Source organism: Aquarana catesbeiana, linkage group LG06 (genome assembly GCF_042186555.1).
Source record: "Aquarana catesbeiana isolate 2022-GZ linkage group LG06, ASM4218655v1, whole genome shotgun sequence".
In the NCBI taxonomy this organism is placed as follows: Eukaryota; Metazoa; Chordata; class Amphibia; order Anura; family Ranidae; genus Aquarana; species Aquarana catesbeiana.
The window spans coordinates 69,072,469-69,216,647 of NC_133329.1; the positions used below are offsets into that span (position 1 = coordinate 69,072,469).

The 144,179-nt window shown below is 45.6% G+C and overlaps 2 protein-coding genes across 6 annotated transcripts in view; both read left to right on the plus strand.

Annotated features, from left to right (window-relative positions):
• The first annotated feature begins 9,279 nt into the window (after positions 1-9,279).
• On the plus strand, positions 9,280-66,829 carry LOC141148589 (natural cytotoxicity triggering receptor 3 ligand 1-like). Of its 4 annotated transcripts, XM_073636180.1 has the most exons (6): positions 9,280-9,588; positions 19,321-19,430; positions 54,499-54,825; positions 55,015-55,317; positions 61,599-61,739; positions 64,519-66,829. In XM_073636180.1, exons 1-6 carry the CDS (start codon positions 9,563-9,565, stop codon positions 64,692-64,694), a joined length of 1,083 nt encoding a protein of 360 aa, XP_073492281.1. In that variant the 5' UTR covers positions 9,280-9,562; the 3' UTR covers positions 64,695-66,829. The 4 variants fall into 4 exon arrangements, with proteins under 4 accessions (XP_073492281.1, XP_073492284.1, XP_073492283.1 ...); XM_073636183.1 differs by lacking the exon at positions 19,321-19,430 and having other exon boundaries at positions 9,283-9,588; XM_073636182.1 differs by lacking the exons at positions 9,280-9,588; positions 19,321-19,430 and adding an exon at positions 22,061-22,140.
• Positions 66,830-93,251: 26,422 nt separating this feature from the next.
• LOC141148593 (tapasin-like) overlaps positions 93,252-144,179 on the plus strand; it is a 51,251-nt gene continuing 323 nt past the window's right edge. The window contains exons 1-5 of one of the 2 annotated variants that reach the window (XM_073636188.1): positions 93,254-93,511; positions 111,629-111,955; positions 113,818-114,117; positions 124,558-124,671; positions 136,376-136,447. In XM_073636188.1, coding sequence (XP_073492289.1) covers positions 93,466-93,511; positions 111,629-111,955; positions 113,818-114,117; positions 124,558-124,671; positions 136,376-136,447 — 859 coding nt within the window. In that variant the 5' untranslated portion in view covers positions 93,254-93,465. Of the gene's footprint in view, positions 93,512-111,628; positions 111,956-113,817; positions 114,118-124,557; positions 124,672-136,375; positions 136,448-144,179 lie in introns of both variants that reach the window. The other variant, XM_073636189.1, reaches the window with a different exon arrangement.

Genomic DNA, 144,179 nt, shown 5'->3' on the forward strand with positions numbered 1-144,179 from the left:
AGCACCCACCCCCCATGTTGAGGGCATGCGACCTGGTACGGTTCAGGAGGGGGGGGCGCGCTCGCTCGTCCCCACCCCCTCTCCTGACCGGCCAGGCTGCGTGCTTGGATCGGGGTCTGGTATGGATTTTAGGGGGGACCCCACGCCGTTTTTTCGGCGTAGGGGGTTCCCCTTTATAATCTATACCAGACCTAAGGGCCTGGTATGCCCCGCGATGGGGCTCGCAAGGTGTCAATCTTGCCGATAAAAGCGGCAAGATTGATTTCCTTTTCTAGTCCCGTTGCACATGAGTCACGTTCAAAATGAACGGACTTGTCCGTGTGTGGGCAAGTCCGTTCATTCTGAAAGTCCGCCGTAACTCCGTCTCACATTTTGAATGACAATTACTCAGCCATGCAACACTGTATCTATATGAAATTTTTGTCCTTTTTTTCACACAAATGGAGCTTTCTTTTGGTGGTATTTAATCACCGCTGGGTTCTTTATTTTTTGCGCCGTAAAAGAAAAAAGACCGAAAAATCTGTAAAAAAATGAATTTTTCTTCATTTCTGTTATAATATTTTGCAAATTAGTAATTTTTCTTCATATATTTTGGCCAAAATTTATACCGCTACATATCTTTGGTAAAATTAACCCAAATTGGTGGATATTATTTGGTCTTTGTGAAAGTTATAGAGTCCAAAAGCTATGGTGCGAATATCTGAAAATTGATCACACCTGAAGTACTGACGGCCTATCTAATTTCTTGAGACCCTAACATTCCAGAAAAGTACAAATACCCCCCAAATGATACCTTTTTGGAAAGAAGACATTCCAAGGTATTTAGAAAGATGCATGGTGAGATTTTTGAAGTTGTCATTTTTTCCCACAATTCTTTGCAAAATCAAGGTTTTTTTTTTACTTTTTTTTTTTCCCACAAAATTGTCATATTAGCAGGTTATTTCTCACACACCACATATGCATACCACAAATTACACCCCAAAACACATTCTGCTATTACTCCCGAGTACGGCGATACCACATGTGTGAGACTTTTACACAGCGTGGCCACATACAGAGGCCCAACATGCAGGGGAGCACCTTCAGGCGTTCTGTAGCTCCCAGGCCAATTCTGACATTTCTCTCCTACATGTAAAAATCATCATTTATTTGCTAGAAAATTACATAGAACCCCAAAACATTATATATTTTTTTTAGCAAAGACCCTAGAGAATACAATGGCGGTCGTTGCAACTTTTTATCTCGCACGGTATTTGCGCAGCAATTTTTTTAACGCGTTTTTTTTGGGAAAAAAACTGTTTTGTGCTTTACAAAAACCAAAACAGTAAAGTTAGCCTAATGTTTTTGCATAATGTGAAAGATGAAGTTATACTGAGTAAATAGATACCCAACATGTCACCTTTCAAAATTGCACGCGCTTGTGGAATGGCGCCAAACTTTGCTACTCAAAAACCCCCTTAGGCGACGCTTTAAAATTTTTTACTGGTTACATGTTTTGAGTTACAAAGGAGGTCTAGGGCCAAAATTATTACTCTCGCTCTACCGATCGCAGCGATACCTCACATGTGTGGTTTGAACACCGTTTTCATATGTGGGCCGGACTTACGTATGCGTTCGCTTCTGCATGCGAGCACGCAGGGACAGGGGCGCTTTAACATTTTTTTATTTTTTTTTATTGTTCATTTTACTTTATTTATTTTAGTTTGATGCTTTTTTCCAAAAAAAAAAATTTTTGACCACTTTTATTCCTATTACAAGGAATATAAACATCCTTGTAATAGGAATATGGCATGACAGGTCCTCTTTACAGTGAGATATGGGGTCAATAAGACCCCACATCTCACCTCTAGGCTGGGAAGCCTGAAATAAAAAAAAAAAAAAAAAAAAACGATCCTGGCTTCGATCGTAGCGGTGAGTCGGTAGAAGCGCGGGAGGGGGGGACATCCCCTCTCGCCTCCCGTAAGAACGATCAAGCAGTGGAACAGCTGCTATGATCATTCTCATGGTGTAGGGAATCGCCGGCTGAAAAAGCCGATATCTGAATGATGCCTGTAGCTGCAACCATCATTCAGATATCTCCGCACAAAGTCAAGGACGTTGTATGACGGCCGGTGGGCGGGAAGTGGTTAAAACGCATTTTTTTTTTAACACAAAGTTGTCCATTTATACAATATTTCTACCACATAACATGTACATGCCAAAAATGACACCCCAAAATAGATTCCCCTGCTCCTCCTGAGTACGGCGATACCACATGTGTGAGACTTCCACAGCCTGGCCACATACAGAGGCCGAGTACAGCTGAGCATGGCTCGGTATGGCGGGGCATTGCGGAGTATGGTGGGGTATGGCGGGGTATTGCGGAGTATGGCGGGGTATTGCGGAGTATGGCGGGGTATTGCGGAGTATGGCGGGGTATTGCAGAGCATGGCAGAGTATGGCGGAGCATGGCGGAGTATGGCGGGGTATTGCGGAGTATGGCGGGGTATTGCAGGGTATTGCAGGGTATGGCAGAGTATGGCGGGGTATGGCGGGGTATTGCGGAGTATGGCGGGGTATTGCGGAGTATGGCGGGGTATGGCGGGGCATGGCAGAGTATGGCGGGGGCATGGCAGAGTATGGCGGGGGCATGGCAGGGTATGGCGGGGGCATTGCAGAGTATGGCGGGGGCATTGCAGAGTATTGCGGGGGAATTGCAGAGTATTGCACAGCATTGCAGAGTATTGTGGGGGCATTGCAGAGTATGGCGGGGGCATTGCAGAGTACTGCACAGCATTGCAGAGTATTGTGGGGGTATTGCAGAGTATTGTGGGGGTATTGCAGAGTATTGTGGGGGTATTGCAGAGTATTGTGGGGGTATTGCAGAGTACTGCACAGCATTGCAGAGTATTGTGGGGGTATTGCAGAGTATTGCACAGCATTGCAGAGTATTGTGGGGGTGTTGCAGAGTATTGTGGGGGTGTTGCAGAGTATTGTGGGGGTGTTGCAGAGTATTGCACAGCATTGCAGAGTATTGTGGGGGTATTGCAGAGAATTGTGGGGGTGTTGCAGAGTATTGCTCAGCATTGCAGTGTAGTGGGGATGGCTGAGCATGGATGGATGGATGCCTGGATGTCTCTGTGCAGCGCTGTGGGCACTACACATCCAGCCCACAGCGCTGCAGACATCCATCCATCCCCCTCCCCGCTCACTGTGTACCGATCGGTACACAGGCGGGGAGGAGAGGGGGAGGAGAGGAACCGGCGTCATCAGATGGCGTCACGGATGTGTTCGGGTGCGCGCCCCAGGGGGCGCGCGAGAGGGGAATTCTGGGAGGACGTCATAGTACGCCCTCCCAGAGTTATCCAACCGCCCTGCAGCCGTCATTCGGCTATGGGCCGGTTGGTAAGTGGTTAAAGGGGTGTGACAGGGGGGCGTGTCCTATGCCTACATATGTTTGCTAGTAGGTGTCCCTCATTCCCATCTCAAAATGTTGGGAGGTATGTATTATACCCCGTACATACGGTCGGATTTTCCTATGGAAAATGTGTGATGGAGCCTACACACGGTCGGAATTTCCGACAACAAGCTCCCATCGAACACTTCCTGTCGGAAAATCCGACCGTATGTACGGGGGATTATACACGCCTCCCAACATTTTGAGATGGGAATGAGGGACATCTACTAGCAAACATAAGTAGGCATAGGACATGCCCCCCCTGCCACACCACCTTAAAGGAGAATTAACCAAAAAAAAGGTTAATTAAATCCACAAGGGCTTTTTTCCACTTCTATTCCTTTATATTGGTTTTTAAATTTTATAAATGCAGCAATTTAGAAATCGGAGGAAAGGTTTAGCACTGGGAAACACTTTTTGAAAGATAAAAAGTGAATTTTTTATACAACTATATAGATCAGACCAAAATGAGGGACAAATGAGGGGGAAAGAGGGACAGAGGGACATTGCTCCAAATCAGGGACAGTCCTTCGAAATCAGGGACAGTTGGGAGCTATGCATAATAGTGTGTATGAGGCTTTAAGACTGGGATGCCATTAAAACTCAACTGTATATCATACACAAATCTTACCTTACACCAGCAAGAATAGCCAAATACCGCACAAATTATAACCCAAATTGTCCAAGATGTGCTGACTATCCGTGCACATTCTACCATTTACTATGGTCATGCCCGGTGATCCAGAGCTATTGGACACAGATCATACAATTTCTACATGATCATATGGGCTCACCTTTATAGCTGGACCCTAAATCCTGCTTACTAGGCCTGCTCCCAGATGTTTCAATAGATAAATTCCTAGCCATCTTCCTGCACGAAACCCTTTTTAGTGCACGGAAAATGGTAGCTAAATTGTGGATGCGAACTGTTCCCCCCAACTATTCAGGACTGGATTAGGGAAATAAATCTGAATTTACCATACAAGAAAGTTATATACCGTCATAGGGGTTGTCCTGTCAAATATAACAAGGTCTGGGATAGGTGGCTTGACACCCCAGACACCTGTAATGGGTAAACTTACTCACCTGAACATATATTGGGGGTTGAGTAGTGTCCTAGGCCATAGACAAGAAATAAACCATATTATATTATGGACTGTTGAATGTTCTGGAGATTCTTTAGCGTAGAAACATTCGAATCTGATAAGTATGTTTTATTAATAGTGAAAAGGACGGACTTCATTGTGTAAAGGACACCTAGAATAAGTCACCTTTATGTGATATGTGTGTATCCTTCTATTGTACTACATGACATGTACCGTGCTTAGGGTGCCCACGTGTCCCTGATTGCCCGGGATTGTCCCTTATTTCTGATTTTTGTCCCATGTCACAGGCACCTTCATTCCGGGACAATACAGTGTCCCGGAATGAAAAAAAAACCACACCGCGAGCCAGCTGAGCCAGTCCGCCACCCTTATAAACATTTACACACCGCCAGTCCGCCGCCCGCCACCCTTATAACATTACACACTGTCACTACACAGTAACACATGACACATCATAGCATGGTTGCTAGACTAGGTCCGCCCCGCGTCTAGCAACCAGTGACGTCGGCTGTGGGCTGACACATGGGCAGTCAGCGTGGGCACCCACACCCTACGGCTGAGCAGCGCGCCTCTGAGAGAGAGAGAGAGAGCAGCCAGCCACAGACACCACACCAGACAGAGCCACAGTCACTTACTGGTGGTAAGGATCATCCAGCCTGTGTTCAGTCAGTGCCAGTCCCGGCCAGGGCCACCACCGACTACTCCTGCAGCCGCTCTCCACTGCAGGCACATTGTCATTTGCCAGCAACGTACTTCTCCACAGTAACAGTTCAACTTCTCTCCTGAGCTGAGCCTCGTCTGAGTCCTCCTCCAGGCTCCCGCCCACGAGGTCCACCAGTTTGCCGCCTGCCAGACATTGACAAACTTCCAGGACAGGTTAGTGTACTGTGTTACACACTTTGTTACAGTGAGCATGCTCCCCCCGTTCTGCTGCTGTCCCCCTCCAGTTTTCCTCTGTGTCCCCCTCCGTTCTGCTGTCCCCCTCCGTTCTGCTGCTGTCCTCCTCCGTTCTGCTACTGTCCCCCCGACCCCTCCATTCTGCTACTGTCCCCCTCCAGTTTTCCTCCGTGTCCCCCTCCGTTCTGCTGTCCCCCTCCGTTCTGCTGCTGTCCCCCTCCGTTCTTCCTCCATGCCCCCCCTCCGTTCTGCTGTCCCCCTCCGTTCTTCCTCCGTGTCCCCCTCCGTTCTGCTGTCCCCCTCCGTTCTTCCTCCGTGTCCCCCTCCGTTCTCCTGTCCCCCTCCGTTCTTCCTCCGTGTCCCCCTCCGTTCTCCTGTCCCCCTCCGTTCTTCCTCCGTGTCCCCCTCCGTTCTGCTGTCCCCCTCCGTTCTTCCTCCGTGTCCCCCTCTGTTCTGCTGTCCCCCTCCGTTCTTCCTCCGTGTCCCCCTCCGTTCTCCTGTCCCCCTCCGTTCTTCCTCCGTGTCCCCCTCCGTTCTGCTGTCCCCCTCCGTTCTTCCTCCGTGTCCCCCTCTGTTCTGCTGCCCCCCTCCGTTCTTCCTCCGTGTCCCCCTCCGTTCTGCTGTCCCCCTCCATTGTGCTGCTGTCCCCCTCTGTTCTTCCTCCCGTGTCCCCCTCCGTTCTGCTGTCCCCCTCCGTTCTTCCTCCGTGTCCCCCTCCGTTCTTCCTCCGTGTCCCCCTCCGTTCTGCTGTCCCCCTCCGTTCTTCCTCTGTGTCCCCCTCCGTTCTGATGCTGTCCCCCTCCGTTCTTCCTCCGTGTCCCCCTCCATTCTGCTGTCCTCCTCCGTTCTGCTGTCCCCCTTCCGTTCTTCCTCCGTGTCCACCTCTGTTCTTCCTCCCGTGTCCCCCTCCGTTCTGCTGTCCCCCTCCGTTCTTCCTCCGTGTCCCCCTCCGTTCTTCCTCCGTGTCCCCCTCCGTTCTGCTGTCCCCCTCCGTTCTTCCTCTGTGTCCCCCTCCGTTCTGATGCTGTCCCCCTCCTTTCTGCTGCTGTCCCCCTCCGTTCTTCCTCCGTGTCCCCCTCCATTCTGCTGTCCTCCTCCATTCTGCTGTCCCCCTTCCGTTCTTCCTCCGTGTCCACCTCCGTTCTGCTGCTGTCCCCCTCCATTCTGCTGCTGTCCCCCTCCGTTCTGCTGTCCCCCTCCGTTCTGCTGCTGTCCCCCTCTGTTCTTCCTCCGTGTCCCCCTCCATTCTGCTGTACCCCTCCGTTCTTCCTCCGTGTCCCCCTCCGTTCTGCTGTCCCCCTCCATTCTTCCTCCGTGTCCCCCTTCGTTCTGCTGCTGTCCCCCTCTGTTCTTCCTCCGTGTCCCCCCCGTTATGCTGCTGTCCCCCTCCGTTCTTCCTCCGTGTCCCCCTCCGTTCTGCTGTCCCCCTCCGTTCTTCCTCCGTGTCCCCCTCCATTCTGCTGCTGTCCCCCTCCGTTCTTCCTCCGTGTCCCCCTCCGTTCTGCTGCTGTCCCCCTTCATTCTTCCTCCGTGTCCCCCTCCGTTCTGCTGCTGTCCCCCTCCTTTCTGCTGCTGTCCCCCTCCATTCTTCCTCCGTGTCCCCCTCCATTCTTCCTCCGTGGCCCCCTCTGTTCTACTGCTGTAGCCCTCCGTTCTTCCTCCGTGTCCCCCTCCATTCTGCTGTCCTCCTCCGTTCTGCTGTCCCCCTTCCGTTCTTCCTCCGTGTCCACCTCCGTTCTGCTGCTGTCTCCCTCCATTCTGCTGCTGTCCCCCTCCGTTCTGCTGTCCCCCTCCGTTCTGCTGCTGTCCCTCTCTGTTCTTCCTCCGTGTCCCCCTCCATTCTGCTGTCCCCCTCCGTTCTTCCTCCGTGTCCCCCTCCGTTCTGCTGTCCCCCTCCGTTCTTCCTCCGTGTCCCCCTCCGTTCTGCTGCTGTCCCCCTCTGTTCTTCCTCCGTGTCCCCCCCCGTTATACTGCTGTCCCCCTCCGTTCTTCCTCCATGTCACTCTCCGTTCTGCTGTCCCCCTCCGTTCTTCCTCCGTGTCCCCCTCTGTTCTGCTGTCCCCCTCCGTTCTTCCTCCATGTCCCCCTCCGTTCTGCTGTCCCCCTCCATTCTGCTGCTGTCCCCCTCTGTTCTTCCTCCGTGTCCCCCTCCGTTCTGCTGTCCCCCTCCGTTCTTCCGCCGTGTCCCCTTCCGTTCTGCTGTCCCCCTCCGTTATTCCTCCGTGTCCCCCTCCATTCTGCTGTCCCCCTCCGTTCTTCCTCCATGTCCCCCTCCATTCTGCTGTCCTCCTCCGTTCTGCTGTCCCCCTCCGTTCTTCCTCTGTGTCCCCCCCTCCGTTCTGCTGTCCCCCTCCGTTCTTCCTCCGTGTCCCCCTCCGTTCTTCCTATGTGTCCCCCTCCATTCTGCTGTCCCCCTCCGTTCTTCCTCCATGTCCCCCTCTGTTCTGCTGTCCCCCTCCGTTCTTCCTCCGTGTCCCCCTCCGTTCTGCTGCTGTCCCCCTCCATTCTTCCTCCGTGTCCCCCTCCGTTCTGATGCTGTCCCCCTCCTTTCTGCTGCTGTCTCCCTGCATTCTTCCTCTGGGTCCCCCTCCATTCTTCCTCCGTGTCCCCCTCTGTTCTACTGCTGTCCCCCTCCGTTCTTCCTCCGTGTCCCCCTCCATTCTGCTGTCCTCCTCTGTTCTGCTGTCCCCCTCCGTTCTTCCTCCGTGTCCACCTCCGTTCTGCTGCTGTCCCCCTCCATTCTGCTGCTGTCCCCCTCCGTTCTTCCTCCGTGTCCCCCTCTGTTCTTCCTCCGTGTCCCCCCCCGTTATGCTGCTGCCCCCCTCCGTTCTTCCTCCGTGTCCCCCTCTGTTCTTCCTCCGTGTCCCCCTCCATTCTGCTGCTGTCCCCCTCCATTCTTCCTCTGTGTCCCCCTCTGTTCTTCCTCCGTGTCCCCCCCCGTTATGCTGCTGTCCCCCTCCGTTCTTCCTCCGTGTCCCCCTCCGTTCTGCTGCTGTCCTCTTCCGTTCTGCTACTGTCCCCCCGACCCCTCCGTTCTGTTACTGTCCCCCTCCAGTTTTCCTCCGTGTCCCCCTCTGTTCTGCCGTCCCCCTCCGTTCTACTGCTGTCCCCCTCCGTTCTTCCTCCGTATCCCCCTCTGTTCTGTGGAGTAAGTGATGTACAAAGTACGCCATTGTCACTAAGTGACTTAGTTAAAGCAGGTGCACATTGCATACCACCTGTCTAAACTGGTTACCACTGTTTGCTTTTTTTCCCCAACAATTGGCAAAAAAAGTGTCAAAAAAACATCTTTTTTGGGCGGGTGCGGGGGGGGGTGTCCCTGAATGGCAATTTGGAAATGTGGTCACCCTAACCATGCTTATATGTTGTACTTACAAATAAACTGTGTTTTGGAGAGAAAAAAAAAAAAAAGTTCATGTAAAGGCAGGCGTCCCAATACTTTTGGTAATATAGTGCGTGTTTGCAAGTCGTGTATTCAGGCTTATAGAAGTAGCAGCACCTTTATAGATATATATTTTTGTAGATATAATTAGGGTAGAATATTTTTTGCCGTTTTAATAACCAAAAATATGCCAAAATAATGATGGTCTGCTTTTTATATGAATATTTTAAATAAAGACATGTGATTCTCAGTCATTGATTTGTAATTGTAATGAATATTACATATTGATAAGTATGTGTTTAGTATGGAATGGATGGGATTCAGTAGTATGTCTCTCTATCCTGTCTATTCTCTATCCCGTCTATTCTCTATCCCGTCTATTCTCTATCCCGTCTATTCTCTATCCCGTCTATTCTCTATCCCGTCTATTCTCTATCCTGTCTATTCTCTATCCTGTCTATGCCAGGAATGTCATTGGCTCTAAACTCAGTGCAGTAGAGCTGGGTGAAGGAGGAGAAAGAAAACAAAAGTGAAAGAAACTAGTTTCTTCCTTCTGTCCGGATAGCAAAAACTTATTTTTTACAAGCTGTTTTTACTTGTGTTTAAATATAGATTTACATTTCTAATTTTGGAAAATAGCACGAATAGCTGATTCAGCTAAGGATAAAGAGACGAAAGGCGTGACAATGAGAAGAAAATCTCCACCCTCCTAGGAAAAGAAATGTCTCCTCTGGGATTCTTATGGCTGCTTTTCCTGCAACACACAGGTAAGTTTTATTTGTTTACATTCCTTGCAACATATAAGAGAATCAAAAAGACGGAGGTAGGTGCCCCACCCTCACACAAAGGGAGGGGGAGATATTAGCAGATTTGTAGGGAGTGTTCTGCCGTTATGTGACCTGAAGGTTCCAAAAACAGTCTGCAAAAAATGCATAAATTCCCCGCATTAGCCCTTTTCATAGGACTTTATTTTATGGCTGATGTATTTCTTTAAAGAGGAGCCCCCACCCACAAAAAATGAAAAGTCAGTAGCTGGCACAGTGGCGGCCAGTCCATATTTTGAGGGGGGGTGGCAAACAAACCACCACACCCACCCCCCCCCCCGGTTGGTCGGTCATTCAGTCATTCCCCCCCGACTATCCATCCGCCATATATGCCAGTATATTTACAAACATTCTGAGCACCTGATACCAGCACCCCTAGGGGGAAGAAGAGAAGCTCCCCAAACTACACTTGTGCCAAAACTACCTGAGGGGCCAGTGTCCCTGCAACTGGAGGTAGTAAAAATCACTGAGGTTATTGAGGTAAGGGTTGATGCTGGGTGTAATGGTGTAAAAGGAGGGTGATTCTGGGGGTAATGATGTAAAAGGAGTTTGCATGTTCTCCCTGTGCCTGCGTGGGTTTCCTCCGGGTACTCCGGTTTCCTCCCACACTCCAAAAGACATGCTGGTAGGTTAATTGGATCCTGTCTAAATTGGCCCTACCCTGTTTCCCCGAAAATAAGACCTAGCGTGATCGTCGGTGATGGCTGCAATATAGGCCCTACCCCCCCAAATAAGCCCTACCCTGTTTCCCCGAAAATAAGCCCTACCCTGAAAATAAGACCTACAAGGACTTTAACCAGGGCTTATTTGGGGGGTAGGGCTTATATTGCAGCCATCACCGACAATCACGCTAGGTCTTATTTTCGAGGAAACAGGGTAGTATGTGTATGTATGAATGTGAGTTAGGGACCTTAGAGTGTAAGCTCCTGGGCGGCACAGTGGTGTAGTGGATAGCACTTTCGCCTAGCAGTAAAAAGGGTCACTGGTTCAAATCCCAACCACAACACTACCTACCTGCATTCATCAGCCAGGAAGCTGTGCATGGGACTTGGACATTCCAACATGACAATGATCCAAAACACAAGGCCAAGTCGACCTGTCATTGGCTACAGAAGAATATAGTGAAGGTTCTGGAGTGGTCATCTCAGTCTCCTGACCTCAATATCATTGAGCCACTCTGGGGAGATCTCAAACGTGCCGTTCATGCAAGACAGCCCAAGAATTTACAGGAACTGGAGGCTTTTTGCCAAGAGGAATGGGCAGCTTTACCATCTGAGAAGATAAAGAGCCTCATCCACAAATACCACAAAAGACTTCAAGCTGTCATTGATGTTAAAGGGGGAAATACATGGTATTAAGAACTGGGGTATGTAAACTTTTGATCAGGGTCATTTAGGTAGTTTCTGTTGCCATTATGATTCAAAAAGAGTAAACACAGTTGATTGATAATAAATGGCTTCAGCCAAACACTAACCATGAGTGAAAGAAACGTTTTTGTGTTATCATTCATATTGTCTGAAAAATGGACAAGAAGAAATCATAAATTCTGCCAGGGTATGTACACTTATGAGCACAGCTGTATATATGAAATGTCTACATTTTTAGTTATTTATTGTCACGTTCCAGCAATACTTTACCTTGCAGAGCAATCAAACTTTTTCATATTGATTTACTGTGGATGTGGGAACACATTTAGTGATTGCAGCAGCTGAACACTATTTATTTCTATCAGTAGGTGGCAGCGCACTACTACCTTATTTATATTTTTTATACATTATTTATTTCTGATCATGCTGGGATGCTGTAAATCACTGTATAGTCCTGGCTACTACAGTGATAGCTGCAGAGGAGGGAGCTGACATTACAATCCCCACCTCATCCAATCAGAGAGTGCCATGTATACACATTTCAGTGGGTTCCTATGCACTTTGACATCAGTTTACATGTGTGAATTTTATGTGCATTTTCACACTACATCACGTGTCATCACTTTTTCTTCCCTTTTGTGGGTTGAAAGAACTATGTGGGGTTCCCTTTAATATCCATACCAGGCCCTCATCCAAGGTTAGGGTTTGAAATAAATTTAAAGGGGAACCCCACAGAAAAAAGCTAAAAAAAAAATCTGGGGTTCCTCCTTAACCACTTTAGTCCTGGAAGGTTTTACCCACTTCCTGACCAGGCCATTTTTTGCGATACGGCACTGCGTTACTTTGACAATTGCGCGGTTGTGCGACCTTGTACCCAAACAAAATTGATGTCCCTTTTCCCCATAAATAGAGCTTTCTTTTGGTGGTAATTGATCACCTCTGCAGTTTTTATGTTTTGCTTTATAAACAAAAAAAGACCAACAATTTTGAAAAAAAGGAAAAAAAAAACAATATTTTTTACTTTCTGCTATAAAACACATCCAATTAAAAAATGTAAAAAATCTAATTTCTTCAAAAATTTAGGTCAATGTGTATTCTGCTACATGTTTTTGGTAAAAAAAAAAAACTCCTAATAAGTGTATATTGATTGGCTTATGCAAAAGTTCTAGTGTCCACAAACTATGGAATAGATTTATGGATTTTAATTTTTTTAGATTATTTTTACTAGTCATGGCGGCGATCAGCGATTTTTAGAAGGACTGCGACATTGTGGCGGACAAATCTGACACTAAGTGACACTTTTTGGGGACCAGTGACACCAATGCAGTGATCAGTGCTAAAAAAAGTATGCACTGTCACTGTATAAATGACACTGGCAGGGAAGGGGTTAACATCAGGGGCAATCAAGGGGGTAAATGTGCTCCTAGGGAGTGACTTTTAACTGTGTGGGGAATGCTGTGACTGAAGGAGAAAAGAGATCTGTGTTTCTGCTTAGCAGAAACACAAGATCTCCATTTTCTTCTCTGACAGAACAGCGGTCTGCATTATTTACATAGACCGCCATTCTGCCTCTCCTGTGAATGATCACTGGGTCTTGGCTGTGTCCAATCACAGCAGAAGCGGGTCGCTGGCGGTGCGCGCCCCAGACCTTGTGCACAAAATCACGTACAGGTATGTGATTTTGCGCAGGCAGGCGGCCCTGTTGCAGTATATATGCGGTGGGCGGTCCAGAAGTGGTTAAAGTGTTACTAAGCCCAGTTCCCGGCATTCACTATATCTGGTCTCCCACAGTACACAGAACATGGAAATGCACTTATTTTAGTAAATATAAACTGCTAAATACCTTTTCTCATCAGCAGTATAGAGCAGTCTTGTGACTTCTGTCAGTGTCTGGTTAAAGCTTGTAGGAGGAGTTTTCATTCTCCTCTGACTTTCCTATGAGGCTGCAGGACCCCTGACCCTCTGTCTGGATTGGTCCTGTGTTGGTCACATGCACCCTCCCAAAACAAAAAACCTCTATAGCAATACACACCAAACTGAGCATGTGCAGAGTGTCCCCAAGGCTCTGAACTATCAGGAGATGGATTGGTGACAGTGGAAGAAGGGGAGGATCAGAGGTGACAGGATCAAACAGCCTTTTTACTCAATGCAGAGGATTAACCCCTTAGATTCCACAGTGAGTATAACAAGCATGCTTTACTGCATATACAGACTGATTTTACTGTTGTGAGTTTAGTTACACTTTAATATCCACATCAGACCTTCATCAAGGATTAGGGTCTGATATAAACATGAAGGGTAACCATGCAGCAAAAATAAAAAAAAAAACATGTGGTGTTCCCCTTAATATCCATGCCAGACCCTAAACCTCTAATATGAATATTAACACAGAGGTACAAAAAAAAAGTTGGCCTCCCACTTAGGACAGTATTAACCTCAAAAAATAAAATTGAACATATTGCAGCTTACCAATCATTCGATGTGATGGCTGCATTCATTTTCTTTTTTAGGTTTTGTTCTGTTTTCACCTGATGATCCAGCCAGTAACACCCCCCTTGTAGTGTCCCCCACTCTGGGTGAAGGAGAAACAAAGACACCTCTGTATAGCAGCATTGTCAGTCTGCTGTCCAAAGGTGTCCTTGTTTCTCCTTCATCCAGAGTGGGGGGCACTACAAGAGCAGATTTTGATACACTAACAAATTGCAGCCAAATTCCAGCTAATACTTTTTAAGCAGTTACAGCAACTGTTTTGTTCCTTTTTTGGAATAAATGTTTTACAAAAATAAATAAAGCAGATCATTGTAAGCACCACCGTCAGTGGTAAATGTTTTTTCTCTTACTGCTACATTTGCAAGAGATCTTTTTCTGTTGAAAAACAACAGACTTACTAGCATTATCACAAGGAGGAAATAAAAAAGATAGAAAGCCTAAAAAAAGAAAAGAAATGCAGCCACCACATCTAAGGATTGGTAAGCTGCAATATAATAAACATTTCCTTGGAAACATTCAGCGGCTCTTTGAATTCCAAGAAGACGTTACTATATGCTTACATACAAGAGGAGTGTTGTGTAAGTTTTCATTTAGCTGTCAATGCGATTTTAACGTAATAAAGAAAACAGTATTATACTATGGATTATTCCTGGTTATAATTCCCATAACATACACAAGGATCTATCCTTACCTGCTGGAGAACTACAAGGATAAGTGGACCATCCATTGGGAAGACCATCTGATGAGTATCTTCTTTTCAGGGGCAGAGTCCACCATTATCTGATGAGTGTGGGCACATAAGGAGGGAAGCCCAGCACCGCATATGAATAGCATCTGCACAAGGACTGCCCATTAATATAAAATACTTTTTTTGGGCACTGAAAATTAATGGGCCCTTTGTATTTGTGTTAATTCATTGGGATTTTTGTATGACATTATTGATGTTGAGACAGCGCTGGGTACACGTGTTGTAACATGATTTTAAAGGGGCTTACACCTTATGCCACAGCGGCAGTCAATTAGGCAACCCAATCACAGAAAAATATATTATATAGTGCGGGGATTACAATTTCTATAAGTAATTTTTCTCCCTCACTGATGGGCACTGATGAAGAGGCACTGATAGGTGGTAATGATAGGCGACACTGATGGGCACTAGTAGGTGAAACTGATGGACACTGGTAGGCGCCACTGATGGGCACTGGTAGGCGACACTGATGGGCACTGGTAGGCGATACTGATGGGCACTGGTAGGCGACACTGATGGACACTGGTAGGCGCCACTGATGGGCACTGGTAGGCGACACTGATGGGCACTGGTAGGCACCACTCATGGGCACTGGTAGGCAATGCTGATGGACACTGGTAGGCGCCACTGATGGGCACTGGTAGGCGACACTGATGGACACTGGTAGGCGCCACTCATGGGCACTGGTAGGCAATACTGATGGACACTGGTAGGCGCCACTGATGGGCACTGGTAGGCGACACTGATGGGCACTGGTAGGCGATACTGATGGGCACTGGTAGGCGACACTGATGGACACTGGTAGGCGCCACTGATGGGCACTGGTAGGCGACACTGATGGGCACTGGTAGGCAACACTGGTAGGCGACACTGATAGCCACTGGTAGGCGCCACCGATGAGCACTGGCAGGTGACACTGATGGGCACTGGTAGGCGCCACTGATGAGCACTGGTAGGTGACACTGATGGGCACTGGTAGGCGACACTGATAGCCACTGGTAGGCGCCACTGATGAGCACTGGCAGGTGACACTGATGGGCACTGGTAGGCGCCACTGATGAGCACTGGTAGGTGACACTGATGGGCACTGGTAGGCAACACTTATGGGCGCTGGTAGGCGACACTGATGGATATTGATAGGCGCCACTGATGGGCACTGGTAGGCGACACTGATGGGCACTGGTAGGCAACACTGGTAGGCGACACTGATGGGCATTGGTAGGCGCCACTGATGGGCACTGGTAGGCGACACTGATGGGCACTGGTAGGCGACACTGATGGGCACTGGTAGGCGACACTGATGGACATTGATAGGCAGCACTGATAGGTGACATTGATGAGGAGACATAGGTGGGCACTGATTGGCAGCAGTATTGATCACTAATTGGCGGCAGTAGTGGGCACTAATTGGCAGAGGTGGTGGGCACAATTTTGCAGAAGCTGATTATCGGCTCTTTTCTCCTCTCCTCCACCAGATGACAGTGTGAGAAGGAGTGGTGAAGACAGCTGGTAACCGGCTTCTGTTGACATTGTGATCAGCTGTGATTAGACACAGCTGATCACATGGTAAAGAGCCGCTGATTGGCTCTGTACCTCAATCTGTGTTCGGCAGGGTCCGGAGGAGCCACTCATGCCCCACAGCAGGCACGTGTCAGGCACGATCACAGAAGGCCATCATATGATGCCACCCAGAACTGGACGACCGCGCTGTAGCTGCGATCCTGCTATAGCCCGGTCGGCAAGTGGTTAACATAAGGGGGTCTCCAGAGCAAGCCACCCACAGTCCTGTCAACCATCACTCACCACTTCTTTGGCCGCATATAACATTTGAAAAAACAAAAAATAAATACCGCGCTGAAACTAAAAATAAACAAATAGAAACACTAGGCTGCAGCTTAATTTTGCAAGATATATACAAACACCATAGATAAAAGAAATAGGAAGCTGCGCTATAAAGTTGATATAAATACCCAAGTAAACATGATATAACAATCTTGGCAAATCAGGAATATAGTGATAAATCCCCAAATGCAAGAGGACAACATAAAAATCAGTCCAGTGAAGAATATAAATGGGTATATACAGTCCAGTGAAGTGAATAGTGATAAAACGATCCTTTTTGTGCAAAATGAAAAACACCAGTAATAGTGAACCTCCACCGTACAAAATGCGCGCTTACCAGAGGGCAAGCAACAACAGGCCTGTAATCTTAGATCGATATCCGGACATCAGATCTGCACCAGCAGTAAATCACTTGATTAGGGTGAGGATATACCAGTAGATCATGGCTCAATAGATGGACCAGCGATCCGGGTTACAGAAGGATAAAAAGAAACTCACCATAGTGCGAATCCGTAAAACAACGATTTATTGTAGATAAAAATTGTGCACTTACAACAAAGCAGAAGATCAAAAGCTCATAAGGGAATGCCGGCCGGCTCGCAAACACCTGTCCACATACATGCTCTACACCTCGATGACGTCAGCACGTCTGCCTCCCGACGTACGTTTCGTCAAAGATTGACTTAGTCATGGGGAACGGGCGACACGCTGACTCATCGCTATAAATACATGACAGGCAACCAAGCCTCGTTGTGAATCATAAGCGGCAGAACCGAATTGCCTGATTCTATGGATAAAAAGTATATAATTGATAGTGTTACCTAAACAAAAATGTAAAAAATATACATATTAAATTAAATTAAATTAAAAATATATAACATAAAAATATATATAACATATAACATCGCCCCGATGTCATCCAAGTGTAAACAAAAGGGTGGGCGATGTCATTGACCGTAATAGGTAACTGCTATCATCGACCCTCCCCTTTGTTTATATTTGGGCAGCATCAGGGTATATGTTATATGGTATAAGTAGGTCAGCAGGACTGCAGGCAGATTGTTTTATCGCAGGGTGTTGCTATCATGACTGGTGAGAAGAATTTTTTTCTCATTTGCATAGAGTTTTTCTGCATAGTTTACGTGTGTTCATGTCAAAAGCTGTGCAGAAAAATTCAGATATGTTGCAGATCCAGGAGCGAGCACTTGGCTTTGTTCCTGAATCACGCATGCATAGTCTGCTCCCTCTCCCAGCTCAGCATTTTGAAAAAGAGAATGAAATAAAAGCAGACTGTGCATGCGTGGGTAGGGAACAAAGCCATGTGCTCAGTTCTGAGTTTCTGGGGCTGTGTATCCAATGCTGGCTATATCCTCTCACCTTCAGAATGGAGAGAGGAGGACAATTATATGACCATCTGGAAAAGTAAGCATTTATTTCTATAACCAACTACAGCATGTTAAAGTGGATGTTCACTCTCCATCAACATCAGCTATTTTCAATCCTTATGCTGCTAGCATTAGTAATCAGATAGGAAGGTACAGTCAGGTCCATAAATATTGGGACATCGACACAATTCTAATCTTTTTGGCTCTATACACCACCACAATGGATTTGAAATGAAACAAACAAGATGTGCTTTAACTGCAGACTTTCAGCTTTAATTTGAGGGTATTTACATCCAAATCAGGTGAACGGTGTAGGAATTACAACAGTTTGTATATGTGCCTCCCACTTTTTAAGGGACCAAAAGTAATGGGACAGATTAACAATCATCCATCAATCTCTCACTTTTTAATACTTTGCAGTCAATGCTTTGCAGTCAATTACAGCCTGAAGACTGGAACGCATAGACATCACCAGATGCTGGGTTTCATCCCTGGTGATGCTCTGCCAGGCCTCTACTGCAACTGTCTTCAGTTTTGTCTTCAGCAAGTGAAATGCATGCTCAATCGGATTCAGGTCAGGTGATTTACTTGGCCATTGCATAACAGTCCACTTCTTTCCCTTAAAAAACTCTTTGGTTGCTTTTGCAGTATGCTTCGGGTTATTGTCCATCTGTACTGTGAAGCGCCATCCAATGAGTTCTGAAGCATTTTGCTGAATATGAGCAGACAATATTGCCCGAAGCACTTCAAAACTCATCCTGCTGCTTTTGTCAGCAGTCACATCATCAATAAATACAAGAGAACCAGTTCCATTGGCAGCCATACATGCCCACGCCACGACACTACCACCACCATGCTTCACTGATGAGGTGGTATGCTTTGGATCATGAGCAGTTCCTTTCCTTCTCCATACTCTTCTCTTCCCATCACTCTGGTACAAGTTGATCTTGGTCTCATCTGTCCATAGGATGTTGTTCCAGAACCATGAAAGCTTTTTTAGATGTTGTTTGGCAAACTCTAATCTGGCCTTCCTGTTTTAGAGGCTCACCAATGGTTTACATCTTGTGGTGAACCCTCTGTATTCACTCTGGTGAAGTCTTCTCTTGATTGTTGACTTTGACACACATACACCTACCTCCTGAAGAGTGTTCTTGATCTGGCCAACTGTTGTGAAGGGCGTTTTCTTCACCAGGGAAAGAATTCTTCGATCATCCACCACAGTTGTTTTCCGTGGTCTTCCAGGTCTTTTGGTGTTGCTGAGCTCACCGGTGCGTTCTTTCTTTTTAAGGATGTTCCAAACAGTTGATTTGGCCACACCTAATGTTTTTGCTATCTCTCTGATGGGTTTGTTTTGTTTTTTCAGCCTAATGATGGCTTGCTTCACTGATAGTGACAGCTCTTTGGATCTCATATTGAGAGTTGACAGCAACAGATTCCAAATGCAAATAGCACACTTGAAATGAACTCTGGACTTTTTATCTGCTCCTTGGAAATGGGATAATGAGGGAATAACACACCTGACCATGGAACAGCTGAGCAGCCAATTGTCCCATTACTTTTGGTCCCTTAAAAATTGGGAGGCACATATACAAACTGTTGTAATTCCTACACTGTTCACCTGATTTGGATGTAAATACCCTCAAATTAAAGCTGAAAGTCTGCAGTTAAAGCACATCTTGTTCATTTCATTTCAAATCCATTGTAGTTGTGTATAGAGCCAAAAAGATTAGAATTGTGTCAATGTCCCAATATTTATGGACCTGACTGTATATCATATTTACTTGTTTTAAACTTTATTTTTTATTTTACATTTCTTCATTTACTTCCTGGTTTTCATGCCTAGGCAAATGACGCTATACCTCTCAGGAGACTTCTGGAGTGGAGGAGGATTTTGTCAGCTAAGCACATCCTCCTTCCTGCATGCGCAAGCTAAGGGCAGATGGACTCCTGGAAGTAAGTAATCATGTGCCCTTACTCAAGATGGCCATGGCCAGAAATGCTGGGGAGGGGGTTGAAAATGGTTTCTCAGCTAAATAAATCTTGGAGACACCCGGATGGATGGGGGAGTTTGCTTAGAATATTGAAAATGAATGAAATGGCATTTTTTGTTTGTGATGTTCAGATGCAGCATAGTTCCCTTTATTGTACTAAGGACACTGTAATGTAAAGGGAGGTTTCAAGCTTGATAAAGGGTCTCTGCATACTTCTCAACTTTTTGAGATGGGAATGAGGGACACCTATCAGCAAAAGTATGCAGGTATAGGACACACCCCTTGCCACGCCCCCTTAAAGGAGAATTGTACAACAAAGACAAGATTTGTTAAACCCACAAGTGTTTTTTTTACCACTACTATTCCTTTATATTGGCTTTTGGAATTTACAAATGCAGCAATTTAGAAATCAGATGAAAGGTTTAGCGCTGGGAAACACTTTTTGATGGATAAAAAGTGCATTTTATATACAACTATACAGATCAGACCAAATGAGGGACAAATGAGGAGGAAAGAGGGACAGAGGGGCATTGTTCCAAATCAGGGACAGTCCCTCAAAAACAGGGACAGTTGGGAGCTATGGTCTCTATCCGACACATTGCTAGGCAACAGAAACATGAAGCGCATGCTGCAACCCAGTTATGGCCCTGGATTGACTCCATTTCCTGTTACTCTGCCCACACTGAAGAGAAGACAGCTCTCATTTCCACTCCTCCCTGAGCTTCCATCCATACCACCGCTCAGTCCTTACAATGGTATCCTGACTTTACTGAAATCCAGAGTGCCCTCTATATACAACCTTGCCTCTGCTTGTATCTTCAGCTGCTGCCGCCTCCTGATTTCACACAGAGCCAATCCCAGTGCACAGATTTGACCCAATCTACCATTTCAGATTTCCCTCTCTGAACACTGAGATCCAATATACTTTTTCACGTCACTCAATGTAATATCTGTTTATGTGTATATTCTGACTTTATTTCATTATCCTAAGCGCCAGGTCTCACCCTTGTTTCTTTGTACCTTTAATCCTTTGGACTTGTCCTAGGTCCAATAACCTTAATGAGGTAGCTGGGTGTCTCCAACCCATCATTTTTCCTATATTTATAGAAAACTATATTTCCATAAATTCTTGGAACGTCCTGGTACAAGCGTCAGTAATTTCCACATACTACCTACACAAATATTTTTCTTATACCTTGACAAGGGTAGCTAAGAGCTTACCCTGCAGTGACCATTTACCTATTTGTACCTTAATCTTACCTTTACCATAACTTAAAATAAACACACAACACCTAAGGTGGGTTAAATGGCCAAACATGGCCTTTTATTAATAAAACAACTTTTGTTAACAACACACTGTAATAACCCACCTAACTTCACTATTTCCAATGAAATGTATATATATATATTTTAAGATCCAAGGTGGTACCAATGTATCCATTACCCTCTTTATTTGTGTCCGAGGCACATCTAACTGAGTTGCCACCCCAGCCGCTATTTATGAAGACTCAGGGCTTAGGGCCCTTGCACACTGGGGCGGGGGCGGCGTCAGCGGTAAAACGCCGCTATTATTAGCGGCGTTTTACCGTCGGTATGCGGCCGCTAGCGGGGCGGTTTTACCCCCCGCTAGCGGCCGAGAAAGGGTTAAATACCTCCGCAAAGCGCCTCTGCAGAGGCGCATTGCCGGCGGTATAGCCGCGCCGTCCCATTGATTTCAATGGGCAGGAGCGGTAAAGGAGCGGTATACACACCGCTCCTTCACCGCTCCGAAAATGCTGCTGGCAGGACTTTTTTTACCGTCCTGCCAGCGCATCGCTCCAGTGTGCAAGCCCTCGGGGCTTGCACACTGGAATACATGCAGCGGCACTTTCGGGGCGGTTTGCAGGCGCTATTATTAGCGCAATAGCGCCTGCAAACCGCCCCAGTGTGCAAGGGCCCTTAAACTCAGCTGACCTCAGCCACCCCAGGGTCCTTAAGCTACACGGTCACTAGCCAGTGAACTGTTCCCACTCGAGGATACCATACCTGATGGTTCCCCACCGCTTACCCAGAATGCACCACATTCTACCACCGCCAAGGATCCTAAAATGCCCCGCACCCCTTTATCCAACCCTGAACCAAATAACCCATTCCATGCTAACCGAGATTAAGGGCGGGAGGGAGGGATGCTCTTAACAGGTTTCTCAAGAACTGTTACAGCCCCACCCTTTTGTCATTATTTTATTAGCTACTAGCTCCCCCCCTTTGCACCAAATTCTGACCAATAATGACCACTTAATTACAAACTATATGCCACACCTTTAACCCTTACCTTGCTGGCTTGCCTTAACACCCTGTCATGTCCTCCCTTCGCTGACTACGTTCCTCCTCAGCTACAGGCTTCTCTTTCCGTTTTTTTATCCTGACCTGCTTTATGACTGATGGTTTCAGAAGAATGAATTCCATGTCATCTGAATATACAAATTATACAACATACAACCTGTATGTCACTCTGTGGAAAGGTGACATTCATCAGACACCTTTGTACATCTCTAACCGAAAAGACTAGTAAATAATATCGAAAGTAAACACATCTGAACAACTTAAAGAAAACCAATAAATGGTATGAAACCCTCAGAACAACATGGGGTATGGACAGGCAGCCGTCCTCCTTTTGCTTCTCTATTATACAGGTCAGTTTGATTTCACAAATCTTTTGTTCATTCACTGAGAGGAGCATCATTGTTATATTATAGGAGATATTGAACAACGGACTTAACCTGGCCATATATTATACAATTTTCTTGTTCAAATTCCTTTAGATTTACCTTAACTATGTAGTGTAAGGGTCTGCCTGATTTCATACAAATTGAAAGTGTTTATGTCTGACCTCATATTATATGGTTTTAGTAAATCTAAAGGAAAATTGTACAAGAAAGTTGTGTAATGTATTGCCAGCCTAAACTTTCATATCCTTTCTTTCTTTCTTTCTTTCTTTCTTTCTTTCTTTCTTTCTTTCTTTCTTTCTTATCTTTCTTTCTTATCTCTTTCCTTCCTTCCTTCCTTCCTTCCTTCCTTCCTTCCTTCCTTCCTTCCTTCCTTCCTTCCTTCCTTCCTTCCTTTCCTTTTTCTTTCTTTCTTTCTTTCTTTCCTTCCTTCATTCCTTTTTCTTTCTTTCCTTTTTCTTTCTTTCTTTCTTTCCTTTTTCTTTCTTTTTTTCTTTCCTTCCTTCATTCCTTTTTCTTTCTTTCCTTTTTCTTTCTTTCTTTCTTTCTTTCTTTCTTTCTTTCCTTCCTTCATTCCTTTTTCTTTCTTTCCTCTTTCTTTCTTTCTTTCTTTCTTTCTTTCTTTCTTTCTTTCTTTCTTTCTTTCTTTCTTTCTTTCTTTCTTTCTTTCTTTCTTTCTTTCCTTTTTCTTTCTTTCTTTCTTTCTTTCTTTCTTTCTTTCTTTCTTTCTTTCTTTCTTTCTTTCTTTCTTTCTTTCTTTCTTTCTTTCCTTCCTTCCTTTTTCTTTCCTACTTTCGTTTTCTTCTTTTTTCCATCTTCCATCTTTCCTTCTTTAATTCTCTCCTTTCATCTATCTAGTCGATTACATTGTAATCACTCCACCTACATCACAGTTGCTTTAAACACCCTTCCGGAGTAAGCTTGATAGTAAGACTTGTGATAGATAGCCATGAATGATATCTGCCTATCTTATGCATGGTTGGGATTTGCTTGTGTCCAATGTGACTCCCCCATCAGACAAGGGTGTTGTTCTCATTCCACGCCTTGTCTCCATGATCAAGCAGACCTGCATGTCTCTGGAACAGTTTCACTGTTGCTTGCCATACTATTTCTAGTAAGGAATTTCTACTTACCATAGAGGGAAGTTGGAGCAGAAGTGCGTTTCCTACGCATTACGTGTAGTGCAGCCCATTCATTTCAATGGGCTGCCCTACAAGCGAGAAACATACCAAAAGAAGTCCCTGAAACTGTTTGTAAAATCAGGCCGTGTGGTGCGCGCATTAGGAGATGTGTGGGGGTGTTATTAAGAATTAATTGCGCTGCTGAACATCTGCTAAAGGCAGCACGTTTCTGTGCATGTCGGGAAAGTATGTGACTTTGCATGATTTCCCAACATGCAACAGTGTGAATGTAGCCTTCATCTACCTTGTTCTGGCCATTGTCTATCACCCTTTGTTTCTTCGTTTAGTGGAATTAAATTATGGCCACTTTTTTTTTACGGGTGAGACACCAGAGGAGTTTATTGGCACACATGGATATAAATGTTCAGTATATATTCTGTAATATAATTCTTTATACAATGACCTAAACACATAATTGGTGAGCAGTATTTACAGGCATTAAAAAGCTTTGACAGAAAAATATTATGAACAGATTAGCAAAAGTGGGACCATGTAAAAAGGTCCTATGGGTTAGGTCCCCCTATCACTCTCCCTTCCATGTGATTTCGATCCCTATTGGCTCATCCTAATACCAGATAGCGAATTCGGGGAGTTCAATACAGGCGATGCCCTCACAAGGACTTTACGCTGGTCCCTTCGCTTTGTATATTTTAGCCATAGAAATCGAGTCCCAGAGAAGATACCAAGAAGCCAAAAAGAGAAAGTAAAATTATTCTTACAGCGATTTTAGGGCCTCCTCTCCTTTGTATTTATATCACCTTAATACAGGTCTATATCAGTATCCCCGGATGGAAAGCTTTAATCTCTTGAATATATACACCTTAGAATGTCCCTTTAAGTAGTATCCTGGGTGAGTTATACAGTTTGCTGTCCGTGGGTAGTTTACCTGTGCTTTACCTTAGCCTCATATAATGCATGTTAAAGTTCCGCCAGCAGAATTTAATGTAAAGCACTTACCCCTCCAGCTGTTATTCACTCCAATATACTTATCTGAGCTTTGTGCTATTGTTTAAGATATAGGAAGCAGGAAAAAGTGGAAGAAGCGCCAGGGCAGTACATGTGCAGCATAAAAAGATTTTATTGTAAAAACAAGATTTCTGGGAGTTAATTCAGGAAAGGGTCAATCAAAAGGTGTAAGATAATAGAGAATGAGAGGAAAGACGGGGAAGGGGGGCACAACAAACCCAATAGGGATCCCCACCAGAACAAGTACCAGTCCAGGCACAATAAGGAAATATATGGTCCTTGAAAATACCAACGCAAGCCCGGGAAAGGTATCCGGTACAAAAAGTAAAACCCCTGAATGTCCGCCTAAAATCAGTACAAGAAGACAGATGGCAGAAGCAGAATACCTCATTACAAATCCAGCCATAGCAGAGGAACCTCTAATGGAAAGTCAATGGGAGAGGGTATTGCCAACAAAGAATGAAATGGCGGAGATGTTCGCTAGACTGGAAATCTCAATTAAGGGCGAAATAGAAGCAATACGGGGAGACATGGGACATATATTAAGAAGAGTGGAGGAAGTTGAGACACTAGCCAAAAGACAGGGAACAGAGATAAGGATCATGAAAAGCCAGATGGAGGAGATGCAACATGAACAAAGGATTTTGAGATATAGATTGGAAGATCAGGAAAACCGAAGCAGAAGGAACAGAGATAAGGATCATGAAAAGCCAGATGGAGGAGATGCAACATGAACAAAGGATTTTGAGATATAGATTGGAAGATCAGGAAAACCGAAGCAGAAGGAAAAATTTGAGGATCAGAGGTCTTCCAAAGACGCAGGGGGAGGGAGAAAATCTACAGGAAAAGGTGGATCAAATCTTGGGAGGCCTTATTAATCCAACAGAAAACAATAAGAGAATTAAATTGGATAGAGTGCACAGAATCAGGAAACCAGCTGAGATTAGCAAAGAGGCTCCTCGGGACGTGATTGTGAGATTTCACAATTATCAAGACAAAGAGAAAATCAGGGCGAGTCTGAAAAATAATCAAACAGTGAAATATGGAGAATATAATCTACAGGTATACCCAGACCTAGCGACGGAGACACGGACAAGGAAAAGAGTCCTCAGACCCCTATTGGAGCAACTTAGAGCTCGAGATGTGCAATATTCCTGGGGTTTCCCAGCGTGCCTGATTGGGCGAAAGGACGGGCGCTCAGCAAGGTTAAGATTTACAGAAGAGACCCAAGATTTCTGTCGCCGACTGGATATTCCACTAGTAGAAATCCCAGGATGGTGGGAGAGAATAGGAACTCAGGACATTGCTGAGGACCTTCAAAACTGGAAACCAGTATACAATAAGAGAGGAATGTAAACAATAGGCACAATAACTAGAAGGGATAGGTAGCTAATCTGGTTCAGGGGTTTCGGAAAAAACAGGTGTCTGGGATGGAGGGATGTGGGGGGTCAATGGGCCTTGAGCCCAGAGTCTGGGGGGGGGGGGCGGTAGGGGAGTGGTGGCTATCCCGGAGAGGGCTGGGGGATTCAAAGATTGCCACACTGAGCTCAACCCTCGGGGGGATAACCATAGGGCCGGGTGGAGAATGTGGGGTCACAGTTATTAGGGCCGCTGGGAGGCCAGTTGGCCCCAAAAGGGGGGAGGGATGGGGGAGGAGGGGTGGTAGGGGAGTGGGGAAAGGGAGGGGGAGGGCAGGGATGGACTGGCCATCGGGACTACCGGGAGATTCCCGGTGGGCAGTCTGGGCCACTTTCACTTTCGGGCGCATCTGCGGTGCGCGGCGATCTACCCGTCAACCGCCAACAGCTGGCGCCTGATGGGTAGATCGAGATTAGCCAGCATGCAGAGTAGCGCAGGGAGCTTCTGTAGTAATAAGTTCTCTCTCGTGTCATCACGCTGTTCCTCGGCGGCCCCGCCCCCTCCTCTCTTCTCGTCTATACCAATTGGCTTGTAGGATCATCTGGTATAGACAAGAAGAGAGGAGGGGGCGGGGCCGCCGGAGAACAGCGTGATGACACGAGAGAGAACTTATTACTACAGAAGCTCCCTGCGCTACTCTGCATGCTGGCTAGTAAGACCCCACAATGTGCCCTGATGATGTGCTATGTGCCCCGCTGTGTGCCCCATCATGTGCCCCGCTATGTGCCATGTGCCCCATCACCCCATCATGTGCCCCATCATGTGCCCCGATGTGCTATGTGCCCCATCATGTGCCCCGATGTGCTATGTTTCCCATCATGTGCCCCGATGTGCTATGTTTCCCATCATGTGCCCTGATGTGCTATGTGCCCTGATGTGCTATGTGCCCCATCATGTGCCCCGATGTGCTATGTTTCCCATCATGTGCCCCGATGTGCTATGTGCCCCATCATGTGCCCCAATGTGCTATGTGCCCCATCATGTGCTCCGATGTGCTATGTGCCCCATCATGTGCCCCGATGTGCTATGTGCCCCATCATGTGCCCCGATGTGCTAAGTGCCCCGATGTGCTATGTGCCCCATCATGTGCCCTGATGTGCTATGTGCCCTGAGCCCTGATGTGCCCCATGCCCTGATGTTCCCACAATGTGCCACGTGCCCTAATGTGCCATGTAGCCTGATGTGCCCCATAATGTGCCCTGATGTGCCCCATCATGTGCCCTGATGTGCCATGTGCCCTGTGCCCTAATGTGCCATGTGGCCTGATGTGCCATGTGCCCCATAATGTGCCCCATCATGTGCCCTGATGTGCCATGTGCCCCGTGCCCTGATGTGCTATGTGCCCTGATGTACCATGTGGCCTGATGTGCCCCATGCCCTGATGTGCGATGTGCACCATAATGTGCCATGTGCCCCATCATGTGCCCTGATGTGCTATGTGCCCTGAGCCCTGATGTGCCCCATTCCCTGATGTGCCCCGATGTGCCACGTGCCCTAATGTGCCATGTAGCCTGATGTGCCCCATAATGTGCCCTGATGTGCCCCATCATGTGCCCTGATGTGCCATAATGTGCCCTGATGTGCCATGTGCCCCGTGCCCTAATGTGCCATGTGGCCTGATGTGCCATGTGCCCCATAATGTGCCCCATCATGTGCCCTGATGTGCCATGTGCCCCGTGCCCTGATGTGCTATGTGCCCTGATGTACCATGTGGCCTGATGTGCCCCATGCCCTGATGTGCGATGTGCACCATAATGTGCCATGTGCCCCATCATGTGCCCTGATGTGCCATAATGTGCCCTAATGTGCCCCGTGCCCTGATGTGCCATAATGTGCCCTGATGTGCCATGTGGCCTGATGTTTCCCATGCCCTGATGTGCCATGATGTGCCCCGTGCCCTGATGTGCCCTGATGTGCCATGTGCCCTGATGTGCTATGTGCCCCGTGCCCTGATGTGCCACGTGCCCTGATGTGCTATGTGCCCCGTGCCCTGATGTGCCACGTGCCCTGATGTGCTATGTGCCCTGATGCGCCCTGATGTGCCCTCAATGTTGTGTGCTCTGATGTTCTGTGCCCTGATGTGCTGTGTCCTGATGTGCTATACCCTGATGTACTGTGCCCTGATGTGTTGTGCCCTATTAGCTGATGTGCTGGGCTCTGTACCCTGATGTGCTGTGCACTGTACCCTGATATGTTGTGCCCTGTACGCTGATGTACTGGGCACTGTACCCTGATATGTTGTGCCCTGTACGCTGATGTGCTGGGCACTGTACCCTGATATGTTGTGCCCTGTACGCTGATGTGCTGGGCACTGTACCCTGATATGTTGTGCCCTGTACGCTGATGTACTGGGCACTGTACCCTGATATGTTGTGCACTGTACGCTGATGTACTGGGCTCTGTACCCTGATGTGCTGTGCCCTGATGTGCCTTGTGCCCTGATGTGTTGTGCCCTGATGTGCCTTGTGCCCTGATGTGCTGGGCTCTGTACCCTGATGTGGCCTGATGTAAGGTGCCCTGATGTGTTGTGCCCTGGGCCGGTCTGGATGAAGTCCAGGGCCACATTTTTGTCCCAGTCCAGCCCTGGGGGAGGGTAAGGGGGGGCGAGACCAGTACAAACCTCATTATCTCCCGCTGATTGGTCTAGAAATGCAGAATAAATGGCCGGAATAAAGTTGGTAACATATAATGTGAGGGGCCTCAACTCGCCCATAAAATGTGCGAACATAATGGACGAATTGAGATCCAACAAAGCAGAGGTGGTCTTTCTCCAGGAGATGCATCTATACCTGGGGAGAAACCAAAAAATAATTTCTAAGGACTACCCGCTTTGGATATATAGCGACTCCCCGACAAGGGGTGCAAAAGGGGTGGCAATTGGTTTTTCAAGGGAAATGCGCTTCCAGATAGAGGAGAGAATAATTGACCCTGAGGGCCGATATTTGTTTCTGAGGGGCAAACTAAATGGGAAAGAATATACTCTAGCCAATATATATTGCCCAAATACAAATCCAGGAAAATATGCAATTGGAGTGTTATCAAAATTAGAGGGTTTTAGGAGGGGGAGGGTTATTGTGGCAGGAGATTTTAACTTGTGTCTTGAGCCGGGTCGAGATAAGACGTCGCATGTTCGGGGGACTGGGGGTGTATGGTTGAACAATCTCAAGAGAAAACTTCATTCCTGCCAGCTAGTAGATGTGTGGAGGATGCATCATCAAAAGATAAGGGACTACACCTACTACTCCCCCGTACATGCGACGTATTCAAGGCTTGATTATTTTTTTGTAGATCATAGGTACTTAGAAGAGGTAGAAAATATTAATATAGGACCCACAACTTTTTCAGATCACGCCCCAGTGACACTACTAATAAAACAAAATATACAAAAACCCTTGTTAAATAATTGGAGATTAAACGAGGATCTCCTTCATGATAGGAAAATTGATAAATCAATAAAAGAAGAATTGGAATTTTACTTCAAAACAAATACCTCAAAGGAAACATCAGAATCAATCGTCTGGGAGGCCCATAAGGCGTACATTAGAGGGATTATAATAAAGGCGGGAGTGGAGAAAGAAAGAAGACAGGCAAAGAATTTTCGTGTGCTTCAGGAGGAAGTCAAAAAACTAGAACAGCAGCATAAGGAAACGGGGGAAGGAGGGATTCTGGGAAAGCTATATGGAGCTAGAGAGGCCTTGAGACAACAAATAGAACTAGAAAACCGAAAGAAGTATAATTTAGTTAAAAAAGAAAGATATGTCGCTGGTAACAGACCTGATCGACTCCTGGCAAGGGCATTAAGTAAAAAGAAAAATAATAAATACATTGATAAAATAAGGACTAAATCAGGTGAAATTAGATACAAAGATGTAGACATAGCAAAGACCTTTCAAGAATTTTATGGGGAATTTTATTCAATAAACAAAAAGAATACGAGCATAGAGAAAGAACAAAAACAAGAGAAAATTAAAAATCTAAAAGAAACGGGAATACCAAAAATAACCAAAGAGGAGAGAACATCCTTGGAGGTCCCCATTACAGAGTCCGAAGTAAGGAAGGCCATCAAGGAGACGCCAACAGGGAAGAGCCCAGGTCCAGATGGGCTGACAGCATTATACTACAAAAAATATCAAGACTACTTAGTACCAAAACTATGCGCTTATATGAATGAGATAGGAGAGAAAGAGGAAATGAGTAGAGATGCACTAGCAGCTAACATAGCGATTATACACAAGGAAGGAAAAGATGATACACTATGTTCTAGTTTTAGGCCCATATCCTTATTAAACTGCGACACAAAACTATTCGCAAAAATAATTGCGGGTAGAATAAAGCAAACAATTAAAAAGATCATCCACCCTGACCAAGTTGGGTTCATACCAGGCAGACAGGGAAGGGATAATAGTATCAAAACCCTTTTGATAACCCAGGAAATTAAAAAGAGTGGAGTCCCAGGGCTACTGCTGTCAATAGACGCGGAAAAAGCGTTCGACAGAGTAGAGTGGGACTTCATGACAGAGACACTCAAAGAAGTGGGTTATGGGGAAAAGATCTGTAGTTGGATAGGGGCGTTGTATACAAAACCATCAGCGAGAGTTAAAATTAATGGGACATTATCTGAGCCCTTTTATATGTATAATGGAACAAGACAGGGGTGTCCAATTTCTCCAATTCTTTTTCTGCTAGCACTAGAACCCCTCCTTATCAGTATTAGACAGAATCCGGACATTAGAGGAGTAAACATAGGTGGAACAGAGTACAAGCTCGCTGCCTTTGCGGATGATATTCTGCTCTATATAACACATCCAAGAATTTCCCTCCCGAAAGCCATGGCCACCCTTAAAGAATATGGGAAGTTGTCCAACTTTAAAGTAAATACCACCAAATCTGAAGTGTTAGACATAAACCCCAATAAGATGAGAGATTCCGCATACCAAAAACACTTTCCTTTTGAGTGGGGGAAAGAAGTATTACCGTATATACTTGAGTATAAGTCGAATTTTTCAGCACATTTTTTTGTGCTGAAAGTGCCCCCCTCGACTTATACTCAAGTCAAGCACTTTTCTGCAGCAAAAAATTTCATTTTCTGAACCGACTTTGGGGCCCCGTATCTCAGGGCCACTTGGTGCTAGGAACCCCAAATTTGGTGTGCAAACCCAATGGAACTGGTACCACAACATATCCAAAGCTGGGGTTCCTAGCACCAAGTGGCCCTGAGATACAGGGCCCCAAATCCAGTTCGGAAAATGTCATTCTCTGCTGCAGAAAAGTGCTTGACATTTTCTGAACCAAATTTTGTGGCCCCATATCTCAGGGTCACTTGGTGCTAGGAACCCCCAATTTGGTGTGCAAACCCAGTTGAACTGGTACCATAACATATCCAAAGCTAGGGTTCCTAGCACCAAGTGGCTCTGAGATACGGGGCCCCAAAACCGGTTCGGAAAATGTCATTCTCTGCTGCAGAAAAGTGCTTGACATTTTCTGAACTGATTTTTGGGGCCCTGTATCTCGGGGCCACTTGGTGCTAGAAACCCCAGCTTTGAAAATTTTATGATGCTAGTTCCACTGGGTTTGCACACCAAATTTGGGGTTCCTAGCACTAAGTGGCCCGAGATACGGGGCCCCAAATTCAGTCAATTGTGTCCATCTGCAGCAATGTCATTTCGGGACCCTTTGGGTTCAGAGACCCCAAATTTTGGCTGCAGCTAGGGGGCATCTAGGAACCCTTAACTACCGAGTTTGAAGTTTTGGGGGACCTATGGCTGCAAATGGGCACAGTGAGGCTGCAAATGGGCATTGTTGACTCTCTTTTCCACTTACAGTAGCTGTGCATTTCTCACCCTCGTCTTATACTCGGGTCAATAAGTTTTTCCCATTTTTTTGTGGTAAATTAGGGCCTCGACTTATACTCGGAACGACTTATACTCGAGTATATACGGTAAATTACCTAGGAGTTAAAATTACAACATCTATAGAAAAGCTATTTCAGCCGAATTTCATGGTAAAATCAGAATTAAATAGAATACAACAGGGACAATTGTCGTGGGTGGGAAGAATCAATATATTCAAAATGGTCTTATTACCAAAAATAACATATAAAATGCAAATGCTCCCAATCACACTTCCATCTGCATATCTCAAAAGATTACACTCAATGTTAATGGGGTTTATATGGAAAGGGAAAACACCACGTTTAAAATATACTCAATTAATAAACATTAAAAGTAAAGGGGGATGGGGAGCACCAGATATCCGTAAATACTATGAAGCCATTGCACTTGCGAGAGTGGTAGACTGGGTTAAAAAGAAAGAAAAACAATGGGTTGAAATTGAAAATAAAACTAGTAATTTAACACTGCACAAAATAATATGGAGTTCACCAAAATTAAGAAAATATAATATTGAAATACACAAAATCACTAGGCATGCACTCAGAACATGGGATGTAATACATAAAAGGGAACACTGGGAGTACAATTCACTGTTAATGTCACTAAAGGATGTGGAATACTTCCCACCGGGGAAGGAAGAGTGGTTTGGTAAATGGCTCCTAGATGAGAATATACAACTGAAGGACGTAATGGACCGGGGTAGAATATGCCCAATACAAGAGCTTAAGAATAGAAGAGATAAGATAATTTTTAACCCATGGCGTTATAGTCAATTAAAACATTTTGTTGAATCTTTACCTCATCCAATTAGAACAATAAAAAACCTACTTCCATTAGAGAAATTATGTATGGATAAAGACGAAAAAGGCGGTTTTTCCCGGATATATAAAATTCTGGTAGAGCTGAGGAGGTCAGATACCATGGCCTTTATAGGAAAATGGGAGAAGGAGTTAGGAAAAACACTATCAGAGACAGAAGTAGCTATGACATTGAAGAGACTCCTGGTCACATCTGTTAATAGTAAACTGTTAGAGCTAAATTTTAAATGCCTGACAAGAATGTATATGACGCCGGATAAGATGCATAAAATCAATGGGGGAAAATCCCAGCTTTGTTGGAGGGGATGTAATGAAATTGGGACGATGGCCCATATGTGGTGGGCGTGTCCCGAAATAGGAATCTTCTGGGAAGAGATTAAAAAATACATTAAAGAGATAACAAACGTTGATTTACTAAAAGATCCTAGAATTTTTCTATTTCATCTGAGCGATATGCCCACTAAAACCTATCTCAGAACACTTCTGCCACATTTCATAGACCCAGCTAAAAGTCTAATTGCTAAAAACTGGAAAAGAAAAGAAAGATCAACCATAAGGGAATGGATTAAAAAAAAAATGAGATTCAGGAACTAGAGTACTTAAGGTTCAGTGAAGGGATAAAAATGGAGGCCTACAAGATAAAGTGGGGACTGTGGGACAAATTTAAAAAATCCATAAGAGCGGTTGAGATGTGGACAACTTGAGTAAAAGAGAGGGTAGATGGGGTGGCCAGGGGGGGGAGGTAGATGGGAAACTAGAGAGGAAGAGTGGGGAGGGAGGAGGTACGGTCTCGGGAAGGGGGAGGAGGGGAGGGGGGAAGGGGGGGATAGCTAGGAAGAAATCAATGGTATACAGTTGAATCATAGGGGGGTTGGTTATTTGCTGTGTAATAAAATGACTTAATTAATGTAACAGATTTAAAGCCACAATGATATGATGATAAAAGGGAAGTATTTTTGAATGTTACCTATTTGAAAAATCTATTCCAATGGTTAATCTTCTCGCTGACGTGGCAAAAAAAAAAAAAAAAGCGGAGTTCCACATATGGAACTTTCGCTTTTCGGAACCCTCCCCCCCTCCGGTGTCACATTTGGTACCTTTCAGGGGGGAGGGGGGTCTAAGACAGGTATTTGCACTAGGGCTGAAACAACTAATCGATTAATCGACAACTAATCGATTATGAAATTAATCGATTACTATTTTTATAATCGATTAATCGGCCAGTAACATAATGGGGTTAAAAAAAACTAAAACAAGCCCTTTATAGTACAAAAAGAGCAAATAATCGCTACTGTAAATATTACTTTCACAGTTCTACAGTAAAAAAATGAACCCCTTACAGTAGTGATTATCTGCTTTTTTTGTACTATAAAGGGCTTATTTTAGTTTTTTTAACTCCATTATGTTACTAAACATCTTAGACCTGGTTCACATCTATGTGTTTTTTGGTGCTTTTTTGCAGAAGCGCACTACAGTTCATTTACATGGTTTCCCATTGGACACGTTCACATCTATGCTTTTTTCAGCCGCTGCGTATTTGGAAAGGGTCAGGGACTTTTTTTTAAACGCAAAAACGGTGCTTTTTTGGTTCAATATACTTCAATGGAGAAGCTGCAGAAAAGCATGTAATGTGTTTTTGCAGCAATTTGTGTTTTTTTAAAAACAAAAAATCTTTTTACATTCGCTGAATGAAAGAATGTTGTTTGAAATTTTCACTTGTTTTTAACATTCTGTTTTTAGAACGAAACCACATACTCTGTCTGAAAATTCCAAATTTTCCCGTCACTGTAGTTGAAAATGAACGTCGATTTGACCCCACTAACGATTAGAGAATCGGACGAACGTTCTTAAAATGAAAAATTTTTTTTGAAGGAAGACATTTGATCTCTGAGCCTGATATTTATCAGATTCACCCTTTAATAGTATGTACAGTATATCTCTTCTCTAACGGTTTATACAGTATGTCTCCTCTAATAGTATATACAGTATATCTCTTCTGTCTGTTATTCTCAGAGTGGATTAGATATTTTGCTCCCTAACCATATAGTTGGTTATTGATATTTACCACTGCATAGAGATATTTAAGAATAACTTGCCTTTTTTTAAAACTTTACATATTAACTAAATTATACATCACACTTTTTTTTTAAGGTTATTAACTGATTAATCGAAACAATAATCGGCCAACTAATCGATTATGAAAATAATCATTAGTTGCAGCCCTAATTTGCACCCACTTCCGGCATAGACTCCCATGGGAGTCTATGCCTCTTCCTGTCCCTCCGCGCTGTCTCCTGGGAAACACACAGCTCCCAGGAGATAGCGGGGACCATCCAGATTGCGCAGCGCGACTCGCGCATGCACAGTAGGGAACCGGGAAGTGAAGCTGCAACGCTTCACTTCCTGATTCCCTCACCTAGGATGGCGGCGGAAGCTGCCGAGAACCGAGCGGGTTCTCTGCGTCGCCTGCCGACATTGCTGGACCCTGGGACAGGTAAGTGGCCATTTATTAAAAGTCAGCAGCTGCAGTATTTGTAGCTGCTGGCTTTTAATATTTTTTTTTTTGCGGTGTGGGTGAACTCCCTCTTTAATCTTACCTTTACCATAACTTAAAATAAACACACAACACCTAAGGTGGGTTAAATGGCCAAACATGGCCTTTTATTAATAAAAACAACTTTTGTTAACAACACACTGTAATAACCCACCTAACTTCACTATTTCCAATGAAATGTATATATATATATTTTAAGATCCAAGGCGGTACCAATGTATCCATTACCTTCTTTATTTGTGTCAGAGGCACATCTAACTGAGTTGCCACCCCAGCCGCTATTTATAAAGACTCAGGGCCTAAACCCAGCTGACCTCAGCCACCCCAGGGTCCTTCAGCTACACGGTCACTAGCCAGTGAACCGTTCCCACTCGAGGATACCATACCTGATGGTTCCCCACCGCTTACCCAGAATGCACCACATTCTACCACCGCCAAGGATCCTAAAATGCCCCGCACCCCTTTATCCAACCCTGAACCAAATAACCCATTCCATGCTAACCGAGATTAAGGGCGGGAGGGAGGGATGCTCTTAACAGGTTTCTCAAGAACTGTTACAGCCCCACCCTTTTGTCATTATTTTATTAGCTACTAGCTCCCCCCCTTTGCACCAAATTCCGACCAATAATGACCACTTAGTTACAAACTATATGCCACACCTTTAACCCTTACCTTGCTGGCTTGCCTTAACACCCTGTCATGTCCTCCCTTCGCTAACTACGTTCCTCCTCAGCTACAGGCTTCTCTTTCCGTTTTTTTATCCTGACCTGCTTTATGACTGATGGTTTCAGAAGAATGAATTCCATGTCATCTGAATATACAAATTATACAACATACAACCTGTATGTCACTCTGTGGAAAGGTGACATTCATCAGACACCTTTGTACATCTCTAACCGAAAAGACTAGTAAATAATATCGAAAGTAAACACATCTGAACAACTTAAAGAAAACCAATAAATGGTATGAAACCCTCAGAACAACATGGGGTATGGACAGGCAGCCGTCCTCCTCTTGCTTCTCTATTATACAGGTCAGTTTGATTTCACAAATCTTTTGTTCATTCACTGAGAGGAGCATCATTGTTCTATTATAGGAGGTATTGAACAACGGACTTAAGCTGGCCATACATTATACAATTTTCTTGTTCAAATTCCTTTAGATTTACCTTAACTATGTAGTGTAAGGGTCTGCCTGATTGCATACAAATTCAAAGTGTTTATGTCTGACCTTATATTATATGGTTTTGGTAAATCCAAAGGAAATATTTTCAAGAAAATATTAATTATATATTAATGTATGGTCAGCCTTAGTTTAGTTGCATGATGTAGGGATCACTATCAGTATATACTGACACAGAAACAGACACTTAATTTCTTCATTATCAGAGCAGCTGAAGATCTATCTATCTATCTATCTATCTATCTATCTATCTATCTATCTATCTATCTATCTATCTATCTATCTATCTATCTATCTATCTATCTATCTATCTATCTATCTATCTCTATTTATCAGCTGAAGCTAAGGCTGGCCATACAAATTTCTTATTCAATTTCCTTTAGATTTACCTTCAACTATGTAGTACAAGGACCTCCTTGATTTCATACAGATTGAAAGGGTTTAGGTCTGACCTCATATTATATGGTTTTAGTAAATCTAAAGGAAAATTGTACAAGAAAGTTGTGTAATGTATGGCCAGCCTAAACCTTTCTTTCTTTCTTTCTTTCTTTCTTTCTTTCTTTCTTTCTTTCTTTCTTTCTTTCTTTCTTTCTTTCTTTGTGATAGATAGCCATGAATGATATCTGCCTATCTTATGCATGGTTGGGATTTGCTTGTGTCTAATGTGCCTCCCCCATCAGACAAGGGTGTTGTTCTCATTCCACGCCTTGTCTCCATGATCAAGCAGACCTGCATGTCTCTGGAACAGTTTCACTGTTGCTTGCCATACTATTTCTAGTAAGAAATTTCTACTTACCGTAGAGGTAAGATGGAGCAGAAGCGCGTTTCCCACGCATTACGTTTAGGGCAGCCCATTCGTTTCAATGGGCTGCCCTACAAGCGAGAAACACACCAAAGAAGTCCCTGAACCGTTTGCAAAATCGGGCCGCATGGTGCGCACATTAGGAGATGTGTGGGGAGTGCTGAACATCTGCTAAAGGCAACACGTTTGACTTTGCATGATTTCCCAACATGCAACAGTGTGAATGTAGCCTTCATCTACCTTGTTCTGGCCATTGTCTATCACCCTTTGCTTCTTCGTTTAGTGGAATTCAATCATGGCCACTTTTCTTACAGGTGAGACACCAGAGGATTTTATTGGCACACATGGATATAAATGTTCAGTATATATTCTGTAATATAACAATAAAAGAAACCGCGCTAAATAAAATTAGAAGGAAGTAAATGTACATCAAATTAATGAGTCCATCAAAAACATCAGAACAGTGTCAATTGTTATCCGGCAGGAGATCACCATAGGACACAAATCTTCATCCCCAGCAAGTGACATCACACTCAAAATCACAGCAGAAAATAGTGTTGGAGATAGGACAGTCCTTCACCTTCAAAACAACTGCCTCTTACCAGCTCCCTTGATCTCTGGTCAGGAGATCAAATACGCCTTTTGGCTTATAACCCAGCCACAGTCTCAGGATGGGATGGATGAAACACCAGATCAGGTCCTCCTATTTGTCTTAAATGACCCCCAAGCAGCTTATCCAATGGCCAGTCACATAAAAGAAAAAAGGGGCTCCCATATCCCTAAAGAGCCGACCGCCCGCTCTAAAAAACGGTACTGGGGTGATGCCTGCAGCTGCAATCATCACCCCGGTATAACCCCTGAAAGCCGAGGCTGCATATGTGCGTACGGTCGGCGCTAAGGGGATAAACATATTTATATTACCTTGATTGTGTGCTCACCTCAGTGACAGCCTCATATCCTTCAAAATCCAACCTTTGTAGGAGTCAATCACCTTTTTACGTGATCCCACTTTTGCTAATCTGTTCATATTATTTTTCTGTCAAAGCTTTTTAATGCCTGTAAATACTGCTTACCAATTATGTGTTTAGGTCATTGTATAAATAATTATATTACAGAATATATGCAAAATATAAGAAAAATACAGCGCTGTCAGAAAAAGTAATATGACATGCAATAATTGATCTGCTGTCTATACCATGAGTGGAATAAATAAGCTGCGGTTGCAAAATGTGAGATACCCACACTACAAAATACTATAACAATAAAAGAAACCGCGCTAAATAAAATTAGAAGGAAGTAAATGTACATCAAATTAATGAGTCCATCAAAAACATCAGAACAGTGTCAATTGTCATCCGGCAGGAGATCACCATAGGACACAAATCTTCATCCCCAGCAAGTGACATCACACTCAAAATCACCGCAGAAAATAGTGTTGGAGATAGGACAGTCCTTCACCTTCAAAACAACTGCCTCTTACCAGCTCCCTTGATCTCTGGTCAGGAGATCAAATACGCCTTTTGGCTTATAACCCAGCCACAGTCTCAGGTTGGGATGGATGAAACACCAGATCAGGTCCTCCTATTTGTCTTAAATGACCCCCAAGCAGCTTATCCAGTGGCCAGTCACATAAAAGAAAAAAGGGGCTCCCATAGTGTAAAAACGTATAAGATTTTTATTCATAAAAAGGTAATGCACTTACATGTATCCAAAATAGTTCAGGCAACATTGGGTATGCGAGCCGGCCGGCTCTCTCTATGCAAACGCCCGTAGCTTCCGGGACTGCCTGTCAGTGTTGTGGTGGCGTCAGCACGCCGCTCTCCCTACGTCGTTTCGTCAAACCTGACGTCGTCCTGGGGCACGGGTGGCGTGCTGATCACCACCAATTATATGCCAGTTAATTACAGAGGGGACCGCCCAGTCCTGAGGTCCGAGCAGTCGATGATGCGGATGCCGCCATATTGCAATGGGGCAGACGCCAGTGTGTTAACAGGGAAAGACCCAGGTATTACTGGATGTCCTCCCTTAACTAAAAAGTGTACCATGCTGATGTTCATTATATACCTAATATACAATACGAAAGACTGTGCATATCAGTTGTGTGTAAGACTATTACTGTTAATATATAATGTAACCCGCAAAGCGGAGTGGTGGCATCTAGTGGTCAAACTCTATATGACATGGCCTCAAACCTTTATATCCCATTTGTAGAGTCACCTAGATGCATCAAATAAAAATCTAAAAGCAAAACTAATAATATAATTAATTAAGTTTGTCTTTCACTAACCTCTCTCTGTGGAGAGAAAAGACAAGGAGGAAAAAAACAGAAAAAAATATTTAATTAAAAATTAAAAACATATATGTACATCCCCCCCCCCCCCCCAAATGCTGCAAGGGACTCAGGACTAGTTTACATATATTTGCCCTAGCTGTTATCAATGAAAGAGTTAACATCTGTATCTATAATAATATAATTAATTAAGTTTGTCTTTCACTAACCTCCCTCTGTGGAGGGAAAAGACAAGGAGGAAAAAACCAGAAAAAAATATTTAGGGAGAGAAATTTTGTATTAAAGTTTGGCTAAACCTAGGTTAAATAGACCATCCAGTGTCCAGCAACAGGCATGATAAGAGCCCGTCTGGGTGGTTATACTAAGCCAAAAATAGGCACAAGCATATCAAATCACTATGGCCCATGTATTAACTGGGTGAATCTTCCTATTAAAGAATATTCTATGTTAATTAATACACTGTAGGACAATCCAAAAAATTATGTACTGTAAACATGTGACTTAGAATTAAAAATTAAAAACATATATGTACATCCCACACCCCCCCCCCCCCCCCCAAATGCTGCAAGGGACTCAGGACTAGTTTACATATATTTGCCCTAGCTGTTATCAATGAAAGAGTTGACATCTGTATCTATATTAAGGCCATAAGGGGTGTAACAGCGTACCCTATGGATCCACGCCATCTCCATCTTAGATAGTTCCCTAACTAAGGATCCGCCTCTCCAGTGGGCATTATACTTGTCTATAGCTAGAAAAATTGTATTGGCTGGGTCCCGGTTATGGACCCTATCATAGTGTTTGGAGACAGAATGGAATTTGAAACCTGTTTTGATGTTAGTTATGTGTTCCCCTAAACGCACCTGCATAGCCCGTTTGGTTCGGCCTATGTATTGGAGACCACATGGGCATTGGAGCAGGTATACAACCCCAGTGGAGCTGCATGTAATAAATGGTTCTATTTTGTGCTCTCTGGAGGTACTAGTTGAGACAAATGATAATGTCTTTTTGGTTTTAATCCGATTAAGTGTGCAGATTTGGCATCTGCGGCATTGGTGATAACCTGAGAGACCTTGAAAGAAAGACAATCTCTTGCCAGGGGGGTCCACTACATTGGGGGCAATAATACTCCTCAACGAGGGGGCCCCTCTGAATATCACCTGAGGTTTCTTGGGCAAAAAAGTGTTAATCAGTGCGTCATTACCCAACAGATGCCAATGTTTACTGATAATTTTTTTAATTTGGTAATGTTGGGTTGAATAAGCTGTGATGAAAGGGATGACAGGACCCTCTTTCTTTTTCGTAGGGGCCATATCCAAAAGTTCAGATCTGTCACGCCTTTCCACTTCTTCTATGATGGTCTCTAGTGGATCTCTATCATAGCCCTTCTCTAAAAACCTCTTTTTTAGAATGTTTGCCTGGACTCTATAGTCCTCCACGTTTGAGCAGTTGTGTCTCATCCTGATGAACTGACTCCTAGGTACCGACTGAAGCCAGCTGTCCTTACGGCAACTGTCGAGGGGTATGAATGCATTTCGATCTGTCTGTTTAAAAAAAGTGATCGTTTTAAAAGAGTCTATTTCCTTATAGATGGTTAAATCTAGAAAGTTGATCTTTTCTTGACTGGCTTCGTGGACAAACCTGATACCCCTCTCATTATTGTTAACTTGAGAGAAAAAGTCTTCTAGTTCAGGGATAGACCCTTCCCAGAGGAGGAGGACGTCATCTATATACCTGGCCCAAAAGACCAGGTGTGGACTACGGTCCTTATAGATGACGTCCTCCTCCCACTTGGCCATGAAAAGATTAGCCAAGATAGGGGCGTACTTGGCGCCCATAGCAACACCTCGTTGCTGTCGATAATAACAATGGTTGTACCAGAAATAATTGTGATTTGCCGCAAAATCCAATAGCTCCATGATATAATCCTGCTGTCTTAATGGGATTTTGGAAAGAGTATTCAAAAAATATTTTACTGCTGCAAATCCTAAGTGATGTGGAATTATAGTGTATAATGAAGTCACATCAGCTGTTACCAACCATGTTCGACTATTGGGTTTCAACTGAGACAACAAATTTATCACATGCTTCGTATCTTTTATGTAGGAAGGCATTTGTTGTACTAGGGGTTGCAGAAAAAAGTCTATGTACTTGCCCACCCGGGACGTAACCGAATCAATGCCACTGACTATAGGTCGTCCCGGGGGGCAATTCAAAGTCAAAAAGGAGAATCGGAACTGGAAGAATGGTTCCGTTACTTCAATGAGGCAGGGGTTAACTTCCTAAGATTTTTGGTAGCCAGAAAAAAGAGCAAATTAACTAGACTGGACGGTGAGATAAAAGCCCTATAAAGAAGCGGAGGAATATAAAGAAAGAACCAGTAACTTATTAAAAACATTAGATAAGGAAGAAAGGGAGCAAAAATTCAAAAAAAGAAAGAAATACAATAGAGACTATGGGGATTATCAAGCTAACAGTGTGTTTGCCTGGCAGAGGAAACTGGCTATGGAAGCAAGTGGCGGACAGGAACCTTCTATGGAGGTCACTGTGCAGGGGGGTGATGTTCCATCACAACCCCCAGTTCAGAACCAGCACTCTCCATCTAGGAATGGTTCTCAGAGAACCCTCAAGAAACCCCATGTAAATAACAAACAGTCTAAAAGGGGGAGACGAGTATCCTACCAATCACCTCAGAGATCATCAGTTCCCAATAGGGGAGGCCAGCACACACGAAAGGCTGGGGGGGTATCAACAATATAATCAGAATGTGAATCGCGAATGAAGGCAGTCCCAACAATATAATCAAAATCAGCATCAGAATCATAGGACTACTCCATATTCTGATATTAGTCGTGATCAACCAAGGTATAATGAATATGGTTATGATACACAACCCAGTCAACATCATTATGGTGACAATCCCCAGCACTATAACATGGAGGGGGACGAGGATGAAGTGGACTATGGGGTAGATACACGTAACCGTTTTTATCCTTTAAGGGATAGAGCAGGCCCTACACAATATGATAGAGGGGACCACCCCAATTATGAACAGGGATATTATAGATCAGTAAGGGACCGGCCTGCCAGTACTTATGGCAGGAATCAGGAATCACATCCTTGGGGTTTTCCCAGACCCAATCAGGGAATAAAAAGGCCGGTAGAAAACAAAGAGGAACCAGAGGGGGGAGGAGAGCAAGATCCAAAAAAGATAAGAATGTAAGGGCTGATGGGATCTTCAATCTTAGCACTCAGGTTTTAACCCAATCGGAATTGGCGCTATTAAATAAAGGTTTGAAATTTGCACCCCCAAAAAAGCTAAATAAATTTCAAACATATATGGACGTCCACAAATATGTCCGAAGGATTAATATTAAAAGATATTTTGCCAATTGTTTAGAAGGATCTAGGCTACCTGTCCAACAGGAGTATCAACACACTGGATTAGCCAATGCTTCCACTTTTAACTCTCCTGGCACCTTCATTGAGGGTTTTTAGGGACGTGGTCCTTAGAGACCTAGATTCTCTCAAAGTGGCCAATCATAGGATGACTAGCACATTGAAGGAAGGATTGGATTCCCTTTGTAATAATAAGGGGATTGTAATCCGACCCGCTGATAAAGGTGGGGGGATAGTAATTCTCGATAGGAAAGATTACTTATGGGAAATGTCCAATATCGTGGGAGATCAGGATACGTATACCCCCTTACCTGGGAATCCGGTGATTAAATATAAGAGTGATTTGGATAAATTAGTCACTAAGGGATATCGAGAAGGGATACTCAATGGCAAAGAAAAAACCTTTTTGGTCCCTAGGGCTCCAAGAGTTCCAATTCTGTATTGTTTGCCTAAAGTCCATAAAAGTTTGACTTGCCCCCCGGGATGACCTATAGTCAGTGGCATTGATTTGGTTACGTCCCGGGTGGGCAAGTACATAGACTTTTTTCTGCAACCCCTAGTACAACAAATGCCTTCCTACATAAAAGATACGAAGCATGTGATAAATTTGTTGTCTCAGTTGAAACCCAATAGTCGAACATGGTTGGTGACAGCTGATGTGACTTCATTATACACTATAATTCCACATCACTTAGGATTTGTAGCCGTAAAATATTTTTTGAATACTCTTTCCAAAATCCCATTAAGACAGCAGGATTATATCATGGAGCTATTGGATTTTGCGGCAAATCACAATTATTTCTGGTACAACCATTGCTATTATCGACAGCAACGAGGTGTTGCTATGGGCGCCAAGTACGCCCCTAGCTTGGCTAATCTTTTCATGTCCAAGTGGGAGGAGGACGTCATCTATAAGGACCGTTGTCCACACCTGGTCTTTTGGGCCAGGTATATAGATGACATCCTCCTCCTCTGGGAAGGGTCTATCCCTGAACTAGAAGACTTTTTCTCTCAAGTTAACAATAATGAGAGGGGTATCAGGTTTGTCCACGAAGCCAGTCAAGAAAAGATCAACTTTCTAGATTTAACCATCTATAAGGAAATAGACTCTTTTAAAACGATCACTTTTTTTGAACAGACAGATCGAAATGCATTCATACCCCTCGACAGTTGCCATAAGGACAGCTGGCTTCAGTTGGTACCTAGGAGTCAGTTCATCAGGATGAGACGCAACTGCTCAAACGTGGAGGACTATAGAGTTCAGGCAAACATTCTAAAAAAGAGGTTTTTAGAGAAGGGCTATGATAGAGATCCACTAGAGACCATCATAGAAGAAGTGGAAAGGCGTGACAGATCTGAACTTTTGGATATGGCCCCTACGAAAAAGAAAGAGGGTCCTGTCATCCCTTTCATCACAGCTTATTCAACCCAACATTACCAAATTAAAAAAATTATCAGTAAACATTGGCATCTGTTGGGTAATGACACACTGATTAACACTTTTTTGTCCAAGAAACCTCAAGTGATATTCAGAGGGGCCCCCTCGTTGAGGAGTATTATTGCCCCCAATGTAGTGGACCCCCCTGGCAAGAGATTGTCTTTCTTTCAAGGTCTCTCAGGTTATCACCAATGCCGCAGATGCCAAATCTGCACACTTAATCGGATTAAAACCAAAAAGACATTATCATTTGTCTCAACTAGTACCTCCAGAGAGCACAAAATAGAACCATTTATTACATGCAGCTCCACTGGGGTTGTATACCTGCTCCAATGCCTATGTGGTCTCCAATACATAGGCCGAACCAAACGGGCTATGCAGGTGCATTTAGGGGAACACATAACTAACATCAAAACAGGTTTCAAATTCCATTCTGTCTCCAAACACTATGATAGGGTCCATAACCGGGACCCAGCCAATACAATTTTTCTAGCTATAGACAAGTATAATGCCCACTGGAAAGGCGGATCCTTAGTTAGGGAACTATCTAAGAAGGAGATGTTGTGGATCCATAGGGTACGCTGTTACACCCCTTATGGCCTTAATATAGATACAGATGTCAACTCTTTCATTGATAACAGCTAGGGCAAATATATGTAAACTAGTCCTGAGTCCCTTGCAGCATTTGGGGGGGGGGGGGGGGGGTGGGATGTACATATATGTTTTTAATTTTTAATTCTAAGTCACATGTTTACAGTACATAATTTTTTGGATTGTCCTACAGTGTATTAATTAACATAGAATATTCTTTAATAGGAAGATTCACCCAGTTAATACATGGGCCATAGTGATTTGATATGCTTGTGCCTATTTTTGGCTTAGTATAACCACCCAGACGGGCTCTTATCATGCCTGTTGCTGGACACTGGATGGTCTATTTAACCTAGGTTTAGCCAAACTTTAATACAAAATTTCTCTCCCTAAATATTTTTTTCTGTTTTTTTCCTCCTTGTCTTTTCTCTCCACAGAGGGAGGTTAGTGAAAGACAAACTTAATTAATTATATTAATAGTTTTGCTTTTAGATTTTTATTTGATGCATCTAGGTGACTCTACAAATGGGATATAAAGGTTTGAGGCCATGGCATATAGAGTTTGACCACTAGATGCCACCACTCCGCTTTGCGGGTTACACTTATATATTATTAACAGTAATAGTCTTACACACAACTGATATGCACAATCTTTCGTATTGTATATTAGGTATATAATGAACATCAGCATGGTACACTTTTTAGTTAAGGGAGGACATCCAGTAATACCTGGGTCTTTCCCTGTTAACACACTGGCATCTGCCCCATTGCAATATGGCGGCATCCGCATCATCGACTGCTCGAACCTCAGGACTGGGCGGTCCCCTCTGTAATTAACTGGCATATAATTGGTGGTGATCAGCACGCCGCCCGTGCCCCAGGACAACATCAGGTTTGACGAAACGACGTAGGGAGAGCGGCGTGCTGACGCCACCACAACACTAACACGCAGTCCCGGAAGCTACGGGGGGTTTGCATAGAGAGAGCCGGCCGGCTCGCATACCCAATGTTGCCTGAACTATTTTGGATACATGTAAGTGCATTACCTTTTTATGAATAAAAATCTTATACGTTTTTACACTATGGGAGCCCCTTTTTTCTTTTATGTGACTGGCCATTGGATAAGCTGCTTGGGGGTCATTTAAGACAAATAGGAGGACCTGATCTGGTGTTTCATCCATCCCATCCTGAGACTGTGGCTGGGTTATAAGCCAAAAGGCGTATTTGATCTCCTGACCAGAGATCAAGGGAGCTGGTAAGAGGCAGTTGTTTTGAAGGTGAAGGACTGTCCTATCTCCAACACTATTTTCTGCGGTGATTTTGAGTGTGATGTCACTTGCTGGGGATGAAGATTTGTGTCCTATGGTGATCTCCTGCCGGATGACAATTGACACTGTTCTGATGTTTTTGATGGACTCATTAATTTGATGTACATTTACTTCCTTCTAATTTTATTTAGCGCGGTTTCTTTTATTGTTATAGTGTTTTGTAGTGTGGGTATCTCACATTTTGCAACCGCAGCTTATTTATTCCACTCATGGTATAGACAGCAGATCAATTATTGCATGTCATATTACTTTTTCTGACAGCGCTGTATTTTTCTTATATTTTGCATATATTCTGTAATATAATTATTTATACAATGACCTAAACACATAATTGGTAAGCAGTATTTACAGGCATTAAAAAGCTTTGACAGAAAAATAATATGAACAGATTAGCAAAAGTGGGATCACGTAAAAAGGTGATTGACTCCTACAAAGGTTGGATTTTGAAGGATATGAGGCTGTCACTGAGGTGAGCACACAATCAAGGTAATATAAACATGTTTATCCCCTTAGCGCCGACCGTACGCACATATGCAGCCTCGGCTTTCAGGGGTTATACCAGGGTGATGCTTGCAGCTGCAGGCATCACCCCAGTACCGTTTTTTAGAGCGGGCGGTCGGCTCTTTAGGGATAACAACCGTTGCGGCTAAAAGCCGTAAGGTTGTTATGCCACAGGAACGGGAGGGGACATTCCCCCTCCCGCTGCCTTCCGAAGCTGTTCCCGGGCCTCTCAACCCACCGGGAGACCCGATCCACGATCCAGCACTTCCACCAGCTAGAGAGACTGAATCAAAGCCAGAAATGGCTTAGTTCCAGTCTCCTATGTGAAAACACGGAAGTGACGTCACAACGTCACTTCCAGTTTACTCGGCTGCCAATGGCGCCAAATTAAAAAAAAACGACAGTATTCAGAATCGTCGTTTTTGGTGATCTAAATACTTTGAAGTGCAAAGGAGGGATTTGGGGTCTTTTAGACCCCTGATCCCTTCATAAAGAGTACCTGTCACCACCTATTACTGTCACAAGGGATGTTTACAGTCCTTGTGACAGCTATAAAAGTGATCAGAATTTTTTTTTTTTTACAGAGATAGTGTAAAAAAAATTAAAGAAATAAAATAAATAAGAAAAAAAAAATAAAAACATTTAAACGCTCCCGTCCCCGCGAGTTCACGCAGCAAAGTGCATGAGTAAGTCACGCCCGCATATGTAAACGGTGTTCAAATCACACATGTGAGGTATACCTGCAATCAACAGAACCAGATCTCCTCTGTATTTCTAACCTGGCAACCGCTAAAAAAATTTAAAGCGTCGCCTATGGAGATTTTTAGGTACCGTAGTTTGTCACCATTCCACGAGTGTGCGCAATTTCAAAGCATGACATGTTAGGTATCTATTTACTCGACATAACATCATCTTTTACATTATTCAAAACAGTTGGGCTAACTTTTCTGTTTATTTTTTTTTTAATTCATGAAATAATTTTTTACCCCAAAATTTGCGTTTGAAAGACTGCTGCGTCCTTGGGTTGTAATGCCGCGATCATCTTGTGTCAGCGGGGAGCTGAAGCCTCGCGGGATCACAGAAGGACGCCAGCTGGATTGCTCAGTGTAGAAGTGATCCTGAGCTGTCACACTGGGGAGCCGCCCACCGCTCTGATAGCCAATCAGTATTCACTGATTGGCTATCAGAGCGGTGGGCGGCTCCTCAGGCCCGCTGTAAGCCCCCCACCTACAGAGCACTATGTGAGTGCATAACACTTTGTTACAAACCTTGTTTTTACAATAAAATCTTTTTATGCTGCACATGTACTGCCCTGGCACTTCTTCCTCTTTTTTCTGCTTCCTAAATCTTAAACAATAGCACAAAGCTAGAGTTGATACTTGTTTCCAGCTAGAATAAATTGAGTTAATTGGCACAGAGTAGTCCAACGCGCTTCGCAGAGTGGTGTCTCTGCTTCTTCAGGGAAACTCAGTATATGTCAGCTCTGATATCCACGTATATCCGGCGGTGGACATTGTTTGCAAAGCTGTGTGCAGTGCTTTGCTGAGCTGATCTGTTAGCATTCTGGGCATATAAACTGCTTCCTCCTGAATCCACCTGTGTGGGATCCAGTGTCTGCCAGTCCTGGTCCTGGGTACTGACGCCATGGACTACTTGGCCAGCTTGCAGTCTCGGTCCTTTGCATCCATAGAAACATACACACTTATATTTTGATGAAGTTGACATATACTGAGTTTCCTTGAAGAAGCGGAGACACCACTCTGCGAAACACGTTGGACTTCTCTGTTTCAATGAACTCAATATATTCTTGCTGGAAACAAGTATCAATATCAACTCTAGCTTTGTGCTAATGTTTACACTTTGTGATATGATTGTATCTATCTTTATGGAATTTTAATAATGTTTGTACAATATTACCTTGATTGTGAGCTCACCTCAGTGACAGCCTCATATCCTTCAAAGTCCTATCTTTTTAGGAGTCAATCACCTTTTTAGGTGTTCTTGCTATTTAAGGATGTGGATGTGATGGCTGGCCCTAGAACTGGTAAACTACAATTTAAATTTAGCAAAAGTGGGATGTCATACTACAGATAAAACACAAGTCAGGTTCAGGGTCATGAAACATTCACACGTTCCTGTTGTAGTTACCCCAGTGATGGAGAAAATTAATTTCTCCTTTAATTGTGGCTCATTAATGTATAAGAAAGCCTCCAAATCCTGGTTAAGGGACCATATAAGGACATAAGTATGGTTTTACCTTAAAGTGATTGTAAAGTCTGTTTTTTTTCTTTAAAAAAATAACAAACATGTTATACCTCTGTAGCACCCTCTACCTTAGGTAGGTGCTAGAGTGAGGATTTTTGTAGGAAAGCTGCCAGAGCAGGTCAGTTTGGGCAGGCCTATGCTTCAGGCTAGGCCTGTTTGTTTTGATCTGTGGGCAGAGAGTGGTTAGTGTAGTAGCAGGTGTGACCACCTGCTTTAGTTCTGGGGCGCCTCCCCTGCTTCCAGGGAGAATGATCTGGAAGAGGGGCAGGGCACAGGACTGGAGTGGCAGGGAGCTCATATGAGGAGCCCTGATCAATCCCCAATTGGAATTGGCATGAGGCAGGCCTCCCATATAAGCTCAGGTCCAGCCCACTGGGGGAGGGTTGTCGGCTGGGAGATGTGGAAAATGGAGTACTAGGCAGTAGCAGGGTCCCCATCCCCATCTGGGGGGGTGCGAGGCCTAGTGGAGAGCTGGGAGGGAGCTTCATCTTTACACGGTCATGCGTGAAGTATCCTGGAACAGAGGGGCTGGAGAAGCTGCCGGAACATATGTACAGTTAGAGTTCTCCATCATGGACTCGGGACAGGAGAAGGTCGGTGAGTGGACCAAATTGGATTGCTGGATGAGGCATGCCAGGGGAGCTGGGTGCAAGGCCAGTGGAGAGACTGTGGGGAAAGTGTCAACTCAATGCGGACTGAGGACGCAGAATTTGCTAACTGGACTAGCTGGAAGTCCACCAATCTACATGTGCTACTAAATTACTAGGCCACCGGGGAGAGGTACTGCAGACCTCTGGCCTAGTAACAACAACTATTACAGCCAGCCACTGAGACTGTTCAGAGCGGCCTCTTTTGCTCATAGAGGATGATGTGACAGGCAAGATAATGATCTACAGTAAAGTTTGTGCAGGAGGATAGAAGTCCTGGGAGCAACAGTCTGCAGGAGGTACGCAGAGGAGGGGAAATAGTCTGCATGGTGATGCAGGGGAAGAGACTGTAGATATTATATGTGCATCAGTACTTTAAGGCTCAACCAAATTTCAAGTTCTTTAACCACTAGCTGCCCGCCCACTGTCATATGACTGCGGGACGAGGCAGCTCTTGTTCTGGGCGGACGTCATATGACGTGATCGCCCTCCCGAGCCACTAGGGGGCGCATGCCCGCCGCGTCGCTCGGGACCCGATGCTCGGGCCCGGCGGCTGCGATGTCCGCACCCACAATTGCCGGGTAACAGAGCAGGACCGTGGATCTGTGTGTGTAAACACACAGATCCACGTCCTGTCAGAGGAGAGGAGACCGATGGTGTGTCCCTTGTACATAGGGACACCGATCGGTCACCTCCCCCCAGTCAGTCCCCTCCCCCCACAGTTAGAATCACCTCCCTAGTACACACATTTAACCCCTCGATCACCCCCTAGTGTTAACCCCTTCCCTGTCAGTCACATTTACACAGTAATCAATGCATTTTTATAGCACGGATTGCTGTATAAATGTGAATGGTCCCAAAAATGTGTCAAAAGTGTCCGATATGTCCGCCGCAATATCTCAGTCACAATAAAAATCGCAGATCGCCGCCATGACTAGTAAAAAAAAAATAATAAATAAAAATGCTATAAATCTATCCCCTATTTTGTAGATGTTATAACTTTTGCGCAAACCAATCAATATACGCTTATTGTGATTTTTTTTTACCAAAAATATGTAGAAGAATACATATCGGCCTAAACTGAGGAAACAATTTGTTTAAAAACAAAAAAAAAATTGGATATTTATTATAGCAAAAAGTAAAAAATATTGTGTTTTTTCAAACTTGTCCCTCTTCTTTTGTTTATAGGGCAATAAATAAAAACCGCAGAGGTGATCAAATACCACCAAAAGAAAGCTCTATTTGTGGGGAAAAAATGATAAAAATTTCATTAGGGTGCAGTGTTGCATGACCGTGCAATTGTCATTCAAAGTGCGACAGCGCTGAAAACTGAAAAATGGCTTGGGCAGGAAGGGGGTGAAAGTGCCCAGTATTGAGGTGGTTAATATGATGGCAAAGCAACATGTTCTATGGGCATCCCATACTCCCTTTCCCCCAACCAAGTTATATCCCTTATTAAATAAAAACAAAACAACGCAAATGACTGTTCATTGTCTCTGAGGTGATAGATGGAGGTCTGGCAGCTGGGTGATATGGTAGATGTTAGTTACTAGTAGCAACCAAGCGCTACACTTCCCTCCTCTGTGCAGTTGGTTTTGCACAGAGCAGCCCAGATCCTGCTCTTCTTGGGTCCCTCTTTGCTGCTCCTAGCTCCTCCCTCCTATCAAGTGTCCCCACAGTCAGCAGCTTCCTATGGGGACACTGGAACCGACAGCTCCCTGTGTCCATTCAGGCACAGAGCCCAAACAGGCCCGCCCCCTCTCTCCCCTGATTGGCTGACTGATTTTGATTGACAGCTGCGGGAGCCAATGGCGGTGCAGCTGTGTCTCAGCCAATCAGGAGGAGTGTGCCAGATGGCTTAGACACTCGTGGACATCGCTGGAGAGAAATGGGGCTGGGGAGGCTTCTACACACAAAAGGTTTTTTTATCTTAATGCATAGAATGCATCAAGATAAAAAACCTTGTACCTTTACAACCACTTTAACTGATCTAATGCTATAGGAATGGCATTGTAAACTGACTATATGGCCAAGTCCAATATCTTCTCTAAAAGGTGATATCACTCTACAAACAATTATGATCATTTACTCACACACTAGTCCTGTATATACTACAGCTAAAACTTGTAAAAGTGAGTCACATCTCAGAGCTGAAATTACACACGCATCTAATATGATCATTTGTGCCACGCCATAAGGACGGGGGACTCCGTGGTGAAAAAGGCATCTATAGCTAAGTATTTTAGTTATATTTTCTAATATTATTACATTTGTTATCTGTATCTGCCATTACTTAAATAAACGTTACACATATAAGTGTTTGTGTGATCTCTCTTTTGCACATCTCAAATAAACCCAAAAAATGTAAACTATCATATATCCGTGATAAAACACCTGGGAAGTCTTGGAGAGTTCATAACAGGATAGAATCTTACTAGCTTTAGGCCTACTTCAGAATCCTTTATTCAATATGAAGCTTTTGCCTTGTCTATGTGTTGGGACTGTGCTGGGCGTGGCTGCCTAGTGCAGCCCAGTTTGTCTAGTGTAAACCTGCCATAAGGCTCGGTTCACATCTATGCAGTTTGCGATTGGTGCATTCTACAGTGCATTTTGCTGTGCGTTTTTGCACACACGATTTTGAGTTTTGCTGGGTTTTTTGGGCCAATTTTCATTGCACTACATGCTCTTCTGCAGCTTCTCCATTGAAGTCTATGGAACCAAAAAAGCAAAAAAAGCACCATTTTGTGTTTAAAAAAAGCCCCTGACCCTTTCTAAAAATGCAACGGCTGAAAAAAGCACAGGTGTGAACCTATCCCATAGGAAACCATGTTAAGTGGACTGTAGTGCGTTTTTGCAAAAAGAACCAAAAAAACGTATAGATGGGACCCTGAATCTGAGTGTATCCTGGTCCTAATATTTCCAATTATTTGGCTTCATAGGCAGAATAAAGAGAATAAAGGGGATTGCTGATGGGGACACTGATGTAAGGGGACTGCTGATGGGGACATTGATGTAAGGGGGCTGCTGATGGGGACATTGATGTAAGGGGGCTGCTGATGGGGACACTGATGTAAGGGGACTGCTGATGGGGACACTGATGTAAGGGGGCTGATGATGGGGACACTGATGTAAGGGGACTGCTGATGGGGACACTGATGTAAGGGGACTGCTGATGGAGACACTGATGTAAGGGGACTGCTGATGGGGACACTGATGTAAGGGGGCTGCTGATGGGGACACTGATGTAAGGGAGCTGCTGATGGAGACACTGATGTAAGGGGGCTGATGATGGGGACACTTATGTAAGGGGACTGCTAATGGGGACACTGATGTAAGGGGACTGCTGATGGGGACACTGATGTAAGGGGACTGCTGATGGGGACATTGATGTAAGGGGACTGCTGATGGGGACACTGATGTAAGCGGACTGCTGATGGGGACATTGATGTAAGGGGGCTGCTGATGGGGACACTGATGTAAGGGGGCTGCTGATGGGGACACTGATGTAAGGGGGCTGCTGATGGAGACACTGATGTAAGGGGACTGCTGATGGGGACACTAATGTAAGGGGACTGCTGATGGGGACACTGATGTAAGGGTGCTGCTGATGGAGACACTGATGTAAGGGGACTGCTGATGGGGACACTGATGTAAGGGGACTGCTGATGGGGACACTCAAAATTAAAGTGGGCCAGTCTGGATGAAGTCCAGGGCCAAATTTGTGTCCCAGTCCAGCCCTGTGCCTATGTAAACAAGGCAGATCATCGTTCTGTGAGAGGGGAATGTACTGATCCTGTGTTTCTGCTAAGCAGGAACATGGATCTTTAACTTTCCCCAGTCAAAGCACCTCCCCCACCCCATAGTTAGCAAGCACTCCCTAAGAACACATTTAACCCTTTGATTGCCCCCTGATGTTAACCCCTTCCCTGTCAGTGTCATTAGTGCAGTGTCAGTGGATATTTTTTTCACTGATCACTGTATTGGTGTCACTGGTCCCCTAAAAGTGTGAAAGGGTCAGTTAGGTGTCTGATTTGTCTACTGCAATATCACAGTCCCCCTATAAGTCGCTAATCACCACCAAGTAAAAAAAAATAAAATAAAGAAAAAATATAGAAAAATATCCCTTAGTTTGTAGACGCGATAACTTTTTTACAAACCAATCAATACACATGTATTGATTTTTTTTTTTTTTTACTAAAAACATGTAGCAGAATACATATTGGCCAAAATTGATGAAGAAATTAGATTTTTTTTTTTAAATGATTGCATATGTGTTATAGCAGAAAGTAAAAAATATTGTTTTGTTTTTTTCAAGATGTCTGTATTTTTTTGTTTATAGCGCAAATAAAAACCGCAGAGGTGACCAAATATGACCAAAAGAAAGCTCTACTTGTGGGAAAAAAATGACATACATTTTATTTGGGCACAGCGTCGCATGACCGCACAACTGTCAGTTAAAGTAACGCAGTGCCGTATCACAAAAAATGACCCGGTGAAGGGAAGCAAGTCTTCCGGAGCTGGAGTGGTTAAATACTAGCAGATTTTACCTGGTCTCAGCCTACAACAGTCCCTGTACAGCAGGGCTGGAGTGTGAGAGGAAGTACCAGCACAGGTAGCCAATCTGCTCATGTACTGACAAAATGCTGATAGGAGGAGAAATCAGAGTGACAGAGAGATGAACTCATGTTGCATCTCTTTACACTATCCAATCACAGACTGCGGTGGATTCAGGATGACCTGGGCTCACAGAAAGTAGGTTATATTATGCTGTCCATACTGAATGAGGACATCTAGTGGCAGAAAAAAACTCCTGCATGGGACATTTCTGTATTGAACCTGGATATTGCAGCAAAATTGGTTTTGCCGTGTTGTCTTTTAATGGACTATTCATGTCAATTGTGTTATTTTCTGCTTTAACATTCCTTGCAACTACTGTATGGTCACAAAAGGACAGAAGGATCCAATGACTTGGAGCACTAGGATTGTGACTGCATGCAGTGTGTGCATTTATCTTATCATACAAACATAACCACTTTATTTATTGTCACTGCAGATGCTGATGTAAAGATGACCGGACCTTCTACATATACAGCCACCCTCGGATCAAATGCTCACATTCCCTGCACATTCACATCGGATCAAAATCTCATGGATTCTCCACAGTTTGCAGTTTTTTGGTATTATAATGAATCAGTTATTCTAGGAACTGATGATTCAGGGGGGTATAATACGTCCAAATATTCCATGGATAAGTACCAAGCTTTAAATGGCATTGCAAATCTGAGGATCTCTAACATATCTGTGGCAGATCGTGGAATCTACAAATGTTTAGTGAGCTATACACAATCCCAAGAGCAAACAATTACAGTGACCATTCAAGGTACGGTATATTAGATGTGTCCACACATTAAAGAGGAACTTCACCCATGTTTAATATATAAGTGCATACTCCATGAGGAATGTGTAAACGTCATTATAGCTTACATATATTTGTTGTTATGTATTTTACATATACATTGGAACTGACCTCATAATACTGGTTTTGTACTTTTTTTTATATATTTAACAGCTGTTCCGAAGATCACAGTTGTTAATGATGATGTCATGATAAATAAAACGAGTTTCCTGTGCTGTGAAATCTCTGGATTCTACCCGGTGGACATTTACATCACATGGCTCCGGGATGGAGAGCCATTGGCCAATGTTCTAGAAGGAAAACTTCAAAACAATCCGGATGGGACATACAGTATAAACAGCTCGATAATACTAACATTCACTGAGGAGGACAGAAAGCGGAACTTCTCCTGCAGAGTCCACCATGTGTCTTTACCTACACCTCTGAATAAAGACCTTCAACTGTATATATATGGAGGTAATGACGCTGTTAATTTTGCCTAAAGCAGCCTTTCTAAACCTCCTTTTTTTTTAACATTAGAGGAACCCCTACAACAATCTTCAGGTCTTGAGGAACCCTTACTAAATCCAATTTATTCGGGGTCCATGGGAAAAATGTCCCTTACGATGTTGGTCAGTAGGAAGAATGCAACTATTACAGACAGCTTAAAAGATCATTGGTGTCATGCTGCTGGCTCTGCCAAGTGGTTTTGGCCCAAGAACTTTGGAGGCATCATCAGAGGGGAGATAAATCAACCACAGTTTGAGCAACATCCCTGGAGGAATCCTGGACAAGAATGGTTGGCCTAAGGCTGAGTTCACACTGCGAAGCGGCACGCAGCAGGGGGAAACCCACATCCAATTTGCATAAGTGTGAACCCAGCCTAAAGTGTCTTCCAGATTGGTGGTTACGCTACATCTTGCAGTCTTGTCTTAAAGAGGCGCTCCAGTATCCCCCCAAAAAATTAAAAGTCAGTAGGTGCAAAAACTGTAGCTGCTAACTTTTATTATAAGGACGCTTATCTGTCCAGGGATCCAGCAATGTCCTCACCCAAGCCGATTCTTTAATCAGCTTCAGGTCCAGGTGCTGGCATCTTAGGTAAGGGAAACTGGCTGTGAAGCTTCATTCATACCTAGGCGTTTAGAATCGTGTGTGAAATGTGGGACACGATTGCGATACCATTACTTGTTAATGGAACCCCAATCGCGGTGCGATTTTGCCACGATTGTCTTGCGATAAATCGCGCTGCAATAGCCGCAAAATTGCAATGCGCAACGCTGTCACGCAAAAGAAGCTCCTTTTTGATCGACAAGCGTCACGCGTTGCGATTTTGCCACGATTGCAGCGCAATTTATCGCAGGACAATCATGGCAAAATCACACCGTGATTGGGGTGCCATTAACAATAGCATTTCAATCACGTCTTGCGTTTTGTCGCGATTCTGGGATCATGGGCAGAATCGCGGCCATTCCACCCGCGATTCCAAACACCTAGGTATGAATGGAGCCTTATGCCGGGTACACACGGTCGGACTTTTCATCTACAAAAGTCCGACGGACGCCGACGGACTAAAGCTGGCTGACAATCCGATCGTGTATGGGCTTCCCCGGACTTTCAGCGGACTTTTCCGGCCGCAAATCTGACGGACATTAGATTTGGAACATGCTTCAAATCTTTACGTCGTAACTACGCCGGACCCAGAAATCCGCTCGTCTGTGTGCTAGTCCGACGGACAAAAACCCACACTAGGGCAGCTATTGGCTACTGGCTATCAACTTCCTTATTTTAGTCCGGTGTACGTCATCACGTACGAATCCGTCGGACTTTCGTGTGATCGTATGTAGGCAAGTCCGTTCGTTAGAAAGTCTGCCGCAAGGCCGCCAAAAGTCCGCCAAAAGTCAGTCGAAAGTCTGACTTACAGGCTGTCAGACTTTTGTAGCCGAAAAGTCTGACCGTGTGTACGCGGCATTACTGTCTCCATTGCTTAGGGAGCATAAAAAAGAAAAAAAAAATCAACAGGCCAGTGCTACTTGCAACAGATTCATAGGTAGGATGATGGTTTTCGAACAGCCATTCTCAACTAGGGTTCCTCTGGAGGTTGCTAGGGGACCTTGAGCTGTGGATGACTGACATCTGATTTGATGGTGCTTGCCAAGGACGTGCGGTGAGGTCAGTAGCTGGTGAGGCACTGGCTAGTATCAGAGCCAGATACACACAGGTTACATACTCCGCGATTGTTAGAGCGAGAGAAATAATTCTAGCACTAGACCTCTTCTGTAACTCTAAACATGTAACCTGTAAAAAAATTTAAAACGTCACCTATGGAGATTTTTAAGTACTGAAGTTTGGCGCCATTCCACGTGTGTGCACAATTTTAAAGCTTCATCTTTCATATTATACAAATTTGGGATCTCTGGGACCCCGGGTCACTGAGCTACGACCCTTGAAGTCGATCTTTTATTTTTATTTATTTTTTTATGTTCATGGCTCTGCCTCACCTGAATGCACAACTCTGGTGCTTGCATAGTTCTGGGGCCAATGCCATTTGAAAGACCCGATGCTATGACACCTGTTATCTTTTTAGCTGTTTGTAAAAGGGACATTCTTCTTACTATCCACCAATGTAAGGAGTATTCTTCCCACTGATCACCAATGTAAGGATCATTCTTCCCACTCATCACCAATGTAAGGATCATTCTTCCCACTGATCACCAATGTAAGGATCATTCTTCCCACTGATCACCAATGTAAGGGGAATTCTTCCCACTGATCACCAATTTAAGGGACATTCTTCCCACTGATCACCAATGTAAAGGACATTCTTCTCACTGATCACCAATGTAAGGAGCATTCTTCCCATTGATCATCAATGTAAGGGACATTCTTCCCACTGATCACCAATGTAAGGGACATTCTTCCCACTGATCACCAATGTAAGGAACATTCTTCCCATTGATCACCAATGTAAGGAACATTCTTCCCACTGATCACCAATGTAAGGAACATTCTTCCCACTGATCACCAATGTAAGGAACATTCTTCCCACTGACCACCAATGTAAGGGACATTCTTCCCACTGATCACCAATGTAAGGAACATTCTTCCCACTGACCACCAACGTAAGGGACATTCTTCCCACTGACCACCAATGTAAGGGGAATTCTTCCCACTGATCACCAATGTAAGGAACATTCTTCCCACTGATCACCAATGTAAGGAACATTCTTCTCACTGATCACCAATGTAAGGAACATTCTTCTTACTGATCACCAATGTAAGGAGCATTCTTCCCACTGATCACCAATGTAAGGGGAATTCTTCTCACTGATCACCAATGTAAGGAGCATTCTTCCCACTGATCACCAATGTAAGGGACATTCTTCTCATTGATCACCAATGTAAGGCGAATTCTTCTCACTGATCACCAATGTAAGGAACATTCTTCCCACTGATCACCAATGTAAGGAACATTCTTCTCACTGATCACCAATGTAAGGAACATTCTTCCCACTGATCACCAATGTAAGGAACATTCTTCCCACTGACCACCAATGTAAGGAGCATTCTTCCCACTGATCACCAATGTAAGGGACATTCTTCTCATTGATCACCAATGTAAGGATCATTCTTCCCACTGATCACCAATGTAAGGGGAATTCTTCCCACTGATCACCAATTTAAGGGACATTCTTCCCACTGATCACCAATGTAAAGGACATTCTTCTCACTGATCACCAATGTAAGGAGCATTCTTCCCATTGATCACCAATGTAAGGGACATTCTTCCCACTGATCACCAATGTAAGGGACATTCTTCCCACTGATCACCAATGTAAGGAACATTCTTCCCATTGATCACCAATGTAAGGAACATTCTTCCCACTGATCACCAATGTAAGGAACATTCTTCCCACTGATCACCAATGTAAGGAACATTCTTCCCACTGATCACCAATGTAAGGGACATTCTTCCCACTGATCACCAATGTAAGGAACATTCTTCCCACTGACCACCAATGTAAGGGACATTCTTCCCACTGATCACCAATGTAAGGAACATTCTTCCCACTGACCACCAATGTAAGGGACATTCTTCCCACTGACCAGCAATGTAAGGGGAATTCTTCCCACTGATCACCAATGTAAGGAACATTCTTCCCACTGATCACCAATGTAAGGAACATTCTTCCCACTGTTCACCAATGTAAGGAGCATTCTTCCCACTGATCACCAATGTAAGGGGAATTCTTCTCACTGATCACCAATGTAAGGAGCATTCTTACCACTGATCACCAATGTAAGGGACATTCTTCTCATTGATCACCAATGTAAGGCGAATTCTTCTCACTGATCACCAATGTAAGGAACATTCTTCCCACTGATCACCAATGCAAGGAACATTCTTCTCACTGATCACCAATGTAAGGAACATTCTTCCCACTGACCACCAATGTAAGGAACATTCTTCTCATTGATCACCAATGTAAGGCGAATTCTTCTCACTGATCACCAATTTGAGGAACATTCTTCCCACTGATCACCAATGTAAAGAGTATTTTTCCAATTGACCACCAATGTAAGGGACATGTAAGGGACATTCTTCCCATTGACCACCAAAGTAAGGAGTATTCTTCCCACTGATCACCAAAGTAAGGAGTATTCTTCTCATTGACCACCAACATAAGAAGCATTCTTCCCACTGACAACCAATGTAAGATACATTCTTCCCACTGACCACCAATGTAAGGGACATTTTTCCCAATGACCACCAATGTTCGGTCCGTTCTTCCCACTAAAGCCCAATAAACTGATTTTAGCAGAGGCTCCCATAGACCTGAAAACGATTTTAAGGGTTCCTCTGCGGTAAAAGGGTTATCTTCTTGCTGCCCACGCAATGTATAAGTGCAGCAGCAAAGAGTGTGGCCCATAACACCCACACAGCAGACATATATATCCATGGTTAGCCAATGTTTCTGTGCTCAGAGCGCACTCACTACACACTCCCAGCACAGAGACCGAGCTGTCATGGACAGTTCCTGGTCTCTAGGAATGTTCAGGAACCAGTAGGACAGGCCCTCAATCATGTGACCATTGTGATAGCCAATCACAGTGGTCACGTGATTAGGCAGCCAGTCTAGGATTGCCACCTGTCCAGGATTCACCCGGACAGTTCGGTTTTGGAATCATGCGTTTGGGTTTCAGACTGCCTGAAACCCAGACAGCAGGGTTGCTGGCTGCAGTTGTCTAAGCTGAGAGTGTCTGTTATGCCGCGAGGAAAAAAAGTCCGCTGGAGCCCACACACGGTCAAATTGTCAGACGGAGTCCGGTCCGTTGAAAAGTCAGCTCGTGTGTACGCGGCATAACTCTTTCACAGCGCCTAAAGCCAACACTAACAAACCCCCCCCAACACACATACAGATGGGAGAGGAGAGAGGGCTCAATCTGCACCTCTTCCTCCTGCCCCACCCCTCTGTGTCTGCCCACACTCCAAATTCCCAGCCCCAACTTCCCTTTTCTTAGGCATAGCGCCGGGGATTGAAATCCAGCAGCCTCAGATACATCTGGATAAGAGGTGCTGACTGTCAAGGGGTGAGTGAGCTCACCATCCATCCCTGTCTGTGACTGAAGTCTCCCCTTTTCTCTCCTGCCTCTGAGTAGGTACACTAAGGCAAATCAGGGTTCCAAGAGCACCCCTTACATCAGAGTTCCCCTTTACACCAGAGGCCACAGTGTTTCCCCTTACATCAGATTCATCTCTGTACATCAGAGTTCTCAGTGTTCCCCCATAAATCAGGGTTCCCAGAGGATTCCTTATGTTAGAGTCCCCAGAGTTCTCCCTTACATCAGAGTCTGCAGAGTCCCCCCTTATAGTGAAAGGGAACTCTGCGAGTTCAGATGTAAAAGGGGAACTCTGTGGACTCTGATGTAAAGGGGGACTCTTGTTATTAACTTCATATGATTAGAAATGTTATTTAATAGCAAAATATATGTATAGTTTATACTATAAAAAAAATGCTGTGCGCTGCTAAAGTGTTCGGGTTTGACTTGAAGAAAAGGTGGTAACCCTAAGCCCGTCCCTTACCGGAGCCATAAAAACTGACTAAGGGCCCTTTCACACTGGGGTGGTTTGCAGGCGCTATTGCGCTATTAATAGCACCTGCAAACCGACCCGAAAGTGCCGCTGCTTTCATTCCAGTGTGAAAGCCCCGAGGGCTTTCACACTGGAGCAGTGCGCTTGCAGGACGGTAAAAAAAGTCCTGCCAGCAGCATCTTCGGAGCGGTGAAGGAGCGGAGTATACACCGCTCCTTTACCGCTCCTGCCCATTGAAATCAATGGGACGGCGCGGCTATACCGCCGGCAAAGCGCCTCTGCAGAGACGCTTTGCGCAGGTATTTAACCCTTTCTCGGCCGCTAGCGGGGGGTAAAACCGCCCCGCTAGCGACCGAATACCGACGGTAAAACGCCACTAATAATAGCGGCGTTTTACCGCCGACGCCGCCCCCCGCCCCAGCGTGAAAGGGCTCTTAAAGGGACACTGGGGCAAGGTGGAGAGGGATTAACAAAGGTTGTTGTGGAACTATTTTTATGACTTTAACCTCTCTGGGACAAATGAGAGAATTGTACATTACAGTATTCACAGAATGTGGCTGCTCTTCATTTCTCTCTTTGTTTTTCCTGCTTATCTGCGTCATTTATTGTGTGGTTAAAGAAAACAACTTGAAGTTTAATTTACAGGTAAACATTGTTCTTTCTGCAGATGAAAAGATGTCCAATGACTATGACGATAAAGTTGTAACTATTATTCTTGGCTGCTTATTTGGGCTGTCGGTATTAGCCATAATCATTTGTTGTCTTTTGTGGAAATATGATCACAATATGCTGAAAAAACAAATACAAGGTAGGAAGCTACATCTCAAATAACTCAACTGTTTTGTCTTTGAAACCAAATATCACATGACTAAGGCTGCACCTGTTTCATTCGATCAGTAGCTTGCATTGATTAAATATTACATTTCTGCAGAAACTTTTTTTTTTTGTTCATCAAAATAAAATAAAATCAGTAAATGTGATTATTTTGGTGGCTGGGGGAAGGTAAAGAAGGTATTCTGTATTACCGAGGTGACAAATGCACATACACAACTGTGAGTCGGCTCAAGAAGAGGTTGGAAGAGTTCAGAAGATCCACTATTCCTGGCCAAGACAAATAAAACACATATAAATCAGCCAGGCACAGGTTTCAGCATCAGCAACTTATGAATGGATCACTATGAAAGAACCCAAAGAAGAAGGGAGCACGGCCTGTGCAGGAGATTGGCTGCTTGCCGCTGAACGGAGGGGGAGACAAGCGGGGCTTCGATCCCCCGCATCGCTGGACCCTGGGACAGGTAAGTGTCCAATTAATAGTCAGCAGCTGCAGTATTTGTAACTACTGACTTTTATTCTTTATTTTTTTTTGACTGGACCTCCTCTTTAAGACCCCTTTCACACTGGGGCGTTTTACAGGCTCTATAGCGTTAAAAATAGCGTGCAAACCGCCCCTAAACAGCTGCTCCATTCACCCGAGGGCTTTCACACTGGAGCGTTGCGCTGGCAGGGCATCAGAAAAAGTCCTGCCAGCAGCTTCTTTGGAGCGGTGAACTCACCGCTCCTCCACCGCTGCTCCCCATTGAAATCAATGGGGCTGCGTCGCGATACCGCCGGCAAAACGGCGCTCCAGCTGCGTTTTGCAGGCGGATTTGACCCCATTTCCATAACACCAACATGAACCCTTCCCATAACTCCAACCCTAAAACTAACCCCATCCGTAACACCAACATGAACCCTTCCCATAACTCCAACCCTAACACTAACCCCATCCGTAACACTAACATGAACCCTTCCCATAATTCCAACCATAACACTAACCCCATCCATAACACTAACATGAACCCTTCCCATAGTTCCAACCATAACACTAACCCCATCCGTAAAACTAACATGAACCCTTCCCATAATTCCAACCATAACACTAACCCCATCCGTAACACTAACATGAACCCTTCCCATAATTCCAACCATAACACTAACCCCATCCGTAACACTAACATGAACCCTTCCCATAATTCCAACCATAACACTAACCCCATCTGTAACACTAACATGAACCCTTACCATAATTCCAACCATAACACTAACCCCATCCATAACACCAACATGAACCCTTCCCATAACTCCAACCCTAACCCCATGTGTAACCCTAACATCTCCAGAACTGTAATCCTAACCCCGCCTTTAACTACAAACCTAACACTAACCCCATATGTTAGCCACCAACATGAACCCTTCTTATATCTCCAATACTAACACTAACCCCATCCATAACACCAACATGAAACTTTCCCATAACTCTAACCCTAATCCCACGAGTAACCTAACATTAACCATCTCTATAATTCTAATTCCAACATTAACCTTCCCCATGACTCTAATGTTAAATTAACTCAAAAGTAAGGCCCTCTAAACTCTACTGTGAACACAGCACTGACCGTTTACCGTCTATAACATCCTCTGTCTGCAAATCAGTCTGCTTAGGGGTGCTTTCGAGTCCATTTAGCATTCTGCCATTTAACCCATCCCTGATGAAGGGGGATTTTGTGGCCCCTGAAATGTGTTGGCATAGTTATATTTGATTTTGTCCCCATTTGCAGAGAATAAATGTAGATGCAGTTTCACAGGTACTGACAGAAGGATTTGGCTCCATTATAGGATAGCCCCTCCAAATCAGGGACATTTGGGAGGTATAGTAAATATGTTTGACTGCACCATACAGATGTTAGAAATAACTTTGTATGATTATAGCTGAATTCTGGAGTAGACATTTTCTATATAAGAGAGATGCTTTTAGGTGATTGTAGTGGAAGTTTAGCCAAATACATATTCACCCTCCAGTCATACTAAGGCAGTGTTTCTCAACTACAGTCCCCAAGGCTGCCCAACAGGTCATGTTTTCAGACCTTCCATTATTTTGCACAGGTGATTTGATCAGTTTCACTGCCTTAGTAATTACCACAGCCGTTTCATCTGAGGGAAATCCTGAAAACATGACCTGTTGGGGCGCCTTGAGGACTGGAGTTGAGAAACATTGTACTAAGGCTCTCGGGAGTTTCCTGTATCAAAGGCAAAGGAGCAGGTAGAGATGACTATGCCAACAAAGGGTCACTGGTAATAGTAAGGGATAGTAACCAATCAGAACTCATGCTGATGACATCAGAGCAGTACAAGATGGATCCTGATTGGTTGATTTGGGTTACTGGATTTCTTTGCTTAAAGCAATCTGGTCACCAAAACCAATACCCTTCACTCTCATGCTAGGTACCGTTTTTTGTACATACTGTATAAGAGACATCTTATTTGAATCTTGGTGAGCTTTGTATATTTCTTCCAGATCTGTGCAGTGATCCAGTGTGAGACTTCCTGTAATAAAGACCGCTCATTGCTGCTCTCTCCTTGTGCAGGATGACTGGTCTTGTCTCCGCCTCCTCCTGTAGTTTTCTGCAGGCAGCCTTTGGTGGGTGGAGCCTGCTGGGCCCCTCCCACAGCTCTGTTCCCTGCATAGGCTATATATATATATTTATATTTAATGACATTGTCATTTACACTACTGATGTTTAATGTATTATTTTAAATGTGTGCTGTAGATGCCAAAATTCCCAAGAACCCTGATCAAAAAAAATGTGGAGAAAATGCAAATGAGGGGGAAGAGAATGACCCACAGCCCGAGCAAAATGATGCAGAAGAGAGGGAAGGCTTGAAACAAGAACAAACCAGCACACCCCGGAAGAGAGCCATAAGGCAAAAAGACACAACTCTATAAACATAGACAATGCAGTTTCAGACGAGGTGATCAAAGTTCAGCAGCCAAGGAAGCCAAAATCACCACCACATCCTTACTGAGAGATAATCCATCCTCTAGATCCAGAGACAGACAAAGAGGGGAATGGGATGTGAATTGTTTTATAAATAACAGTCATGCCCTGTACACATGATTGGACATTCCTACAACAAAACTGTGGATTTTTTTCTGACGGATGTTGGCTCAAACTTGTCTTGCATACACACGGTCACACAAATCTTGTCAGAAATTCCGAACGTCAAGAACGCGGTGACGTACAACATGTACGACGAGCCGAGAAAAATGAAGTTCAATAGCCAGTGCTGCTCTTCTACTTGATTCAGAGCATCCGTGGAATTTTGTGCGTCGGAATTGTGTACACACGCTCTGAATTTCCGACAACAAGTTTTGTTGTCGGAAAATTTGAGAACCAGCTCCCAAACATTTGTTGTCGGAAATTCCGACAGCAAATGTACGATGGAGCCTACACATGGTTCGATGTCGCACCATGCTGTACCTTCCTACACACCAAAAAAGAAAAGGGAAAAAAGTAAAAAGAAAAAAACTATTTTAATTTGCTATTCAGATTCTGTTTTTTCCTAAAAATCCTCAAAGAATGCAAAAAAAAAGGTGAAAAGAGAATACCCAGGACACAAAGAAAAACACACCTTATGCTGTGTACACACGGGCGGACTGTTCGACTGGACTGGTCCGAAGGACCGAATCCGGTGGACAATCCGACCGTGTGTGGGCTCTATCGGACCTGCAGCTGACTTTTTCGGTCGAAAATCTGACAGACTTTAGATTTGGAACATGTTTCAAATCTTTCCGACGGACTCGAGTCCGGTCGAAAAATCCACATGTCTGTATGCTAGTCCGATGGACAAAAACCGACGCTAGGGCAGCTATTGGCTACTGGCTATCAACTTCCTTATTTTAGTCCGGTGTACGTCATTACGTACGAATCCGTCGGACTTTGGTGTGATCGTGTGTAGGCAAGTCCGCTCGTTCGAAAGTCCGTCGAAAGTCCGTCGAAAAGACCGTCCGAAAAGTCTGCCCGTGTGTATGCGGCATTAGAGCAATTTTAAGGCATTATAAACCTTCAAAACCAAAAAATATATACTGCGCTATCCCTTAAAATGTTCAGTAAACAAAAACCAAAAAACCTGTGTCTATGAAAGACTCAAAAAAGTGTTAGTGCTGCTGCAACCCTAAATGTGAGACAACCTCCATTACAAAATACTATACAAAGAAAGGCTGCGCTACTGTGAATAAGTGAGTGTGGTCAAAAACCATTTAAATGACCATAACATATACATACACAAATTACCATAAATACGTGACATATAGAATTACTTCTTTTGTATATGTGCAATTAAACATCAAATATGTTGAACAAGGTCCATAAAAACGTTCCTTTTTTTTATAAATGTCTTTCACCAGTAAAGGAATGAAAAGGCATCAATAATATTGATATAAAACACCACTCTTCTGTTGATGTGAAGCATGCACTGTTGTCACCCTGGAGAATGTGATAATAGGGAAATTCCTCCACCAAACAAAACGATCTGCCCCTTACCAGATATTTAGATCTCTTGTTTAAGGAGATCGTATATGCAGGTGGCTGTGTCCCCCAGCCACTGGGTCTTTATCAAAAATAAGGCTCCTAGGGTTTCTACTCAGGGGGTCCGCTGGATGTTAAGCTGGCACTCAGATCCCAAGAATGAAAGAAAAAGCTCCATAGCGTAATACTGACATTTATTGGTAAAAAAATCATAAAAAAATGCACTTACAATGTTGTAGAATTAAAATCGCGTGTGTACACAAACAATGCCGGCCGGCTCACAGCTGCTGCCCGTCGCTTCCGGGATCAGCGGTGGATGGTGGTGACGTCAGCACGTCGCTCCTCCCTACGCCGTTTCGACAAACTTGTCGTCTTCCTCAGCCATGGTTAAGGACTAACGTTCAAAACACTTAGGCTGTTTTACAGCTTTGTACATGTATTTAATAAAGAAATGCCATTTTGGATGTCATCCTGAGTGCCGACCATCCCTTTCATTATAAACCTTCCTGTCAGCCCAGTGTGTATTTCACCTACATAAACTGTTCATTGATAATGTTGTTTCTTGGTGTCATTTGTTGCCTGACCTGTACACATAGCCTATAGTAGAGCAAATCTTTACATTTCAGGGTCAAAAGTTTTTGTTTCTGGTATGCATGGGGGGGTTGAACCTCGCGCCATTCTTCTTTCATGTATTTTTCATTGCCGACATTCTTTTTTTTACATTCAGCTGTCAGTAGGGAAACCCGCTGACAGCTGATGTGCCTGTAGCGCCCTGGTCAGGGAGCTCCTCACAAATTTACTTGCCAAGAGTAATTATCTTGGTCGATTGGTAGGGATCTATTGATTTCTCCCTAAGCTTGGCCCTGTTGCACTTTTCTCTTCTACCACTAGGCAGACATCCCTACCTGCAAAAACTAATTTTAGGGAGGTTTCAAACTTATTTCAGGGAGGTGACGATTCGCGCCGGTGCCGATCCCCCCCACAATAAAATGCAGCTATACCAGTGCCCATGGAATGCATCCTTACCAGTGCCCATGAAATGCAGCCTGATCACACAGGGGCTGGGCTGGTGGTCCTGGGGTCTGGCTGCTGGAGCTGTGCTGCTGGTCCTGGGGTCTGGCTGCTGGAGCCTGGGGTCTGGCTGCTGGGGCCATGGGTCCGGCTGCTGGAGTTGGGCTGCTGATCCTGGGGTCTGGCTGCTGGGGCCAAGGGTCTGACTGCTAGAGCTGGGCTGCTGGTCCTGGGGTCTGTCTGTTGGGGCCTGGGGTCCGGCTGCTGGGGTCAAGGGCCGGCTGCTGGGGCCAAGGGTCTGGCTGCTGGGGCCAAGGGTCCGGCTGCTGGAGCTGGGCTGCTGGTCCTGGGGTCTGGCTGCTGGTCCTGGAGCCTGGGGTTTGGCTGCAACCCGGCTGATGAGGTGTCCCAGTCAGTGAATTCAGTACAGACCCCCCTCCCGCAGTGCAGACCCCTCTCCCGCAGCACAGACTTCTCTCCTGCACTCCCGCAGTACAGACCCCTCTCGCGCAGTGCAGACTCCTCTCCCACACTCCCAAAGTGCAGACCCCTCTCCCGCAGTACAGACTCCTATCCCGCACTCCCACAGTGCAGACCCCTATCCTACAGTGCAGATCCCCCTCCCGCAGTACAGACCGCCCTCCCGCAGTACAGACCCCCCTCCCTCAGTACAGACCCCCCTCCCTCAGTACAGACCCCCCTCCCGCAGTATAGACACCTCCCCCTCAGTACAGACCCCCCTTCCGCAGTATAGACCTCCCCATCAGTATAGACACCCCCTCAGCATATTCACCCCCTCCATCAGTATAGACCCCCCAGTGCAGATCCCCCTCCCTCAGCATAGACTCCCCTCAGTGCAGACCCCCCCTCCATCAGCATAAACCCCCTCAGTGCAGACCCCCCCCTCTTCACTTGTGCTAGTAGTCCCCCCTCCCATAGCGCCCCCAGCATTTGTCCATGTACAAATATACAGTACACTGTTCAGACCTCAGAATAGCGCGGGATATGCACAGCGGCATGTCCCTACATGGACTCCCTCATCCATCCTGTGTACAGTAGTGTGGGAGGAGCTGCAGTGAAGAGGGCTGGAGGGGCGGGGTGAGCCGAGAGCCAGGGAGAGACACAGATCAGTGGGGTGTGCGGATTGTGCGATGCCGCTGCCCACAGTTGTCACCCGGATGCGGTCCACACCCCCCACCCCTTCATAACAACGCCACTGCCTCCACCCACCCCCCTCCTTCCCTGCTGAAAAAATGTACCCATGCCCATGCAGCAGCCAAAGCAGACTGGGGACAGCAGTATTGGCTGTCCCCCCTCTGCCTGTCACTCAGTCACAGACAGAGTGGCCGTACTCCATTCAGCCATTCAGGCTGCTCTGTCTGTCTGTGGCTGAGTGACAGGCACAGCCAGGAGATCACCCTGCACCCGTGGGAGCTCGGGAGCCTGCAGCCAAATGTGGGAGGCTCCCGGGAGACTTGAGATGTCTGACTAGGTGGCCGGGTACTTGGTGGTACTAGATACGAGAAGGGCAACCTAAGGTCAGGTTATGGGTATGTGGGTGTCCCAGCCAATGGGCAGGGGTTACTTTAATCCCTTGGCCTGCTGGGAGAGCCTATATATTCGGGTGAGGTCAAGTGATCTGTGTTCTTTGCCACCTGGACGGCTGTCTGGGTGGACGTGTGTCATCTGCCCCGGGCTGCTAGGCTGGATATTGGGCCTATCCCGGGGGCAACTAGCTGCCAGGCTGTGTGAGGGCCTATCCAGAAGTAAGAGGGCAGCGCAGGGTTGGGACTGCGGCTTGCAGTCCAACCAAAAGTGATGGTTCTGCCGGCCGGATAACCTGTCAGTGTTCGGAGGTAGAAGGAAAGCTGTCGCCACTAAGGGACCAATCGCCTTTACCAGGGACCACAGTGAGTAACTGAAGAAAGTACCGGAATCATATTCTCACTGAAAGGGCACAGTGGAGAATCAGGAAACTTCAGGCGGTGATCAAGTCAAAGACCTAACCAGTGGAGGAGATGCTTGCAGAGCAGCCTTGTGTGTCAAGCCAGGGACCGAGCTGGTTAGCAGGGGTGAAGCTTGAAGATATCCATAGTGCCAAGCTAGGGACCCAGCAGAGAAGCGGGGGTGACGCTTGAGGTAGATGCCACCGCCAACCTTGGAGGAGCTCAAGGGATTCGTAGTCAGTGAATCAGAGGGTCTAGTGAGAGATCGGGAGCTAAGTATTGAAGAACTACAAGGAGCAGTTGTAGTGGAGCTGAAAGAACTGTTACGTTTGAGTTAGGAACTGTTAAAGGACTGTTACCATAGGAGACAGCAATCCTGCACGTGCAGAAGTGGCACCTTGCTGGGGCCTTTCCCGGTACGACTGTCCTCCTATTAAAGTCTCGGAGACTGCCAATTGAGTTTGCAACTAAGGGTGTCCTGGCCCTAACCCTCTTTCCCCCAAAATATATAAAAAGGACTGTCAAAAGAAATAGAACCTCTGTTACATGCAAGAAGTGTCTGGCGCCCAATGACTTCCATCATCTTTGCACCCACTATGCCTCACAACCCACCACTTACAGAAGGATGTCAGCTATGGCTATAGTAAATGGTTGGTGTTTTTGCCACGCTTGAACTGCTTGCAGCAGAGATTGCAAATTGTAACAGTGCGATCAACTGCACATGTGCTAAAAAAGGCCCAGACAGCTGAGTTGTGGGAAGTGGGCCGGGAGATAACAGCTTCACAATGTGATGGAATAGGGTGGCTGCTCTCTACTCTCCCATGATGGCTGCCTCGTTGGGGTTGTGCCTCACCCTCTCTTTTCTCGTCTGCGATATCTGGCACCCAAGTTGCGTCAGTGACCTCATCATCATCCCCTCCATCCTCCATCCTCATCATCACTGCAGCCAACTTTGCAATACACTGCCCCCCCTCCCTCCCTCCCTCCCTCCCTCAGGCAGACACAAAAAAAATGTAAAAAAAAAAAAAAAAAATGTAAAGCTGGCCCTTTAAAAAAAAAAAAGGTCCTTAAGTGTTCTGTGTTCAGACGCCGGACACAGTGCGACGCCAGACACAGTGCACTTATGGGAAGCGCCACGTCTATGCAATCACGAGATTGCAGACACAGGCTTTTATCCCGCCTTGCAGCGCTTTCCGAAGCGCCGAGTAGCTTTCGCCCGGCGCTTGTAGTATCTATTACCACGGCCAGGCGGTTTGATTGACATGCGAGTTTGATGTCACTTCCTGTTTTCTCTCTCCCATTGCACCCGGGAGAGAGGAAACAGGAAGTATGAGGAGCAGAATCACCACTGCCAGTGGAAGGAGACATCGCAGGAGAGGACACCACAGCAAGGTAAGTACACAGGCTGGACACAGGGACACAGGCTGGCTGCATTTCATGGGACACAAGCTGGACACAGGCTGGCTGCATTTCATGGGACACAGGCTGGCTGCATTTCATGGGACACAGGCTGGACACAGGCTGGCTGCATTTCATAGGACACAGCCTGAACACAGGGACACAGGCTGGCTGCATTTCATGGGACACAGGGACACAGGCTGGACACAAGCTGGCTGCATTTCATGTCACACAGGCTGGACACAGGCTGGCTGCATTTCATGGGACACAGGCTGGACACAGGGACACAGGCTGGCTGCAGTTCATGGGACACAGGCTGGACACAGGGACACAGGCTGGCTGCAGTTCATGGGACACAGGCTGGACACCGGGACACAGGCTGGCTGCAGTTCATGGGACACAGGCTGTACACAGGGACACAGGCTGGCTGCATTTCATGGGACACAGGGACACAGGCTGGCGGCATTTCATGTGACACAGGCTGGACGCAGGGACACGGGCTGGCTGCATTTCATGTGACACAGGCTGGACACAGGGACACAGGCTGGCTGCATTTCATGGGACACAGGCTGGACACAGGGACACAGGCTGGCTGCATTTCATGGGACACAGGCTGGACACAGGGACACAGGCTGGCTGCATTTCATGGGACACAGGCTGGACACAGGGACACAGGCTGGCTGCAGTTCATGGGATACAGGCTGGACACAGGGATACAGGCTGGCTGCATTTCATGGGACACAGGTTGGCTGCAGTTCATGGGACACAGGCTGGACACAGGGACACAGGCTGGCTGCATTTCATGGGACACAGGCTGGCTGCATTTCATGGGACACAGGCTGGCTGCATTTCATGGGACACAGGCTGGACAGAGGGACACAGGCTGGCTGCATTACATAGGACACAGGCTGGACACAGGGACACAGGCTGGCTGCATTTCATGGGACACAGGCTGGCTGCATTCCATGGGACACAGGCTGGCTGCAATTCATGGGACACAGGCTGGCTGCATTTCTTGGGACACAGGCTGGACGCAGGGACACGAGCTGGATGCATTTCATGGGACACAGGCTGGCTGCATTTCATGGGACACAGGCTGGCTGCATTTCTTGGGACACAGGCTGGACACAGGGACACAGGCTGGCTGCATTTCATGGGACACAGGCTGGACACAGGGACACAGGCTGGCTTCATTTCATGGGACACAGGCTGGACACAGGGACACAGGCTGGCTGCATTTCATGTCACACAGGCTGGACACAGGGACACAGGCTGGCTGCATTTCATGGGACACAGGCTGGCTGCAGTTCATGGGACACAGGCTGGACACAGGGACACAGGCTGGCTGCAGTTCATGGGACACAGGCTGGACACAGGGACACAGGCTGACTGCATTTCATGTCACACAGGCTGGTTGCATTTCATGTGACACAGGCTGGACACAGGGACACAGGCTAGCTGCATTTCATGTGACACAGGCTGGACACAGGGACACAGGCTGGCTGCATTTCATGTCACACAGGCTGGACACAGGGACACAGGCTGGTTGCATTTCATGAGACACAGGCTGGCTGCAGTTCATGGGACACAGGCTGGACACAGGGACACAGGCTGGCTGCAGTTCATGGGACACAGGCTGGACACAGGGACACAGGCTGACTGCATTTCATGTCACACAGGCTGGTTGCATTTCATGTGACACAGGCTGGACACAGGGACACAGGCTGGCTGCATTTCATGTGACACAGGCTGGACACAGGGACACAGGCTGGCTGCATTTCATGGGACACAGGTTGGCTGCAGTTCATGGGACACAGGCTGGACATAGGGACACAGGCTGGCTGCATTTCATGGGACACAGGCTGGACACAGGGACACAGGCTGGCTGCAGTTCATGGGATACAGGCTGGACACAGGGATACAGGCTGGCTGCATTTCATGGGACACAGGTTGGCTGCAGTTCATGGGACACAGGCTGAACACAGGGACACAGGCTGGCTGCATTTCATGGGACACAGGCTGGCTGCATTTCATGGGACACAGACTGGCTGCATTTCATGGGACACAGGCTGGACACAGGGATACAGGCTGGCTGCATTTCATGGGACACAGGTTGGCTGCAGTTCATGGGACACAGGCTGGACACAGGGACACAGGCTGGCTGCATTTCATGGGACACAGGCTGGACACAGGGACACAGGCTGGCTGCAGTTCATGGGATACAGGCTGGACACAGGGACACAGGCTGGCTGCATTACATAGGACACAGGCTGGACACAGGGACACAGGCTGGCTGCATTTCATGGGACACAGGCTGGCTGCATTTCATGGGACACAGGCTGGCTGCATTTCATGGGACACAGGCTGGCTGCAATTCATGGGACACAGGCTGGCTGCATTTCTTGGGACACAGGCTGGACGCAGGGACACGAGCTGGATGCATTTCATGGGACACAGGCTGGCTGCATTTCATGGGACACAGGCTGGCTGCATTTCTTGGGACACAGGCTGGACACAGGGACACAGGCTGGCTGCATTTCATGGGACACAGGCTGGACACAGGGACACAGGCTGGCTTCATTTCATGGGACACAGGCTGGACACAGGGACACAGGCTGGCTGCATTTCATGTCACACAGGCTGGACACAGGGACACAGGCTGGCTGCATTTCATGGGACACAGGCTGGCTGCAGTTCATGGGACACAGGCTGGACACAGGGACACAGGCTGGCTGCAGTTCATGGGACACAGGCTGGACACAGGGACACAGGCTGACTGCATTTCATGTCACACAGGCTGGTTGCATTTCATGTGACACAGGCTGGACACAGGGACACAGGCTAGCTGCATTTCATGTGACACAGGCTGGACACAGGGACACAGGCTGGCTGCATTTCATGTCACACAGGCTGGACACAGGGACACAGGCTGGTTGCATTTCATGAGACACAGGCTGGCTGCAGTTCATGGGACACAGGCTGGACACAGGGACACAGGCTGGCTGCAGTTCATGGGACACAGGCTGGACACAGGGACACAGGCTGGCTGTATTTCATGGGACACAGGCTGGCTGCATTTCATGGGACACAGGCTAGCTGCATTTCTTGTAACACAGGCTGGACACAGGGACACAGGCTGGCTGCATTTCATGAGACACAGGCTGGCTGCATTTCATGGGACACAGGATGGCTGCATTTCTTGGGACACAGGCTGGACACAGGGACACAGGCTGGCTGCATTTTATGGGACACAGGCTGGACACAGGGACACAGGCTGGCTTCATTTCATGGGACACAGGCTGGACACAGGGACACAGGCTGGCTGCATTTCATGGGACACAGGCTGGCTGCATTCCATGGGACACAGGCTGGCTGCATTTCATGGGACACAGGCTGGCTGCAATTCATGGGACACAGGCTGGCTGCATTTCTTGGGACACAGGCTGGACACAGGGACACAGGCTGGCTGCATTTCATGGGGCACAGGCTGGCTGCATTTCATGGGACACAGGCTGGACGCAGGGACACGAGCTGGATGCATTTCATGGGACACAGGCTGGCTGCATTTCATGGGACACAGGCTGGCTGCATTTCTTGGGACACAGGCTGGACACAGGGACACAGGCTGGCTGCATTTCATGGGACACAGGCTGGACACAGGGACACAGGCTGGCTTCATTTCATGGGACACAGGCTGGACACAGGGACACAGGCTGGCTGCATTTCATGTCACACAGGCTGGACACAGGGACACAGGCTGGCTGCATTTCATGGGACACAGGCTGGACACAGGGACACAGGCTGGCTTCATTTCATGGGACACAGGCTGGACACAGGGACACAGGCTGACTGCATTTCATGTCACACAGGCTGGTTGCATTTCATGTGACACAGGCTGGACACAGGGACACAGGCTGGCGGCATTTTTTGTGACACAGGCTGGACGCAGGGACACAAGCTGGATGCATTTGATGTGACACAGGCTGCATTTGATGTGACACAGGCTACATGTAAGGAGGGACTCCGCTGGGGACACCTGATGGCATCTGGTGGCAGGCGACGTGGCTAGTGACACGCTCAGGGCTCCCACTGATTCTGCATTATGGTGAGTTGAATGATTTTATTTTATATTACAATGTAATAATAGGGATACAGGCTGGCTGCATTTCATGGGACACAGGTTGGCTGCAGTTCATGGGACACAGGCTGGACACAGGGACACAGGCTGGCTGCATTTCATGGGACACAGGCTGGCTGCATTTCATGGGACACAGGCTGGCTGCATTTCATGGGACACAGGCTGGACACAGGGATACAGGCTGGCTGCATTTCATGGGACACAGGTTGGCTGCAGTTCATGGGACACAGGCTGGACACAGGGACACAGGCTGGCTGCATTTCATGGGACACAGGCTGGACACAGGGACACAGGCTGGCTGCATTTCATGGGACACAGGCTGGCTGCATTCCATGGGACACAGGCTGGCTGCATTTCATGGGACACAGGCTGGCTGCAATTCATGGGACACAGGCTGGCTGCATTTCTTGGGACACAGGCTGGACGCAGGGACACGAGCTGGATGCATTTCATGGGACACAGGCTGGCTGCATTTCATGGGACACAGGCTGGCTGCATTTCTTGGGACACAGGCTGGACACAGGGACACAGGCTGGCTGCATTTCATGGGACACAGGCTGGACACAGGGACACAGGCTGGCTTCATTTCATGGGACACAGGGACACAGGCTGGCTGCATTTCATGTCACACAGGCTGGACACAGGGACACAGGCTGGCTGCATTTCATGGGACACAGGCTGGCTGCAGTTCATGGGACACAGGCTGGACACAGGGACACAGGCTGGCTGCAGTTCATGGGACACAGGCTGGACACAGGGACATAGGCTGACTGCATTTCATGTCACACAGGCTGGTTGCATTTCATGTGACACAGGCTGGACACAGGGACACAGGCTAGCTGCATTTCATGTGACACAGGCTGGACACAGGGACACAGGCTGGCTGCATTTCATGTCACACAGGCTGGACACAGGGACACAGGCTGGTTGCATTTCATGAGACACAGGCTGGCTGCAGTTCATGGGACACAGGCTGGACACAGGGACACAGGCTGGCTGCAGTTCATGGGACATAGGCTGGACACAGGGACACAGGCTGGCTGTATTTCATGGGACACAGGCTGGCTGCATTTCATGGGACACAGGCTAGCTGCATTTCTTGTAACACAGGCTGGACACAGGGACACAGGCTGGCTGCAATCCATGGGACACAGGCTGGCTGCATTCCATGGGACACAGGCTGGCTGCATTTCATGGGACACAGGCTGGCTGCAATTCATGGGACACAGGCTGGCTGCATTTCTTGGGACACAGGCTGGACACAGGGACACAGGCTGGCTGCATTTCATGGGACACAGGCTGGCTGCATTTCATGGGACACAGGCTGGACGCAGGGACACGAGCTGGATGCATTTCATGGGACACAGGCTGGCTGCATTTCATGGGACACAGGCTGGCTGCATTTCTTGGGACACAGGCTGGACACAGGGACACAGGCTGGCTGCATTTCATGGGACACAGGCTGGACACAGGGACACAGGCTGGCTTCATTTCATGGGACACAGGCTGGACACAGGGACACAGGCTGGCTGCATTTCATGTCACACAGGCTGGACACAGGGACACAGGCTTGCTGCATTTCATGGGACACAGGCTGGACACAGGGACACAGGCTGGCTTCATTTCATGGGACACAGGCTGGACACAGGGACACAGGCTGACTGCATTTCATGTCACACAGGCTGGTTGCATTTCATGTGACACAGGCTGGACACAGGGACACAGGCTGGCAGCATTTTTTGTGACACAGGCTGGACGCAGGGACACAAGCTGGATGCATTTGATGTGACACAGGCTGCATTTGATGTGACACAGGCTACATGTAAGGAGGGACTCCGCTGGGGACACCTGATGGCATCTGGTGGCAGGCGACGTGGCTAGTGACACGCTCAGGGCTCCCACTGATTCTGCATTATGGTGAGTTGAATGATTTTATTTTATATTACAATGTAATAATAGAAATAATGCGCTTCAATCATCCTGACACCACAACAACCATGGTGCCGGGATGATTGAAGTGCTAACACTAGGTGTTTGGAGTATCTTTATCTGCTGATTGTTAAACTTTTTAGAATACACATATTTCTATTGTTGTGTAGGATGTGGGCCTGCTGTCCCTCCATCCCTCTCTCCCTCCATCCCTCATTCATCTCAGACGCTAACCACACCACCTTAGAGCCATGCCCACTATTTGGCTGAAACCACGCCCATTTTCACCAAGTGGGAGGGGTCAAAAAGGAAGGGCAGGGTCTGGCACCCCCCCATCCTAAAACTTCCCCAGCCGCTACTTCCTCAGAACCAACATCAGAATCAAGTGATGGCTCTGCATTGCCAATAAGCAAATGGCTGACGCTGTGTTCAAATAACTCAGCTGACTCCTCCATGCATGATAGTGGGGTTATGGCAGGAATAGCTGTGGACAAGGAGGCAGAATAAGCCGCTCTGGCAGCTACGGTGGACTGCCCACTAGTGTCAGCTTGGGTCATAGAAGATGAGGAGGATGAGGATAGTTTAGTAAGCCAGTCCACCACTTCCTCTGCATGCTGTGGCTGGATGGATAACATGGGCAACATGACTAAACAGAGGAAATGATGCCCTGCCTGAGGAAGGACCATGTCCACCTTTGCCTGTGGACACATACGCTGCTGCCCCCCTCATAGTGACATGGGAACGTCTGCCTCTCCTTGTTGTCCTCCCAGACATGATGGGGGGGCTTATTACCCAAATGTAATAGAAACTGGCAAATGTGTGATTGGATGCATTTTATTGAATGAAAAGTGGAGTTTGGTGAACTTTAACCACTTGACCACTGGGCACTTAAACCCCCTTCCTAACCAGACCAATTTTCAGCTTTCAGTGCTCTCACATTTTGAATGACAATCACTCAGTCATGCAACTCTGTACCCATATGAAATTTTCATCCTTTTTTTCACACAAATAGAGCTTTCTTTTGGTGGTATTTGAGCACTTCTGGGTTTTTTATTTTCTGTGCTATTAATGAAAAAAGACCAAAAATTTTGTAAAAAAAAAAAGCATTTTTCTTAATTTCTATTAATTTTGCAAATAAGTAATTTATCTTCATACATTTGGGCCAAAATGTATACTGCTACACATCTTTGGTAAAAATAACCTAAATTAGTGGATATTATTTAGTCTACAAGCTATGGTGCCAATCACTGAAAATTGATCACATCTGATCACACCTGATGTACTGAGTTTCTGAGTCTCATTTCTTGAGACCCTAACAAGCCAGGAAAGTACAAATACCCACAAAATGACCCCTTTTTGAAAAGTAAACATTCCAAGGTATTTAGTAAGAGTCTTGGTTAGTTTTTTGAAGTTGTCATTTTTTTCCCACAATTGTTTGCAAAATGAAGATTTATTTTTCTTTTTTTTCACACCAAATTGTCATTATAACTGGTTATTTCTCTCACATGGCATGTACATTCCACAAATGACACCCCAAAATATATTCTGCTACTCCTCCTGAGTATGGTGATACCACATGTGTGAGACTTTTACACAGCCTGGCCACATACAGAGGCCCAACATTGAAGTAGCACATTCAGGCGTTCTAGGAGCATAGATTACACATCTAATTTCCTTACAATCTATCACATTTTTGAAGGCCCTTCATATTTCTAACACATAGCATGAACATACCAAGAATTACACCTTAAAATACATTCTGCTGAGCAAAGGGTAAACAAAAGATTAACTGTGGTTTTAGTAGTGCAGTTGTCCACAGGAGGAGAGCCCTGATCCAGGCAGCAGGCAGGGACGTGGTCAGCGACAGTGAATATAATTGTCCAGGCAGCAGGCAGGAATATTGTCCATAGCCAGTACAGGCAGGGATACTGTCCATATACAGTCCAAGGTCAGTGCAAGTAGAGACATTGCCAGCAGTGCCAAAATATTGGTCCTGGTAGTAAGCAGGAACATGGTCCAAGTAGCAGGCCAGGAAAGAATGGGGACAGGAGTAGAGGCTTCTCCCACCCAAATCTCTTTGAAGCCTCCGAGTCTACAGACCCTAAATCCTGGAATGAGAAAACTAAAAAATTAGTTTTCTTCATCCAGAAAAACATTTCTGGAGCCCCTCACATATGTGAGATCCCTGTGTTCCCACTAGCATAGCAGGGTAAATGATCAGTCCAAGAGGCAGGCAAAAAATGTGGTTAAACAGTCCAGGGTCAGTTCCAGAGCAGGCAGAGGTAAGTACAGTTTAGCGTTAGGCAGAAGCTTGGTCGTATAACAGGCCAGGGTCAGTTCCGGAGAAGGCAGAGGTAGGTACAGTTTTAGTGTTAGGCAGAAGCTTGGTCATATAACAGGCCAGGGTCAGTTCCAGACAAGGCTGAGGTAAGTCAGGTTCAGTGCAGTGGCATATGGGGTGTGGAGGAAAATGACAGGAAATGAGAATTACATTTACCATACTTCCCTAATAATGTAGAGAAGTATGGTAACGGAGGAAACATTCACCTATACAGAGGCCTGGTTGGGAAGGACATCGGGGACAATAATACGTGGTGTCTCTTCTAACTCCTCTTCTGAAGCACACCCAGCATTTCTTCTGACGTCTGTGGCCTGTTTCACGGGGGGGGGTTTTCTCAGGAAAGTGGCGTTCCTAGAGTCTGCTCACGGAATCAGAGCAAATATTTTCTGGTGGGCTTTCAGGGTACAAAAGTGCGGAGATTACTTGTTCCTGGTAGTGAAGATAGGATACGGGGGTCTCGGTAGATTTTTTGTAAATAACATGTGTTATACATGGCCAAACTGAAAAAATAAATGGACACTTTTTTATACCAATGACGGGATTTTCTTGTGGGAAGGTAGGGTTTAATCATCTGATCATTGAAGTCCACTCCCTCATAAACAAATTATAGTCATAGATACAAGCAGGTTTCTGGATTGGGCCATTTCTTCTGCAGACTTCCACGTAGGTGTCATTATGGATTGTCGTGAGCATGTGGACGTTTCATCTGTCCCTCCACTTGACAGCCAATAGCTCCTGGTTCCACAAATATGCCATCTCCCTCGTCGTAGCCTTTCATTGACGAGTTTTTGCGGGAAGCCCCTTCTATTGGCTCTTACTGTACCACATGCTGGGATGTGCCTCCGGTGAAGGTTGCGGAAGAGGGGCATGCTCGTATAAAAATTATCCACATAAAGATTGTATCCCTTTCCAAGGAGTGGATAGACAAGCTCCCAGCCAACTCTTCCACTGGCTCCAATATACTCTGGGCATTCAGGGGGATGCAGTTGGGAGTCCTTCCCTTCATACACCAGGAAGAAGTAGATGTACCCCGTTGCTCAGTCACGAAGTTTGTACATTTTAACCCATATGGGGCCTTTTTGCTGGGGATAAATTGTTTGATGCCCAGCCTGCCTGAGAATTTTATAAGGGACTCATCCACGGAGATATACTGTTCGGGGGGTATATAACTGGGGGAAATTTTCAGAGAAATGATTTAGGAGTGCCCAAATTTTAAATAATTTGTCAAAAGCTGGGTCATTTCGGGGAGGGCACTGGGTGTTGTCATTATAGTGGAGGAACTGCATAATCATAAGGTATCTTGATCTTGGCATGATGGTTGAGAAGAGTGGCATGTGGTGGATGGGGTTGGTAGACCAATAGGAGTACAATTTGTTTTTTTTGTGAGTCCCATATTAAAAGTTAGGCCTAAAAAAATTTTGAATTCCTCTAAGGTAAGTTCTCTCTACTCAAAGGGACGGGCGTAACTAGAACCAGGGTTGCTTACTATGTGCTGCTGTGCATAGAGGTTGCACTGGGCCACAATGGACGATAGTAAGTCTTCGGTGAAAATCAAATGAAAAAAATCAAGCATGGCAAAATCATTGGTGTTCACCTGGACACCTGGCTGGGTGGTGAAAGGGGGGATGTTTGCTGCTCCGGAATTTGGTGGGAAGCCACAGGGGGTTTTGAAGGGCATAGGGAAGGCTGGCATGGCCCCTATCCCTTTGGGGCTGAGATGACACCCTACTGGTGCTTGGCCTTTGTTGCAGTGGTACTGCGCTTTAGGTGGATGGCCCTGCGCTCGAGGTTGATGGCCCTGCGCTGCTGGTAGTAGGCTGCTGCTCCACGCCAGAACGCCTTCTTTTCATGGGCACACGTTCCTCTTCCAATGCTGTATCAGACCCACTGTTTGTCAAGGGTTCATAGGCTGAATCCGAATCAGACTGAGACTCAGAGAGCTCCCCGCTGCTCTCATCGGTCATGCTTAGATGATGGTAGGCCTCCTCACTGGTAAAATATTTTTTGCCATACTGGTGGCTGGTGAGGCTGCACTGCAGAGTACTGATGTGCACTATCGGGCACTGTAGTGGCACTGAGTTGCACTTATGGCACGGTAGTGGCACAGATGGAACCGATTGGCAAAGTAGTGGCACCAATTGGCACTGTAGTGGCACTGATTGTACTGTGTAGTGGCACTGATTGTACTGTGTAGTGGCACTGATTGCACTGTGGTGGCACTGGTGGGCACAGGCAGCACTGGTGGGCACAGGTGGCACTGGTGGGCCCAGGTGGCACCGCAGAGGCACAGATGAGCACTGATGGGCACAGGTGGCACTGATGGGCACAGGTAGCACTGGTGTGGCACAGGTGGGACTGGTGTGGCACTGGTGTGCACTGTAGCGGCACTGGTGTAGCTCTGGTTGCACTGGTGTGGCTCTGGTAGCACTGATTAGCACAGAGGTGGCACAGGCAGCACTGGTGGGCAAGGGCGGCACTGATGTGGCACTGCAGAGGCGCAGATGAGCACTGATGGGCACAGGTGGCACTGATGGGCACAGGTGGCACTGGTGCACAGGTGGCACTGATGGACACTGGTGTGGCTCTGGTGTGGTTCTGATGGCACTGATTAGCACAGAGATGGCACAGATGTGGCACAGATGGCACTGATGTGGCACAGATGGAACTGATGTGGCACAGATGGCACTGATGTAGCACTGTTGGGCACTGATGTAGCACTGTTGGGCACTGCTGGGCACTGCTAAATATACTATGAACTCACAGTTTGTCACGCGATCTCTCCTCTCCTCTTACGCTGTATCGGTGTGAGGAGAGGAGAGCTTTCAACTTTCTTTGACCCTGGTTTGTTGACATTTGTGATCGCTCCGTCATTGGACGGAGCGATCACGTGGTAAAGGGCCACTGTCAATGGCCTTTTACCGCGATCCGTGCTGCGCCGCGTCCCGTGAACCCGGCGAGCACAGATGTTCCCGTGTGTGTGCCCCAGGGGGCGCATGGGAGCAAGACTCTGGGAGGACGTAAGTGTATGCCCTCCCAGAGTTATGGAGCCGCACTGTAGCTGTCATTCGGCTATAGTGCGGTGGGCAAGTGGTTAAAGCGGTTGTATACCCTTATTTGTCATTTTTACCTACAGGTAAGCCTATAATAAGGCTTACCTGTAGGTAAAATGAATATCTCCTAAACCTATACGGTTTAGGAGCTGATTACTTTGCATGTATCCGCTGACGTCAGCGGCGCATGCGCTGTGAAGGCCCGGCTTGCCAGGAATAAGACTTCCGTGCGCATGCGCAGGAGTGACGTAATTGCGTCCCTGGCCACTCACAGCGCCGGAGCTGCGAACACGGAGGGCACGCCAAGGGAATGTGTCAGCTCCCTCGGTGTGGACCGGGATTAGATGCTGAGGCCTCGTTCTAAGGTGAGTATTTCATAATGAGCTAGTATGCGCTGCATACTAGCTCATTATGCCTTTGCCTTACGTTTTGTTTTTGTTTTTTTTATAAAAATTTCAGTGCGGGTATACAACCAATTCAAATCGAGGACTGCCACTGACAGAAATGTAAAAACTATAATAAATAAAAAAGGGGAAACAACAGCGTCGCTGTCAGAAGAAATGCGGCTGAAAATTTAAAAAAAAGGCAGGGGACAAAAAAAATGCAGCAGCCAAAAAAAAAAGGTATATAGCACTGTATACAGCACTAAATATTATGTAATGCTGTGTTAAATACTGCACTACACTAATGTACTAAACTGACACTACACTATACTCACTGTATACTGACATACTATACGGACACACTACACTACTGTATACTTACACTATACTAACACACTATACTCAAACACTATACTCACACTACACTAATACTGTACACTCTAATGCCCCGTACACACGGTTGGATTTTCCGACGGAAAATGTGTGATAGGACCTTGTTGTCGGAAATTTCGACCGTGTGTAGGCTCCATCACACATTTTCCATCGGATTTTCCGACACACAAAGTTTGAGAGCAGGCTATAAAATTTTCCGACAACAAAATCCGTTGTCGGAAATTCCGATCGTGTGTACACAAATCCGACGGACAAAGTGCCACGCATGCTCAGAATAAATAAAGAGATGAAAGCTATTGGCCACTGCCCCGTTGATAGTCCCGACGTACGGGTTTTATGTCACCGCGTTCAGAATGATCGGATTTTCCGACAACTTTGTGTGACCGTGTGTATGCAAGACAAGTTTGAACCAACTTTCGTCGGAAAAAATCCTAGGATTTTGTTGTCGGAATGTCCGAACAAAGTCCGAGGCATAAGTCAAAAAACAATACTTACTCGCTAGTAGCAAATTGAGCACTGCTATATATATCTCCAACAACACATTGCAAAAGGTTCCAGTGCTAAGGAACCTTTTATAGTGTGGGGTGGGACTATGATCTCTGAGCCATGATTGGGTAAGGTCATTATGACTTTATCCAATCATGGCTCTGACAGTGCTCTGTACCCTGATTGGGCAAAGCCCTGCACCTGACCAGTGGCCAGGTACATTGCTTCAGCCAATCAGCACCCTAGACTGCACTGTGTGGCACGCACTGCATTGTGGGGCACTCAGTGTATGAACATCCTGTTGGACGCCCCGCAAATTCAGGTGTTTGCTGACTGGGCAACAGGCGATGTTCAGGCTTAAAGGAGAATTCCAGCCTGAGCTTTTTAGGCTGGGCTTTTCCTAAGGGTCGCAGGAGTGCAATTCGTTTTGCACTCCTGTGACCCATCTTCAGTGGAGAGCGGTTTGAAGTCCACTCTCCACTGACGTCACAGGAATCAGTCCAGGCAGAGCGTCATACCAACTTAGGAAGTCGGGATCCGCCATTCTTTTTTGACAAAATGTGTTTTTTGTTTGGGAGAGTCCATTTATTTTAAATTTGAATGTTAAAAGCAAAAGTAACGTTGAACAACATTCTTTTTTTTTTTTTAACATCAAAGTTTATTGAGGTAAGAAAAATACAACTGTGGAGTCGCAGCTCCACTCAATGAGAATACACAAATTAAATATGCAAGTAAACTTATAGTTAGCTGTATTAATATTTTATTGTAGTAAATTATTGTCTACTTTGAAATCTTAGCTTCTGTGTATGTTAACACATTTAAAATGTATCAAAGAACCTCGTATTATAAGGGTTGTCTTCAAGAAAGGGGGAAAGAAATAATTTGGAAAGAGAAAGGTTAGAAAGAAAGTAGTAGTGTATAGATAGCAAGTTTGGGTCAACCAATAGATCGCCAATCTTATTTGATATTTTCCAGAGTAGGTTTTATCGTATCAATCATTCAGACAAAGGTGAACATCAGAATCCATTTTCTAAACCTGTTGAGTAAATAAGTCCTCTATAGAGAGCATACATGTAAAGGCATACGGTCTTAGTGTGAATTTAATAGATTGAATATACCTGAGAGTATTTGTATAAGAACCAGGGTGACCAGGTCTTGTGGAAGCGTTCCACGTTGTCACCTGCCTGGGCAATGGTCTCCTCCATCTCACATATCTCAGATATTTTACAAAGCCAATCCTGAATGGTTGGGATTTTTGTAGACTTCCAATAAAGTGGAATAAGCGCTTTTGCAGCATTCAATAGGTGTTTGGAGAGCGAATGCTTGTATTTTTTAATGGGAAATTCTGTGACATGGAGGAGACAGCTCGCCGCGTCTAGTGAAAGTTTTGTCTCTGTGATCAAAAACACCTTCTCCCTGACCTCTGACCAGAAAGGTTTCAGCACAGGGCATTGCCACCATATGTGTAGTAATGAGCACCTATCGTTATGACAACGCCAGCAAGTGTCTGGATAATCGTGAAACCAAGAATGTAACTTTACTGGTGTGGCATACCATTGAGTAAGCAGCTTATATGCTGTTTCCTGAATTCTTGTGCTCAGACAGCATTTATGAGCAAAAATGCATGCTTTTCTCCATTGTGTATCCGAAAGTGAGCCACCTAATGCTAATGACCAGCTCTCTCTGAGTCCGTTCCCAACTGCATCGCCTCCATTCTGAATCGATCTGTAAGCAAGTGAAGTCGCTTTGGGGATAGGTTCCTTTTCATTGCAAACTAATTCTATTTCTGTCAGTGGTCTACTGAAGTTAGTTTTTTTTGTTGTTTGGTTAAGGTAGCTGCGGCATTGAAAATATGTCCACAAAGGCAGATCTGGGAGGTGGTTTTCTCCTTTAATGTCTGTGTAGTCTTTGAACTCTTGATTATGGAAACATTGCATAGCTAGTAGGGGTTTGTTTGCGTTATTGGATCGTAAAGAATGGTTTCCCATTCCCGGCAGGAAATCAGGGTTATTCTGCAATGGGGTGAGTGGGCTTAGTTGAGAAGAGAAGTTTGTGAGTCTAGTTCGTTTATGGAAAATTGCTAAAGTGGTGCCTTTAAGGGGGTGTGATTTCATGGCTGCCGAATGGCTTGTCCATGGGATCCATGGAGAGAACCTGATGGAGGTATGACTTAGCACCTCTTCCAGCTCTACCCAATCTTTAAGTTTGTGATGGCAGTGCCAGTCAACTGTCCTGGTAACATGTGAGGCTAAATAGTAAGTTCGGAAGTCCGGAATGCCCATCCCTCCTCTTTCTTTGGGTTGTGTGAGTAAGGTGAATCGGACTCTGGGTTTTTTGTGGGCCCATATAAATTTCATTTGAGTTGAATTCAGGGTTTTAAAGAAACTCTGTAGAATTATTATTGGTATGTTTCTAAATAAATAGAGAACTCTTGGTAGAATGGTCATTTTACAAATAGCAACACGCCCAAACCAGTAGAAGCACTTTGGGTGCCAGGTTTGGAGGTCTGTACAGATTGTTTTCACTTTGAACAACATTCATCTGAAATGTTGTGTTTCCTAGACCTAAAATCATTGCAAACATATTCAGTCCACAGTAAGAAAAGTGAAAGTCCAATTGATTTATCCGTGCTCTTAAATAATCAGTGCTTCATAGACAAGTGCTCAGTAAGGTGCCTTCCCCACATATACACACGCCTCTTACCAGAAGGATTGGATCCCAAATTATAGAGATCTAACTCACTCCATTACAACCTCCAGAGGTATTTAAGAACACTCCCTCTGTGTATGATCACAGCTCCACTGTTACAATATGTCCAAAGTATCCACTGGATCCATGCAAGACGTGTCACTATGGATTCTCTCATATATAGAGGATAACGGATTGAAGAAGCTTCATAATGCAGTATATAAAACCATCATTTATTTAAAATGTATCATTGCACTTACAGTACATATTAAAAACAGATCAGAAGCAGTAGAGAAAAATATACAACGCGGTCACGGGCCTTGCCAGCAGGCTCCTGCGTAGTGACGTCACCAATCCGGCTCCACCCGATGCATTTCCCCATAACAGGCATCGACTGGGAACAGAGGCTCTGTTCTCAGTCGATGCCTGTTATAGGGAAGCACGTCGGGTGGAGCCGGATTTTGTGGAATATCTCTGGAGGTTGGAATTTAGTTAGATCTCTATAATTTGAGATCCAATCCTTCTGGTAAGAGGTGTGTGTATATATGAGGAAGGCACCTTGCTGAGCACTTGTCTATGGAGCACTGTTTATTTAAGAGCACGGATAAATCAATTGGACTTTAACTTTTCCTACTGTGGATTGAATAAGTTAGGATTGATTTTATAATCTATACTGTTTTGGTATTCAGAATCTTGATGGTTCAAATTTATGCTATTCATTATAACACAAGCATTGGATAAGAGGTTGCGTACTTATTTCTTTTCTATACACTATATTACCAAAAGTATTGGGACGCCTGCCTTTACACACACATGAACTTTAATAGCATCCCAGTCTTAGTCTGTAGAGTTCAATATTGAGTTGGCCCACCCTTTGCAGCTATAACAGCTTTAACTCTTCTGGGAAGACTGTCCACAAGGTTTAGGAGTGTGTCTATGGGAGTGTTTGACCATTCTTGCAGAAGTGCATTTGTGAGGTCAGGCACTGATGTTGGATGAGAAGGCCTGGCTCACAGTCTTCGCTCTAATTCATCCCAAAGGTGTTCTATCGGGTTGAGGTCAGGACTTTGTGCAGGCCAGTTAAGTTCCTCCACCCAACACTTGCTCGTCCATGTCTTAATGGACCTTGCTTTGTGCACTGGTCAAAATCATTTGGTGGAGGGGGGATTATGGTGTGGGGTTGTTTTTCAAGGGTTAGGCTTGGCCCCTTAGTTCCAGTGAAGGGAACTCTTAAGGCGGACAATTTCATGCTCCCAACTTTGTGGGAACAGTTTGGAGATGGCCCCTTCCTGTTCCAACATGACTGCATCAGTGCACAAAGCAAGGTCCAAAAAGACATGGATGAGCGAGTTTGGGGTGGAGGAACTTGACTGGCCTGCACAGAGCCCTGACCTCAACCCGATAGAAAACCTTTGGGATGAATTAGAGCTCTTCCTATAGACTTAAGCCTCGTACACACGATACGATTGTTGGCCAACCGAGTGTCTGATTTTTGTCAAAAGGGCGTGTGCCAGGAGTTTGTCTTGCATACTAATGCCGCGTACACACGGTCGGACTTTCCGGCGGACTTGGTCCGGCGGACCAGAGTGTGCCGGACAATCCGCCCGTGTGTAGGCGCATGCTGGGACTGTGACATCATTAGGGGGCGTGGTCAATATCGCCCGGTGACCACGGCCCCTAAAACGTCACAGTCCCAGCATGCCCAGGGACTGTGACATCATTAGGGGGCGGGGTCTCCGCCTATATAAGTCACAACGGAGCCCTCAGAGAGCAGTCCAGCCGGAGAGAGCGTCGTGTCAACATCTGGAGAAGAGAAGAGGGAAGAAGCCAAGAAGCCCAGAAGCCCGGACCTCTGCTGGCAAGAGAGCTACCTGAAGACAGCAGAGGAGCCGGCCGAAGAACTGGAACACCGGGAGAAGAGAGCGGAGAAGAACCAACCGGACGCCGGGAGAAGAGGAACCGGAGGAACCCCCGAAGCTGGAGGAAGACCCCCCGGAGCTGTTTAATAAATTATTTTAAAAACCTGTGTAGTGTGTTTTATTATTGACACTTTTTCCCTAGGTGAATGGGTAGGGGTACCATGTACCCCATACTCATTCACATAGGGTGGGGGGGCGGGATCTGGGGGCCCTCTTATTAAAGGGGGCTCCCGGATTCCGATAAGCCCCCCCGCCCGCAGACCCCGACAACCAACGGCCAGGGTTGTCGGGAAGAGGCCCTTGTCCTCATCAACATGGAGAAAAGGTGCTTTGGGGTGGGGGGCCCCGCAGGGCGCTCCCCTCCCTCAAAGCACCCCCCCCATGTTGAGGGCATGCGGCCTGGTACGGTTTAGGAGGGGGGGGGGCGCTCGCTCGTCCCCACCCCCTTTCCTGACCGGCCGGGCTGCATGCTCGGATCGGGGTCTGGTATGGATCTTTGGGGGAACCCCACGCCGTTTTTTTCGGCGTAGGGGGTTCCCCTTTATAATCTATACCAGACCTAAGGGCCTGGTATGCCCCGCGACAGGGCTCGCAAGGTGTCAATCTTGCCGATAAAAGCGGCAAGATTGATTTCCTTTTCTAGTCCCGTCGCACATGAGTCACGTTCAAAATGAACGGACTTGTCCGTGTGTGGGCAAGTCCGTTCATTCTGAAAGTCCGCCGTACCTCCGGCGAAAGTCCGTCGGAAAGACGGGCGGACTTAGCCCGCCGGAAAAGTCCGGTCGTGTGTGGGCAAGTCCATCCGTTTTAAAGTCCGGCGCACCTGGCGGACAAAGTCCGTCAGAAAGTGTGCCGGACCAAGTCCGCCGGAAAGTCCGACCGTGTGTACGTAGCATAACAGTACACAATTTTCATGCAACAAACACGAACGTAGTGATGTACTACGAGGAATTTGAGCTCCTGAGCGCCACCCTTTTGGGCCCCTTCTGCTAAATTCGTGTTGAGCATTGATTCTGAGCATGCGTGTTTGATTTTTTGACTTTTGTGTGACAGATTTGTGTACTGACCATCAGAAAATCTGACAACAAACCGTTGTCCACCCAAAATTTACTAGCATGTCATCCAACAAAAGTTGGACAGCATTTGTCAAAAGGAGCATACTAACGGTCAGATTTTAGGACAACAGAATGTCAACAGACAATCCCCTGCCAACAATCGGATCGTGTGTATAGGCCTTATGCCTCGTACACATGTTCTGATTATCGTACGACGTATCGTTCGCATTCTGTTGCATAAAACTAATATCGAATACAACAGTGCTCTACGAAAAGTAAGATTTTTGTCGTACGATTCTGGAAAAACCTTCCGGTGTGCGTAGCTATGTATCTGAAATGATGTCAAATACGTGTGACCCCTGTGTCCTTCTGGTTTATTTTCGTGTTTCCGCGTTCTTGACGTTCAGAATTTCCGACAAGATTTGTGTGACCGTGTGTATGCAAGACAAGTTTGAGCCAACATCTGTCGGAAAAAATTCATGGATTTTGTTGTCGGAAAATCCTATCGTGTGTACGGGGCACTACGGTTTCAATTTGCATGCAATCAGGCAGGCCCTTGCACTACATTTTGGTAAATCTGAAGACAAAAATCTGCAGAAAAACTAATGCTCTGTACACACGATCGCACATTCCGAAATCCATGTTTTTTTTCTGATGGATGATTGGCTCAAACTTGTCTTGCACGGTCACACAAAGTTGGTCGGAAATTCCGAACGTCAAGAACGCGGTGAGGTACAACACGTACGACGAGCTGAGCAAAATGAAGTTCAGTAGCCAGTGCGGCTCTTCTGCTTGATTCTGAGCATGTGTGGAACTCTGTGCGTCGGAATTGTGTACACATGATCAGAATTTGCGACAACGGAACAACGGAGCTTGTTGTCGGAAAATTTGAGATCCAGATCTCAAATTTTGTGTGACGACATTTATAAATGTTAAAAGCCAATATAAAGGAATAGTAGTGGAAAAAAGCCCTTGTGGATTTAATTAACCTTTTTTTTTTGGTTAATTCTCCTTTAAAGGGGTGTGACAGGAGGGTGTGTCCTATGCCTACATATGTTTGCTAGTAGGTGTCCCTCATTCCCATCTCAAAATGTAGGGAGGTATGTATTATGCCCCGTACACACGGTCGGATTTTCCTATGGAAAATGTCCGATGAAGCCTACACACGGTCGGATTTCCCGACAACAAGCTCCCATCGAACACTTTCCGTCGGAAAATCAGACCGTATGTACAGGGCATAATACATACCTCCCAACATTTTGAGATGGGAATGAGGGATACCTACTAGAAAACATATGTAGGCATAGGACACGCCCCCCTGTCACACACCCTTAAAGGAGAATTAACCAAAAAAAAAGGTTAATTAAATCCACAAGGGCTTTTTTCCACTTCTATTCCTTTATATTGGCTTTTAACATTTATAAATGCAGCAATTTAGAAATCGGAGGAAAGGTTTAGCACTGGGAAACACTTTTTGAAAGATAAAAAGTGAATTTTTTATACAACTATATAGATCAGACCAAAATGAGGGACAAATGAGGGGGAAAGAGGGACAGAGGGACATTGCTCCAAATTAGGGACAGTCCTTCGAAATCAGGGACAGTTGGGAGCTATGCATAATAGTGTGTATGAGGCTTTAAGACTGGGATGCCATTAAAGTTCAACTGTATATCATACACAAATCTTACCTTACACCAGCAAGAATAGCCAAATACCGCACAAATTATAACCCAAATTGTCCAAGATGTGCTGACTATCCGTGCACATTCTACCATTTACTATGGTCATGCCCGGTGATCCAGAGCTTTTGGACACAGATCATACAATTTCTACATGACCATATGTGCTCACCTTTACAGCTGGACCCTAAATCCTGCTTACTAGGCCTGCTCCCAGATGTTTCAATAGATAAGTTCCTAGCCATCTTCTTGCGCGAAACCCTTTTTAGCGCACGGAAAATTGTAGCTAAACTGTGGATGCGAACTGCTCCCCCTAACTATTCAGGACTGGATTAGGGAAATAAATCTGAATTTACCATACAAGAAAGTTATATACCGTCATAGGGGTTGTCCTGTCAAATATAACAAGGTTTGGGATAGGTGGCTTGACACCCCAGACACCTGTAATGGGTAAACTTACTCACCTGAACATATATTGGGGGTTGAGTAGTGTCCTAGGCCATAGACAAGAAATACACCATATTATATTATGGACTGTTGAATGTTCTGGAGATTCTTTAGCGTAGAAACATTAAATCTGATAAGTATGTTTTGTTAATATAGAAAGGACGGACTTCATTGTGAAAGGACACCTAGAATAAGTCACCTTTATGTGATATGTGTGTATTCTTCTATTTTACTACATGACATGTACCGTGCTTAGGGTGCCCACGTGTCCCGGATTGCCCGGGATTGTCCCTTCTTCTTCTTTCTGATTTTTGTCCCATGTCCCAGGCACCTTCATTCCGGGACAATACAGTGTCCCGGAATGAAAAAAAAAACCACACCGCGAGCCAGCTGAGCCAGTCCGCCACCCTTATAAACATTTACACACCGCCAGTCCGCCGCCCGCCACCCTTATAACATTACACACTGTCACTACACACAGTAACACAAGACACATCATAGCATGGTTGCTAGGCTAGGTCCGCCCCGCGTCTAGCAACCAGTGACATCAGCTGAGGGCTGACACATGGGCAGTCAGTGTGGGCACCCACACCCTACGGCTGAGCAGCGCGCCTCCGAGAGAGAGAGAGAGAGAGCAGCCAGCCACAGACACCACACCAGACAGAGCCACAGTCACTTACAGGTGGTAAGGATCATCCAGCCTGTGTTCAGTCAGTGCCAGTCCCGGCCAGGGCCGCCGCCGACTACTCCTGCAGCCGCTCTCCATTCTTCCTCCTTGTCCCCCTCCGTTCTGCTGTCCCCCTCCGTTCGTTCCTCCGTGTCCCCCTCCGTTCTGCTGTCCCCCTCCGTTCTTCCTCCGTGTCCCCCTCCGTTCTGCTGTCCTCCTCCGTTCTGCTGTCCCCCCTCCGTTCTTCCTCCGTGTCCCCCTCCGTTCTGATGCTGTCCCCCTCCATTCTGCTGCTGTCCCCCTTCGTACTTCCTCCGTGTCCCCCTCCATTCTTCCTCCGTGTCCCCCTCCGTTCTGCTGCTGTCCCCCTCTGTTCTTCCTCCGTGTCCCCCTCCGTTCTGCTGCTGTCCCCCTCTGTTCTTCCTCCGTGTCCCCCCCGTTATGCTGCTGTCCCCCTCCGTTCTTCCTCCGTGTCCCCCTCCGTTCTGCTACTGTCCCCCTCCAGTTTTCCTCCGTGTCCCCCTCCATTCTGCTGTCCCCCTCCGTTCTGCTGCTGTCCCCCTCCATTCTCCCTCCATGTCCCCCTCCGTTCTTCCTCCGTGTCCCCCTCCGTTCTGCTGTCCCCCTCCGTTCTTCCTCCGTATCCCCCTCCGTTCTGCTGTCCCCCTCCGTTCTTCCTCCGTATCCCCCTCCGTTCTGCGGAGTAAGTGATGTACAAAGTACGCCATTGTCACTAAGTGACTTAGTTAAAGCAGGTGCACATTGCATACCACCTGTCTAAACTGGTTACCACTGTTTGCTTTTTTTTCCCAACAATTGGCAAAAAAAAGTATCAAAAAAACATCTTTTTTGGGCGGGTGGGGGGGGGGGGGGGTGTCCCTGAATGGCAATTTGGAAATGTGGTCACCCTAACCGTGCTTATATGTTGTACTTACAAATAAACTGTGTTTTGGAGAGGAAAAAAAAAAAAGTTCATGTAAAGGCAGGCTTACCAATACTTTTGGTAATATAGTGCGTTTGCAAGTCGTGTATTCAGGCTTATAGAAGTAGCAGCACCTTTATAGATATATATTTTTGTAGATATAATTAGGGTAGAATATTTTTTGCCGTTTAATAACCAAAAATATGCCAAAATAATGATGGTCTGCTTTTTATATGAATATTCTAAATAAAGACATGTGATTCTCGGTCATTGATTTGTAATTGTAATGAATATTACATATTGATAAGTATGTGTTTAGTATGGAATGGATGGGATTCAGTAGTATGTCTCTCTATCCTGTCTATTCTCTATCCCGTCTATTCTCTATCCCGTCTATTCTCTATCCCGTCTATTCTCTATCCCGTCTATTCTCTATCCCGTCTATTCTCTATCCTGTCTATTCTCTATCCTGTCTATGCCGGGAATGTCATTGGCTCTAAACTCAGTGCAGTAGAGCTGGGGGAAGGAGGAGAAAGAAAACAAAAGTGAAAGAAACTAGTTTCTACCTTCTATCGGGATAGCAAACCCTTATTTTTTACAAGCTTTTTTTACTTGTGTTTAAATATAGATTTACATTTCTAATTTTGGAAAATAGCACGAATAGCTGATTCAGCTAATGATAAAGAGACGAAAGGCGTGACAATGAGAAGAAAATCTCCACCCTCCTAGGAAAAGAAATGTCTCCTCTGGGATTCTTATGGCTGATTTTCTTGCAACACACAGGTAAGTTTTATTTGTTTACATTCCTTGCAACATATAAGAGAATCAACAAGACGGAGGTAGGTGCCCCACCCTCACACAAAGGGAGGGGGAGATATTAACAGATTTGTAGGGAGTGTTATGCATAAACTCCCCGCATTAGTCCTTGGTTATAGGACTTTATTTTATGGCTGATGTGTTTCTTTAAAGAGGAGCCCCCACCCACAAAATATTAAAAGTCAGTAGCTGGCACAGTGGCGGCCAGTCCATATTTTGAGGGGGCGGCAAACAAACCACCACGCCCACCCCCCCACGTTGGTCGGTCATTCAGTCATCCCCCCCCCCCCGTCTATCCATCCGCCAGCCTCGCACTTACCCCCATCCGGGTCCTGGGCGGCTTCCCTCTGCATTTCCTCCTCTTCCTCCCTGCTTCTGCTCCGGCCAATCCAGTAGCTTCTCCTCGGGGCCAATCGGGTCTCAGGACCCAATTCCTGATTGGGCAGGAGGAGACGCAGGAAGACAATAGTGAATAATAATTCGCTATTGTCACAGAACTGGGTGGGCAGAGCCCACCCTTTTTTTTTTTTTTTTAAGCCAATTAGAGCCTCATGCCCCGTACACACGGTCGGACTTTGTTCGGACATTCCGACAACAAAATCCTAGGATTTTCTCCGACGGATGTTGGCTCAAACTTGTCTTGCATACACACGGTCACACAAAGTTGTCGGAAAATCCGATCGTTCTAAACGCGGTGACGTAAAACACGTACGTCGGGACTATAAACGAGGGCAGTGGCCAATAGCTTTCATCTCTTTATTTATTCTGAGCATGCGTGGCACTTTGTCCGTCGGATTTGTGTACACACGATCGGAATTTCCGACAACGGATTTTGTTGTCGGAAAATTTTATAGCCTGCTCTCAAACTTTGTGTGTCGGAAAATCTGATGGAAAATGTGTGATGGAGCCTACACACGGTCGGAATTTCCGACAACAAGGTCCTATCACACATTTTTCGTCGGAAAATCCGACCGTGTGTACGGGGCATTAGACTCAAATCATGTACATAAAAAAAAAAAAACCACAAAAAACCCCATTCAATTCCATGCGTCTGGAGCCCTGCATGTAGATTAGGGGTCCGGGGCGCATGGATTAGTGGGGGCGACACCCGTGCGCTCTGCTTGAGCGGCCGCCACTGAGCTGGCAGCTGCTGACTTTTACTATTAGGACACTTACCTGTCCATGGATCCAGCGCTGTACTCGCTCGAGGCAATTCTTGAATTGATTCTCGGGTGCTGGCGCCGCCATCTTGCCTAAGGGAAACCAGCAGTGAAGCCTTGTGAACCTAGTCTAAGGTGCCCCTGGCTGCGGTAGCACACCAGCCTCTTTCATGTACAATGTAGAATTAATGGCCTTGCATTGTACACAATGATGGCGAGGGAATGCCCAGTGTGAGGCCCCATTCACACTAGCGCGTTTTTTGATGCATTTTGCATTTTGCAGAAATGCACGGGAATTTTTTAACATGGGTTCCTATGGAACATGTTCACATCAATGCTTTTTTGTATCTCCGCGTTTTTGGAAAGGGTCGGGGACTTTTTCTCATGCAAAATGCAGCGTTTTGCATGTAATGGTTTTCAATGGACAAGCATCAAAAACGCAAGTGCACCTTTTTTGCAGCGTTTTTGATGCGTTTTTGATGCGTTTTTGGTGCGTTTTTGCCGTTTTTTTTTTTTTTTTTTTGTAATTTTTTTGTAAGACTGTAAAAAAAAATGAAAAAAAAAAAAAAAAAAAAAAAAAACGCAAAACGCAAATCGCGGCAAAATCGCGGCAAAATCGCGGCAAAAACGCGGCAAAAACGCGGCTCAAAAACGCGGCAAGCATGAAAAAAAACCTCCAAAAACGCTCAAAAGCAACATGCATAGGTGTGAATCCAGCCTTAGGCTGGATTCACACCTATGCATTTTTAGTGCTTTTTGCATTTTGCAGATTTGCATTATAGAACGTGTTCCATAGGAAACCATGTTAAATGGACTGTAGTGCAAATCTGCAAAATGCAAAAAGCGCTAAAAATGCATAGGTGTGAATGGAGCCTTAGGGAGAAATGGAGAAAAACAAAGCACGGGTTAACCACTTCAGCCCTGGAGGATTTGGCTGCCAAATGACCAGGCGCCTTTCGCGATTCGGCATTGCATCGCTTTAACTGACAATTGCGCGGTCGTGCGACATGGCTCCCAAACAAAATTGACGTCCTTTTTTTTCCCACAAATAGAGCTTTCTTTGGTGGTATTTGATCACCTCTGCGGTTTTTATTTTTTGCGCTATCAACAAAAATAGAGTGACGATTTTTTAAAAAAAGCAATATTTTTTACTTTTTGCTATAAAAAATATCCCCAAAAAATATATAAAAAAAACATTCTTTTTCCTCAGTTTAAGCCGATACGTATTCTTCTACATATTTTTGGTAAAAAAAAAAAAAAAAATTCGCAATAAGCGTTTATTGATTGGTTTGTGCAAAAGTTATAGCATCTACAAAATAGGGGATAGTTTTATGGCATTTTTAATTAATATTTTTTTTTTTTATTAGTAATGGCGGCGATCAGCGATTTATATCGTGACTTCGACATTATGGCGGACACATCGGACAATGTTGACACATTTTTGGGACCATTGGCATTAATACAGCGATCACTGCTATATATAAAAATGCACTGATTACTGTGCAAATGCAAAAGGGAAAAATTGCGCTAAAAAGTGTAAAAAGGAATGAGCTGCGACTAAAAGTGTAATACGACACTAAACAGAAACGAAAAGACAAAAAGTCGCGCTAGATAATGAGACTGGTGAAGCAATATGATATAAGCTCCCAATGGTAAATGCCAATAGAGTACTGCATAAATGTCACTGGCAGTGAAGGGGTTGACCACTAGGGGGCGGGGAAGTGTGTCCTGGGGAGTGATTCTAACTGTGGGGGGGAGGGGCTAGCAGTGACACGACACTGATCGCTGCTCCCGATGAGAGGGAGCTGTGATCAGTGTCCTGTCACTAGGCAGAACGGGGAGATGCTGTGTTTACGCTAGCATCTCCCCGTTCTTCAGCCAAGTGACATGATTGCGGGCACCCGGCGGACATCGAGTCTGCGGGTCCCGCGGGCACGGTCATGGAGCTCGCGGCAGGCGCGCACGGCGGAGAGATTAAAGTACGGTACGTTACTTTGCCCAGCCGTGCCATCCTGCCGATGTATATCGGCGTGCGCTGGTCTTTAGGTGGTTAAGTATTACATCCTCTTCAGTTCCCCTAGAGGGGGGGAGGTCTCACTGCAGGGGTTTTTTGCTATTTTTTTGCTATTTTTTTTTCCTCCATACTTGGATTGGTCTTAAAGCCCCCCCGTTCACAGCGGTGCAACCTGTCATGCTATTTGACCGTTTCCAATCGCATGACAAGTCGCACCCTATTGTTGGCACTGTTCAAATCTGTACGACTCCGACTTTGCGGTGCCGCAACGATTTGGAAAAAAGGTTCCTGCGCTATTTTTTGCCATATCGGGTGCGACTTGCATAGACATCTGTACATGAAGTCGCACAGCTGTCAGGCAAGTGGCACCTGAAAGCGAACTGACCTGCGACTTTGAAATCGCGCTGCTTCATGTGCATGATTTCAAAGTCGCATTCAGTGTGAACCAGGGTTAAAGCAGAACTACATGCACATATGTAAGCCATAATACAGTTTAGTATTATATAAATTGTAATCAAACATTTTTTTCAGTATTGCTAACAAAAAAGTTAATTAGTGTTCCTTATCCCCCCCCCCCCCATACTCTTCCCAGATCTCAAAACTCACTGTATGTGTCCCCCCACAAGGGGGGAAATGACACTGTTTATAATCAGTATATACTGCAGTAAATGGCTGGTGACATGTGCACACTGCGGATTTATCTGACTAAAGTCCATAACATGTTGTAAATAGTTTGACTTTGACTTAGTATTATAGGTGAGCTGGGCACCAAAGGTTCAAACACATATGCCCCGTACACACGGTCGGATTTTCCGCTGGAAAATGTCCGATCGGAGCGTGTTGTCGGAAATTCCGACCGTGTGTAGGCTCCATCACACATTTTCCATCGGATTTTCCGACACACAAAGTTGGACAGCAGGATATAAAATTTTCCGACAACAAAATCCGTTGTTGGAAATTCCGATCGTGTGTACACAAATCCAACGGACAAAGTGCCACGCATGCTCAGAATAAATAAAGAGATGAAAGCTAACCGCCACTGCCCTGTTTATAGTTCCGACGTACGTGTTTTACGTCACCGCGTTCAGAATGATCGGATTTTCCGACAACTTTGTGCGACCGTGTGTATGCAAGACAAGTTTGAGCCAACATCCGTCAGAAAAAATCCTAGGATTTTGTTGTCGGAATGTCCGAACAAAGTCCGACCGTGCGTACGGGGCAATACTGTATGTGTGTGTGTGTATATATATATACTGACGGTGTCTGCAGAGCAGTGGATGGTGTCATAAGGGCAGAGATTGGTGTCAGTAGGGTATTTTTTACAATTTAATTTTTTTTTTATATTTTTTTTTACAATTTTTTTAGCAGAAAAAAGAAAAAACATGTTTTTTTTTTTTTTGTTTAATTTGATGAAATAGGGGCCCAAACAGGGCAAATATGCACTACATGTGGTGATTAGAGTGTGCCCAGGCGTACCTGGCACACCCTGTGCGCGCGCCTGTGGTTAGTATATTTACTGCAAACTCAGGCATCATGAACACTGGACGGTTTTACAGGGGCATCTGGCGTTTTTCTGCCACTAAACTCCCCGGCATGTTATTCTACAGCAGGGGTCTCCAAACTTTTCAAGCAAAGGGCCAATCTAATGTTCTTCAGACTTTAGGAGGGTCGGATTCTGGCCAGTGGGGGTAGAAAATGTCCCGGGCCCAGCATTAGTGAGAATAAATATGGCCTCAGGTTTGGTGGTCAGTAGGAGGAGGAGTGCCCCATTATTGGTATTAGTAGGAGGAGTGCCCCATTATTGGTATTAGTAGGAGGAGTGCCCCATTATTGGTATTAGTAGGAGGAGGAGTGCCCCATTATTGGTATCAGTAGGAGGAGTAGCACCCCACTATTGGTATCAGTAGGAGGAGTAGCACCCCACTATTGGTATTAGTAGGAGGAGGAGTGCCCTATTATTGGTATTAGTAGGAGGAGGAGTGCCCCATTATTGGTATCAGTAGGAGGAGTAGCACCCCACTATTGGTATCAGTAGGAGGAGTAGCACCCCACTATTGGTATTAGTAGGAGGAGGAGTGCCCTATTATTGGTATTAGTAGGAGGAGGAGTGCCCTATTATTGGTATTAGTAGGAGGAGGAGTGCCCCATTATTGGTATTAGTAGGAGGAGGAGTGCCCCATTATTGGTATCAGTAGGAGGAGTAGCACCCCACTATTGGTATCAGTAGGAGGAGTAGCACCCCACTATTGGTATTAGTAGGAGGAGGAGTGCCCTATTATTGGTATTAGTAGGAGGAGGAGTGCCCTATTATTGGTATTAGTAGGAGGAGGAGTGCCCCATTATTGGTATTAGTAGGAGGAGGAGTGCCCCATTATTGGTATTAGTAGGAGGAGGAGTGCTCCATTATTGGTATTAGTTGGAGAAGTAGTGCCCCATTATTGGTATTAGTAGGAGTGCTCCATTATTGGTATTAGTAGGAGTTGTAGTTCCTCATTATTGGTATAAGTACGAGGAGTAGTGCCCCATTATTGGTATTAGTAGGAGGAGTGCCCCATTATTGATATTAGTAGGAAGAGTAGTGCCCCATTATTGGTGTTAGTAGGAGTAGTTCCTCATTATTGGTGTAAGTAGGAGGAGTAGTGCCCCATTATTGGTATAAGTAGGAGTAGTACCCCATTATTGGTATTGGTAGGAGGAGTAGTGCCCCATTATTGGTATAAGTAGGAGTAGGATCCCATTATTGGTAGTGGTAGGAGGAGTAGTGCCTCATTATTAGTATAAGTAAGAGGAGTAGTGCCCCATTATTGGAACTAGTAGGAGGAGGAGTGCCCGATTATTGGTATAAGTAGGAGGAGTAGTGCCCCATTATTGGTATAAAGAGGAGTAGTACCCCATTATTGGTAGGAGGAGTAGTGCCCCATTATTGGTATCAGTAGGGGGAGGAGTGCCCGATTTTTGGTATTCATGGGAGTTGTGCCCCATCATTGGTATTAGTAGGAGGAGTAGTGCCCCATTATTGGTATTAGTAGGAGTAGTGCCCCATCATTGGTATCGGTGGAAGAAATGGTGCCTCATTGCTGGTGTCATTGGGAGGAATAGGTGCCCAAAGGGCCAGGAAAAGGCTAGGAAAGGGCCACATCTGGCCCTCGGGCCGCGGTTTGGAGACCCCTGCTCTATGGGATGTGTCCATGCACACATAGGCTTGTATGCAGTATTTTGTGGCAGGAGAGTTTAGGGGAAAAAAACATCCAGGAACAGCAGAGTTTTGGCAGAAAAAAATGCTAGACGATGCTAATTGCTTCTAAACGTGCCAAAACACCGGGCGTAATTAGTACTTTGTTTATTCATTTTCATAGACAGAATAAATTAAAATTCTGGCCAATGAAATGAACAACCCCCCCCTCCCCCCCCCCCAGCACCAAACTCTGCTAAACTGGTGTGAAAAATGCAGCTTCGGTGAGTTTGATTTCTCAAGGAACCATAAAGAGAGCGCACCGACCCTGTGCATTGTTCTCAAAACATAACTTTATTTAATGTAAAGGTGGTGAGTATTATACACACCAAATGACAAATGCATCAAAGCTCATCAAATAGAAAGAGCACCATCCAGTCCATGATACACATCAGGGGAAAAGGCAAGTCCTTGAAACGCGTTAGGCTGTTGGATCTCGAATTGTCCTGTCACCTGTTATGATGTATTGTGGACTGGATGGTGCTCTTTCTATTTGATAAACTTTGATGCATTTGTCATTCTGTGAGTATAATACTTACCACCTTTACATTAAAGTGTTACTTATCCCACAGCAGTAAAATCGGTCTGTATACGCAGTAAAAAGCATGCTTGTTATACTGTGGAACTTAGGGGTTAATCCTTTGCATTGTGTGAAAAAAGCTGTTTGATCCTGTCTCCTCTGATCCTCCCCTTTTTCCACTGTCCCCAATCCATCTCCTAATAGAACAGAGGCTAGGGGGCGCTCTGCACATGCTCAGTTTGGTGTGTATTGCTACAGAGTTTTGTTTTTTTTCTAGGGAGAGTGCATGTGATCAGCACAGGCCAATCAGCGCTGTCCAGACAGAAGGTCAGAGGTCCTGGAACCTCATAGGATAGTCAGAGGAGAATGGAAACTCCTCCTACAGGTTTTTTTACTCAGAAACTGATAGAAGTCACAAGACGGCTAATGTATTTAAGCAGTTTATATTTACTAAAATAATTGCATTTCCATGTTCTGTGTTCTGTGGGAGACCAGATATAGTGACTGCAGGGTCCTGGGTATAGTAATACTATAATAAAGTTATGTTTTAAGGATAATGCACTAGGCCGGTGTACTCTCTGTTTTGCTTTATGGTTTTAGTGTTTTCAGACCTCTTCAGTCTAATGAGGGCAGCAAGGTGAGACTTATCCCTGAAAGCCAGGATGGGAATATAGTAGGGCTGGGTGATTTTCTAAAAAAAATAAAAATTTGCGATTAAAAAAAAAACAACTTGATTCACGATTCAAATCAAGTTTTTTTTTTCACCGCGCCATTCCTGAGGAGTTGCGGGCAGGAGTTTTTAGGCGAGGCTGCGGCTTCGGCCTAGTCCACGGCGTCCGGCCTCGCGGACTAGGCCGAAGCCGCGGCCTCGCCTAAAAACTCCTGCATGCAGCTCCTCAGGACCGGCGCGGTGAAGAAAAAAAAAATCGATTTGCTTAAATCTTGAATCGATTTGACCTCTCAACTTGATTCAAGATTTAAATTGATTTTTCCCCAGCCCTAGAATATAGTTAACTGGTATCTCTGGGCCCACTCTCAAGCGCAGGAGATTTTGTGTTTGATATCTACTGTGATTTATCAAGGGTTTGTTTGAATATTGGCAAACCCAAACTTAGAATCAAATATAAATGAAGTCTATGGGAAGTGCAAATCCCATGATTAATTCTAACCATTTTTAGGGCTAATAGGTAGGCTAATATCCCAAAAAAGGCATGGGAAGCTGGGCACTGCCATGAGGGACATGTACTAATGCAGATTTTTTTTTTTTTTTCAATTTCACACAACAGGGAGAGAGTCTTCGGGCAGCTTTAAGAGCAATTTTGAAAATACACCTCTAAAAAACATGTGTGGGGGGATGCCTTAACCCAATGGTGTCAAACTCAAATTCATTGGGGGCCGCATCAGCAGTATGGTTGCCCTCGAAGGGCCGGTTGTATCTATAGGACTATGTATATACTCAGAGTGCAGGGGTCAGGAGTGCGCTACGTACAGAGTGCAGGAGTCAGGAATGCGCTACGTACAGAGTGCAGAGGTCTGGAATGCGCTACGTACAGAGTGCAGGGGTCAGGAATGTGCTACGTACAGAGTGCAGGGGTCTGGAATGCACTACGTACAGAGTGCAGGGGTCAGGAGTGCGCTACGTACAGAGTGCAGGGGTCAGGACTGCGCTACGTACAGAGTGCAGAGGTCTGGAATGCGCTACGTACAGAGTGCAGGGGTCAGGAATGCGCTACGTACATAGTGCAGGGGTCTGGAATGCGCTATGTACAGAGTGCAGGGGTCAGGAATGCGCTACGTACAGAGTGCAGGAGTCAGGAATGCACTACGTACAGAGTGCAGGAGTCAGGAATGCGCTACGTACAGAGTGCAGGGGTCAGGAATGCGCTATGTACAGAGTGCAGGGGTCTGGAATGCGCTACGTACAGAGTGCAGGGGTCAGGAGTGCGCTACGTGCAGAGTGCAGGAGTCAGGAATGCGCTACGTACAGAGTGCAGGGGTCTGGAATGCGCTACGTACAGAGTGCAGAGGTCTGGAATGCGCTACGTACAGAGTGCAGGGGTCAGGAATGCGCTATGTACAGAGTGCAGGGGTCAGGAATGCGCTACGTACAGAGTGCAGGGGTCAGGAATGCGCTACGTACAGAGTGCAAGGGTCAGGAATGCGCTATGTACAGAGTGCAGGGGTCAGGAATGTGCTATGTACAGAGTGCAGGGGTCTGGAATGCGCTATGTACATAGTGCAGGGGTCAGGAATGCGCCCCAAGTTTCCTCACATCTGTTCCCTCTCCTACCTTCCTACCTGGCCCAGCTCTGGTACCTACCTCCTTGTATAGGCAGCTCCCCCTCTTTGTATTAGGCTATAGTTAGTAGTTTCCTGTTTATTGGGCTATTTATGGTAACTCCCTCTGTGGGCGGATCTCTGTGTTTAGTATCAGTACTCAGTTTTGCTATGTTTTTTTTCACCATCACCTCAAAATAAGCAGCACACACTTCATCAACACAAGTGCTTAAAAAGCCCTCAGGACACAACCTGCTGAATGGGGAGAAAAAAAAAAAAAACAGAGCTGTCAGCAATCTCTGCCACTATGCAAAAAATGTCACTATGCACAAAAAAACGTCACTATGCACGAAAAATGCCAGTATGCACGAAAAATGCCACTATGCAAAAAGCCGGCGTCGCTGGAGGGACTGGGGAGGCGGAGAGCAGAGGCGGGGTGGAGGTCCGCTCGTGTGTAAGCGGCATAACAAGTTTGGGTCACAGACAGAAATTGGCTCGTAGTTCAATGAAAACTGTCCCTCTTCTTGCTGATGAAAATATGTCCTACAACCTGGCCAATTTCTATCAAACTCTCAAGAAGAGGGATGGGCAAATCTTGTTGGGTTTCCATAGGCCAAGGGTTCAGCATTTCTTCTTTGAAATTCGGCAAACCCAAACTAGAAGGGGTGGCACAGTGGTGAAGTGGGTAGCTCTCTCTCCTAGCAGTAAGAAGGGTCACTGGCTCGAATCCCAACAATGACACTACCTGCCTGGAGTTTGCATGTTCTCCCTGTGCCTGTGTGGGTTTCCTCCGGGTACTCCGGTTTCCTCCCACACTCCAAAGACATGCTGGTAGGTTAATTGGATCCTGTCTAAATTGCCCCTAGTATGTATGAATGTGAGTTAGGGACCTTAGATTGTAAGCTCCTTGACTGTAGGAACTGATGTGAATGTATAATGTATATGTAAAGCACTGCGTAAATTGACGGTGCTATATAAGTACCTGAAATAAATAAATAAATAAATAAAATAAGGTGAATCCCAATGAGGTCTATCTTGCTGATACATTCTGGCCATTTGTAGAGCTATGAGACAAACCACTGCAAAGAAAGGCATGGGAAGCTGGGCACTGCTATGGGAGACATGTACAAATGCAGAAAGTTTTAAAAAAAATACCGTACAGTAGGGAGATAATCTTTTCATGTGGCTTTGAGGGCAATCTTGAAAATACACAAATCCTTTAATTAAAGTGGTTGTAAACCCTCAAGGTTTTTTTTACCTTAATGCATTCTATGCATTAAGGTGAAAAACCTTTTGTAGTGCAGCTGCCCCCCCAGAGCCCCCCTTTTACTTACCTGAGCCCCATCGTTCAAGCAACGGGGATGAGCACAGCAGCTCCAGGCGCTGTCAAGGGTCCCCATTGGATAGATTGAGAGCAGCGGGAGCCATTGGCTCCCGCTGCTCTCAATCAAATCCAGTGACACGGGGGTTCGGGCCGAGTCCTGCTGTCTGTGTCAATGGACGCAGAAGCAGGACTCGGGAGCTCACCCGCACAAATGCCCCCTTGGAAAGCGGCTCAAGAAGAGGAGGAGCCAGGAGCCCCGCTGAGGGGCCCCAGAAGAGGAGGATCGGGGCCGCTCTGTGCAAAACCCTTGCAGAGAGGAGGTAAGTATAACACGTTTGTTATTAAAAGAAAAAAGAAAACAAACTTTTACAACCCCTTGAACATGCTTAGGGAATGCCTTACAGCTGTTCTAGGGATCGACCGATTATCAGTGCGGCCAATATTCACTTTTTTAGAAGTATCGTATCGGTCAAAAAACTGACCGATATTGCTTCAGCTGCAGGCATCACCCCGGTACCGTTCTGTAGAGCGGATGGTCGGCTTTATTGTAATAACAACCGATGCGGCTCAGCAACCGCTCGGCTGTTATTACAAGCAGCGTAGAGGGGACGTTCCCAACACCTTCCGCCGCTCCCCGGGCTCTCCTGCCCCACCGGGAGGCCCGAGCAACCAGCCGAATAGTCCGCCAGCTTGCCAAAGACACGAACAAAGCCGATGCTTCGTTCGGGTTTTGGATCTAGTAATCCGTAAGTGATGACATCACTTCATGCATTACTGGCATCTTAAAGGCGCCGGTTTTAAAAAATAAAGTATTCAAAAACGCCGATCTTGACGTTTTGAATACTTTGAATTGCAGAGGAGGGGTTTGGGGTCTTATAGACCTCCGATCTCTCCATAAATAGTACCTCTCACATGCCTATTACTGTCACAAGGGATATTTAAATTCCTTGTGACAGCAATAACAGTAATAAAAACCCCAAAAATTAAAAAAAAAAAATTTAAATTACAAAATATTGGCTTACGGCAGGAGAGGTGATCGTATCGGCACCGAAAAAACTATATTGGTGGATCCCTAAGCTGTACATGATGTTGCGGTACAGTAGGGACAATCTCAGTGACCGCGTACACTGGCACTATTTGGCTGTGAAATGGATTTATTTTTCTTTTACAATTAGCTTGGCTTACATTAGCCAGTGGCACAATGCTGCTGGCTAATTTCTATCAAGCACTCATTGGGATTTAAGAAATTGCAGAGGGCACAGCAGTGTAAATTTGGCCAGAAGCAGGATTATTTTAAATAGGAAGGCTTGGCCCAAAATACGATCCCTGAAACAAAAGCCCACTTTTTAAAGGGAAGCTTTTCAGAAAATAAAACACATGCATTTACCGGCAATAGCAATAGTTCACAGGGCATGCAGTGCAATGTATTTCTTATAAAATTCCCTCGGGAGAACCTGCACATAAATTCAAAGGAACCATGAATCATGAACCAACACGATTTGCCTTAAACCCATGGTAGCAGCTGACCCGAATCTCATCCCTATTTAGTCCTCATGCGCACAGGGCATTGGAATATATGAGCTGCAAATTCACTACTGACGCCAGGAAAAAGCGGCTGTAAAAATACGCTTTTAGTAGCTTTTAGCATTGGCGTTAATGGGTGTTTAGCAGCGTTAGTTTTCACCACTGTTTCTTTGCCTTTATTTAAAATCAATGGTTTCCAACTTACAGCCCACTGATTTAAATAGAAGTCGCATCCAAGTTGGATCATCATGATCCGACTTATGGCATGTGACTTGTGCTCTGAGCATCTTGAAGGCGAACCCCGCGCCAAAATATAAAAAAATGACGTGGGGTCCCCCCAAGATTCATACCAGGCCTTTTGAGTCTGGGATGGATCTTAAACGGGAACCCCATACCAAACTGAAAAAAACAAAGTGGGGTCCCTCCCAAAATCCATACCAGACACTTATCCGAGCATACAGATCCCGGCAGGTCAGGAAAGCGCCCCCCCTGGACCATACCAGGCCACATTCCCCCAACTTTGGGGGGTGGGTGCTTTGGGGCAGGGAAGATTTTGCACCCCCCCACCCCAAAGCACCTTGTCCCCATGTTGATGGGAACAAGGGCCTCTACCCGACAACCCTGGCCGGTGGTTGTCAGGGCCTGGGGGCGGGGGGCTTATCAGAATCTGGAAGCCCCCGTTAACAAGGGGGTCTCCAGCCCCCCCATGTGAATGAGTATGGGATACATTGTACCCCTACCCATTCACCCCTTAAAAAGGCAGTGTAGTGTAAATAAAAACAAGAGACGGTTTTCACAAGTCCTTTATTATTATTATTATTATACAGGATTTATATAACGCCAACAATTTGCGCAGCACTTTACAACATCAGGGAAGACAGTACAGTTACAATACAATTCAATACAGGAGGGATCAGAGGGCCTTCAATCTTCAACGTGTCTTCTTCCTCCGGTCTTCTTCCTCTGGACTTTTCCCTCAAACTTCTTCCTCCGGTCTCCTCCTCGCCACTGCTGTCTTCTACGTTGCCGACCTGGTCCTCCTCTGACGCTGGCTATAAAGGAACCAGCAGAGAATGGAGCTGGCACAACAACGGGAGCCAGCGTCCGAGGAGGAGCGCATCTGCGGCAGAGAAGACAGCAGCGGCGGAGAAGACCAGATGAAGAACACGGAGGGACAAGTCTAAAGGAAGAAGACCAGAATAAGAAGACCCCATCAACATGGGGACAAGGTGCTTTGGGGTGGGGGAGCGCAAAGCCCCCCACCTGCCTCAAAGCACCCACCCCTCCATGTTGAGGGCATGTGGCCTGGTATGGTCCAGGGCAACTACACTGGCCCAGGTCCCCCCCTTCCTAACCTGCCAGGCTGCATGCTCAGATAAGGGTCTGGTAAAGATTTTGGGGGAACCCCATGCCATTTTTTTTTTGGCGTAGGCTTCCCTTTTAAGATCTATACCAGACTCAAAGGGCCTAGTATTGATCTTGGGGGGACCCCACGCCATTTTTTTAAAAAAAATTGGGGTTCCCCTTCAAGATCCTCAGAGCACAAGTCACATGCCATAGATGCGACTTCTATTCAAATCAATGGGCTGATCAGTTAAGATGGCTTCCATAGGGAACCATTGACTTTGACATGTCAAAAAGAAAACACTTGACGCAGCTTAACGCTGTATCCAGCATTAAGCCACGTTTAGCAGCATCAGACTTTTTTACAGCTGTAATGTTGGTCTTCAGAATGCGCTGGCCCTTTTTTTTCCTTGCAGCTTGAAAAGGCCTATGCCACTTACCTTTCCTAAAAGCCTATGGGTCCTTTTACACGAGTGTTTCCATATGTCCGTTTTTCCTCCATCTGTTGGCTGATGAAAAACGGACATACATGTATCTCTATGGGCTAGCAAACGTTAGCGGATGATCATCCGCTGACATCCGTCTCCGCTAAGCTCAGTTTTTTAAGACGGAAGAAAACCCTATTTTTCTTCCGTTAAAAAATACAGAATGAAGGAAAAATAGATGTTAGCGGACGATGCGCTTACATCCGATCCGCTGACATTTGTTTTTAAACCCTTTTTTTCCCCCTCATTAAACACACTGTATATAGCAGGTTGCTAAGGAGGGGGCCGGGAAGCTGGCCGCCTTGTTATTAACAACCGATGAGTCATCAGCTAAATGTGCAAATAAAAAAATTGCAGGCCAAAAAAAAAAAAGTGAAAACCACGGCGTGGGATCCCCCCAAGGTTCAAACCAGGCCATTTGGGTCTAGTATGGATTCGGAGGAGACTCCCCCTGCCAAAATCTTTTTTAAAAAATGACGTGGGGTCCCCCCCAAAATTTATACCAGACCCTTATTTGAGCATGCAGCCCTCCAGGTCAGTAAAGGGAGGGGATGAGCCATTCACCAAAAAATAAAAATTAAAATAAAAACAAGAGCCAATTTTTGACAAGTTATTAACAGCCCTGAGTTGTCTTCTACAGCTGCCGTCTCGCCCAGCACCGTCTTCTCCCTGTGCCATCTCTCCCGATGCCGTCTTCTTCCTTGTTAAAGGGGGCTTCCAGATTCCGATAAGCCCCCCACCCACAGACCCCAACAACCACCGGCCAGGATTGTCGGGAAGAGGCCCTTGTCCTCATCAACATGGGGCAAGGTGCTTTGGGGTGGGGAGCACAGAGCCTGCTCGCTCGTCCCCTCTCTTTCCTGACCTGCCAGGCTGTATGCTTGGATAAGGGTCTGGTATGGATTTTGGGGGGGACCCCATAGCGTTTTTTTCGTGATTTTTCTTTTTACATTCAGCTGTCTGTGGAGATCCCCACTGACAGCTGATGTCTCATCGGTTGTTAAGGATGCGACGGCCGGCTTCCCGGCCCCCTTCTTAACAACCAGCTATAGACAGTGTTTGAAGTTTAGTTCAGTCACTTTTTTTTTTTGTAAAAAAACAGATGTCAGCGGACATGAAAACAGATGTACAAATTGACATCCATATCCGTGTTTGATCCATTTCTTTACAAAAAAAAGGTGACTGAACTGAACTAAAAAAACGGAAACGCCCGTGTGAAACTAGCCTTTGTGTGAATGAACACGTAGAAAAACATGGAGAGTTTTTATGCTGTAAGAAAAAATGTTTGATGCTGGTAAAAGCAGCTGTAAAAACTCCCTGTGTGCATGAGCACTTAAACATTAAGAGACCACAGATGATGAAGCAGTGTAGAATGGTACAGCAACAGGACAATTGGCTAAAATGTACTAGGGGTTTTACTACATTAATTAAGAGAGCATGGTTGACAGAGCGGTGTAGAATTGATCAGCAGCAGGACAATTTTAAAAAGAAAAGCTGGGCTCAAAATGACTGGGGCTTTTCTACAAGAATTAAAATACTGCAGGAGATCAGTGGCGTCACTAGGGGGGGGGGGCAGAGCAGCCCCCAAAATTATACTGTGCCCCCCAATTAAAAGAAACTGACACTGGGACTCTGGGAGCAGTCTGGAATGCAGGGGACTAGGACAGAATGAGCCGCCGTAGCACCAGCTCCAGCTCCGCCTCCATCGGACTCTACTTCTAGCCACTGGTTGTTAGAGCCACCTGGCGTCGAGCAACCAGTGACGTCACGGCCGTGACTCCCTCTCTGCCCAGCATTGAAAGTGGAGGATTTAACTTTCTCCTCCTCTGAGACTAGCCTAGTGCACCTGGGGCCAAAAACAGCTGCCCGGTGGGTCGTGGCACATAGCAGAACCGAACTGTCCATTTCTCTTCTGCTGCCGCTGAATTCCTGCTTCTCCTGCAGGCGTTCAGCGTGGCAGGAGATAAATTGACATATTGGTTCCTCTATGTGCTGCCCAGCCGCCCCTCCTACCCAGGGGACGCGTGCGGGCACAGCTATTAATGCAACCAGGGAGCCCATAGGGAACTATAGGCTACCTCTGGTTTCTACTCCGGGTGCAGTGCAGCTTTTGTGCATGCAACCTCCTCTGGCTGGCAGACCCGGTGGTCTCTCCCAGCCTGCTGAAAAAAGGAGGGGTGTGGAGGCGCCAACTGTGGTAGCTTGTTTATGCAAAAATAAAAGTTAGTGTAACAATTACACTTACTGGTTCGCAGGGTGGAGGTGTTTCTTTGAGATGGGAGGTGTCCTGGGATGTGCTGTTATCTTGTTTCCGGCTCGGATTTCATTCCTTCAGGCGTCTGGGTGTGGAGTCTGTACACAGGCTGAACCGCTGCATCCAGTGCATGGAAAGCTCCACGCTGACCACTCTGGAGCGTGGAAGAGGAAATGACATTGGGGCTCACAGCTCCTTCTAAAGGCCAGTAGAAGGAGGAGCATAGATGGTGACCCCGGAGGCTTCACCTCCATCCATATGGTGAGTGACTCCTGCAGCAAGTCCCTCCATGTGCAATTCTTCAGCTCCCTACTGTGGATACTGGTGACTGCCCCCCCCCCCTATATAAACTAAACTGAAAGACTACAGGTCCCAGTATGAGCCCCTCAGAGCTGAGGATGTGACACGCCCCCCCCCAATGGAGGGGGTAGGAATTAGGTAGATCACTGGTAATGGTGAGTATAGGAATCAGGTAGGTCAGTGTAGTGGACAGGTAGGTCAGTGTAGTTGAGCATAAAACAAAAGTGAATTTGTAACAAGACCTCTGGAGTGCATTCTATTCTTTAAAAACCATATATATATTGCATTTTATAGTTGGCCCCCCTACATTTGTCCCTGCCCCCCCCCCCCCATGTGCCCCTCTAAATATGAAAGTTGGAGACGCCACTGCAGGAGATACAGCAGTGTATAGTTAGCGAGCAGCCTGACAGTTTTATTCAGGGATCATAGGCCAAATCAGCGTATGCCAATGTAGCGCTTACCAATGCAGAAACTTCAGGTGATGAAGGGTTCTCTGTTCTGCCACAACTCTTAAAGCTGCTCAGTTCCCACTGACACAGAAATAGGCCAAGCAACTGGTGGTAGATTGTATGAATGTATGGAAGAAATGGAATTAACAATGCACCCATCATTTAACAGGCAAATAAACAGATTCTAGGATACCGTATTAGGTAAATGAACACTGACCTATAAGCTGGCAGTAAATCTAACTTTAGAAAGATTCAACTAAGTTATAAGCATTGCAACAGGGTTAAAGTATTAGCGTCAACTGATTAAAAAAATAATTGTCCTTGTGTGCACACTATTCATACCCCCCACTAGCAGATTGGCATATACGTTACTGCTAAAGGAGTACTCCTGAAGGTGCCTGAGAGTACCTGGTGCCTAACTGTCCACATTGGCCGGCTTACATTGGGGCCTTTCTGTGGTTGGTGCACATGTAGCGTCCCCTTTCAGGGTGTACAGCAGATGGCTAGTGGGCTGCTAAACAAGGGGGAGTCCCTCCTGCATTAACTGTGTCAGTTTTGACCTAAGCATGGATGTTCAGTTCACCCCTTCTGGTACAGGCATCGAATCCAGATCTCTTGGCAGTCTGCAGTCCTCTGAAGTCAGTTCTACAAGGCTCTGTTTAACCCCCTTGCTCGTTGTACCCCGACCTTCTTCCTCCTGGCAGAGGCAGGCAGAGACCCACTATGCGGCCGCATGGATTCATAGGAAATGTAGTCTTAAATGGGCACTGTACAATACAACTGGATGGCTGCAGAACTAGAGGACCCACAATCCCTGCACATGGAGGAGTAGAGAGCAGGTTGCTTATCGCGGGCATTCAGAGAGAGCGCAGGGTCATTTTGCCGCTGGGACCTGCAGAGAGAAGACCTGCTGCAGTGTCTGTCAACGCCTGTAAAAGACTGAGCCCCTGAGAGCACCCAAAGAGCCTGAGCCTGAGCCACAGAGGGGTCGCTTGCTGTGCCTGAGGACCAAAGTTGAGAGACCCACTGCTGTAAGTGCCTACATCAGAGATGGGACTGGTGAGCCTAGTGAAACCTGACAAAATTACATAGTAAACAAGTGAGGAATAAGGGTTAGCCTACCACAACTATACAGTTTTGCTGTAAAACATAAATAATTTATAGTAAATATATTTAAATATATTGTATATATTATTTGCAGGTGCTGCTCTGGGGTACGTACTTTTCACTCATTCAGCTAGAAGGGGATCAAATACAACTATTCCCTGTAAGTTTGATGTCAATGCTGTCCCACCAGCACAAAGAACTTTCTCAGTAATATGGCACTTTCAAGAAAAGGAAATCTTCAGGTATCCAAATAACCCAGAGGTCCTTAATTCCAGACTATCGATAGATCAAGATAGAATAAAAGACGGAACTGCGGATTTGTACATGTCTGGTGTATCTATATCGGATGGTGGACTTTACAAGTGTTCTATGACTCAAATCCCAGGGGAGAAGGAGAAAGAGATCAGACTGGATGTCTATGGTAAGTCCCCCCCCATCACATCAGAGTTTCTCTTTCACATCAGAATCCCCCCCTTCCATCAGAGTCCCCCTTTCACATCAGATCTTCCTTTTAAATCGAAAGCCCCACATCACAATAGGGTACCCCCCCTTTCACATCAGAAGCGCCCCCCCATATTCACATCAGAAACCCTCCCATCACATCAGCGTTGCTGTTGGCCGGGTTTAAAACTTGTAGCAGGCCAGATGTGGCCCTCGGGCCTTAGGTTGTAGACCCGTGGCCTAGCACACACCATTAGTCTACAGCTTTGCTTGCTAAAGTTCAGAGTTATGAATTTCTGAATTGTTGGATTACATTCCAAATCAAGTCCATTGTAAAGAAGTGGTCTTCCCTTTGTTGCTTTTCTAACAGCACAGCCTTCACTGCATCATTAACCTAACTTGATCAAGAACACACCCCCAACCTGCTAACTGAACAATTAAATAAGGACCAAAGCTGGCCTATGAGTATAATATAGATGACCCTAGCCATCTTTCTGCAGGATATGTTTCTGTTGTCAAGAACTGCTAACAAAAAATTCCAGATGGTAATTGACTTTACATTTAAAAATTTGATTTTTTTACTGATTGCAAAATCCTTTTCTTGCAGTACATTTAGAGGCACAGGATTCGGAGACAATTGGGTTATGCTGATGCTTACAGGAGAATTTGGACACTGTAAACAAAAATAGTAACCAGAGCAAGACTATGAAAACAGATGGATGGGTCCTGTGCTCTTCAATAAACTCCAAGAAAATGATTTTACAGCGAATACAAAAATCCAATTTTCTTTTTTTAAACCTTGAGGGACACAAGATTCAGAGACAATTTGAACATCTAGATTCTAATTGAGAGGTTGGCAGCATATCAAACAAAGCACTAACTTAAAGAATGCAGGAACAGAAGACTAGTTGGCAGCCCTAAAAATTTGGGAAACAGTTGTTCGATGCCAAAAAGCCAAAGAAGTACTCACAGATCTAGTAGAGTATTCCTTGGCAGGAAAGGGTGGCACACAATCCTTATGACCGGAGCAGATTAAAAAAAGGGAATTATCCTTATTATACAGGATGGGCAGAAAAGGTGAAAGGAGAGGGAGGGGCCATTTTTTGGAATAGATATTTAGGCTTTTCTTCCACTTTAAGGTGTAGGCAGGTGCAGTCTATACTCCCAACTGCAGGTGGCACTCGACCAAAGTAGCAATGCAAGAAGGGAAGGAAGTTGTGAGGAACGTTGTTCCTCTCTGATTTCCTGCGGTCACAAGGAAACAGCTGTCTCACTGGATGCTGGCATCCCACGTAACTTCAGTGGCCATCTTGGGTCAGACAGAGTCTATTTAGGATCCAGCTCCTGGGTTTGGCGTGTTTTTTGCGAGTGGTTAGTGTGGGTACAGATTCCCTGTCTGGCAGGGGCAGTTCATAGAGATGGAGAAAGATTACAGAGGAGTAGGGACAGTGCAGAGACTATGTCTACCTTGCTTCAGGAAGCCTGCCTGTTTTGGGTGTGGACTGGCCAGGCTGCATTCTGCTCCTTGTTTCAGATGCTGTTGGCATCTTCAGCTCTACAGGCCGCTGTTATGTAAGTGGCTCTGAGTGGCATGCCTACCTGCCGGGCCTAACTGCATTGTGTTGAACCTTTCTACAATATATCACTATTGCCTAACTTGAACTCTGTGTGTTCACTGTCCACCACACCATGCTACACCTTGCTCACAAAGATAGTCCATGAGCTCCAGAAATCAGAAAGTCTCAACTTTCAAAACAATTCTTAAAAGCTGAAAAAGCTTGACATTGTAGCAAACTTTTATAGGTCTAAGCTTGTCTTGCTCTAACATGGCTTTTGTTACAGCCCCTCCAAGGATAACCATAACAGGTGAAAACATTTTTATATCGAAAGAGAATGTCCTGAGCTGCGCCATTTCTGGATTCTACCCGGTGGACATCGACATTAAATGGCTTAGAGATGGAATAATACTGAACAATATTACATTGGAGAAACCTCAAAGAGACCCGGATGGGACGTACAGTGTGAGGAGCTCAGTAACAATAATACCCACCGAGGAGGACAGGAAGCGGATCTTCTCCTGTAGAATCCAACACGAGTCTCTTACTACACCTCTCCAGGAAGACTTCCAGCTGGTGTATGGAGGTAATATTACTATTTTTTCTTAAATCTAACATAGACAGAGCTGTGTAGTCTGTATGTGGTTTAAACTACAAGGACACAAAAAGATCGTTAAAACAGGAATCTCATATCAATGTTTCTCTTCATGGAGATTCCCATCTACAGCAGATAAAACATTCCCATAGCTCCCAACTGTCCCTGATTTTGAGGGACTGTCCCTGATTTGGAGCTTCATTCTTCCTCATTTGTTCCTCATTTTGGTCTGATCTATAAAGATGTATATAAAATGCACTTTTTTTATCTTTCAAAAAGTGTTTTCCAGCGCTAAACCTTTTATCTGATTTCTAAATTGCTGCATTTGTAGATTCCAAAAGCCAATATAAAGGAATAGTAGTGGTAAAAAAAGCACTTGTGGGTTTAACCAATCTTGTTTTTTTGTACAATTCTCGTTTAAGGGGGCGTGGCCAGGGGTGTGTCCAATGCCTGCATACTTTTGCTGATAGGTGCCCCTCATTCCCATCTCAAAAAGTTGGGAGGTGTGCATTCCACAAGATTACAGTTACCAAAGTCCAAGTTTTGCCTGCACTTTCTTTTTGAAGCAGTTGTGCAGGGTAGCCTAAGGCCAACCATAGATGGTTTGGATTCGAACCATATATGGGCAGGCTGAATGTACCCAAACTGATCGACCTATCAACTTGGGTCAGCCTGTTTTTACATGCAATTATTGCTAGTGGCTATTATAGGCACTAGCAGTAATTGCCGGCGGGAAGAACACACTGGGACTGATTTAATAAAGCTGGTGCAGCTCTGCATGGTAGCCAATCGGCTTCAGCTTGTTCAATAAGCTTTGGCAATAAAACCTGGAACCTGGCTGATTTCGCATTCTCCAAAACACACTGACAATTGGCAGCTGGGGACCCACCCTTTCAAAGGTAGGGGGCTGGTACATAACAAGGACCCCGTTACTGGCCATTCCAATCCTGATGACCACCCTTAACCCTTTGCCGACCAGCCGCCACACTTATACTGCGGCAGGTTGGCTCTCCCGTGCAAACCAACGTACCTGTACATCAATCAGTTCATGTGAGATTGCGGGCACACGCATGCTGTGTTCCACGGGAACGTGCCCATGGGTCCGGTGGGCTCGATGTCTGCCGGTTGCCCGCGATCGCTGTACACAGGGGTAGAACGGGGATTTGTCTTTGTTAACAAGGCGGATCCCCATTCTGACAGAGGACATCTCAGAGATCTGCTGTTCCCAGTGATCGGGAACAGTGATCTCTGTCATGTCCCAGGCAGCCCATCCCACCTACAGTTAAATCACACATAAGGGAACACATTTAACCACTTGATCCCCCCTAGTGTTAACCCCTTCCCTGCCAGTGTCATTTATACATTGATCAGTGTATTTTTTTTAGCACTGATCAATGTAATAATGTCACTGGTCCCCAAAAGCGTCATTTGGGGTCATAGTTGTCCGCCGCAATATCGCAGTCCTGCTAAGAATCGCAGATTGCCGCCATTACCAGTAAAAACAATAGAAATAAGTAAAAGTCCCATAGTTTGTAGACGCGATAACTTTTGCGCAAACCAATCAATATACACCTGCAGTACCTGCCCGCGTTTCCAGCGCGGTCCTATCGCGCTGATTCTCGGCGACAGGGTACTGTACATCTCGCGCTGGCTGCAATAGGAAAAACACATTTTCCTATTGCGGCGAGCGCAATAAAGAATTCCCCTCCAAGAGCATACCAGGCCCTTAGGCGAGCGCCATCCCCTCCTGAACCGTACCAGGCTGCATGCCCTCAACATGGGGGGTGGGTGCTTTGGGGAAGGGGGGCATCCTGCGCCCCCCCACCCCAAACCACCTTGTCCCTATGTTGATGAGGACAAGGGCCTCTTCCCGACAACCTTGGCCGTTGGTTGACGGGGTCTGCGGGCAGAGGGCTTATTGGAATCCGGGAGCCCCCTTTAATAAGGGGGCCCCCAGATCCCGGCCCCCCACCCTATGTGAATGAGTATGGGGTACATCGTACCCCTACCCATTCACCTGGGGAAAAAGTGTCAATAAAAAAAACACACTAGACAGGTTTTTAAAGTAATTTATTAGGCAGCTCCGGGGGTCTTCTTCTGACTTCCAGGGTCTCTTCTGACTTCTCCGCTCTCTCCAGCCTCCTCTCCCGTTGTCCGGTTCTTCTCCCGCTCTCCGGCCTCTTCTCCAGCTCTTTGGTTCTTCTGCCGGCTTCTCCGCTATCTTCTGCTCTTTTGTTACGGTACAATTACGGCATGCGGCCTGGTACGGTTCAGGAGGGGGGGGGGGCGCTCGCTCGTCCCCACCCCCTTTCCTGACCAGCCGGGCTGCGTGCTCGGATAAGGGTCTGCTATGGATTTTGGGGAGACCCCCACACCTTTTTTCGGCGTAGGGGGTTCCCGTTAAATTCCATACCAGACCTAAGGGCTTGGTATGCCCCTGGAGGGGAACTCATGCCGGTTTTTTATTTAAAATTTGGCGTGGAGTTCCCCCTCATGATTCATACTAAACACCTGTCAGTATTGCTTGTCGCTCATCGGGAAAGGAAAAAACACAGAGATCGGCGCTGGCTCCCGCGACGGGGCTCGCAGCTATCAAATCTCGCCTATAAAAGCTGCGAGATTGACACAATATCACAGTCACCTACTGTATTGGGATTTTTAAAAATTTTTTTTTTACCAAAAATATGTAGAAGAATACATATCGACCTAAACTGATGAATACATTAAATATTATATATATATATATATATATATATATATATATATATATATATATATATATATATATATATATATATATATATATATATATATCGGTATATATATTTTGTATATGTATTAAAGCAGAAAGTAAAAAAAAAAATATTTTTTCAAAAATGTCACTTTTTTTGTTTATAGTGCAAAAAATAAAAACTGCAGAGGTGATCAAATACCAGCAAAAGAAAGCTTTATTTGTGGGGAAAAAAAGGACATCAATGTAGGTTGGGTACAGCATCGCAGGACCGCGCAATTGTCAGTTAAAGCGACACAGTGCCGAATCACAAACAATGGCCTGGTCATTAAAGTGGTACTAAACCCAGTAATATGAAAATAGCTCATCTGCCCACCCACAGTGCCCACAGCTTATAAATCTTCTTTTTACATTAAAATACTGCCACTATATTCCTTTTTGGCTGATCTGTATGCCACGGTTACATGATAACCTGCACAGCTTGTGTTTAGGTAGGAGGAGATTTCCACTACAGCCTGTATACACGCCCACATGTGTGATGTCAATATCATGTGACCTGGATAGCTCTGAGAACAAGGAAATGTTCTCTTCAGCATAAAAGACACAACTGAGCATGTGCAGGTCGGCTACCCTGCCTATGTTAGCTGGCCTTTCCCAGATAGACAGTGCAGGAGGGAAGGATCTGTGCATACAGGAGAAAACAGCCTTTTTACACAATGCAGAGGATTAACCCCTTGAGTTTCACAGTGAGTATAACAAGCATGCTATGCTGCATATACAGATAGATAGGGCTGAAGCAATTAATTGATATTTCGATAATATTTGATAATGAAAATCGTTGTCAATGATTTTCATTAACGATTAGTTGGTCCGCACCTTCCTCCTGTCCCTCCGTTAAATAAACCCTCCCTCTGTGACCAGGCACGTCCGCGGCGCACCTCTCCTCCTCCTCGCTGACGTCATCCCCACTGATCTTCTCAACCCGCCCGCCCGCTGGAACAGAGAGTCGAGGGCGAGAAGCCGCGAGGAGAGCTGAGCTGCCGAGCTGCCGAGCTGCACATTGTGAAAGGTAGCGGCTAATATATAACACAGTAAAAACAAAGTTACACAGTACAACATTAGTTTTTATGACCAGTGCCCCATCCTAAGAGTATTCCTGGGGGGGGGGGGAGTGCCCCAGCATTGGTGTTCCGGGGGGTGGCTGGAATAGTAGTGCCCCATCATTGGTTTTCCTGGGAGGGAGGGGTGGAATAGTCATAGTGCCCCATTGGTGTTCCTGGGGGGGGAATAGTGCCCCATTATTGGTGTTCCTGGGAGGAATAGCGCCCCATCATTGGTGTTCCCGGGGGAAATAGCGCCCCATCATTGGTGTCCCCGGGAGGAATAGCGCCCCGTCATTGGTGTCCCCAGGAGGAATAGCGCCCCGTCATTGGTGTTCCCGGGAGGAATAGCGCCCCATCATTGGTGTCCCCGGGAGGAATAGCGCCCCATCATTGGTGTCCCCGGGAGGAATAGCGCCCCATCATTGGTGTTCCCGGGAGGAATAGCGCCCCATCATTGGTGTTCCTGGGAGGAATAGCGCCCCATCATTGGTGTTCCTGGGAGGAATGACCCAGTGAGACTGTCCAGAAATTCTTAGAACCAGCCAGGCCGAACCCCCTTGTTTTGCTGCAAACACCACATACAGTGAATCAGAACCTCATCCTTATTTAGGCCTCGTTCACACTTGAGCATTTTGTAGCTTCTATCTTGAAGCTCTAAATGCTCAACAAGCAAAAATCGATTGCTTTCAATCGCCCTTGTTTACACCTGAGCGTCTTGTCGCTTGTAGCAAAATGCCTGTTGCTCAAAAAAGTACATAAGCTACTTTTTAGGCAGAACTGCGCCTTTTTGTCCCCTTAGACTTCAATAGAAGCTCCTGAAAAACGCGACATGAGCTTTTGTCAAGCATTTTTTCAAGCGTTTTCTGCTCAAACAGCAGCTCTCTGCCCCGTTTTAGTTGAAAACCACCTGACAAAAGCTTAGGTGTGAATGTAGCCGTATCAAGTTAAATGTTGCAAAAAAAAAATCTTTAAAGCGTAACTCCACTTTTGATGAGAAAAAAAAACATTCCCCCCCCCCTGGTGATCTATATACATTGCCAGGATTATAACAACCTTTGTTGCAGATTCCTACCTTTTATTATTCTGAAGAAATCCCTGTTTGTTCTTCCGTGCTGAGTGGGTTTAATGGGAGTGGTTTCATAATTAGCAATCAGCTGTGCAGCTGCAGAGCACTAATGAAGAAATCTGCTGGGTCTGCTGGATATTTCCTGTTGGAAATATCTCACCAAAAATGACATTTTTGTTGCAGGGGATGCCTGAAATCTGACTTGTATCTTAGGCAGACTTCTGGGAAAATCAGTGAGCCAATCACACAAGCAGGAAATGATGTTTCTGTACAGAACAACTCCATGTAGCCATATTGCATTGTATTTTCAGAAAATTACAGCGGCTGCAGATTGAAAAGGAAATGTCATTTTTAGTAACATTCAATTACAATATGACTTGTGTCGCTTTTGTATACTCTATATTATTTTTTCTTTATTTGCTCTTTTTTTTCCCCACAAAAGTGGAATTACCCTTTAATTTCCAGTCTAGCTCTGACAACGTATTAGTACATAAATCAAATTGTAGATTATCCAGCTTAGTTATCACAGAATTTAAAGGATAAGTTTATCTTTTCAGGCAGAATTTCACTTTTCATAATAAATAGAAGCGTTTTCCAATGACATTTCTGACCCAGCCACCCCAATGTGCTTTTCTCTCATTTATATTATCCACAGGATGTTTAGAATCTTGTCAGTTTATTTGTATTTTTGAATGGATTTTCAGATTCCATCACTTCCTGTAGCTTGTATCAGCATTCACTTCCTGTTAGGTCATCTCCCAGAAGCCATCACTTCCCTGTTGCATCACAGAAGAGGGTATGATAGGGTGTGTTCACCACTCTAGACCACATCTCCCTCATTACAATACCACCTTCCACCCACATCCTATACAATCAGATCGTACAATCTCCTTTAGATCAGCTATCTTGTACAAGGGCTAATTTAAATGGATTAGTCAGGTGGGCCTCCTGCTCTATAGTTCTGGTAAATGTAAAGAAATTGTACAGAGATTGCATAGTATATGGTCATCTCTATACAAGTACATAGGAGGGAGTGGACAGAGACACTCACATGTCAGGCCTCATTTACGTATCTCCACGTAGTGAAAACTCACATTCCCGCATGCGTTTGTTTTGGGTGTTTTGGAGCGTTTTCACTCGTCACCCATACGGTAGCCCATTCACTTGAATGGTCTGCCCTATGCACGACAATTGCCACAGAGAAGCTCCAGAACTATTTTTGAAATGGAGCATGGTGCATTGCCTCAGTTTTGGGGCGTTTGCCACACTTGGGGTGCCTTTAACATGTAATGACAACACTAGCATGATGCACATTTGCAGCATTTCTGAATTGCATGGTGAAGTGCTCTGTAGCGAAACCCCCTTTAGGGGCTGCTGAGTGTTGTGGACCATCCGTCATCCTGCCCAGCCAGGCACACAGTTCTCATTCGCCCTCAGGCAGAAAAACAGTCCTTGAACTTTGTTTTATATTATTATTGAGGAGATTTAACTTGGATGGGTATGAGATACTCATGAGATGCCCAATTGATTGCAGAAAGATATATTGGACCGACTATATACATTTCCGGTATATACAACCTCTTTACTTCCAGCTCCAGCACAACTCTTGATCTCACTCTTCAGGACCAGCTAGCACTGATGGATAGGCCAGACACTGGCTCAGCCATGCCCAAAGCAGATGCCCTTTACAGGCAGGGACCGCGGGCTCCTATGGTGTAGCAAAAAGTAGGTAGTCCCAGTGCTAGCTGTCCACGTGGCTCTTGAGCCCAGTACCACATCTTCAGGCCTTGACAGCCCTCCTGGCTGTAGCTGTCTCTCTCCACTGCCCATGTCACCAAAGTCCACTCCACTGGCTCTGCACCCACCCCAGACTGCATTCTCCCAGTCCTCCCAGGTGTGCCTCCCAGTCCTCCTGACTGTGTGTCACTCACCAGCCCTCTTGGCTGCAACCTGTTGTTTCTCCCTGGAAAATTGCCTGCCGGTGCTCTCTCCTGCTGTCCTCTCCTTGCTCCTGTGCTTCCTGTCAAGGACACCCCCACGTGTTCTCAGGGGGCCCCATCTGCACCCGAGCCCAGGCCCAAGGTCACCCCCCCAGAATGGGGAGCTCCATCCGGGCCACGACAGCCTAGCACTCCATCTCCAGCTTCCATACTGAATAACCCCTCCCCAACTGGACTGACTCTGAGTATTTGAGGAGGCCTTCCCCCTGCCAATCCAAGTTGGGGATTGGTCAGGGCTCCTCAGAATACCCCAGGCATCTCCCCCTCTCCTCCTCTCTTTCCAGAACTTTCTAGCAAACTCAGGAAAGAAGAGGGAGGGCTCAGTGACGCTGCCTGTGAGTCACCCAGCTCAGCCTGAGTCACTCCCAACCCAGATCAAAACAAACAGGCCTGGCTGCCAGCCAAGCCTGGAATGTACCTACAAAAACCTAATCACTACCACTTCTAGCACACTAGAGGGTGCTGCAGCACATTTTCTGTGCAGTTTTCCATGTGTTTGGAAACACACAGATGTGAATGGAGCCTCATTGTTCTTGTGTAAATGCACCCATTTCACTTTCAGACCCCAATCACACCTAGAGTAGTAGGATGGCAGGTTTTTTGGCTCGTTTTCCCAGTGACACACATAGGGCAGCCGTTGATTTCAATGGCAAAGTAGCTAGTGAGACATTTTTCTACATTTTTTACTGCATTTGTCACCTGTTTTTTCATGTGGCAAAATGTGTGTTGCTTCTGTATTTGGTGTGCCATTAACAATTAATGATTTAACAATTAATTAATGACACTGAAAGTGCAACTAAGTAATTATTGGTGTATAAATGTGGCCATACACTATACAATCTAATTGTATAATCTCTGAACAATCTCCTTTAGATTTACCAAAACCATATAATAGGAGGACACACCATTAATCCAATCACTCTGTATCCAATCAGGCTGGCACTTGCACTACATCAGGGATCATGGACGTAGATGCGGGGGGGGGGGGGAGGTTGGGTGTCGGAATCCCCCCAGAGCAGAGTTATGTTTGTCAAAAAAAGGGAGCTTTACACTTGTTCCCATCCGGTTCTTAGTTGTCAATGGACGGGAACAAGGCAAGCTCCTGTATTGATCCAGCCGCTGTCATCCTCCCCCCTCCTCTCTCCAGGCTGGGCAGCTTTAGATCTCAGCTCAGGCGGGGGGCTCCACTGACACCCCCGCTCGGCCCGGACAGGGGGGCGCTGACAGCTCGGCTCAGAACGGCTCAGGCGGGGCGCTCCACTGACATTTATGGTCGGCTCGGGCAGGGGGGCGGGGCGGTCTGTTGACCCTCCAGCATGGCTCGAACGGGGGGGCGGGGTGCTCTGCTGATATTTATGGTCGGCTGGAGCAGGGGGTGGGGCGGTCCGCTGACTCCCCCGCTCGGTTCGGGAGGGGGCCACTAAGAGCTCGGGCAGGGGCGCTGACAGCTCGGGCGGAGGGCGGGGCCACTGACAGCTCGACTCGGGCAGGGGGCGGAGCAGTCCACTGACCCAGTGCACAGATTTCAAATGTACTGCAAGGAGGGGAAGCGGGAGGAGAAGACCAATTCCTGCCCTCAGTGTCTGGCCTCCACCAGAATATTAAGGTCATAGCATGACAGCTCCAAAAAGAATCTGCAGGGGGTCACTGAGGGAGGACCCTAAGATGAGGGTAAACCATCCGCAGTCTCTGATTATCTCCTGTAGTCAGTCCGCAGTCTCTGATTATCTCCTGTAGTCAGTCCGCAGTCTCTGAGTATCTCCTGTAGTCAGTCCGCAGTCTCTGAGTATCTCCTGTAGTCAGTCCGCAGTCTCTGAGTATCTCCTGTTGTCAGTCCACAGTCTCTAATTATCTCCTGTAGTCAGTCCGCAGTCTCTGATTATCTCCTGTAGTTAGTCCGCAGTCTCTGATTATCTCCTGTAGTCAGTCCGCAGTCTCTGAGTATCTCCTGTAGTCAGTCCGCAGTGTCTAAATATCTCCTGTAGTCAGCCCGCAGTCTCTGATTATCTCCTGTAGTCAGTCCGCAGTCTCTAATTATCTCCTGTAGTCAGTCCGCAGTGTCTAAATATCTCCTGTAGTCAGCCCGCAGTCTCTGATTATCTCCTGTAGTCAGTCCGCAGTCTCTAATTATCTCCTGTAGTCAGCCAGCAGTCTCTGATTATCTCCTGTAGTCTGTCCACAGTCTCTGATTATCTCCTGTTGTCGGACCGTAATCTCTGATTATCTCCTGTTGTCAGTCCGCAGTCTCTGATTATCTCCTGTTGTTAGTCCGCAGTCTCTGCTTATCTCCTGTAATCCGTCCGCAGTTTCTAAAAATCTCTTGTTGTCCATCCGCAGTTATTGATTATCTCCTGTAATCCATCCGCAGTCTCTCCCCCTCTGTCTTTAAGCCCCTCCCACAATAACGTTGACCACACCCATTTTTTTCCCAGCGCACTACGTATACACCTTATTCTCAAGTTCAAAAGTTCAGAGGTATGTTATGTATGTATGAACTGTGCACAGTACCATTTCTCTTGTCTGGTATACCGGGATAACAAAAAATCAGTGATTGTGCTGCCTTCCACAAGATGGTGCCCTTTGCACCTGCCCAGTAAGATTGGCTATTACAATGCACCACCCAGTGATAGCCACTCCAATGGCTAAGAGCACTGACAACTGTATTCTGGTGGGGTGTCCCCTGTCAGAACACAATAGCACAGCTTGGGAGATCACTGTACTAACACTGCATGTGTTAGTACAGTGATCTGTTCGTTTTTTTTCATTCAGCCCAGCGTGTGACTGTGTGTACCAGGCCTTAGACTGGACAGTAGCCAACCTCACTGCAATCTTCATAAAAACTGGAAGAAGGCAAAACTGAAATCGTGTTCAATTTGATCTGAGAGAATAGAATTAAGGATGTGATTGATTGCTTACTATGAGCAACACATAGTTTTTCCTTTTCCAGTCTTTATGAATTTGGTGCAATTTGTTTTATTTAAAAGACTTTTACTTAGTACCTGCTGCTGAACCCCCCCCATAACAAAAAATTATCTACGGCCCTCAGGGATGTCCCGTGGGCTGCATGTGGCCCCAGGGAGTTTAGCATGGAGCCTGAGCTCATCTGAAGGGACTCTGGGGAAGTCAGGCAAATGCACACATGGGGGAAATCTGGGAGTGCTGTGAAAACTTAGTTGATGGGTGAAGGTGTGCCAATGAGGTCAGCTGGTAAATTTCTTCCTGTGTCTTACTGGCTGGTCTGTCTGTATCTGTAAACCAGGAAGGTTCTGAAGTGGTCTGCAAAATATAGCCATGGATGAGGTGAGGCCTAGTTTTCAAAATCAAAGAAAACTTGTATGTTTGTGCAACCGAGGTACATTAATAATCTATTGGTACATAGGGGAGCTGGATTTTAGAAGAAAAAAAAAAAGTTGAACTTAGCCTTTAAAAGTCAAGTATGACAATTTAAATTCCTAACAAATGCTGTTTAAAGGCAATTTTAACACATAACTTTTGGTCTGTTATATTGATATTTGTACTTTTATCTTTTAGATTCTACAGATACAAAGAGCTCTACACTCTACATCATCATTATACCTGTGATTGCTGGTGTTGTGATACTTATAATAATAGCAGCTGTTGCAATATTATGTGTCAAGAGAAAAGGTAGGAAAGTGTTTTATTTCTCACAAAAGCAAAATCGCAATCCATTTTACTTAAAGGGTTAGTTCATATTTTCAGAAAAAATGAAAAGGTGAACTAGCCTCTTGCACCCTTCTGCTAACCGCTGTACTTACCTCCATGGGTGATGAGCCATCAGTGTCCATTTTACCTTTTTATGACAGGCAAATTCATTCATTTTTAGCTGATGATTCATATAGCATTGGACATAGCAATGTATTAAAGTGATACTAAACCCAGTACAGGGGGTCCCCTACTTACAAACATCCGACTTACAAACGACTCCTACTTGCAAACGGAGGGAGACAACAGGAAGTGAGGAAATCTACCCCTAGGAAGGGAAATTCTCTCCTGTAAGAGTTAATATGGGAAAAAAGTGTTTCCACTGATGCTTTATCAACTATCCTTATTTCCCTAATAACCCCAAATTTTCAAAATCCAATGGAGGTGAAATCTTCTGAACAGGGGCACAGACAGCAAAACAAATGTTACAGGGGTGATAACCCTTCCCTATGCTATCTACAAAACTTAAAATAGATTTTTTGGCTGGAGCTACACTTAAAAAATGTACCTGTTCCGACTTACAAACAGATTCAACTTAAGAACAAACCTAAAGTCCCTATCTTGTTTGTAACCCGGGGACCCCCTGTAATATGAAAATAATTAATCCGCCCCCCCCCCCCCAGTGCCCACAGCTTATAAATCTTTTTTTACAGTAGCCTCCCTGGCAGTTTTCCCGAGTGTGGCTCGGGGTTAAAATTCAGTCCCATTAGCGGTAACCCCGAGCCACACTCGGGATTACATCGCAGGATCCTGGTGTGGCTTTACTTACCTTGTCCCCCGGATCCTGCGATGTCCCCCGCAATGTCCATGGGCTCTGTCTCCTCCGAAGCCTCTCCTTGCCAGTGTCAGAGTCCTGGATGTGAGGCCGGATTGCAGAGGGGGCGCTCCTTGCGGCTAAGTGCAGTGTAACCCTGGGAGTGAGACAGGAAGTACGGTGCACGGGTTGCCAGAGCGCTGTTGCTGAGTAGCAGATAGCAGGGAGCTGCTGGGGTGCGCTGGTAAGGTTAAAGGGCAACCGTGCAAGGAGGGATTCCAGGTATGGAGCCGTGGAGCAACCAGGAGCGGAGTCAGAGCCAGGCCAATGGTCATTCAGCACAGGAATCAGTCCAAGGTGAGGTACAGCAGGATAATCAGGAACAGAGAAGGTAGCCGAGCCGGGGGTCAAACACAGGAGGACGATCAAGGTACAGATGCCGAGCCGAAGAATAGTCAGGTCCAAGCCGGGGTCAATGCAGGCGGAATACTGGAGCAGTCAGGCAAGCCGAGTTGTAACAGGAAGCAAATATCACAACAGTAACAAGGAACACAGGAAGCTGATGATAATCCAGCAACCAGCATGCACCAGCAGCAGGCTTAAATAGGCAGAAGGGCGCCACCATGAGGAATACTGGCAGAATTACCCATCCTACGGTTATCACCCTGACAGTGCCCCCCCCCCCCTAGGGGCAGCCTCCGGATGCCCAATCTGGCCCATTTTTCAGGATATCGGGCTTGAAACCTCTGCAACAGTCTAGGGGCATGAATGTTATCTGCTGGTTCCCAAGAATTATCTTCTACAGAGTAACCTTTCCATTTAACAAGAAATTGAACAGTCCTACCTCTCCGACAGCAGTCTAGAATGGCTTCTACTTCGTATTCTGTTTCATTGTCCACCAAGCTTGGAGGCGGCGGAGCTTCTTCTCTCCCTGGAAAAGGACTGGAGACAACAGATTTTAATAAAGAAACATGGAATACTGGGTGGATTTTATAGGAACTTGGTAAAGACAATTCAAATGCCACTGGGTTAATTTCCTTCTTAATTGTGAATGGACCGATAAACCTTGGTCCTAACTTCCGGGAGGGGCAAGGAAGCTTAAGATTTGTTGAGGAAAGCCACACTCTATCTCCAACTTTAAAGACGGGATCTCTCCTCCCCTTGTCATAATGTTTTTTATAATTCTCTTGGGCTTTCTGCATAGTTGCCTGGAGAGTTAGGTAATTAGCCTGAATGGCATTTATCCTGTCCTGGACTGCAGGGACTGAGGTCTCTGGTATAACATTAGGCAAGAATGAGGGAAGGAAACCGTAGTTGGCCCAGAAAGGTGACTGATTGGTGGAAGCATGGATTGAGTTGTTGTATGCAAACTCCGCACACGGGAGTAGCAAGGACCAGTCGTCCTGGGAAAAGGAGCAGAAGCAACGTAAGTACTGTTCTAAAGTTTGATTAGTTCTTTCGGTTTGACCATTGCTTTGAGGATGGTAAGCTGAAGATAGGCACACTTTAATGGAAAGCATTTTGCAGAGCTCCCTCCAGAACTTAGAGGTGAATTGCACCCCTCTGTCGGACACAATGTTGCTCGGTAGGCCGTGAAGTCTGACTATCTCCTTTATGAAGATCTTCGCCGTGTCAGCAGCAGATGGTGTACCCATCATGGGCAAGAAATGCGCCATCTTGGACAGGCGGTCAACGACTACCAAGATGGTTGTAAATTTCTCCGAGGGTGGTAACTCTACTATGAAATCCATAGATATTTCTTTCCATGGTTGCTCCGGCACAGGCAATGGGCGTAGTAGACCCCAAGATCTGATGTTAGACCCCTTGTTACGTTGACAAATGGTGCAGGAACTGACATATTCCCTGCAGTCAGGCTTCAGAGTGGGCCAGACCGAGCTTTACTGCTAAGTCCAAGTCCAAGAAACAACTGCATGCCCCGGAGTCGACTATGGCCTGAAGCTGAACCCCCTTGTCGGCCAACTGTAGCGTGATGGGAAGGATAAGGTGAGAAGTGGAAGTTCCGGACATCTGGAAGTACACTGGAGAGTTCTTGGGTACCTTGCTGGGCCTTATGGGGCAGTTGCTCAGGAAATGTCCCTTTCGGCCACAATAGAGACAGAGATTAACTTGACGCCGACGCTGTTTTTCCTCAGGAGTCAGTGCGGATCGCACCAAACCAACGGGCATAGCGCCGATCTCTGGTACCAGCACATTGGGAGTCTGAGAACGTTCAGCCTGGCGCTCCCGAAGGCGTCTATCCAACTGGATGCATAGTTGAATGAGCCCCTCGAGGGTAGCAGGGATGCCGACCCTGGCCAACTCGTCCTTAAGGGATTCAGAAAGCCCCAGGCGAAACTGGTATTTCAACGCAGCCTCATTCCAGTCTGTATCGGCAGACCACCGGCGGAAGTCCACAGTATAGTCTTCCACCGGGCGCCGTTTCTGTTGAAGAGAATGCAGAGCGGCCTCAGCGGTGGCTGTACGCTGGGGGTCTTCATACAATTGCGACAAGGCCGTAAAGAACGTTTCCACTGAACTAGTAGCTGGGTCCTTCTGTTCCCATAACCTGTGGGCCCATGCCTGGGGTTCATTGGTCAGCAGGGAGATAAGAAAGCCAACTTTGACAGTCTCAGCGGAAAAGGTACGGGGTTGCAGAGCCAGATATAACAGGCAGGCATTCTTGAAGGATCTGAATTTCTGCCGGTCTCCAGAGAAACGTTCAGGGGTAGGTACCCGCGGTTCTGGGGGCAAAGTCAGTACTGAAGAGGCCATAGCAGGGATATTGGTGGAGGAAGAACCAGGATCCAAACAGGCAGATGGTAGCAAAAAATGTTGGAGTTTTCCTTGTAATTGAAGGTATCTTTCCTGAAGAACACTCGTGTAAGGGTAGCGGCCTGTTGGCATAAAGTCTCTATTGGGGACGCATCTCCGCCGGCCTCAGTCATGGCTGGATTATACTGTCAGAGTCCTGGATGTGAGGCCGGATTGCAGAGGGGGCGCCCCTTGCGGCTAAGTGCAGCGTAACCCTGGGAGTGAGACAGGGAGTACGGTGCCCAAAGGTGCACGGGTTGCCAGAGCGCTGTTGCTGAGTAGCAGATAGCAGGGAGCTGCTGGGGTGAGCTGGTAAGGTTAAAGGGCAACCGTGCAAGGAGGGATTCCAGGTATGGAGCCGTGGAGCAACCAGGAGCGGAGTCAGAGCCAGGCCAATGGTCATTCAGCACAGGAATCAGTCCAAGGTGAGGTACAGCAGGATAATCAGGAACAGAGAAGGTACCCGAGCCAGGGGTCAAACACAGGAGGACGATCAAGGTACAGATGCCGAGCCGAAGAATAGTCAGGTCCAAGCCGGGGTCAATGCAGGCGGAATACTGGAGCAGTCAGGCAAGCCGAGTTGTAACAGGAAGCAAATATCACAACAGGAACAAGGAACACAGGAAGCTGATGATAATCCAGCAACCAGCATGCACCAGCAGCAGGCTTAAATAGGCAGAAGGGCGCCACCATGAGGAATACTGGCAGAATTACCCGTCCTACGGTTATCACCCTTACAGCCAGGCTCCGTTCCCTGCGAGCGTCGCGACACACGGGGGTGGAGCCTGGCAGCAAATTCAAAAAATTGTAAAAATCATAACACATACAGTACTGTAATCTTACAGATTACAGTACTGTATGAAATGATTTCACATCCCTTTTGTCCCCAGTGCTTTGGCCCATGCCCTGCATGCAGTTTTATGTTATATATACTGTTCTTTCTGCCTGGAAACTGGAGATTGTCCATAGCAACCAAAAAGTGTCCCTTTACATCAAAAGTGGCTTTAGACCAGCTAGAAAACAGCGATAGTAAATTAGAACACTTGCAGAATTGAGCGATAGTGAATTGTGGGGAAATTTATTTTATTATTATTATTATTTTTTTTTTAATTATTTATTTTTATTCATTATATTATAATTTATGTTTTTGTGTTTCAAACTTTATCATACCCGGGATATCTACTAGACTCTTGTGTGGACAGATTTAAGTGTGTTGTTGTTAAGAATTACAGACCTACAAAATTTCCATGCAAAATAATTGTACCGCTTTCAGCACCTAAAATCCGAAATAATCATACCGCCAGGGAGGTTAAAAAACTGCCATTATATACCTTTTTGACTGATCTGTATACTGCGGTCACGTGATAAACTGCAGGGTCTGCCTGAGTGCTGAGTGTTCAGGTAGGAGGAGATTTTCACTATAGCATGTGTCCTCATGCTGTTATGGGAGTCGGATCATCCATCTATCAAGATGTGACATCCCACCCACTGTGTTATTTTTTAGTTACTGGGTGTAGCGTCACATATGGCGACCCATCACATTTCGCTACCTGCTGGAGTGCGCATGCGCAACGCCGCCATATGTGTTCCAACACTTTTACGACAAAACTCCACCCCTAAGTCCAGGTTCAAGCCCTGCCATCCAAGTGGACATAGAGTTAGATTATAATTATGCCGAGCGAAGCGAGGCCGTGCCCGAAGAGCGGCGATCGAAGCGAGCCCGCGAAGGGTGTAAAGTTTTGTCGTAAAAGTGTTGGAACGCATATGGCAGCGTCGCGCATGCGCACTCCAGCGGGTAGCGAAATGTGATGGGTCGCCATATGCGATGCTACATAGGCATGGAGGAGGAGGGAGGGACTGGGCTGTCATTTAGGATCTGTATACACGCCCAAATGTGTGAAGTCATACCATGTGACCTGGCTAGTTTTGATCAACAAGGAAATGTTCTCTCCAGCAATAGAGACCAAACTGAGCATGTGCAGAAGGACTTCCCTCACTGTGTCTTATCTGGCCTTGCCAAGAGAGACATTGCAGATGGGGGAGAATCTGTCCATACAGGATCAAAGAGACTTTTTACACAATGCAGAGAATTAACCCCTTAAGTTCCACAGTGAGTATAACAAGCATGCTATTCTACATATACAGATTTTACAGTTGTGGGTTTAGTAACACTTTAGGTATGTAATAATTTATGAATATAGATAATAATCAACAGTTAATAGTTTTTGAAATTCATGATGGATTTATAGCCAGCATCGCCTGTTCTGCTTGTTTGAATAGGTTCCAGCTAGATTCCAGTGTGGTCGGGTCAGTTATCTGTGTGCCACACCTTTCCCATTCTTGTTTTGCGCATAAATCCCCAAGTAACTAATTGGGGCAGGCTTGACAAAGAGGTGCAACCTCAAAACCTGTTGCCACTCCCTCATTTGATGCATCATCCTGTCAGCAGTTCACACAGCAGCGGGGAATGCGGCTTTGGTCTTCCCGTACATAGGGAGTTCCAGCCGGCACTGATGAGTTCTCCACATCTCGTTCTTTGCCTGGACTGTGATGCCTTGATCTTACACCAGTTGGGCTGACAACTGGCTGCTGTGATGTAAGCTGCTATTGTCTATTTGTCCGATTCAGATACAAGACTTTCTAACCAGATCCCACGCTCATGTCCACGTGTGTTTTCTGCAGGTATAGAGTATTGGTTCACCTTTCTTATTTTTTTCTGAAAAGCTGAATTAACCCTTTAAATATACCTAAAAGGTCTACTTAGATCAGTGTTTCTCAACCTTCTACTGCCGTGACCCCTTGATAAAATTTCCCAAGTTGTGGGGACCCCTAACAGTAAAATTATTTTCGTAGCGTGGGTTGTCAGCACCCAAGGCAAGACAAGTAATTTGCGCCCCTAACCCACAGACATTTAGCGCTCCCCGAGTCCCTTCCACTCGTACAATATTAAAACCCTTTATGGTACATTTTAAGATGTACCATTCTTTCTCTTTGTTCTCCTTTCTTTCCCTTTTATCCCTCTCTATCCTAATTTCTTGTTTTTTTTTCCCCCATCCCTCTCTTTAGCTGTCTTTCTTGTTCTTTCTCTTATTCTTTCTCTCCCTTTTTCTTTGTTCCTCCCCCTCTTTTCCTCTCCCTTACATGTATTTTATATTTTTATTTCTTCTCTTACTCCTTGGTGGGCGTGGGGAGTTGGGATCAGTGGCAGTGCTGGGGGAAGTTCTGATTAGCCAACTTAGGTGCTCTTGAGCAAGGTCCTCTGAGAACTGTAGTGGGGACTTTTAATGGCAACTGTAATCACAGGTAGTGTTACTCACTGTATCTCCGACTTTGTGGTGTCTCGTGGCAGTGACAGCTATGCCACAATCAGGAGATAGGGTCTCCTCCAGCCCCTCCCGCTTCACATTCCTCACCAGTCAGCTGACCTCTAGTCTCTGCCCCCCAGCCATGCCGTGAACTGAATGGGTGGCTGCAAAGAGGCTGAGCGGGCGGCCACAGGCTCCAGGAACAGCCCAACTGGCCAGTCACAGGCTCAAGGGACAGCCCTGCTGGGCGGCCGCAAAAAGGCTTGGAGAGCGGAGCGGGCTTCAGGATCCTCCTAGGATTCAGTGACCCCTGGCAAATCATCATTTGACCCCCGAGGGGGTCCCGATCCCCAGGTTGAGAACTACAGACTTAGATGATAACTAAAGGTTTATTGTATCTGGAAAACCACAATTGCTCTTTATAGGACTTTGAAGGCAACTTCTAACCAAAAAATAGTTGTGTGTTCCAAATGGTGGTCCTTAGGAGTCCCCAAAGTGAGTGGGCCAACCAGTAATCCAATAACTTCTAGCTAAACCATTAGCTGTGGGGGAAACCATTTGGATCACGCTTCTTGATGTTGCAACCCAATTTTGTACAATAATTTATGTTATGTAATATGTGATGTAATATATGTAGTTCAAACCTTTTAAATCGAGAAAATAAAGGTTATTATTTTATTCTTATTTTTTGGTTATAAGTTGCCTTCAAAGATCATATATAAAGAGCAATTGTGATTTTCCAGATATAATTAACAAGGATGGTGGCAACCACTCCCAGAGTCACACACAATAATTGTAACTAAAGTTTATTGCTGATAAAAAGGAATGAAGTGTGGCTTTCATTTCTTATTGACACTAAAAGAATTACTTCATATACAGATAATTATTTAGGAGATAGTTCCCATGCATCTTCACACTGAATACTAAACTGAACCTGTGCTAAAACAAAGACCTGTAAACTGATACTTTTAATGGCTCTTTCACACCTCAGTGCAATCATACTGCACATCATAACACACATTATAATGTACCGTATATACTCGAGTATAAGTCGAATTTTTCAGCACATTTTTTTGTGCTGAAAGTGCCCCCCTCGACTTATACTCGAGTCAAGCACTTTTCTGCAGCAAAAAATTTCATTTTCCGAACCGACTTTGGGGCGTATCTCAGGGCCACTTGGTGCTAGAAACCCCAAATTTGGTATGCAAACCCAGTGGACCTAGTACCACAACATATCCAAAGATGAAATCCTAGCACTAAGTGGCCCCGAGATACGGGGCCCCAAAATCGGTTTGGAAAATGTCATTCTCTGCTGCAGAAAAGTGCTTGACATTTTCTGAACCGATTTTGGGGCCCCATATCTCAGGGCCACTTGGTGCTAGGAACCCCAAATTTTGTGTGCAAACCCAGTGGACCTGGTACCATAACATATCCAAAGCTTGGGTTCCTAGCACCAAGTGGCCCTGAGATACGGGGCCCCAAAACTGGTTCGGAAAATGTCATTCTCTGCTGCAGAAAAGTGCTTGACATTTTCTGAACTGATGTTTGAGTTCCTGTATCTCGTGGCCACTTGGTGCTAGAAACCCCAGCTTTGGAAATTTTATGGTGCTAGGTCCACTGGGTTTGTACACCAAATTTGGGGTTCTTAACACTAAGCGGCCCCGAGATACGGGGCCCCAAATTCGGTCAACTGTGTCTATCTGCAGCAATGTCATTTCGGGACCCTTTGGGTTCAGAGACCCCAAATTTTGGCTGCAGCTAGGGGGCATCTAGGAACCCTTAACTACCGAGTTTGAAGTTCAGGGGACCTATGGCTGCAAATGGGCACAGTGAGGCATGCAAATGGGCACAGTGATGCTGCAAATGGGCATTGTTGACCCTCTTTTCCACTTACAGTAGCTGTGCATTTCTCACCCTCGTCTTATACTCGGGTCAATAAGTTTTTCCCATTTTTTTTGTGGTAAATTAGGGCCTCGACTTATACTCGGAACGACTTATACTCGAGTATATACGGTAATGTGAATGCCACTAACATGCAGTAACATGCTGTATAGTGCGTTGCCATTCTTTATGAATAACGTTTGTGCTAGAGCACACCACATCGCACAGATACAAGTCATCCCTGCGTTGTAGCACACTTGGTTTAAAAAAATTAGGTGTTCTGCTCAATGCTGTTTTACACCAACTATGAGTGATCTGGCTTGGATTAAGTAATATCCTGCTAATGAATTTAATGACCTCTAGTTAGCCAATTACGACACGTTCATTATCTGGCTGTGAAGATCTGGACAAGATACACTATATTACCAAAAGTATTGGGACGCCTGCCTTTACATGCACATGAACATTAATGGCATCCCAGTCTTAGACTGGCCATACACCTATAGATTATCTGCAGATTTTCTATGGTTAGATAGAAAAAGTGGGAGATTCCTCCATCCACACAGTTTAGCTAACATGGAGAGATCTGTTGCACATTTTCTATCTAACCATAGAAATTCTGCAGATAATCTATAGGTGTATGGACAGCTTTAGTCCTTCAGGGTTCACTATTGACATTGTCATGTTGGGACAGATAGGGGCCATCTCCAAACTGTTCCCTAAAAGTTGGGAGCATGAAATTGCCTAAAATATCTTGGTATGCTGACGCCTTAAGAGTTCCCTTCACTGGAACTAAGGGGCCAAGCCCAACCCCTGAAGAACAACCCCACACCATAATCCCCCCTCCACCAAATGATTTGGACCAGTGCACAAAGTAAGGTCCATAAAGACATGGATGAGCGAGTCCTGACCTCAACCCAATAGAACACCTTTGGGATGAATTCGAGTGGAGACTGTGAGCCAGGCCTTCTCATCCAACATCAGTGCCTGACCTCACAAATGCTCTTCTGGAAGAATGGTCAAACATTCCCATAGACACACTCCTAAACCTTGTGGACAGCCTTCCCAGAAGAGTTGAAGCTGTTCTAGCTGTAATAATGAACACTTCGGACTAAGACTGGGATACCATTAAAGTAATTGTAAAGTCTTGTTTTTTTTGTTTTTTTATTACAAACATATTATACTTACCTGCTTTGTGCAGTGGATTTTCACAGGGCAGCCTGAATCCTCCTCTGCTCGGGTGCCTCTTCACTGCTCCTGGCCCCTCCCTCCTGTTGAGTGTCCCCAGAGCAAGAAGCTTGCTCTGGGGCACCCGAGCCGAGCTACAGCTCCGTGTGTCCATTCAGACACAGAGCTGCGCTTCAGCCCTGCCCCTTTCTCTCCTGATTGGCTAACTGACTTTAATTGACAGCTTCGTGAGCCAGTGGCACCGGTGCTGCATCTCAGCCAATCAGGAGGAGAGTCCCTGATGGTCGAGGGACTTGTGGACATCGCTGGAGAGAGAGGGAATGTGCTGGAGAGGCTGCAACACACAGAAGGCTTTTTATCCTAATGCATAGAATGCATTAAGATAAAAAACCTATTGTCTTTACAACTTCTTTAAAGTTCATGTGCGTGTAAAGGCAGGCGTCCCAATACTTTTGTTAATATAGTGTACTTACAATCCTTGGTCCATAGGAGAGCTTTTGTGGAATTTTATGCTCCTCTGCTTTGTATTTTGAAAAATGAGAGCCACACTATGCTCAGTGCGAATCCCCATTCTCAGTTAGGGGTTCATCAGATATCATCATGATGGGTTATCGGGTAGCCAACTTGCACTGCAGGACCCTGAGTTCAGTGATCAGTGATGATGGTTGCATGACCTCTTATGATCAATCTGAGCACCCCAAAAAATCAGTACAGTTGAATTGGGTAGATGCTGCACACCTCTTACATACATGCAACTGTGGGGTGCAGAATGCCTCCGCTACCTATGATTGGCAGCTTTTGACAGCTTTCAGGGGGGGATAACTCAGACTCGTGTTTGAACATGCCTGAGCTCATCCTTATGCCCCGTACACACGGTCGGACTTTGTTCGGACATTCCGACAACAAAATCCTAGGATTTTTTCCATCAGATGTTGGCTCAAACTTGTCTTGCATACACACAATCACACAAAGTTGTCGGAAAATCCGATCGTTCTAAACGCGGTGACGTAAAACACGTACGTCGGGACTATAAACGGGGCAGTGGCCAATAGCTTTCATCTCTTTATTTATTCTGAGCATGCGTGGCACTTTGTCCGTCGGATTTGTGTACACACGATCGGAATTTCCGACAACAGATTTTGTTGTCGGAAAATTTTATCTCCTGCTGTCCAACTTTGTGTGTCGGGAAATCCGATGGAAAATGTCCGATGGAGCCCACACACGGTCGGAATTTCCGACAACACGCTCCGATCGGACATTTTCCATCGGAAAATCCGACCGTGTGTACGGGGCATTACTCTGACTTCATACGCTTACCCATCCCTCCTTCCGCATGGCATTACCTGGTTTGCTGGTAGGGCACTCAGGCACCCAGAGCTAGGTACTGGAATGTGGACACCCATGTAGCTACAACCAGAATGACAATATTTACCTAGGCAATGCACTCCAAAAACACACCAATAGACAGAACAGGATATCCTGACACCAGAAAGTTCAGTCCCTAAATGTATTAGTTTACAGTTTTTTTTTGTTTTTTTTTACTGAAGGTAGGCTTTCACCAGTTTGCAATATATACATATATAATATAACACAAAAACTTAATTTGCTTTTAGTCTGAATTGTTTATAACCAAAAAAAAAAGAAATCTTGCTCAGTTAACCTGTTTTCCTTTTTTTAATACAAAAAGGTAAAAAAAATCACAATAAAGTAAAAAATGGAGAAAATCAAGAGAAAAAATTAATGGCAAGTAACCTACAAGGTAATGTTATGCACATTTGTATTTTCATTTTATTCTTTACTTAATACCTTTTGCTAAATAATAATACACAGCGAATGTTATTGTTAGGTCCAAAGCACACTGGGCATTTAGCCCCGTTGCAAGGATCAAAGGTGTTTGGCTGTGGGCAGAAGTCACAGGTGTTCTTGGTCTCATACGGCCTTAAAAGTTTGTACTGCTAGGTGCACCATCAGCTAGACAGGTGCAGTTCGTTTCGTTCCGAATCTAAATTCGGACAAATTTTTCGTTATTCAAAAATTCAGATGTAAAATAGAATCGAATGGAGTAGAACAGATTAGAATAGAATATAAAATAATATACTATAATAGAATAGAAAATAAATTAATAGAATAAAATATAATAGAAAATGAGCTGGACATTTTGTAGATGGGCAACTCCTATCCTCATATTGATTAGTGGTTCCAAATTAATAATAACTACTGCAGTAGGGAACAGACACACAAGATACGCTCAGCATCTTTCCAAATAACTGTTCTGTTTATTATGACGCAGTTGAAGGTTTTTATACACATGATTACGTAGGTATCACATTAATATTACAATTGTACATTTATGGTAACAAGGGGCGTTACATAGGCAGGCTAATTCTAATCAGGACTCAAAAGAATGTAAACATGTACTAAAAACATTATTAGTGCTGTGTGCACAGTGAGGACAGTGTGCAATACATACAAAATAGAATACAATTATATAAAGAATTTACAAATTTCCATTACAGAAAATCAGGGAATAGAATATAAAAAAAAGATTGAAACAGAATAAATAAAAGAGAGGTTTGGTGTCACCAGTGACACACCTCCATCCCTAATAATACAATAAAAGCAAAGGTATCACCCTTTGGAACTTTATATGAGGTGTGTACAATAGGCTGATGAAATTAACAAAATATAAATACAATAAAAACATGTATTGCAGAAATAACCACACATAAAAATAGCATAAACAAAGGCAAAGCTGATACAATTTGTACATGGTTAAAGCAGGGATCAACCCATATAAAAGTTAGCAGCTACAAAAAGTGTAGCTACTGACTTTTATTAATCAGACACTCACCTGTCCCACGGTCCAGTGTACAGCATATGAAGCCCCGCTCCTCTTCCCCTGCTCTCCTCGGCACCGGGATTCTGACTGTGGGCACCTGGCTGTGGCTTCACAGCTGGGCATGCAGTGCGCATACGTGTCCCAGATGATTGCCAAGACAGAGGGGGGAGAGGTGAACTTCCTTCCAGCACCGCTGTGCCCCAGGGGGAAGTGGGAGCCGGATGCCTCTAAAAAAAGGGTATACGCTCTCCCCCCCAAAAAAAATGACATGCCAAATGTGGCATGTCAGGGGGTCACCTACACTTAAAGTGGAAGTTCCATTTTTGGGTGGAACTCCGCTTTGAAGATCGCATTGCATTAGAAATACATGAGTATACAGTCAGGTCCATAAATATTGGGACAGCAACACAATTCTAATCTTTTTGGCTCTATACACCACCACAATGGATTTGAAATGAAACGAACAAGATGTGCTTTAACTGCAGACTTTCAGCTTTATTTTGAGGGTATTTACATCCAAATCAGGTGTAGGAATTACAAAAGTTTGTCTATGTGCCTACCACTTTTTAAGGGACCAAAAGTAATGGGACAATTGGCTGCATTCAGTTCATTTCAAGTGTACTATTTGCATTTGGAATCTGTTGCTGTCAACTCTCAATATGAGATCCAAAGAGCTGTCACTATCAGTGAAGCAAGCCATCATTAGGCTGAAAAAACAAAACAAACCCATCAGAGAGATAGCAAAAACATTAGGTGTAGCCAAATCAACTGTTTGGAACATCCTTAAAAAGAAAGAACGCACCGGTGAGCTCAGCAACACCAAAAGACCTGGAAGACCACGGAAAACAACTGTGGTGGATGACCGAAGAATTCTTTTCCTGGTGAAGAAAACGCCCTTCACAACAGTTGGCCAGATCAAGAACACTCTCCAGGAGGTAGGTGTATGTGTGTCAAAGTCAACAATCAAGAGAAGACTTCACCAGAGTGAATACAGAGGGTTCACCACAAGATGTAAACCATTGGTGAGCCTCAAAAACAGGAAGGCCAGATTAGAGTTTGCCAAACAACATCTAAAAAAGCCTTCACAGTTCTAGAACAACATCCTATGGACAGATGAGACCAAGATCAACTTGTAGCAGAGTGATGGGAAGAGAAGAGTATGGAGAAGGAAAGGAACTGCTCATAATCCAAAGCATACCACCTCATCAGTGAAGCATGGTGGTGGTAGGGTCATGGCGTGGGCATATATGGCTACCAATGGAACTGGTTCTCTTGTATTTATTGATGATGTGACCGCTGACAAAAGCAGCAGGATGAATTCTGAAGGGTTTTGGGCAATATTATCTGCCCATATTCAGCAAAATATGTGTTGATGTCCCAATATTTATGGACCTGACTGTACATAACATCCTAAACAACTGACGCGTTTCGCAAGATGTGACTCGCTCTTCAGGGGTGGATGCATGTAGGATATATCTAAGAATGAATGACCAAAAAGGTAATTTAACACATGAATAAATGATGGACAAATGGTAAGAGGGGCCTTACAGAAAATATAGATATATAGTGGAACCTTGGATTATGAGCATAATCCGTTCCAGGAGAATACTTGTAATCCAAAGCGAGTTTCTCCATAGAAGTCAATGGAAGTCAATGGAAACAAAATTAATTTGTCCCACTGCACACCGCAGAGGCTTTTGCAAGACAACACTCGCAAACCGAGTCAGGATTTAAAAAAAAAAAAATTGCTCGTATTGCGAAACGCTCGTTAACCGCATTACTCGCAATCCGAGGTTCCACTATATATATATATATATATATATATATATATATATATATATATACATATACACACACACACATATATCCTACATGCATCCACCCCTGAAGAGCGAGTCGCATCTCGCAAAATGTGTCGGGTGTTTTAGATGTATACTCATGTATTTCTAACCATGTACAAATTGTATCAGCTTTGCCTTTGTTTATACTACTTTTTATGTGTGATTATTTCTGCAATAAATACTTTTATTATATTTATATTTGTCAATTTCATCGGCCTATTGTGCACACCTCATATAAAGTCCCAAAGGGCGATACCTTTGTTTTTAGAGTGAAACAGAACAGAATCTAATAGGAAATAAAAGAATAGAAAAAAAAAAGTAAATCAGAACAAGATAGAATAGAAAATAAAAGAACAGAATAGACAAGAAAAGGAATAGAAAAGAATAGAATGGAAAAAAAAAGAATAGAATAAAATAGCATATAACCAACTTCCGACAATTTTAATTTCTATTAGAATAGATTTAAATTTGAATACAATAGATTAGAATAAAATAGAAAAGATTAGAATAGAAAATAACAAAATAGAATAGAAAAAACAAAAGACCAGAATAGAGAAGAAAGAATATAACCATCTTCCGAAATTAAAATTTTAAATTTGAATACCAATTTGAATGCGAATGCTGAATAAAATTTTCAAAATACGGTCGAATTGAATTTATATCCAATTTGAAAATGAATAAACAAAACAGATTAAACTAATTTTAACTAAACAAAATTATTTAAATAACGAATCGAAAGGAAAGTGATTTTTTTCGTTCTGCACATGTCTACATCAGCCCCGTCCCGCCAAAGCAGCTTTCAGCCTCCTATAGAGTTTGACCGGCTGTTGGCAGTGGGACTGAATGGCTCTGGATGATGCACTTAGTGATACAAATATTTAGAGCAATATATGCCCAGGGATGAATTCCCGGAAAGGAAAAGATCTGTGTTCTGGGTATTCGTCCCTGATCACATACAGCCCTACATGTTTGTACCACTAGGATCCGCATCTAGCTATGACAGCTGTCAGCCTCTCATAGCACCTTTCAAGTACTTCACCCACCTCCCTCTCTGGCACTCTCCTCATTTGCATTCGTCTCTTCTCCCCAGTTTCTCTAAGGATAGCTGTGATCTACTGGCCCCCTGGTCCAGTATCATCCTTTCTTGATGACTTCTCTGCCTGACTACCCTACTTTCTCTCTTCTGAAATCCCCACAATCATTCTTGGGGACTTCAACATCCCTACTAATACTAACATTCCTGCAACTTCCAAACTTCAGTCTAACCTCCTTCTTTGACCTGAAGCAATGGATACACGCTCCTATTCACTCTGAAGGCAACACCCTTGACCTCGTATTTTCCCATCTTTGCACTCCATGCAACCTCTCCAACTATCCTTACCCTATCTCTGATCACTACCTTATTAATTTCACTCTCTCCCTCACCCCCGCCTCCTCTCCCTCCAAAAGCCTAACGGTTACTCGTCGAAACCTTCGCCATATCAACCCTTCTCTTCTATACTCTGCGACTGACCACCTCTATGACAAAATAGCACCCCTGTCCTGCACCGACCTAGCCACTTCTGTCTACAACACTTCACTTCTAGCATCACTGGACACACTGGCCCCCCCTTACTACACACAGAATAAGGTCCCATCCCCTTCAACCCTGGCAAACAGATGATACTAGAAGTCTGAAAAAACACAGCCGTGCTCTCAAGCGCCTGTGGCGTAAGACAAAGTCCCAGAAAGATTTCGGCCAGTATAAATCTGCCCTCCAAAAATACAATTCCAGCCTCCTCACTGCCAAGCAGACCTATTTCATCACCCTCATTAAAATCTTATCATCCCGCCCCCGTCAACTCTTCTCTACCTTCAGCTCTCTCCTTCGTCCTCCACTGCCTCCACCCACTAACTCACTTACTGCCCAGGAGATCACCAATCACTTCAAACAGAAGATTGATACAATTCGCGAGGAGATCTCTACTGTTCAGACACCCTTTATGTTTTACACCTCATGCCCACAGGTACAATCATTACTTGCCTCTTTCAACCCCACCACTATAGACGAGGTTGCTAAATTACTTGCTAATGTCCATCTTACCACCTGCCCTCTGGATCCTGTTCCCTCGCAAATGCTACGTTCGCCCTCTGGCTCTATTCTACACTCTCTAATCCACATCTTCAATCTCTCCCTCTCTTCTGGCATCTTCCCTAACTCTTTGAAACATGCACTAGTCGGCCCCATACTTAAAAAGCCCTCACTGGACCCAACCAATCTTAACAACCTACGCCCCATCTCCTTGCTCCCCTTTTTATCCGAACTCCTTGAACGTCTGGTCTACAACCGACTGAGCATCCACCTTGCTTATAATAGCCTTCTTGATCTCCTTTAGTCTGGATTTCGTCCTCAACATTACACAGAACCTGCTCTCCTAAAACTAAAAAATGATATACTAACGGCCAAAACTAAGGGACACTATTCTGTACTCCTACTCCTGGACCTCTCTGCTGCCTTACGGTTGACCACCCCCTCTCCCTCAAAAAACTCTACGCCTTTGGTCTCCATGACTGTACTCTTCGCTGGTTCTCTACCTACTTATCCAACTGCACATTTAGCGTTACTTACAATTCTACTTCCTCCTCTCTTCTTCCTTTCTCTGTTGGGGTCCCCCAAGGTTTTGTTCTTGGACCTCTCCTATTTTCAATCTACACCTCCTCCCTGTGTCAGCCTCCCACGGCTTCCAATATCATCTCTACGCTGACGACACTCAAATCTATTTCTCTGCCCCTCAACTCGCTCCTTCATTCTCCTCACGTATCACTTTATTTACTATCAGATATATCAGTTTGGATGTCACATCACTTCCTCAAACTCAATCTATCCAAAACCGAAGTTATCATTTTTCCTCCCCCACATGCCTCTTCCCCTGATCTCTCTGTCAAAATTGATGGCACAACTATCAGTCCATTCCCACATGCCAAGGTCCTAGGAGTAGTCCTGGACTCTGAACACTCCTTTGAGCCCCACGTCCAATCGCTGTTCAAATCTTGCTGCCTTAACCTCTGCAACATCTCCAAAATACGCCCCTTTCTAACCAATGACAGAACAATGCTCTTAATTCACTCGCTGGTTATCTCTCACCTCGATTACTGCCACTCCCTCCTCATTGGCTTACCTCTGCATACTCTATCCCCCCTTCAATCCATCATGAATGCTGCTGCCAGACTCATCCACCTTACCAACCACTCTGTCTCTGCTACTCCTCTCTGTCAATCCCTCCACTGGTTTCCGCTCACCCAATGAATTAAATTCAAAATACTAACAACTACCTACAAAGCCATCCACAACTCTGCCCCCAGCTACATCACTGACCTAGTCTCTAAATACTGACCTAATCGTTCTCTTCGTTCTTCTCAAGACCTGCTCTCTAGCTCTCTCATCACCTGCTCCCATGCTCGTCTCCAGGAATTTTCCAGAGCCTCTCCAAGCCTATGGAACTCCTCACCCCAATCTGTCCATCTATCTCCTTCTCTATTAGCTTTTAGAGGATCCCTGAAAAGCCTCCTCTTCAGAGAAGCCTATCCTACCCACACTTAACAACTGTTTTTTAATTTTGTCCATCTGATCATCCTCCACAGCTACTACCCTTTGTTCCACTTGACCCTCCCTTCTAGATTGTAAGCTCTAATGAGCAGGGCCCTCTTATCCCTCCTGTATTGAATTGTATTGTAACTATACTGTCTTCCCTGATGTTGTAAAGCGCTGCGCAAACTGTTGGCACTATATAAATCCTGTATAATAATAATAAATAATAATACTTAGGTTCGTGAATTTGTTGTGTTCATCAGAAACCAATCATGTGCGAAAGTGTTAAATAAATAATTTTTTCCTGCCTGTTATTATGTGGTTGAAGTGAACACAGCATTACTTTACCTATGTACAGTATTTAGGTAATTAACACCAATATCTGTTTTATTTAAAGCATTGGTCCACCCAAAGCTGTTATTTGACTGTTTGGCAGTTGCTGGAGAGTTAAGCTACCTGTCTCTTCTATCTCTCGGAGACTCTTTTAGTTGAAAGCGCTGCACCAAACTCCTGGTTCTGTACACCTGCTCATCGTAAGCGGCTCCCACTCTCTATCTTGAAATCCTGGGTGGACAGGAACATTTGAGAATTATCACAGGGAGATCTTTGATGCAGCAAATACACATGAGAAGCCAGAAGGTGGCCTAACCCCTTATAGGCTCCACTTTGAACCAAAATTTACTTACGTACAAATCTTTCAAAGAGACCCATACTTTACTAATACTGGAGACAGGAAGCAGTATCAGCACCATTTACAAATCTTTTCTCACTCCATCTTCCTGATCCACTGCCATGGCACCTCACTATAGTCCTTTAAAAATGTTGTCTTACTTAGTTAAATTTTAAACAGGCTATGCACATTTCCCCCACTGCCATGTGGCAGAGCTCAGGCCTAGCAAGTTTACCACTATTGAAGCAGAACAGAGCCATCACTATCCATCACTGTTCTGTCTGCTGTGGCCATTATCTCAGCACTTTCCTCCTGGTTAGGCATCCCACTGGATGACCACTGATGAAGTAACTACTGGGCTCTGTTGGAACATCCCTATAGGGACACTCTCAAATTGGGTTTCATATGGGGGTGGAGATCATAGCCAAACATAAGACATAAAAAAGTGTTTTTCTTCCATATGGTTCTGCATATTGTTTCTACGTTTTTTACTTGAATCACTGCGCCATCAGCTTTTATTCTTACAGAAACTTCAACTCATTGTATAAATAAATATTATTACACAGAAACCAA

Bases quoted from the DNA above. Each gene is read 5' to 3' on its own strand.
- LOC141148589 (XM_073636180.1), top strand. From the start codon at position 9,563: ATGGCTGCTTTTCCTGCAACACACAG. The intron at 19,431-54,498 runs GTAAGTAATCAT...TTGTCACTGCAG, and splicing joins GGGCAGATGGACTCCTGGAA to ATGCTGATGTAAAGATGACC. The intron at 61,740-64,518 runs GTAGGAAGCTAC...TGTGTGCTGTAG, and splicing joins GCTGAAAAAACAAATACAAG to ATGCCAAAATTCCCAAGAAC.